At 38.2% G+C, this 124,360-nt stretch overlaps 3 protein-coding genes and 1 long non-coding RNA gene across 6 annotated transcripts; 3 read left to right on the forward strand and 1 right to left on the reverse strand.

Annotated features, from left to right (window-relative positions):
* The first annotated feature begins 2,977 nt into the window (after window positions 1–2,977).
* LOC137247130 (trypsin delta-like) lies at window positions 2,978–3,978 on the forward strand. The gene has a single exon (XM_067778207.1). It carries the CDS (start codon window positions 3,005–3,007, stop codon window positions 3,782–3,784), a length of 780 nt encoding a protein of 259 aa, XP_067634308.1. The 5' UTR covers window positions 2,978–3,004; the 3' UTR covers window positions 3,785–3,978.
* Window positions 3,979–19,120: 15,142 nt separating this feature from the next.
* Window positions 19,121–52,623, reverse strand: Flo1 (flotillin-1). 2 transcript variants are annotated; one of them, XM_067776233.1, is made up of 9 exons: window positions 52,457–52,623; window positions 48,108–48,183; window positions 47,683–48,037; window positions 44,614–44,625; window positions 33,717–33,746; window positions 28,923–29,393; window positions 28,706–28,849; window positions 24,530–24,694; window positions 19,121–23,654 (listed from the first exon to the last, which is right to left on the reverse strand). In XM_067776233.1, the coding sequence occupies exons 1-9, from the start codon at window positions 52,506–52,508 to the stop codon at window positions 23,637–23,639; spliced, it is 1,323 nt and encodes a 440-aa protein (XP_067632334.1). In that variant the 5' UTR covers window positions 52,509–52,623; the 3' UTR covers window positions 19,121–23,636. The 2 variants fall into 2 exon arrangements, with proteins under 2 accessions (XP_067632334.1, XP_067632335.1); XM_067776234.1 differs by lacking the exons at window positions 33,717–33,746; window positions 44,614–44,625 and having other exon boundaries at window positions 52,457–52,622.
* A 7,136-nt stretch (window positions 52,624–59,759) lies between these two features.
* On the forward strand, window positions 59,760–60,532 carry LOC137247131 (uncharacterized). The gene is made up of 2 exons (XR_010951782.1): window positions 59,760–60,040; window positions 60,095–60,532. It is a non-coding gene; the product is annotated as an uncharacterized lncRNA (long non-coding RNA).
* A 3,424-nt stretch (window positions 60,533–63,956) lies between these two features.
* Window positions 63,957–108,503, forward strand: MED23 (mediator complex subunit 23). Of its 2 annotated transcripts, none has more exons than XM_067776235.1 (22): window positions 63,957–64,104; window positions 64,163–64,256; window positions 64,335–64,485; window positions 64,554–64,686; window positions 64,765–64,932; window positions 64,993–65,508; window positions 65,575–65,661; window positions 76,525–76,626; window positions 76,687–76,787; window positions 82,335–82,583; window positions 82,924–83,051; window positions 83,131–83,299; window positions 86,247–86,422; window positions 86,497–86,809; window positions 86,881–87,204; window positions 87,271–87,494; window positions 90,861–90,943; window positions 91,005–91,152; window positions 91,234–91,678; window positions 94,358–94,570; window positions 107,643–107,801; window positions 107,863–108,503. In XM_067776235.1, exons 1-22 carry the CDS (start codon window positions 64,066–64,068, stop codon window positions 108,308–108,310), a joined length of 4,470 nt encoding a protein of 1,489 aa, XP_067632336.1. In that variant the 5' UTR covers window positions 63,957–64,065; the 3' UTR covers window positions 108,311–108,503. The 2 variants fall into 2 exon arrangements, with proteins under 2 accessions (XP_067632336.1, XP_067632337.1); XM_067776236.1 differs by having other exon boundaries at window positions 107,661–107,801.
* Window positions 108,504–124,360: the final 15,857 nt, after the last annotated feature.

Here is a 124,360-nt window from a genome sequence, read left to right on the forward strand (position 1 = left end):
TGAATAGCGTCCACAAAATTGATCTTGGTGTCGTTTAAACAAGTAAGGACGTGACTGTACCTTTCATGAATGGGGCTGAACAACAATCTTGTCCCATTCGTAATATCCAAATAATCTGCTGTATAAGAAATATATAGTGAACAGATGTACATACCTAAGCGATGTTTAAGATAAATATAAAATAAACAAGTAAGGAAGGCTAAGTTCGGGTGTAACCTAACATTACATACTCAGCTGAGAGCTTTGGAGACAAAATAAGGGAAAATCACCAAGTAGGAAAATGAACTAGGGTAACCCTGGAATGTGTTTGTACGATATGGGTATCAAATGGAAGGTATTAAAGATTATTTTAAAAGGGAGTGATCCTTAGTTCTATATGTGGACGCCTTTTCGAGATATCGCCATAAAAGTGGACCAGGGTGACCCAGAACATCATCTGTCGGGTACCGCTAATTTATTTATATATGTAATACCACGAACAGTATTGCTGCAAGATTCCAAGGGCCTTTGATTTCGCCCTGCAGAACTTTTTCATTTTCTTCTACTTAATATGGTAGGTGTAACACCCATTTTACAAAGTTTTTTCTAAAGTTATATTTTGCGTCAATAAACCACTCCAATTACAATGTTTCATCCCTTTTTTCATATTTGGTATGTAATTATGGCATTTTTACCATTTTTCGAAATTTTCGATATCGAAAAAGTGGGCGTGGTCACAGTCGGATTTCGGTCATTTTTTATACAAAGATAAAGCGAGTTCAGATAAGTACGTGAACTAAGTTTAGTAAAGATATATCGATTTTTGCTCAAGTTATCGTGTTAACAGGCCGAGCGGAAGGACAGACGGTCGGCTGCGTATAATAACTGGGCGTGGCTTCAACCGATTTTACCCATTTTCACAGAATACAGTTACCGTCATAGAGGCTATGCCCTTACAAGGATTGGTAAATTTTTGTTTGGCTTATGGCATTAAAAGTATTCTAGACAAATTAAATAAAAAAGACGGAGCCACCACGAAATTTTCTTTTCTTTTTGTATTTTGTTGCACCATATCATTACTGGAGTTGAATGCTGACATAATTTACTTATATACTGCAAAGATATTCATTGTTTTGCTAAAATTTGACTTTAAAAAATTTTTTTTCAAGTGGGCGTGTTCGTCATCCGATTTTGCTCATTTTTATTTAGCATACATATAGTAATAGGAGTAATTTTCCTGCCAAATTTCATCACGATATCTTCAACGACTGCCAAATTACAGCTTACAAAACTTTTAAATTACCTTCTTTTAAAAGTGGGCGGTGCCACGCCCATTGTTCTATTCTGCGTCATAAGGTCAACCACCTACCAAGTTTCATCGCTTTGTTCGTCTTTGGTAATGAATTATCGCACTTTTTATGTTTTTCGAAATTTTCGATATCGAAAAAGTGGGCGTGGTTATAGTCCGATTTCATTTATTTTAAATAGCGATCTGGGATGAGTGCCCAGGAACCTATATACCAAATTTCATCAATATATCTCAAAATTTACTCAAGTTATCTTGTTAACGGACAGACGGACGGACGGGCGGACATGGCTAAATGAATTTTTTTTCACCCAGATCATATTGATATATAGAAGTCTATATCTATCTCGATTAGTTTATGCCGTTACGGATTACCGTTATGCGAACAAAATTAATATACTCTGTGAGCTCTGCTCAGCTGAGTATAAAAATAGGTAGGTACTTTGTGTGAGGATGCAAAGATTCATGTTTTTTGTGGTCTGCATGAAAAATCTATGACCATGAATCGTTTATTTCAACAATATACGACGTAAGCGTAACTATTTGATGAAACTTGAAGCTTCTAGCTCTTAAAATGGTGTAGAATTTGCGTTTGAGCAGACGGCGGACGGTTTTTATCCCCATTTTTATAATTAGACCACCGAGCCCGCTTTGTCGGACAGCTGGTCGTACGACCAAGATGAATTTAAAAACTTTAAAACAAAGTAAGGATGAAGAGGAAAGGGCGATGGCGTCGCAAGCTGGGGTGGATGATATCGCTACTAAATGTCTGCGACACTCCGCCCATGTTCCTTTTACTAAATTTTCACGACTTAATCATAAAGTTAATCTACTCGGCAAGTTTTACCACTTTAACAGTATTTTTAAATGCAATTTGTAAATGGTCCAATTTTTTGGAAACTTTCCATATCGAATAAGGAAGCTCTGTTATTGCTCGATTTCGGCCAATCTGAATACCAATCCATTCCGGGCTCAAATTAGCTAGTGTATCGAATTTCAAAAATTTATATATACGGAAGTCTATATCTTTGTCGATTCCTTCATGTAATTATTTACAACCGTTATTCAACTAATCTAATTGTTAAAGATCAACATATTATCTTGTTTTATTTGAGGCGACGTGAACTCATTTTCCAAATTCCTATAGAGTATAAAACACATCAATTTTACGAACATAAGAAAGATGGAAAGAAGCTTAAATCCACTTCAAATTAAGGTCTCATTAACACTTTGAACAAGATCTTGATTATGTCATCCCACATAAGTTCGAGCAGTGTTGTTATTCAAAATTTTTTGCACTGCTCCAATCTATGGTTATGTGGCAGTATACGATAGAACATATTAGCAGTTTGGAAACAAATGAAACTAATTAGAATATAAAGCTAATATAATAAGAAATTTCTATATAAATGTCATTTTAAAAAGCTGTATGAATATTGTCATCATTAAAGGCATTGAAATTTTAATTAGGCACTTCTAACCAAAAATTTACACAAGGTTAAATGAATTGAGTGAAAAAATAAATAAAAATTTCTCATTTTATAAATTGCTTTAATTCAAATGTAGAAGTGTTTTTATTGTTCAAATTCCTGGAATCTAGAAGTACACGTATATGTTTGTTTTTCATTCACACGACCCAATTATGTATAAATAGCGTCCACAAAATTTATCTTGGTGTACTTTATACTTAAATAGCGGTGGAAATAGTCGTAAACTAGAATGCATTCACACATGGATTTCGCGCTCTTGGTTGTCATACTTACCTGCCTTTTGGCTCATACGAATACGGAATATCGCATAATAGATGGCGGTGCTTGGAGGATAGAGAAGAGCCCTTATTTGGTATCTATACGTTTTTACGATATAAATCATTGCGTGGGTTCATTAGTCACTATGCAGAAGGTGATTACAGCTGCAAATTGCGTTAAATATTTAGATGTGGACCGCTTCACTGTTATAGCTGGTGTAAGTGATTTAAGTTGTAGGCACCAAAATGGTCAAAGTCGCGGTGTGGAGCGTGTATTTTATCCACGTAATTATGATTACGATACAAAACATATGGATATTGCTGTGATGAAAGTGCGTGGATTGTTTAAAGAGGGTCCAACAGTAGGAACAATACCGTATTCGGGTTGTTCATTTCAAAACCGCGTACATTTGCAAGTTAGTGGATGGGGTTGGACAACTGCAGAAAATGGGAGGACTTCAACTATACTTCAAACTACTATCTTATCTTCATTACCATATAATGATTGTGTGAGACGTTATCGTACGGCAGGAAGGACTATTACACAATCAATGATTTGTGCTGCTCGTGGTACAACTGATGTGTGCGTTAAAGACACTGGGGCACCGGGCGTTGCGTATGGACTACTTTGTGCGGTGGTATCATTTAATCAGGGTTGTGCGAACCCCCAGTATCCGAGTGTTTTTACAGTCTTAGATAATGTAGACGTTCAAGCCTTTTTAGATGAAGCGATAAATGGAAAACAATCCTAGCTCGGCTGAACGCAGAACTCTTTTTCCATAAACGCTGCAGCTCACGTCAATTTATGTTAAGATAAGAGCTTTTTCGAAACGGTAGCTGAGATGTGGTGATATTTCAATCAGCAGTTGAAATGACGAAAAATCTTTTTATGTTATCTAAATACATATGTATAAATAAATGCTTATAATTGCGATTTAAAAAAAAATATTTTTTTTTGTTTGCAATGAAAGTGTGACACATGCAAATGCCTTAGGTTGTGAGATCAAACTTTATTCTTAGTTTTAAAGTTCCCTCTTTAGTTAATAGAACATGAGATAAAAAGAAAATTGCGTAATAAGTACTTTATGGCCCTGGCAAACTCTGTACAAAACAACTAATGCAATCAACCTTATGGAAATCAATGTATTCTATTATTGACGCCATATCATAACGCCTTAGTGATAACCATACCGCAGTTAAGCAATTGGTTTTTGGTTTAAGTACATAGCTGAGCCAAGCCTAGCAGATCACCAATAAATAATAAATTTCTTTCAAAACTAGATAAATCGCTTGAAATAGAGGCAAATATCAAAAGATGTTGGAAGTATTTGCTGCTTTTAAAATTTGTTTGTGAAGAAAAAACTTTGAAAAGCTGGAGCAGTATCGTTCCATACGACCACTGTAGCAATTTTTATGTACCCAACTCTATGTAAGCGACTCGGGATTTTTACAGATCCAGGGCTGTCATTTCAGGTAACCCCATTTCACATGAATCGAAAATGATTTTGATTCAAAAGATCAATAAAATTATGGGAAACTATGGAATTAGTAACAAATTGTTAATCTAATAAGTCATCGTGTTGTGGTGACTAGTTCACCATGTTATTTGTTCGATTTACCATTTTTGAGTTATTGTTATTCAAAAAATGATTTTCGATTCAATGTAGAACAAGATAGGGACCCTGATCTAATTCAAAGAACTCATACAAGTTTCAGAAAAAGATATAAGCAGTGAACGTCTTGGTTACAACGAATACATTTACTACTCTTTACGAAACTTCACTCCTTAACTATAGCAGGCACCTTGTCGTAGGTGTGAGGGCTTAGCCGAACTCAATAGCGCCTGACTATGGGTGGGAGGAGGGTGGCGTGATGTCGGTGACCAAGAACTGCCAACCTCCTAATCCAGGGTATTATGCGGACCCTGAGTATTGGATGATTTGAAGCCAGGGGTTATTTTCGGCTGTATTTGAACGGAGTCTTCTCGAGAAGTAATGTCGGCCTTACCACAGCAAGGGGCGGTGTTGTGGTTTTTATCTCCATTTTCAACATTAGGCCGCTGAGCCCGTCTTGTTGACCAGGTACTCGTAAGACCAAGATAATTTCAAAGAATTATGCAGCGCTTGGGTTCAGTGGTTGGCCCAACTAATGATGATAGCGATCGCTTGGCTTGGGCCCGTGAGAAAGTGGAAGAATGTCGAAGACAGTTCTCTGAAAAAAACTTTGCTGTGAGCAACCCTCAATTTTGCAACGCCATTGAAGAGGAAGAAGCCCCGAGAGGAAAAACAAACCTGCTTTTAAGACATAGAAGGGAGAGTGCCAATGCCCCAGTCCCAGAACCAGGAAGCGAACTAGCCGAAATGGCAAGAACTAAATCTCAAAATCTGCCAGGCGGATCGAAGAGGGAAATATAAGTACTGGGAAACCATGTACCTTAAAAGCTGTAATATAGAAAGATGAAGCCAATAATGGCTTGAGAAACAAAAATAGTAAAAAGCTAAAGGCCGATAACGATACCTCCAGTCTCTGAAAACAGTGGAAAAAATCCAATGCCGGACAATTAGGAGAGAGACAAACAACTCAATGACGCTGTGAGTCTTACAGATAATACTCCCACACAGTAAATTGGCATCGAGCGAGCTCCTCCTGTTTCTTTAGGAGGGTTCGCTTCATGTGGTGCTGATACAGGAGCCATGGCTGTCATCTGGAGGAAAGGTTTTTGGACTCAGTGCGCGAGTATTCAGCGTTAATTACGCAAAGACGGGAGGCAGAGCTATAGTCATGGTAAGGTAACAGCTTTACTCTCGCTACGAAGACCTAGCGATGATCGCAATAGAGGGGAAGAAAGGACCGTTTCTTATTTTGGCACCCTGCTGCATGGCCCATAACGCGGGCGCCCCACCTGAGAGTTCAAAAGGCTGGTGGATCAAGAAGCGTGCACGGACGGTTTGTCACAGGCGCGGATGTGAATGCTCATCACATCGTATGGGGAGGGGACGATATTAATGATAGAGATGAGTCCCTTTTCTGTTATATACTACAGAGCAGTCTACAGGTGGCCCACAGGGGTAGCGTGCCTACATATGTTGGTCCTACGTCAAGTAATGCGCTTGATATCACATTGAGTTCTGAGCAGAATCTATCGGGGGTATGAATGGAGGGTCTTTGATAGACCATCCTTCTCAGACCATGCATATATCAGCTTCAGTGTCACCCTAAAGAGGTTAGAGAAGTTGAAAATCTTCAGAAACCCTAGGCCAATGAACTGGTACAAATTTCAGATATGTGTATAAGGAAGACTGGGGCAGCCTAAAGAGGTTACCACCGTAGAGGAGTTAGAGGAGTGCAACAACTTCTTATTAAGGGCGCTGACAACTGCGTACAACAAAGCTTTTCCTCTGACAAGATTCAAGGGGAAACAAAACCCCCATGGTGGAGTAAGGAGCTGACTCTTCTTAGAGGGCAGCTGAAAGATATTTTTAAGCTGGCAAAATTTGCGGAAAGCAAGGAGTGCTAGAAGGAACATAGAATGCCCACACTGAAACGGCGAGACCGAGGAAAGTCCTATCCTATCGCCGCAAAAAATTCAACCGCTTACAATTACTAGAAAACGAACACGAAAGATAGCACCAACAACGGCTGCACCTAACGAAGACAGCGCCAGCGCACCTACTAAACGTCCAACTCGCGGACGTGCAAAGAGAGGATCGAGGACGGTAGAAAATTATGAACCAATACCATCACACAGATAATGAAGAATATCCATCTAAAGCCGGCACGGAACAGTAATTGTACCTAGACACAGATGTTACACATACTCAGACAAATGATGGTGATGACACGCCGTGGCCGTTTAACACGCAACGTTAGCACCTACAATAATGTAAATAATAATAATAATACTAGCCTTTACCCGCGGCCCGTTCGCAAGGAGAAAATAAAATATATGGGCTATTCACGTTAGCCTTTTATCAAGTTATTTGTTTAAAAATTATTTCTGTCTAATGTATTGTGACGAATATTAAGCGATACTATCATCACTAAGCCGATACTAAGCAGCCATTCGTATGTACGTAAACAAATCAATCATCATGTACACACATTCATACAAGGCAGCAGAGAGATACTCACAAACACATGTCATCTTCAGCCGAAGTAGTACTCACATATACGCACGCATATGGATACAAACTACAAATATACATGTATACAGCTGGTAAACAAGCGTGAAGGTCACGAAATTACTGGACCTTAGGAGAAATGGGTGAACGAGGAAATCGAGAGTATAAAAACATCACAGCTGAGGCATGACTAAGCAGTTTGATTTAAACACGCAATTAGTTATGAAGTAAGAGTTATTGTGAAGTACTCTCAAAGTACTCTAATAAAGACCATTTTGCATTATTGAATATTGGAGTTATTTATTCTACAGTTTAGCGATTCGAACGTTAGCAGAAGGTTTGGAATAAGCGGAATTTCACTAAATACGTTACAGTATTTTATTTTTGTAATAGAGTAAAAAAATAACTAAATGAGCTGATAACCTGATAGGATCCGCAAATGATCCCGAAAAAAGCCACGAAATGACCCCGACGGTATCCCGCACGGATTCCGAAAAGAAATGCTCCCGGAAGAGTCTCCAAGTGATCCCGGAATAATCCCAAAAAAGTTCCGAAATGACAAGGACGCGATCCTAGACGGATCCAGATAACCACACAGATATGATCCCTGAAGGGTCCCCAAATGATACCGAAAAAGTTGCGAAATGTCATGACGAGTTCTCGGACGGATCCCGAACACCATCCAGAAATATCCCGGAAGCGTTCCTAAATGATCTCGACATAGTCCAGTAAAAGTCCCAAAATGACTCCGTCGAAATCCCGGACGGATCCCTAAAACCATCCAGAAATGATCCCGGAAGGATGTCGAAGTGATCCCAGTAGTTCGCTAATTTGGCGCGATTTTCCGTTCCGATTTGATGATGATCCAGGGCTGGGTAGCTCAAATTTTGACTATTTAACAATAAAAAGTCGTTTTTGCTAGATTCCAACTTTTTCGCGTGTGCACAGGCCTTGCGATTCACCACTTTCCTTCCAACTTCAATGTTGTCGTTGTGGCGATAAGGACACTCCCCGAAGGTCTTGAGGAGTGTTATCGATGTTGTTGGTCCTTTGCCGGATAAAGATCAGGTACGTTCCGGTAACAAGTACGATTAAATACTAGGCCGACCACCTCGGCAACGATTTGGTATGACCACATGAAACCTTCTAGGTCATACCGCCCTCCAACCCCCTAAATCCATGAGGAACTTGGGGTCTCCAGAGCCTTTGCTGTTAAAGAAACAGTATTCGCCAAGGGTAGGTGAGGTTGACAATTGGGTGGGAGAAGCTATGCCTTGAAAGGGTTGCGCTACACAATCCTTTGAATCAATTTGATATTTTACTCGCCTCTTACGACAGGCATACCTGCCGCGGGTACATTCTAAGCCCCCTAACCCGCAGTTAACAGTTTCAACTGGTGTTAACATTTGCATATAAACTTTCTCTGATTTTCTCTTAAGATGATTAATTATTCGATAGAAGAATATAGTTTTGTTTACTAAGAGGTATCAGGTCCTAAATTGAACTAGGCCTAAGCTTGGAGGGGTTACCCTGCAGGATAAACCTAGCGAAAACTATCTAGGAATCATTTTGTACAGAAGATGTTGTGGAAGCTCACTTCATACATATAAAAGATTGCTGTGGTGTACGTGAAATCTATCCACCTCTCTCTCTCTCATTGGATATTTACAGCGATTATAACGCCTATCCTATACTAGGAAGTCCTTATTTGGTGGATAAAATAAAAAAATGTAAGGCGGGAGCTTCTCTTCCGATTTGCGTCGTGCTCCTTTTAGTTTTTCCTACAAATTGGCGGGACGGGACCTACTTGTTTAGTGCCAACTCCGAACGGCAACTGCAAGGCAGATGAATTTTCACTGAGAGCTTTTTATGGCATAAATGCACTGCCTCCGCTTAGAACAATTTTCTTCTGATTGAAAAAACTTGTTTCTAAAATTTTGATGTTGCTTTGTCCGGGGCGTGAACCCAGGATCTTCTGTGTGGTAGGCGGTGCACGCTACCATCACACCACGTCGCTCGCTATTTGCTGGATAAAAAAAAAAAAAAAAATGTAAGGCGCGATAACCTCCGAAGAGATCTAAGACCGAGCTTCTCTTCCAATTTGCGTCGTGCTCTTCTTTATTTTCCCTACAAATTGGCCGGACGGGACCTACATGTTTTATGCCGACTCCGAACGGCATCTGCAAGGCAGATGAGTTTTCACTGAGAGCTTTTCATGGCAGAAATACACTCGGACCGCTTGCCAAACACTGCCGAGGGGCGACCCCGCTTAGAAAAATTTTCTTCTAATTGAAAAACCTTATTTCTAAAATTTTGATGTTGCTTTGCCCGGGGTGCGAACCCAGGGCATACGGTATGGCAGGCGGAGCACACTACCATCACACCACGGTGGCCGCTGGATAGCCATACAAAAAAGAACCTACCTCAAAAACCTAGGGGGGGGGGGGGGGGGGGGGGGGGGGTGGCTATGTAGGCTAACAATGCTTAGCATTACGGGAGCGCTGAAAACAAACTCAACGGCTGCAGTTTATGCCATTCTGCAAATTCTACCCATAGACCTGGTGGCGAAGAATGTAGCGTTAACCGCGGACCAGCTTGAGCGCAGACCATGCGAATACTGAACGAACAGACTAAACAATAGAGGTGGATGGTTGTCGCAAGAGTGCCCAAATGCCAGACGAGGTGATACAAGTGTACACCTATAGCTCCGAAGTAGTGGAAGGAGTAGGGTCTGCGGTACATTGCGCTGATTCGTGAATAAATAGATCCTACAATCTACCACTGTAGCGCTTTTCAGGGGGAATTAGTAGCCGTAACCAAAGTAGTAGAAACACTGGAAGAAAATAGCTTAAACCGCCGCCGCGTCAACCATAATAATCTTGCATAGCACATCCAAAAGTGTAAGCAGTCTCTGAAAAGAATCGCAATAGGGCGAAGTATACATACATCTATATTGGGTAGCAGGACATATGGGAATAGATGGGAGTGAAAAATATGAGCTAGCTCAAAATGGCGCACCCCTTGTACGTTTGCACCGTAGACGCCCCAATAAGATTGGGCGTGATTAGGAAAAGGTGGGATTTGCTCACGATTGACCAATCAGGAAAGGCGTGGACCCAAGCGCGGGGCTGCAAAGTGTCGAAGATCATGTTCAGGTCCCAGAGTCATAGACTAACAAAGTTACTCTTATCACTAAATCAAATTCACCACAAGACTCATGGCGGGTATTATGATCGGACACTGCTTTCTGGCGTCACATGCTTTCAAATTACGGCTATTTAGTCATGGAAGACTTAGGAATAGCGGTTTGGAGATGGAAACGATCGAGCACGTTTTGTGCTCGTGCCCTGCACTCGCCAGGCTAAGACTTTAGCTATTAGGAGTGATACAGCTATCAGATCAAGAAGCAACAAGCCTAATATTTAAGTTCTAAAAACCGGTCACCGTGGTGTGATGGTAGCGTGCTCCGCCTACCACACCGAATACACTGGGTTCACACCCCGGGCAAAGCAACATCAAAATTTTTGAAATAAGGTTTTTCAATTAGGAGAACATTTTTCTGAGAGGGGTCGCCCCTCGGCAGTGTTTGGCAAGCACTCCGAGTGTATTTCTGCCATGAAAAGCTCTTAGTGAAAACTCATCTGCCTTGCAGTTGTCGTTCGGAGTTGGCATTGAACAAGTAGATCCCGTCCCGCCAATATATAGGAAAAATTAAAAAGGCGCACGACGCAAACTGGAAGAGAAGCTCGGCCTAAAATATCTTTGGAGGTTATCGCGCTTTACATTTATTTTTTTATTTTTTTAAAAAGCTTCTATTATTTGCCAAGAGAGTGAAGCTATTTTATAGCATAGGTCCTCGTTTTTAAAAGGGTTTACAGTTTGGTCGTTAAACAAACTTCTGGGAACACTATGTACTCAATCAGTCTATGTGAGGTCCTCACGGGCCGGCCAGTTCAACCTAACCTAACCGTCACCAAAGAGGTAGTTGCATAGTTTATTGGTTCTGTTTACGTGGCATCCTCCAAGATTTTCGAATGGGTGTATGTTGAAGGGATTTTTCGATCTTGTTCACGATCTGTCAACAGTATTTACAGTTGAGTATGGCTACAACAACAACAACTACACCAAGCCGGACGGTTATACCAAAAGGGAACTGATTCTCTTGTTAGTCTGCGGCAAACAGACTTATTAATAATAATCACTTAGTGCGATGCATGTGAGTTCTGAGAAGCTTTTCATTGCAGAAATACAGAAGGAGTGTTTGCCAAACACCTACAGAGGGGTTTCTAGTATCTTCGGTAAGACAGGCGAACACACTACCTCGGCATACCCGGACGAACTAACTAGCGGATTGCGCTATTTCAATGATTTTTTTTTTAATTCTTAAATGTAATCTGAATTAGAAAGTTGGGCAATACAAAATATACAAATGAAGCAATCACAAATAATAACAACAACATTTTTCCATTATATACATAAATTCACCATAGACTCACCTTGTATTTTCTTAAAAAATAATTCTCACATATTTGTAAAGCCCTGACCAAAGTTTCACGTTGATATCTCTACTGGAAGTATTTTTGGCCACCAACTCCATGTAAGACCGACGAGTGTGCAATGTACATAAATTTTCAATAGACTTTACCGAATTTTTTATTTACCACTAGCAGACCCGGCAGACGTTGTTCTGCCCTAAATTTGGTATATCTGCATACGTTTTAATAAGCTTTTTCCGTCCAAATCTGCCCTTGCCCCTCTAAACTTTTTCCTAATCTTTGTATTCACTCCTCCCTCCGTATTTTTCGCTTCATCTATCTCCATCTTCGTCTCATTCTATCTCTTTCTCAGTGTCCTTCCCTCTTTTCTCTTCTCTCAAGTTTTTCCCATTTTTCTTCATATCTTATTTCCAGCCTCAGAGGGTGGTATGTATTTTGTTCCAGTCCCAGTCCCAGTCCCACTCCGAGTCTCAGTCTCAGTCCCAGTCCTAATCCCAGTCCCAGTCCGTCTCTGGTCTACTTCCCGAAAAAAAGCATCGTAAATACTAATATAGGCAAATTTATATACAAAATTTCAGGCAAATCGAATAGGACGTATGTAAATAGGTATGTGGGTATTATTAATACATGACTTTATTTAGGATTCGCATGCATATTTATCTGTTTTGCCAGGTTGATGCGACTAAATCGAATATCACAATGAAAATTACTTAAAAGCTCTCAGCAACAGCTTTCATTTGATATCCAAAATACACACATTCTAGGGGTATCCGGGTCCACGTTTTGGCCTATATCTCGAGACCCTAGTCACCAGTAGGTATGAAACCTACCCTGTAGTTAAGCACTCATCAACAGTTTTCCTTTGATATCCATATTGTATAAACATTGTCTCGAGGTATCCGTGTCCACGTTTTGGCCTATATCTCGAGACCCTAGTTACCAATAGGTATGAAAACTACCCTGTACTAAAGCACTCATCAGCAGCTTTCATTTGATATTGTATAAACACATTCTAGGGGTACCCGGGTCCACGTTTTGGCCTATATCTCGAGACTCTAGTTACCAATAGGTATGAAAACCACCCTGTACTAAAGCACTCATCAGCAGCTTTCATTTGATATCCATATTGTATAAACACATTCTAGGGGTACCCGGGTCCACGTTTTGGCCTATATCTCGAGACCCTAGTTACCAATAGGTATGAAAACTACCCTGTACTAAAGCACTCATCAGCAGCTTTCATTTGATATCCATACTGTATAAACACATTCTAGGGGTGCCCGGGTCCACGTTTTGGCCTATATCTCGAGACTTTAGTCACCAATATGTATGAAAACTACCCTGTACTAAAGCACTCATCAACAGCTTTCATTTGATATCCATATTCTATAAACACGTTTTAGGGGTGCCCGGGTCCATGTTTTGGCCTATATCTCGAGACCCTAGTCACCCAGGGGTACGAAAAATACCCAGTGTCAAAGTACTCATACACAGCCTCCATTTGATACCCATATTGTACAAACACTTCCTGGAGTTACCCGGGTCCATGTTTTGGCCCATATCTCGAGACCCTAGTCACCCGGTATCAAAGTACTCATTATATAAACCTTCCCTGTGGAAAAATACATATATATACCAATTTTCATAATAATCGGTCCAGTAGTTTTTGAGTTAATCGATGACATACATACAAAAATTCATTTTTATATATATAGATTTCCCGGCAAGTATTCGAATTTTTCTTACCTTTTAAACCTTCCCTAGACCTCCACGAATAATTCAAGACCAAGATAAGATAAATCCGTTCAGCCGTTCTCGAGTTTTAGCGAGACTAACGAACAGCAATTCATTTTTATATATAGATATAGATAAATAAATAATAGGACAACCCATGAAGGTTCTTAAAAAATCATTTGATTCCCGAGCTTTCTATGGTTACGAGGTATTTGCTAGTTTGAGTGAGTTGCCTTAATATGGAAGTAGCAGCCCAAATTCCACAACTATTACTTAATTTTTTAATGAATACGATACGAGTAAGTATCGAGTGCTTTCCATCGATACTTTTTAAATGAGTACAAATATCAAGTACAAGGTGGCATCGGAACAAAACTAGCCGAGCCCTATCCCCACTATCCTTTGTTACAGTTTAATACAATGAAAGACTATAAAAGCGAACGACTAAACACGACCATACAGAAGAAAATTGAACACTGAAGATGGCACAGCCCCGGTTTGTTTTCAAACCATGGTAAGGGATGACGGAAGTTTACATACTGTTACGAATATTAGCAACACTAAGGGGTACTGTCATCTCTAAGCCGATGCTAAGAGTGACTTGTATGCACATCCATAAATCAATCATTATGTATCTACATAAACGAATCAATCATTATGTCTACACATATGTACGTACACGCAGCGGAGAAGAGATGCACAAACACATGCAGATATCTTATCTGAGATGCTCCCAAAAGTATGCAATTGTAATTGTGGAGGTGTCGCTCACAAATACACGCGCATATGAGAAGCTATACATGTGCATTTGTAGTTATAATTATATGGCAGTAATTAAGTAAATTCTGGAAGCGCCTAGAAGATGCAACGAGGAAATCACAGAGTATAAAAGCACCAAGAGTAGAGGCGCGAGAATCAGTTTCGATTAAGCACGCTATCTGTCGAGCAATAGAAGTGTTATTTTGAAAGTACTTGAATAAAGGCCATTTTGCATTACTAATATTGGAGTTATTTATTCAACAGTTTAGTGATTCGAACTTAGCAGAAGGTTGCAAATAAGAGGATTTGCAGTAAATTCGTTACAATTGGTGTCAGAGGAGGGATTGTTGAATAAATTCCGAAGACTTCGAATACAACTTGGACATGGCAAAGTTGAGTGAATTGAGGATCCAGCAACTGAAAAAGGAGTTGGAGAACCGTGGATTGAATACAACCGGCAATAAGATCGAACTTCAAGCACGGCTATGAGAGGTGATGTGGACGAGTATGTCTTTTATCCTGATGGGAACGAGACAACAAAAAAATTTTATAGAAAAACGAAGCATCACAGACAGTTACGAGCACAGACTTGAACATGATTTTGGCTGCAATATCTGCACAAACATCGACAGTAACATCAATGTCGTCGCGTATGTCAGAAATGTCGACACAGATTACATCCAAGATGGAAGCTCAACTGGAAGAACAGAAAACAGGAGGCACGCATTTCAGAAATGTTGTCACAAATGTCATCCCAACTGGAATCGCAGGAGACACGCATCACACCGAAGATTGAAGCACAATTGGATGAACAGAAAACACACATGGCGTCACAAATTGCAGAACAATTAAAAGAGCAAGAGGCACGTATAACATTACAACTCGAAGCACAGGAAGAGCGTATCTCAACAAAGCTGGATGCACAGGAAACAAAATTCTCATCACGGAAGCGAACACAGGAAACAAATCTACTAAATAGAATTGCAAAACCGCTACCAAAAATCTAACGAGGCTTTGCAGGAGTTTGCGTCGGATGTTGAAAGGCTGGCACATTTAGCGAATGCGGACGCACCCGTGGAATACACTGAAAGGGCAAAGATTCAGAGCTTTATAAATGGCATACGGGACGTCGCAACAAAGCGAGCTACATACGCAAACCCAAAGCTAACAATCGCAGAAACGGTTTCACAAGCTCTGATTCAGGAAATAGCGGCGCTTCTGTGTAAGCCAGTTTTCAATGCACGCCGTGTGGAAGTAGAAAGGCCAGAGTGGGTAGACGCAATATTGGAGGCGCTGAAAGAGTTATCAAATGATTCAAATGCGGGAAGCCCGGTCACATTGCACGTTATTGCGATCTTGATCCTGGTGGTTGCAACAGCATGAGTGGTCTTAATAACAAAGCTGGAGGAGATGAGCAAGAGCGTGCCAGATGTAAAGATCAAGAGCTAGCTCCAGCTGTTGAATGTCCTGTGATATCTATCTCGCAAATTGGAAGAAAATCGAGCAGTCTTGCCGTCAAAGAAAAGCTGGATGACAAGGAGCGTGTACTGACTGTAGATACGGGCGCATCTCACTCCTAAATCCAATCCGATTTGGTCAATAGGAGAGTAAAGCCATTACCTGGAGCAAGGTTGCGTACGGTCACAGGCGAGTATAACCAGGTCCAGGGAGAAGTAATATGTGAAGTCTTAATTGGGAAGGTCATGGTTCTACACAAATTCATTGTGGCGGAGATTGTTGATGAAGTCATATTGGGAGTGGACTTCTTAGTTGACCATGACATCAAGATCGATATGCAGATCAGGGTTATGCGTTATGAGAACCAGGATGTACCACTTGACTTTAGTTTGGAGGAAGGGTTCAGCAGTAATCGAGTACTGGTGGAGAAGACTCGACAAAGACCACGGAAGTCAACGGTAAAGGTTGATAGATCGAATGGGCCAAATAAAGCGAAATCAAAAGTACCTGCGAGAGAAACACTGGCATTGACAAAACCAAAGGGACGCACGAAAACGAAGGAAAGAAATTCCCAGATGGAATGCGAGGGTAGTTTCAAGCCAGGGCGCACCACTGTTGTGAAACGTGGGAACGATACTGATTATGCGAAGCCAATCCGTCAAGCGCAAGCTCTGCGAAGTAGTTTATTGGCCAAACAACAGAGTGCGAGGGAACGATCCAGGATAATGAGTAGTAAGATGAAACGCAGGTACGATGAGAACAATAATTCGGAAGGTTTCTTGGCGGGAGATTTGGTCAGTACCAGTTACACAACCCTCACCGGCGGAAAGGTGTTCCATCCAAATTTCGGTGCAGTTGGGAAGGCCCATACAAAGTTGTGAAGAAGATCAGTGATACCATCTACCGCATACAAACAATTGGGAAACCACGAAGTAAAAGAGTGGTACAATTGGAGATGCTAGCGGCTGTTAGATCGAGAGATCCGATCAGACTTAGGTGGAGGGCAGTGTTATGAATATTAGCAACACTAAGGGGTACTGTCATCTCTAAGCCGATGCTAAGAGTGACTTCTATGCACATCCATAAATAAATCATTATGTATCTACATAAACGAATCAATCATTATTTCTACACATATGTACGTACACGCAGCGGAGAAGGGATGCACAAACACATGCAGATATCTTATCTGAGATGCTCCCAAAAGTATGCAATTGTAATTGTGGAAGTGTCGCTCACAAATACACGCGCATATGAGAAGCTATACACGTGCATCTGTAGTTATAATTATATGGCAGTAACTAAGTAAATTCTGGAAGCGCCTAGAAGATGCAACGAGGAAATCACAGAGTATAAAAGCACCAACAGTAGAGGCGCGAGAATCAGTTTCGATTAAGCACGCTATCTGTCGATCAATGGAAGTGTTATTTTGAAAGTAGTTGAATAAAGGCCATTTTGCGTTATTAAATATTGGAGTTATTTATTCAACAGTTTAGTGATTCGAACTTAGCAGAAGGTTGCAAATAAGAGAATTTGCAGTAAATTCGTTACAATACGAAATTTTATGTGAGCAACTTATAAATACATTTGTGAACAGCCAGCTACCTGTCTTAGGAGTTTGATATCAGGAATAAGACCTCGAAAACCCGAACATAGAAAGACAACAAGGCTGACTAGATATTTATTCTGGAAAAAAGAATACTTACCTTGTTACAAGTTTTCCACATTTCGATTGCTAATATTTGTATATTTTGAAACACAATAAATTTCGAGTCATTGAATTATGCGGTACGCCTTGGTTTCTGACTGCATATTTTTGAAACACTCGAAATTTCACAACTCCTTGAATCAAAAACAATTATAGTATTTTTATCGAATTCGCAGCTAACGACCTTCTTTCTCCAACCCCCTCGGTCCTCGTATTCATCGTTCGATGAACAACAGCATATCTGGAAATGCAGCAATAATGACTGATGATGAATAATTTTATATTTTGAAACAATAGATTTCGGAACTCACAGATTCATGCAGAATGACAATTTGCTTTCGCGAGCCGCTTCTAATTTTATTTTAATTGTTTAGTCCGAAGACTGCATTGTCGAAAAAAAAACAAAACCTGTGTTACATGATTTCCACTTGCTTATGACGTGAAACAATCGATTTTGAAATACAATAAATTTCGCAACTAATTGAATGATACTTAATTATAGTTTCATCATCAAATTGTTGCTTGTAGAGACCTTCTGACTTATTTTGTTTTGTTGATTTTCCGACAGAGCAGATAAATGATGTATATTGGAACGATTTTCCGTCATCCCTTGTCAAATTTGGTTTTGAGACAAACCGGTTTCGGCGTTGTCGATTTTCGTTCTGATTTGTTGTTGTCGTTTGTCCTGTATTTATAGTTCGTAAGTACATGAGCAGGTATTGTTAAAATTGATGCTTGTGTATATTTAGTTATGTGTATGTGCTGTGTGTTCATTCAGAACCGGGGGTGATTTTTACTGATCGATTTGTGTGGCTGACTGGGGCAGGTAAAAATCCGTAATTTTAGTCGACTGACCTTCTTTGTGGGTTGTTGTTTTGGTGCGTTAATTGTTTTGTGTTTATTTGTTGTTGTGTGTTTGTCTGTTGTACCTGTGTGATTACTTTGTTTCTTGTAAACAAGTTTCAAATGCTCGAATATTGTGTCAGAAATTGTGTTTATCTGTTCGTTTATTATTCTACCGTCGAATGTTTTCTGTTTGTAGATTTCCATGTTTTCGAGTACGTTGAGACGTCGGCCTTTTGCTTGTATGTGAAGAACCCTAACTGTTTTATTGATGTTTGCTGGGGAACATTCATTCTCGACCATGTGATTCGCGAAGTTAGACTCGGGTATAATGTTTGGATTCCGTATTTTTTTGTTGTAATCTCTAATATTTTCTCTGAACCTCGTTCTTATTTGCTGTCCGTTTTGTCCTATGAAACTATGTTGGCATCCGCAGGTAAGCTTCTATACGCCGTGGCTGCTAAACGGATCCTCTGAGTTAGTGTTAGTTCTTAGTTTTCGCCCTAGATTTTTCGATGTTTTGAATGCTGTGTTAATGTTGTATTTTTTAAAGAAGATTGCCAATTTATATGTTGCTTTTCCAGTATATGTCATAGTCGTCCAGCTATTATTTTCCTTTTCATTATTTCTTTTTGGTTCTCCATTTGTCCTTCTGAGCTTATCTACTAGTGTTTTTTTATATTCGTTGTTTGTAGCGATATTATATATGACCTCAAGTTCTCTCTTATATGCATCTTGTGTAAGAGGTGTTCTTTCATGTCTATGTACCAAGTGCCTTAATGCTGCATTTTCTGGATACATCTCTACCCTCGCTTTCATTTTCCGAGTTTGGGGTTCAGCCTTTGATGAACTCGGTATTCCTAAAATAAGCTATTAAAATTTGATACAAATTTTATAATAATAAACATTTTAGGTTTTTGAAGTAGATTTACATACATGTATTAAATCGAAACTTTAAATTTAATAAGATTTTTTCAGTTTTAATTATATTTATTTACAAATAAAAATAGTATAAAATTGCATACTTGTATACATATGAATATATAGAACTGTGAAAATAGGTAGTTTCACATATCGTTAGCTTAGTGTGAAAATGTGCTCAGTCAACTTTTACGAATTTTACAGGAGACGAAAAAAATTAATAACTTTTGAAATAACCTTCTTTTTTCAAAACTGTGAATGAGGATACCTTAATTGCAATGCTTTTGAATGTAGAAGCTTTGAAAAAGATAAATAAAAATCATGTATGCCAACTCAGCAGCTATTTTATGACTTAGCACACACATTTTATGCACTTAGCACTTTTTACTCAATATGTTTTCCCATCACTCCTCACCTTTAATGATTGAAATAAAACACTAAAACTATAAAAAAAAAAAATAAATGTAAGGCGTGATAACCTCCGAAGAGATCTAAGGCCGAGCTTCTCTTCCAATTTGCGTCGTGCTCCTCTTGATTTTCCCTACAAATTGGCCGGACGGGACCTACATGTTTTATGCCGACTCCGAACGGCATCTGCAAGGCAGATGAGTTTTCACTGAGAGCTTTTCATGGCAGAAATACACCCGGAGCGCTTGCCAAACACTGCCGAGGGGCGACCCCGCTTAGAAAAATTTTCTTCTAATTGAAAAACCTTATTTCTAAAATTTTGATGTTGCTTTGCCCGGGAGTTGAACCCAGGGCATACGGTGTGATAAGCGGATCACGCTACCATCACACCACGGTGGCCGCCATATTTATTTGTCAAACTATTTCTAACGGTTCTCATCTGGACTCTTTTGCTGGATGGTGCGCACACAATAATTTATATTTAAATTGAAACAAATGCTGTGTTGTGTCTTATTCGAAAAAGACAACTGCCACATACTTTATCTACAAACTAAATACTAAATCTCTTAATCGTTGTCAAGAGAGTAAAGACTTGAGCGTAATTTTTAACTCCAAACTCTCTTTTTTTGGGTAGCATTGACTTCATTGTTTCAAAATTTGTTGCAATGGTTGGGTTCAGTAGACGTAATACCAGTGACTTTAAGGACCCTTTGACGTTGAAGGCACCTTATATATCCTTGGTCAGAAGTGGTCTTGAATATTGCTCAATAATATGGAATCCTTTCTATGAATCTAACTCCTATAAAAGTGAGAAAGTTCAACAACTTTTTACAAAAATTGCTTTACGTATGCTTTACTGGCCAGACGGTCTTACATAATATAGCAGAAGGCACAAATTGGATGGTCTTCAGGCTTTGCATGACAGAAGAACTTTTATCTCACTTATGCTTGCCTATAATGTAATAAACTTTAGCAGGAATTGCTGATTTATCTAATTTGTTCATTCCATATATTACATTGCGTGGGCATAATAGATTATTTATCGAAAGAACTCTTAAAACGAATTATGCTATGAATGAACCTATAACTAGGACTATACATCTAGCAAATCGATTCAGTTGTGTTCTTAATTTTACAGCTTATATAAGTTTAAGCTGTAATTGTTTTCTATTTTTGACTAGTCTGTAACAAAGCATGTAGTTATCGACATGTAAGAATTGAAGTAGATTATGGTCAGGGCAAAGCATTTATCAAACACCAAAGGTATGTCTCAATTGGGTGAATCCAATTTCAAGGGGTTGTGTAGGCAACCCTCTGAAGGGGTTCCCAGCGCAATATATAGCTTCTCCAACCCAATTGCCAACCTCACCTACCCGTGGCGAATTCCGTTTCATTGACAGCCGAGGCTCTGGCGACCCCAAGTTCCTCATGGAACTAGGGGATGGGGAGGATGGGGTGGCCTAGAAGGTTTAATGTGGTCATATAAATCGTTCCCGAGATGGTCGGACTAGTACCTTAATAGTGCTTTGTTACCGGAACGTACTGGATCTATATGCGGCAAAGGACCATCAACATCGGCCCAAAGCCTTCGGGGAGTGTCTTTATCGTTAATACAACAACAACAACAAAGCATGTACTTTTAGACTGAATGAATTAAATAAGTAAATAAAATGACACACAAGGAAATGACTAGTAATTCAGATTGATATTATTGACTGGTTGACTTAGCACATTTTTTGAACAGTTGACGACTTAGCACATTTACACATCATTGCAAACAGCACATAAAAATTAAAAATCAAAATATTTTTTTCTTGTGATCGTTGTATTTTGAATTCAGTTTTAAAACTGCATTAAAATATAATTTTACAAAAAAAAGCGACTTAGCACATATGTAGTTGAAGCAATAATTTTTCTCAAATATTTTCTTCTTTTACAACTCCAATTTCGAAGTGTTACACGAGAAAAGAAAGCAAATTATAAGTTTTTCGGTCACTTTTATGTTTCTTAAAGAAAATATTTTTCATTTGGTTTTGTAGTGTTACTTGGAATGCACCTCACTTCGAATGCATTGAACGATACAAAATATACACACACTTATAGACCACACAAGTAGTCATATTTTACTGACCCAAATAAGCACTTGAACTCAGCATGAGTTTGTTTACATTTGTCAACCCGCCACATTGACCGACACATATGTCGATTAGTCACACTGACCGACATATGTGCCCATTAGTCATATTGACTGTAGAACCCCATACATATATACATAATGTGTTCCTAGAATACGCTGACTAGCATTTACTCATTATGAATTCATGTACATCTAGGTTGTAAGTATTAGTGTAAATATGTATTAGTAATTTAAGAAAGCGGTTCATGAATAAAAAGGGAATTCCATTTTGAACTCTGAAAGAACATTGTTCCGTACTTATTTAACATTTATTACAGTTTACATGATTTTAAGCAGCGATGGTTTTAGAAACAAAGGTTTAAAAACTTGTGCTGTGGCGGGCAAGGTATTTAATTTATTACTTGATTAAAAATGTTGTTTAAACAATTTTATAAGAAGCTGAAAAAAGTTTCAGTATGTTTAATTTTGTTTTATAAATGTAATACAGAATTAAGCTTAAATTTTATTTTATTTTTATGCAAATTTATGTTCTTGGCCGAGTTTAAGTTCATCCCATTTGCATTTCAGGATTTCCTTAAAAAAATGTTGCCCGGAATCGATCCATTTGAAAACTTCGAATTCTAGAATTCAATTATAAAACTCACCAAAGATATTCTGAGCCACTCGAGTTATGATGTACTTTAAATAAATTTTTACATAGAACGTTTTAAATATTTTGCTAAAATAGAATGTTTTTGAAACTAATTTCGAGATAATGTTCTTCCGCTCATCCAACGACGATATTCCAAAAGGACATAGACTTTACAAATACCTATTTTACTACTTTAAACAAATTTACACGTATTTCTTGAAAAATAATGCACTATTTTTTCCACCCTCGCGTCGCTTGAAGTGTCTTTCTCATTGCCGCTGATACAAAGGAGCTTTCGACCGTATTCATATAAATTGATTGAAATAACGTCCTTTAAATGCACGAATGGTGTTGCTTCTGTGCAATTAAAACTTCATTTTGTCCAGTTCCATACTACGTACATAAATTTTGTTTACAGATGAACGATGGTCAAGTGTGAAACCAGGTATGTATAATGATTTTGGAAGTTATTTAGAATTGAGCTGGTTATAAATTTGTGTGTACGTGTACAGAAAGCAAATATATTTTTAAACACTTTCAGTACACAAATTCGACTGTTGCAGCGAGTCAAGTTAAGTCAAACTGGCCGGTTGGTAAGGTCGTCACATAGACTGAATGTGTCCGTAGTGTTTATTGTGAGTCAATATTTGAGAAAAATTTATAATTTATTCAATACATTTTAGGTACGAGTATACTTGCTATATGACTTAACAAAGTAAGTATACATATTTTTTTAAATAGCACATATTATAGGGGCATATCAACGGATGAGTGAGTTTCAGAAGTTGATTGAAAAACACTATATCTCATTATCATTTCAAAAACACCCTATCTCATGAATATATTGACCAATGCATTGAATATTGTAATATGGCTTTTGTATTCGAATTTGTCATTTGCTAATCTATAATAAGGAATTTCTAAGTAAAATTTAGAAATAAGCGGTTCTTCGATGGATTGCTTAGACGCCGGATTTTCAAACAAGCTGCGCGAGAGGTTATTTCACTCAACCGTCAAAACACTGTTTTTTTTTTTATATTTAAAGGTATTGTAAATTTGTGCTTAAAATTATGATCGATTTAGAAAACTGTAAATATTCTTAATTAAAAGTTATTTTTTAGAGAATTTTTTTTTGTTGTACAGGCTATGATTGTATACTTTGTGATTTAATTTTCGACAAAAAGTTTTTGAGTTGAAATTAAAGTTTTACAATAGCAGAAGCACATACAAAAGTATATAAGACGTATATAGTTTTTTTCAGTTTTTGTTCAAGAAACTTGGGTTTTACAATTTCAGTTTTTTTTTTTATTTTTGAGTTTTGTATACATTATTCAAAAATATTTTTCTATATTTATTGTTTTTTTGTTTTTAGAAGCAGTGTTTGTGTTTTAGCCAGCATGTACGGACTGAAAAAAATTAAAAAAGAAAAGTGTAAATAAATAAAATACAAATATATTTTAATTAAATTATATTTTAAAATCACATAAAACTAATTATTATATTCATAGTGAAAAGATCAGTTTTAGAATAATAAATAACTTTGTATAATTTTAATGAAGTAGTTTGTTAAAAGAGTGTTTATACGTTGCTATACTGCAGTAAAAAAAAACAGAGACAAATCAATAAAGTAGTGCTTAGTTATAATGCAATTTGATTTGCATTAGCAATTACGTTTTGATACTCACTGATAAGTCACACTATAAACCTTTTTTTTACTAACAACACTACGTCAGAATTTTAAATTTAGTAATATACAAATGGCCAAATATGCGAAATTGATTTATCCTATTTCGAGTTTGTTCCAGTCTTCACTAGGTAAAGCAAATTTATTTAAACTACTATTGATTTCCTAAAATTGCACGGCAATGTATCAACTTCCCTATGTATGATAACACTACTTAATGCATTTGAGCAATAAAATTTCATAGCTAATACTTATTGGATTACAGTATCGCAAAACAATTTTATTACTGTCCAACTAAGCTTACAAATATTTCTCTTGAAACATTGAAATGATAAATATAATAAAAGATCAGTAATAACATAGTTAAAAATAAGCACACAAAAAAGTACGTGTACATAATTTTTCTTGCAGCTCAAAAATGCATTTATTTTTATTAATTTTATCAAGTCTTTTCGTTCCACGTTTCGGGTGTATAGCATTGTACAAAAAAAGTGTCGAAGTTTCTATCATTTACTTTTTATATCGCTTTAAAATTTTCACTTTTCTGCCTATCTGCTCTCTCTCTCACTTTTATATGAATTCAGAATTTGGACGTACCCGAGCAATATCGACGCCAGTAATATTTTTAACCAATTCTGGTACTTTATTTACGATCTGCAAAACTTCGCCCGTCAATTTGGCAGCACCAATTTCACCTTGTCCGCTTGAAACCATCGTAATCTTCTTAGCTTGCGATAGAGGAGCAGCTACTTCAGCGGCAACCTTAAAAATAAATTACAATTATATTATAAGCATTTAACAATATAAGCCAATAAAAATTTTTTTTACGGTTTTATTTAGGTTGACTTGACAGGCTGCACGGCCGGCCGTTGTGAACGAATTTTGTTATTAAATTTGAAGTAACTTCCCGATAAGCTACAAGCTTGAAACGTGGAATATAGTTCAGAACCCGATGACAATGCAATAATAAGATAAAAATTCGCCGCTATGTAGCGCAAGGATCGAGATATTCACAAAAATCGTATTTGTGGTCCGATTTGGCTCACATTTGGAACACATAATACATACAAGAATAGAAAGCGACCTATGAAAAGGAATCGCCACTAGGTGGCGCAAGGATCGAGATATTCCCAAAGATCGTATTTTTGGTCCGATTTGGCTCATATTTGGAACACATAATACATACAAGAATAGAAAGCGACCTATGATGTCCGATTTGGCTCATATTTGGAACAAATGTTACATACAGTCCGGTAGAAGTGACATCAAAATATTTTGGAGTTGGAGAAGGGACAAGCATGCGTGGCGCAGAGTCGAGTAAAGTCTTTGAAAGGATTATGTATTGAGGACTTAGATTGTAACAAATTGTCAGGAAAGAGTCCTTGTAATAATGAGTCACTAAATGAACTAAATGGAATGGGAAATAATAGGCAATTAAATAAAGAATAAAAACTTGAAAATAAAATAATTAAAAAAAAATAAATTTTAAGTTAAACGGTTTTATTGAAAACAACACTTACATGAAGTAATAATACTAAAAGCTAGAAAATAATTAGGTAGGTCCTAGGTACTAGTCATCACACTCCTCATCAATCTAGGGCGTTGATCAGACAATTATATTGATTAGGAGTGTGATGACTAGTACCTAGGACCTACCTAATTATTTTCTAGCTTTTAGTATTATTATTACTTCATGTAAGTATTGTTTTCAATAAAACCTGTTAAATTAAAAATTTTTTTCAATTATTTTATTTTTAAATTAGAAAGTGCTGAGATAAGATCGAAATTCAATTTAGTCCCTTAGTTCTGGTTTTTTGATATTCGATCTGAAACGTCAGTGCTTTAAAATAAGAGTTGAAACCAAAATATTTCTCACTGGGAATAGTTCTTACTGAAACTCAAGAAATAAAAGTGTCTAATACTATGTACAAACACACACCAAATTGGCAATTTATTCCATTTGGGCAATTTATCATATAATAAATTGTAATAATAAATTGTCAATTTAAAAAAAAAATTGCGTAATAAATTGTTTCAAACTGCAAATGCAACCTTGTAAAGTGTGTTTATTGAGTAGATTTAAACGTCAGTTACGCATGGCTCAACTATATAGTTGGCTCATCTCATCAGCTGATTTTACTTTTTTCATTTCACTGGAGTAGGGATTGTGAAAAGAAGATGGCAAACTCAAAATTAAACCAAAATATTGAACAAATTTTCTTACAACACACAAAAATTTCAAAGATTTATGTTTTCATTCAATTCCATTCGCCTAATGCCAACAAGCACATTTTGTCAGTCTGAACAAAGGTATATTGTTGCTGTAGAGATGAGCAAAGCAGCTATCAAATTACTATTGTTAAACAATTTTAATTTTAGAGTGCAACACATAAAATTGAACGCAACGCAACGATACAACATATAAAATTGAAACAACACCTTTTAGTCGTTTAAATTTTATTTATAACAATACAATTGTTTCGACACGCGCGTGGTGTCATCATCAGTTGCTAGTTATCAACTAACCATTGTCAACAGAAATTAACAAGTAAGCCTAACAAAATCACTCATTGAAGCATTAAAACAAAAACAAAGCAAACAACTGATACAATGCAAATACAATGTAAAGAGAAATGAAACAAAGAAAAAAAATAATATGCAATAACAAAATTAATATGTACTAACAAGACACGGAACTAGCGAAGTTTACTGCAACGCTGTGAAGAGAATAGAATACAGTGAACCAGTATCACAATTTACTGAGACATTTTTGTTTACATAAATATGTAACGATTCTAAAATATTCAATCTATTTACATTAGATTCAGATTTAATTAATTTGCAATCGTCAATACTTATCGAGTGCTGATTTGATAAAGCGTGTTCAGCGATTCCACTTTTCGGTTCAATATTTTTTATGTATTTCAAGTGTTCGTTGAACCTGGTCCGAACAGTGCGTGTCGATTGGCCATTGTATTTTGCGCCACATTCTTTCCCGTCGTCATCTTTGTATGAGCAACTGATGGAGTAAATTCCCGGTTTGTCCAGACTTTCACACTTATCTTTGGCTGAATTCAGTAAGGATTTGAGTTTTGTTGTCGTTTTCGGAGCGACTTTTAAATCTACTGCATTAAATATTTTTTTAATATTATCAAAAGATCGCGAATCATATGTCATCCTACACCAAGACCTACTTTTATCTTCCACGCCAACCGTTTCGAAAAAAGAACTGCTCTCACGTCGATCTTTTTTGGTTCGGTGTTTTCTCACTAGCTGCTCTATACTGCTAGAGCTATACCCATTTGTTTCTGCAATATGTATTATTGTCTGCTTTTCTTTTTTATATGCGTCATCGCTCAGTGGGACATTTACAAGACGATGCACCATCGAATTGAAAGCAGCTAATTTGTGAGAGTCGACTGAGCGCTTTATCCCAATTGAGTCGAACCATCACTACTCTCACAAATTAACTGCTTTCAATTCGATGGTGCATCGTCTTGTAAATGTACCACTGAGCGATAACGCATATAAAAAAGAAAAGCAGACAATAATACATATTGCAGAAACAAATGGGTATAGCTCTAGCAGTATAGAGCAGCTAGTGAGAAAACACCGAACCAAAAAAGATCGATGTGAGAGCAGTTCTTTTTTCGAAACGGTTGGCGTGTAAGATAAAAGTAGGTCTTGGTGTAGCATGACATTTGATTCGCGATCTTTTGATAATATTAAAAAAATATTTAATGCAGTAGATTTAAAAGTCGCTCCGAAAACGACAACAAAACTTAAATCCTTACTGAATTCAGCCAAAGATAAGTGTGAAAGTCTGGACAAACCGGGAATTTACTCCATCACTTGCTCATACAAAGATGACGACGGGAAAGAATGTGGCGCAAAATACATTGGCCAATCGACGCGCACTGTTCGGACCAGGTTCAACGAACACTTGAAATACATAAAAAATATTGAACCGAAAAGTGGAATCGCTGAACACGCTTTATCGAATCAGCACTCGATAAGTTTTGACGATTGCAAATTAATTAAATCTGAATCTAATGTAAATAGATTGAATATTTTAGAATCATTACATATTTATGTAAACAAAAATGTCTCAGTAAATCGTGATACTGGTCCACTGTATTCTAGTCTCTTCACAGCGTTGCAGTAAACTTCGCTAGTTCCGTGTCTTGTTAGTATTATATTGTTAGTATTATATTAATTTTGTTATTGCATATTAATTTTTTTTTTATCTTTGTTTCATTTCTCTTTACATTGTATTTGCATTGCATCAGTTTTTTGTTTTGTTTTTGTTTTAATGCTTCACTGAGTGATTACTTGTTAATTTCTGTTGACAATGGTTAGTTGAAAACCAGCAACTGATGATGACACCACGCGCGTGTCGAAACAATTGTATTGTTATAAATAAAACAATTTGAACGACTAAAAGGTGTTGTTTCAATTTTATATGTTGTAAATTACTATTGTGTTAGCTAAATTGAGTTGTATGAACACCACTCAATTTAAATCTAAATCGAAATTGCCTCAATTTATTTTTCTGTCTGAACATAGTATAACTGATGTTCATTGAGAAATTTTATGTATCTGCTAGAGTATATGTTTTTACCGCTAAAACCACAAGAAACTCATAGACTAGTCTTCACAAAAAGTATGTACTTAGATTTTTTTAACCAACCCAGCAGCCGTGATAGGTCAATCTGCAACTCATCAGACGAAATGTCTATGACCGCAATAGCATGATGTAATCAATCAAATTACCTTCGGCAAGGTTTCCAGTAGCATTTCAACCATGGCTGCTTCCCGATATTCACGCCAAGCTTCTGCTTTTTGTGCCATTTGTACTGCCTCAGCCTTAGCTTTAGCTTCGATGGCAAACGCTTCAGCTTCACCACGTATTTTAATCTATAAAATTTAAAATAAATTTTAATTTGCTTTTTTAAAAGAACAACAAGTATACTAATTTATTTTCACATACCGATTCAGCTTCTGCCTCAGCTTCCATAACTACACGCATTTTATTGGCTTCGGCAATTTTTTCCAAACGAAATTTCTCCGCTTCTGCCGGTCGACGTACAGTTGCTTCCAGCTCTTTTTCACGACGTTGTATCTCTTGTTCTTGTACAGCAATTTCTTGTGTACGTTCAATGACTTTCACTTGCATTTGTTCTTCTTTAATGCGCTGCTTTGTTTTGGCTGCTTGCAATTCATATGCCATTTCTGCTTCGGCTTTCTTCGTTTGTACTTCAACATCGTAGGCAGCTTTTTTTAATTCAAAATCACGTTGTGCTTTGGCAATTTCGGTATCGTTTAGAAAACGTGAGGCCATTCGTTGCTCCTCAGCGATGGCTTCTTTAATTTTTGCATCACTACGCGCCTCAGCTTCACCAATACGTGCATCACGTTTTACTTCGGCGGTACGTGCCATACCCAAAGATTTGAGGTAGCCCTGAAAGTATTTAAGGGTTTAGTAAGTATGTATTAAGTACCAAATTTAATGTAAGAAATGATTATAGAGGATTAGTAATTACAGAAGCAAATGTATATATTAGACTGGGTCGATTTATTAACCGATATCGCGCCATCGATTTTTCGATAGGATTTGGGCTCAGGAAAAAAAGTTCCACTACGCATACCCAAAAAAATAATTTTCGAGCCTGCGAAATTTCATTTTTTAGACTTTGATTTTTAAGGTTTATTTCATGACCTACTAAAAAAATGTTCATGTATACCCTGTCCGACCTAAAAATGTCCGCTAAAAACGACAAAAAAAAACTGTTATCGATAACGTTTTTAGCGGACATTTTTGGGTCGGACAGGGTATACATGAAAATTTTATAATCAAATGAACATTTTTTAGTAGGTGATGAAAAAAACATTAGAAGGCGTTCTGGAGATATATACGATCTAAAAAAGGTTGCTCTAATATCCCAAATTGTATGTCGTACTGCGGTATAGCTTCTCAGAGCTTATTGGATACTGTTAACCTTTTCGCAGATTTCTTTAAATCAAACTTCGTAACTAGCAACTCTGCTAGTAACTTTTCCGCCGACGTCGAACAAACGGTTGATTTCGGATCCATGTTAGTCTCAGAAGAAGACGTTATGAAAGCCATTCTAGCTCTAGAAACGTCAATAAAAAGTGATAATGACGGGCTTTCGTCGTTTATTCTAAAGAAATGTAGCATTTTTGCGTCCCATTAAGTTACATTTTCAATTTATCCCTAGCAAGAGATAATTTGTCGATAGGCGGAAAATAGCCTCGATTTCTCCCGTCTTTAAATCAGGCAACAAAAACGTTGTAACCAACTATAGACCCATCTCTAAACTGTCCACTTGCTCGAAGCTATTTGAAAAAGTGGTAAAAGAGAAGCTGCCCTTTGCAATAAAAGGATCCATAGATGAGTGTCAACACGAGTTTCTCAGTGGTCGCTCCACAGTTACGAACCTAGCCTCATTTTCTCATTTTTGATTTCGTCGTTCAAAAATGGACAGCAAGTTGATGTTGTATATACTGAGTTCGCGAAGGCAGTTGATACTGTCACCCACAGCCTACTATTACGCAAGCTGTAGCCATTGCTGATGATCTAGCGTTAGGGAATTCATTGCTCTTGAAGTAATGTTTGACTCTGGTTTTACCTTCGCTAATCATATTAGCTCCTTTCTACATAAGGTCTATTCCAATTTGGCTTTCCTGCGGCGATATGGGCGAGCTTTCAAAGATCCATACACCAGACAAAGATTTTATATAATTCCTTAGTACTCTCAAAGCGGAATATGCTCCCATAATTTGGAACCCAATTTATTCCTCTCATTCTCAAAGACTGGAAAGAGCACAGAAAAGTTTCACTCGATTCGCACTCCAACCGCTTAATTTTTTAGAACCATTACCTTCTTACCGCGCTTGCTGTGCCCCCATAAACATGAAGTCGCTTGCAGCCAGACGTTCTATACAGTATCTGCTGTTTGTGTATGATCTTATATGTGGTTGGGTTGCCGCCCGGAACTACTAGCGGCAATTGGCTTCATTGTCCCGGGCAGAACCCTTCGTGCCCAATATCCGTTCCATGTGAAAGTAGTCGGAGCTAATTATCACAATTTTGATCCTATCACTATGGCCCTCAATGAATACAACAGGATCTTTTTTAGCCTTGTGCTTGACTTCGCACTCCCGAGAGCGTCTTTTAGCTTTAAACTTTACTCTTATTATGTATAAAATAAATTTATTATCATTTTAGATTTTTTGAATCTAAATCTAGTCTGTAAGATTAATGAAATCATAGACTAATAAAGTAAATTAAATGAAATGAAATCAAAGTCGAAAAAAGTCAAACAAATGAAATTTCGCAGGCTCGAAAATTATTTTTTTGGGTATGCGTAGTGGAACTTTTTTTCCTGAGCTCAAATCCTTTCGAAAAATCGATGGCACGATATCGGTTAACTTTCGTCCATACAAATCGACCCAGGTTAGTATATACATATGTATTAGGCCGGCTCGATTTGTGGGGAGGCAAAAAAATCGCCCATTGCTCTGTGAAAATCATATTCTAGGGATCAAAATAAGAAACTTTGCCGAAGGAACCATACCTCTAAAACGAATTCTGATGCCCCCCCCCCCCCTTGGGTCGTAGGGGCAAATTTTAAAAATCCCACTTTTAAATGCCTATGTTTTTTCTTTTTGGAGTTTATTTTTCTCTTTAGAAATTTATTTAGTCAGAACATATGTAAATGAAAAAATGAATTTAACTTAGTAATAGAAAAGAAATTTAAAAAAATTATTAGAAATTAGCGTTTTTACAACCCCCTTTTAAAACCAAGGCATCACTGTGACACAATTGCAGATCGTAAAATTGCTTGTGTTGTTTTTTATAAGCCACCACAAGACACAGCAGGTAGAATTGAAATTGCCCCTACCCAAAAGTTCGACCCAAATTGGGGGACATCAGAATTCGTTTTAGAGGTATGATTCCTTCAGCAAAGTTTCTTATTTTGATCCCTAGAATACGATTTTCACAGAGCAATGAGCGATTTTTAAATCGACCCGCCCTAATATGTATGTATATTTATAGGCATATGTGTTAACAGATATGTATGTAAATTTACAGTGGGCTCTCTATACGAAAACTGATACTATAAATATGTATAACAATGGTGTGAATGGATATGAAGGATCGCATGCAAATTACAATTAACTCTGTTACATGAAAAAAGCCAGGAAGCATACACACGGGTCAAGTGCCTAATGGTAAATTTGAAAGCACAAGATTCACACTTCACAAGATACATTTTCTATTCTTGTTGGAGTTGGACTTTCTGAGAGAAAAATAAAAATTTTATATTAAAATGCATTCGACAACTTTTCATATATCACATGGCATATGCCTTATTCAACCTAAATAAACTTGCTAGTTTTAGTGTATTTGGTACTTATTCCTCGTGTTCCAATGAAACGTGATCCAGATACGGATAGAGATTTAACATGCAAATGCGCCAACAATGTGAACCATATAGATCAATTTGTTGTTGCATTTGCATGTTCAATTTCTCTACGTATCTTGATCACGCTTCATTGGAACGTAACAATTGTAAGTAAGAGTAAATAGCTTCAGCGTACGAGACTGAAACCCAAACCGCGACTATGACCTTTAACAGTGAACGAGGAAAGCAGAGCGTTAAAATTGTTATTCTGTTATTTTTGATATTTTCGGTTAAGCATATTTGTTATTATACCTACCATTGTGCAAAATAGCTAGATACTAATTACTTAGCATTATTAATGTTTGGATACAGGTCAATCTTTATATCAGAGATGCACCTTAACGTTAAGCTAATCGTTTATCAAAAAATTTCCACCGTTTCCGTTGAAACACTTCGAAATATTATCGATAAAGAAATTATCAAGATAAATTGTATCTCGTTTTTAACCGAAACGAAAAGCTTTCGTTAACGATAAAAACGTTAACGAAAACGTGATACTTTATGTTTGAATTGTGCTGGCAATGCTATAGCCATGGTGAAGCCGTAAGGTGGCAACAACGAGCGCACATACACACACAAACTCTATGTAATTTGTTTGTGTAATTCGTTGGTGGTAATGTCAAAAATACTCTGAGAAATGTTCGTACTGTCAAAATTCATGAGAAAAGTTGCAATCAGCTTGGATAATGTTTTCACCTTTAATGACTCCGCCATCAATCAGCTTTGCCAGCATAGTTTGAAATTAATAATCAACATAAACGATTTGATTTCGTTTTGATATGGCAGAAAACGAAACGAAATAATTTCGTTAATTTGACGATCTTAACGTTAATAAACGAAACGAAATGACTTCGTTTCGTTTATTAACGTTGATTATCGTAACGAAATGATATCGTTTCGTTGGTTAAGCATGCCTGCTTTATATATGTGGCTATCAGCGTAAAAGTGATGTAATCGACGACTTATTTTCATCTCAGTTCTGTTGTAACACAGTCCTTCCTCATTTTGAGGTGGACTCAACTTTTTGTGCCACAACCGGCAAAAGCTGATTACTCCCAACCCACATTTGCTTAATGCTCAATGTGTATTCATGTTCGACTTGTCTTTATCGTCACAAAGTAATGCCGCGGTAAAATTTGAAAAATAAGAGTTTTAAAATCGCGGCCAGATAAGCATTGTAATTTTAAATGTTGCAAGTTTGGGTTTAGTTATACAACGAGCTTTTTAAAACTAAAGTTAGATGAAACTGCTGTTTTATTTGTTTGCTTCATATTGGTCAAATTTATAATACTCACTTGGTTGAGTTTTTGTCTACCGCCGTGCACCTAACATAAAATGAGCGTTTTCAGGAATTTTAATACAAAGTATGTTATATACGAGCTAAGAATTTTACTTGTGTTATCCCACACAGCATTTGGATGATTAATTTTTGAACTTTCCTCCATATTAATACAATTTGATTACTCCTTGCGAATAAATATTGAATTTTCATACAATTGAACAAAATAAATAATTTTAATGATCAAAAAGTGAAAATCATTTTTCGATCACTTTCTGGAATCATTTTTGAATAACTTTGATGATTAAATTTTAAGACTATAAAATTGAACAAACAAAAGAACAAGTAAGGATGGGACTGTCTTCGGCTGTGCCGAAGACTTCATACTTTTTCTTTCATGAATGAGGCTGAACACTAATCGTGTACCATGCGCAATATCTAAATAATCGGCTGTATAAGATATGAAATATGTAGTGAACAGATGTACATACCTAAGCGATTTTTAAGATAAATATAAAATAAATAAAAATAAAATAAATACAATTTTAAGCACTTCCTTTATATAAATGGACAAAAATTAGCGAAAAATGTATCCTTATATAAAGACATATTCTTGATAAACTTTGATTTCTATAATTTTTTTAATAATTTGGGAAAAATTTATACAACTGACATCAGGACGGACAAGGCGACAGCTGTTTCGATTATACCTTGTAAATCTCTTCAAAGCCTGTTCTCCCGGGAGTGGGATTCAAACCCGCATTCCTACGATGGTTGAAGTGTTACAAACGCATTCAGCCACGTCATGCCTTAGTTGTTGTAAAGTTTTTCCCAATTGCATTCGTTGCATATTTTATTCTTTTACGCACTACATACTTCGTATGTAATTATGTGTTAAAGTTATGCTTGTTGGTAAGGCGGTTTTCAAAGAAACTGGTATTGTTGCTGTTTTTGTTCTATTTTATAGAACTGCAACGAATTAACCAATGTTGTATATTTGTATGACTTTGATTTTTAAATTTTGACATAGAAATTGCAAAAATATTTATGAGAAGTAAAAATATAAAAGTGGAGCGCACATTACTTGGATTGGAAAGTTGGTAGGAAAGGAGATATTATTAGTCAATCAATTGCGCCCCACCTTTATATTTTTACTTCTCATAAATATTTTTACAAATTCTATGACAAAATTTAAAAATCAAAGTTTAGCAAGAATATGTCTTTATATACGGAGACATTTTTCACTGATTTTTGTCCATTTATGATTTTTCTAAATATCTCAGTCCGTGCGCCCCCTATCGAAACTTTTTGTATTGTGTCATCGGCTGTCATCGACCTCTGAATTAAACTCTAAATTTTTCGCCTCTAGCTCATCGAGAAGTTACTTAAAACCCGGTTTCAAATTTCCAAATTATTATCTAATTTTTTCGATCCGTGTGCCACCTAATGGATTTTTTGAATGAGTCATAATCGTATTCACAAATGATTCCAAAACATCATTTAATATGATTGAAAAATGTTCTTAAATATGATCAAAAAATTACTATGAAAAGTAATCAAATGTTATTCCAAAACAAGTAAAGTACAATCTTCCAATAAATTCAAATATGATGAAAAGATGAATAAAAAGAGTTTGAAAATATGAATCATTAATGATTATTCAAGAATAATCACATTTAGCGTACACTTTCTCCTGACGATACATTGATTTTAATGATATGATATGATATTTGAATATTTTTTGATCAAAATTTTCAAAAAATGCTGGCTGGGATGTAAGTTGAAAAGTCATACGAGCCACCGTGCAATCAGCCATGCATATATATAAACTAATAGGCTGCTCACAGTCCCTTTTAACTTCAGCTGGTTATTTCATCAGATGGTAAAGTTGTGACAGTAAATATCATTTTAGAGAAAAATTGGTAAGATCTGCCTTAAGGTTATTTACAATTGGGGTTAGGTTTGGTTAGGTTGAACTGGCCTGTCCATGAGGACCTCACATAGACTGAATGAGTCCGTAGTGTTACCAGAAGTTTATTTTAACGACCAAACTGAAATACCCTATTGAAAACCAGGACCTATGTTATAAAATAACGCCGTCCTATTGGCAAATGCTATAAGCTTTCTAGGACTTAAGCCACTTGCTGCTTCTAGATCTGACAGCTGTATCACTCCTAATAGCTGGAGTCTTAGCCTGGCAAGCGCAGGGCATGAGCTCAAACATGCACGAACATTTGGAAATGATTTTAGTGTTGGACAGGGCAAAATCTACAGTTAATAAAGAGGTTTTAGATATTGAGGAGGATATTTGTGTGAAGTGGATTAAAACCCATATGACTCCAGAGCAAAGCGCTACAAAAACGGCATTTTACTCTAAAACAGGATTGCCAGGAGTAGTGGGTAGTATCGATGGGACTCACGTTCGCATAATTTCATCTATTTTGGCTGTATCCGAACTGCGCCTTGCAGAAGGTCAATAAGATGTTCAATGTAATCTTTGGTTGAAAACTTGTTTTTTCTATAAATGTGTACAAAATTGCTGATTATACAGATTGTCTAAATGAATTTAAAAATGGTTTAATTACTCCCTTTCCATTTTAATTTTTTTCCGGCAACGTTTTACAAGAAGGTGCCTCATCTAATTTTTTCAAAAAGTATCAAAGGTGGTATCAAAAGACAAGTTTCGACATCCTTTTTAAGAATCCGACAGCGGAAATTAAACATTTTATTTATATTGAAAGATATTTACAAAAACCCATAAAATGGCCCCGATAGGTCCGAAATATGAGGCCCGATCCATAGTTTTTTTTGCACAGAACACCTTTCTGCGTTGGCGGCCTCTGGCCGCGATTTGTAAAAATAACTCTGGTTGGGTCCAACACCTTTCTGCATTGGTGTGTACCAAAAATCTGGCAAAATACAACAACCACATGAAAATTTTAAACGAAATGATATGACAGAAATGAAATTTTTATATTTGCTTTCGGATTCTAAAAACAGAGATCGAAACGTGTCTTTTCATACCAACTTTGAAAATTTTTGTTAAAAATTAGGTGGTGAGCTGTCTTCGAAAACGTTACCTTTTTTCCAAACAACTGCAAGATTGTACGAAACAACTGCTAGTATGTAATCAGTTGTCAGATTTTGATGTCTTTGACAACTACACCAACACAATGTTGTAAACGGTAATGCTACAAAAAGTTGGAAGACTAGACAGCTTCAACTGACATTTTTTTTTTACAGGTTGAGTTGTAATCTATAATACCAAATTGCAAAATTTCAACTGAAACAGAGTTGAGTTGTAAACGGTAATAGGGGCATATGACAATTGCCATTATGACCAGCGTTTACAGCAGGGGTGATAGCACCCCTCCCTGCGGCATGCCCCTGTCCACTGATTTGGTGGCCTCATACAATCACTATTGTGAGGTAATCTTCCTGCAATTTAACATGCAGCCGATCGATCCATCTGGTTAAGGCTGGATGTACTTTAATGTAATTAAGACCATCCATGATCGCCCATTTAAAAAACATTGTTGAAAGCCCCGGCAATGTCTAAGAAGGCTTCTAGAGCATATTCCTCATATTCAAGGGCTTTCTCTATGCCTATTACCACCCTATGCTATGCAATGCGGTGTCTACCGATCCCTTTTTAAGCCCAATTCCTCCATTATCAATAAAAATAATTGTGGCATATATAGGAATGCTCATAGTTTCGATTTGGTATTGTAAATTTAGAAGTTTTGAAAACATTTTTAAAGGGGACTGTGAGTGGGCTATATGGAAACATCATTTACTATATGCTGCTTACATTAGAATAAAACATTAGAAACATGTAAAAATAAAAAGACCAGTGAAAATAATGAGAAGCACAGACAAAATTAATAGCTCATTTACACAACATTCTGCACATTCCACCTGTAGACCTGGTAGCAAAGAACAAAGCGTTAACGACCGCAACCAGGCTCGATGCTTCGGGGCAGCTTGAGCGCCGACCATATGGCCATAGTAGTATAGCGTCCTCAGTCACAAGACGAACAGACTACATGATTCCCTACCTGCACTTTGAGGGAGATCTTAAGGCCACAATAGAGGTGGACGGTTGGCGCAAGGGTGCGCAAATGGCGGACGAGGCGATACATGTGTACACCGATGGTTCCAAAATAGTGGAAGGAGTAGGGTCTGCGGTATACTGCGCTGATCCGGAATTAAGCAGATCCTACAGGCTGCCGGATTACTGTAGCGTTTTCCAAGCGGAAATATTAGCCGTAACCAAAGCAGTAGAAACCCTGGAAGAGAATAGCTTAAGCTGCAACCGTGTTAACTTTTATATTGACAGTCAAGCAGCAATTAAGGCAATAATCTCGCATAGCACAGCATCTAAATGCGTGTTAGAGTGTAAGCAGTCTCTGGAGAGAATCGGGACAGGGAGAAGCATACATCTATATTGGGTCCCAGGGCATATGGGAATAGATGGGAATGAAAAAGCGGAAGAATTAGCTAAAAAGGGCGCATCCCTTGAAGCTTGCTCCGTAGACGTCCCAATTAGATTGGGCGAGATTAAGCGAAGGCGAGAGGTGCACATGATCGACCAAGCAGAAAAGGCGTGGGTTCAAGCTGTAAAGTGTCGAAGATTATGTGTAGGTCTTACAACCTTAGACTAACACAGTTGCTTCTATCATTAAAAAGAGAGGACTGTAGACTCATGACGGGTATTCTGACTGGACACTGCCTTCTGGCGTCACATGCCTTTAAATTAGGCTTGGTCAGTGATAGCAGGTGTAGGAAGTGCGGGTTGGAGGAGGAAACGATCGAGCACGTTCTGTGCTCGTGCCCTGCACTTGCCAGGCTAAGACTCCAGCTATTAGGAGTGATACAGCTGTCAGATCTAGAAGCAGCAAGTGGCTTAAGTCCTAGGAAGCTTCTAGTATTTGCCAAGAGGACGGAGTTATTTTATAACATAGGTCCTGGTTTTTGATAGGGTTTTTCAGTTTGGTCGTTAAAACAAACTTCTGGTAACACTACGGACTCAATCAGTCTATGTGAGGTCCTCATGGACCGGCCAGTTCAACCTACCTACCTACACAACTTAAATCTAAACAAATGACAATAATTCGCATTGTATTGAACATCGCGATACATTAAATAAATATATAATACGTTAGGTACGTAGCTCCGTTACACAAGCCCACAAATCTCAGATCCTAGGGCCAGTTTATAATTTTTAAATACGAACATGGGGTTCGCCTAGTTAACTTTCGTACTTGCCGTATCCCGCTCAAACGTTGATTCATATATGGGTCATTATTTTACAAATTGTACGGATTTGTAGACAAAAAATTTCACTTTTTTAAAAGACACCAAATTTATTTGTTGGAATCTTTTCGCAATTTAAGTCAACACATATATATATCAGGATTTCCTCGAAAAAAATTTTTTTCGGAGATCTGCATGTGCTCAGATTCGATGGGTAAGCAAACTTGCCTACATTCAAAATGCTATATCTTTAGTTCCACTCGTCGTATCTTATTAATTATAAATGAAACAAGAACTTTAAGAATTAAGGAAATTAACGATGTTTCTACATTGAAATAAAATTTAATTCTGTTTTCTGTTTACAATCTTACATCTGCTTATACTAATTCTGATATAAATAATAATTTCGTAAAACTAGCTACCTGCTACCTGGTTTGTTTACAAGTACATAGACATATGTATGTATGGTGTAGTTAAGTTGACCATGCATGCATACACAGGCAGGCGTTGGCTGTAAACAATTGTAGCACGTACCTGCTGCAAGTAAATGTAAGCAAGTTGCTCGAGGCAGGTCAGAAATGAGTTAATATCTTTTGAACCACAAAATTGTCCAACTTAAAATAAAAAGGTTTTTAGATGAAAGTCTATATATACATATATGTATATAAAAATCAAATTATGTGTGTGTGTGTGTGTTCGCTATGGAAACCTATTTCCCACACTGCAATCATTACCAAATTTTGGTTATAGGTTCCTTCGATCAACGGGAAGGTTTTAGGATAAAAATAATTTCGATATATAAAAGGGGCGTGGCACCTCCCATACAAATGGTATCTTTGGTACTGCATAACTTTGAAGGTATACATGCCGGAACATTGAAATTCAGTAAGGAGTTATATGTCAATCCCTAGCACCACCAAGAAAATGTGGGATTGGGAAAACGGGGCGTGGCACCTCCAATACAAATGGAATATATTATACTGCATATCTCTTGATGTAGTAATGGTGGGATAATGAAAAGTGGTAAGGAGCTATATGACGTTAAGTCCTAACACCTCCAGTAAAATGCGGAATGGGGAAAAAGGGGCGTGGCACCTTCCCTACAAATGGGATTTTTCAGAACTATGGCTGCCGTACAAACTTAAGTTACTTATTTTGTTTAAAGCTGGCTTCAGGTCAAATTGAGTAAAACACAATAGGGGGACTCATGTAACCGTATAAATGCCTTATAAAGTGTGTAAACGTATAAATTTATCTAGTGCGTAAACGAGCTGTCAAATTTTGTATGAAAAATCATTTACACAATTTGTATAAATTTACGCGCACATTTCATTGTGTAAACGCGGTAAACTCAAAGGAATGCAACCTTGCAGACATTACAGCAGGCATTTTTATCAGAAATCTCCAACATCAGCAAGTAAAGGCGTTTTAGTTTTGATTTTTCACTTAATCTTGGCATTTTTTAATTTGTATAACAATCAAAAAAATTTTGTTTGGCAATAATACAGCGGATAAACAATCAAGTTTATCAAGAGTATTACTAGGTGCGTTCATATAACCGCGTGTGTAAATTGATATAATTTTACACCTTATAAGTTTATATGCTTTCATGAGTCCCCCTAATATGCTTAAGTTTTACTACCAATATATTTCGGTTACTCTTCCGGTAACCGTCTTCAGGGCGTAAATTGCATTTATTTACACGTCTGCTCTGTCTGACGTACACAGTACACAGCTCCACGTAAATAAATGCAATTTACGCCCTGAAGACGGTTACCGGAAGAGTAACCGAAATATATTGGTAGTAAAACTTAAGCATATTGTGTTTTACTCAATTTGACCTGAAGCCAGTTTTAAACAAAATAAGTAATTAATTAAGAGGTCGCCAAAATCACAAACTTAAGTTATTTTAACACCTAAAGTTTGAATGCATTGTTGAGTTTGGCTGTTATGCCTTTTGGACGTTTAGTAATCTGCCGCCGTTAAAAAAATTTGTTAGCTTCAGTCTATCTACATCTATCTATATATATAAAAATCAAATTCTGTGTGTGTGTTCCCTATGAAAAAGTCTTTGCCATACTTCGATCATCACCAAATTTTGGCTCTAAGTTCCTTCGATCAAGACAAAGGTTCTTCATATTTCAGAATTAAGAATTTTAAATTTAAATGTTTTTTGGCTATGCGAACGAACTATCTTAGCTCCCAAAAAGATCATGTTAACAAAATCAATGATCGCATTCAAAACCAATTTCCTGGTGAATTGTGCAATGGAACCAGACTTTGCGTTTAGAAATTAATGCCGAATGTAATCAAAGCAACAATCATCAGCGGTAAAAGCAAATGTGAAGATGTGCTCATACCACGAATCCCAATGATTCCTACAGATTTGCCATTCAATTTTAAGCGCTTACAGTTTCCTGTGCGCCTTGCTTTTGCAATTACAATTAACAAAGCACAAGGACAATCGCTTACTGTTGCAGGATTAAATTTAGAGAGTCCGTGCTTTTCCCATGGCCAGCTATATGTTGCTTGCTCTAGAGTTGGAACACCAAAAAATTTGTTTATCTTTGCACCGAACGAATAAACCAAAACTATTGTGTACCCAAATGCATTACAATAAGATACAAGAATAAAATATTTTAATAGAAAATTTCACCAAATATGCGTACAAAATTCAATTCAATTTACAGAACAATAAATTAAATTATCAACAAACAAAACAGAAAAAATAACACAAAATCCATTCGATCTCGGGCGTTACAACGTACCATTGACCATTTTGCATGTATGCTTATGGAAACATCAACTTTTCCCGATTTAATTTTTGATATTGTAAAAGGCCGGAATACATATTAAATAAGTATAAATAGATTAAATATTTATAATCAGCACTTTTACATAATTATTTCGAATTATTTTCACAATTTTTCAAACTTTAATTAGGTGTTTTTGCATAAAATTGCAAACGGTCAAAAATTTGCGCACAAAAGTTTACTAGGCAACTCTGTCTAGTGAGAGAGCGATCAGCTGACACGTTCTTACGAAAAAAATCAAAATTGTTTTGATTTCTACGTTCCGGGCTACGTACGTACGGGCGTTGCACGTCGGTGAGTTTTCGTTTACATTGCACACTCATAAGATAGGTCGTGTCAGCTGACACGTTTTTGGTACTGCCGCATTAGGCACGCTGCGCTAACCATTTAGCTGTACAGCAAGAACGAAAACAATTATTTCATTTTATAAAATTAAATATATTTTAACGCAGTAATAAAGTAAATATTGTTACCTTCAAAATAAAACAAAATAAGATACGACGAGTGGAACCAAAGATATAGCATTTTGAATGTGGGCAAGTTTGCTTACCCATCGAATCTGAGCTCATGCAGATTGTTTCGAGGAAATCCTGATACAGGTATTTGCTTATTTCATGCTAGCAACTTAAAAAAAAAGTTTGAACAGAATCAAAATTATGAAATCTAAAAAGTTGTTCGATTTGTAAAATAATGACCCATATGAAGGAATCAGGTGGGCTGGAAAAGTGTTATTTTACCCAAATATGTGTTTCGCCGAGTGCTTTAAGCTGGAGACATTGGTGCTTTATCGGTAACCGTATCGGTGACCTTATAACAGCTGATTCGACCAACCTTATGAGAATCAATGCAATCGATTATTGGTGCCGCTAAGGTCGTAACCGTATCGTAGCCAACCAATTGGCTTTTGGTTTCCGTCGTAACGATAAACAGCTGATTACGTTAGGGATGCGGATACAGCGATGCGACATACGGCACCAAAGACTCCAGCTTTATGTGTGACAGTTACGCTACGGCATGGATCTTAAATTAAAGCTATATAAAATAACTAAAATATGCAATTGTACAATTAGCTACTTAAAATAATAACAACCGCAAAATGCAATCATATTTTTTGAATTACGAGGGTTGCTATTTATATCTTGAGCCTTGGCAACACTAAGTGTTTGCCGGCGCCATCTGACGTTTTCAATTGAAAGTTTGACGTTTTAAAGCATAACCCTGCTAGGCAGCTATCAGTCATTTGAGGCATCAATTGACTGATATGGCTGATGGAAATTTACATCACAGCGTAAAGCAAAGTTTCTATCAGGTTGTTAGAAGCGACATGAAACCTGATGTAAACATTTTGTATACATTAATGCATACACATACCTACCATGGCTTTCCATAGGAATAAAATGAAAAATTTATGCGAGTGTATTAGTGATGTCAAAAATTCTGTTAATGTGTTGGAGTTTCCGTCAGCTCTGTCTAGCAGGGAACCTTCTTCAGAAAATTTTGACATTTGAGCACAACTTGTGTTGTTTACAGTAACTTACAAATTGTATCTCAGCGAAAAAATGGAATTAACTCGTGAAAATTTTCGTGCGGTGATTCTTTACGACTCTCGACGTGGATTATCAAGACAGGAGTGCTTTGAACAACTTACTTCCATGAAGCTCCATGATGAAGCTCCATCCTTTGCCACTGAGAAACGCTGGTATAACGAATTCCATCGTGGCCGCCGTTCGCTCAGGGAAGAAAGTCTTGAAGTTCGTCGAAAATCAGTTGTTGTGCAACAAAATATTGACGCTGTGCGCGAACTTATATTGCAAGATCGTCATACGACTTATCGTGAGATTGAGGCATCCCTGGGCATTAGTATGACGAGCATAAATAAGATATTGCATGAACATTTAGCTGTAAAAAAAATTGTTCGCGTTGGATCCCGCATAATTTGACAAAAGCTGAATAAGATGCTCGTGTCAATTAGTGCAAAGAAATGCTCAACAAATACAATCTCGGTGCATCAAAAGCTGTATATAACATCTACACAGGTGACGAATCTTGGATCTATGCGTATGAGCCCGAAACTAAACAGCAATCCACTGTATGGTTTTTCCAAGATGAGCCAAATCCGACATCGTCCGCGAAGCACTTCGAAGCAAATGAGCCTGTTTCTTCGGAATAACTCGACATGTGGCTACCGCGCCATTAGAACAATGAAGAACGGTGAATTCCGAATGGTGCACAACCATTTGTTTGCCAGTAGTGCCTGGTGAAATACGCAAGAAGAAGCGGCAACGAAGGATCATTCTTCAATGCCAGCTTTCACACATCGGCATTGACTGGCCAAAACGACGAATTAATGAGTCACCCTCTGTACAGCCCTGATTTGGCGCCAAATGATTTCCGCAAATCAAGAATAAAATGCGTGGCCAACGTACTTCTTTTTTTTTTATTCGCCGGAAGAAGCCGTTGATGCATTCCAAAACCATGTTTTGGAGATACCTCAATCGGAGTGGAAAAAGTGCTACGAAAATTGGTTTGAACGCATGCAAAAGTGTATTGATTATCATGGAGAATACTTCGAAAAACAATAAAGCCATTTTCGATAATAAATTACTGTCATTTCATTATTCGGCTCAAGATATAAATAGCAACCCTCGTATTATATCGGCAATTCACTAGGTTTCGTCGTATGTGGCATGCTTTAATCTTTGGAAACCATAAAAACAACTCAAATCTTAAACTTTACATGTATACGACACTCTTGTGAGTTGCCCAATAATTTTTGTATTATAAATTTTCTACTTTTATTAAAATATAATAAATGTATGTACATATGTATCATTTTAAACATACCTTGGAATCACCCTTTTATTTCGAATAACGATATTATTTGTAAATATCACATTAAGTACGCATTCACCATTCCGAAAAAAGAAGAGATTATTTGAGCTGAAATTCATTCAACTAGACTACTTTGAAAATTTAATATACTTTGCTTATGTGTATATAGCATTAGGGAATTATAAAAACTATGCTAAATACATTTTAATAAAAGAACTAAATAGAAATATAGCTATAAAATATATATAAATAAATATCATAGAGGATATAGCAAAAATATGTTTATTAAGAATAAGCGTCTTATTTTAGACGCAATTACATATGAAGGCGTAGTCATGGCATATCTGTCAAAAACAGCCGCAACAAAATTTACGTTCCCACTTGAGTTAAGGCCCTATTACTGATACTTAGCATAGGCTTGACTTGACTTGGCGTAAACTTGGCAACTTAGCCACGATTATACTCCACTTGGCGCATAAAATCTGGCATCATAATCAGCGTTGAAATTTATTTTTAAATAAATGTCAATTTGTATGTCAAAATGTCAAAATGAAATGGAAACAAACAAATGGCATCTCAAAATGTAAACGTCACTTAGAACTTACATAGAAAATCAAAATTCAACAGACTTCTAAGTCAAGTTAAGTTTTGAGTAATCAGTAACATGCAATGTTCATTTAACAGAGCTGTAAGTGCCAGTTCGCAATCCAAGTCAAGTCTATGCTAAGTATCAGTAATGGAGCCTTTAAACTATGACTACGTCCCATACCATATAATAAAATGAAAAGAAATGGTTTAGTGCGTTTAGCATAAATTAAAGTGTTACTGCAGTTGAAGCGCCAAAACAAAAGTATAGATAGCAAAAAAATATAGCTAGTAATATAATATTTACAAGTGCTTTTGTTAGTGTATATAGAACAAATGTAAGTTTTTAGTCCAAGTAGCATGTTCTGACTAACTACATATTTTTTTTTTATACTCAGCTGAGCAGAGCTCACAGAGTATATTAATTTTGTTTGCTTAACGGTACCCTGTAGCGGCATAAACTAATCGAGATAGATATAGACTTCTATATATCAAAATGATCTGGGCGAAAAAAGAAATTCATTTAGCCATGTCCATCCGTCCGTCGGTCCGTCCGCCGTAAATTTTGAGGTATCTTGATGAAATTTGGTATGTACGTTCCTGGCCACTCATCTGAGATCGCTATTTAAAATGAACGAAATCGGACAATAACAACGCCCACTTTTTCGATATCGAAAATTTCGAAAAACCGAAAAATTGTGATAATTCATTACCAAGGACGGATAAATCGATGATACTTGGTAGGTGAGTTGACTTTATGACGCAGAATAGAAAATTAGTAAAATATTAGACAATGGGCGTGGCACCGCCCACTTTTAAAAGAAGGTAATTTAAAAGTTTTGCAAGCTGTAATTTTGCAGTCGTTGAAGATATCAAAATGAAATTTGGCAGGAACGCTACTCCTATTACTATATGTGCGCTAAATACAAATTTACAAAATCGGATAGCGAACACGCCCACTTTTTAAAAAAATAATTTTAAAAGTCAAATTTTAACAAAAAATTTGATATCTTTACAGTATATATGGGGTATTCCAACCCATTTCGACCAATTTTGAACCCGACCTCTTTAGAATTGGCTGAAAGTTTTTCTTCTTTTTCTAGCTTACGAAAGACGTTTTTCAGAATTTTTTCATCCAACTCAAAAAAAGTTATGAATTTAAAAAAAACACCGTTTTTGTTTTCAAAATGCTATAACTTTTTCAAAAATTGACCGTTTGAGATCTTTTTTTTTTAAATTTGTTTTTAAATGTACTTTTCGGAAAAAATACAAAAAAAATTTTAAAGTTTTTTTTTTTAATTTTTCAGTTTTTCGAGATTTTTCGAATTTCGCCATTTTTATTTATTTTTTCTCATAAAAAATTCATGCAATCATCCCCACTAATCCCGGAGTGGGCCGATTTTTTTTATATTTTTTTTATTTAATTGAAAAAAAAAATTTCAAAAATAAAATTTTTTTTTTATCAATTTTATTTATATAACAAAAAAATGTAAGAAAATGATTTTTAAGTATTCTTTTCTTTATATATTCTTTATATGAATACGAATGTATGTGTATATCGGCCTAATGCAGTTGCTGGAATGCGAAAGCGAGTCATTTTAATCGTAGATTACCATAATATATAAAGAAAAGAATACTTAAAAATCATTTTCTTACATTTTTTTGTTATATAAATGGCCTTTTTTCATTTAATTTGTCTAGAATACTTTTAATGCCATAAGTAGAACAAAAATTTACCAATCCTTGCGAAATCGGTTGAAACCACGCCCAGTTCTTATACACAGCCGACCGTCTGTCCTTCCGCTCGGCCGTTAACACGATAACTTGACCAAAAATCGATATATCTTTACTAAGCTTAGTTCACGTACTTATCTGAACTCACTTTATCTTGGTATTAAAAATGGGCGAAATTCGACTATGACGACGCCCACTTTTTCGATATTGAAACTTTCGAGAAATGGTAAAAATGCCATAATTACATACCAAATACGAAAAAAGGGATGAAACATGGTGATTGGATTGGGTGTTTGACGCAAAATATAACTTTAGAAAAAACTTTTTAAATTGGGTGTGACATCTACCATATTAAGTAGAAGAAAATGAAAACGGGCGAAATCCAAAGCCCTTGGAATCATTACAGGAATACTGTTCGTGGTATTACATATATAAATAAATTAGCGGTACCCGACAGATGATGTTCTGGGTCACCCTGGTCCGATATCTCGAAAACGCCTTCACATATACAACTAAGGTTCCACCATTATGGCGATTTCTCAAAAAGGCGTCCACATGTAGAAATATGGTCCACTCCCTTTTAAAATACACTTTATTACCTTCCTTCCATGATGCCAATGTCATACAAACACATTCCAAGGTTACCCTAGGTTCATTTTCCTACATGGTGATCTTCTCTTATTTTGTCTCCAAAGCTCTCAGCTGAGTATGTAATGTTCGGTTACAACCGAACTTAGCCTGCCTTACTTGTTAAATACTCACTTCTTCATCATGTATATCTTTGATGGTATACGACACAACCGATATACCCATATTAGCCAAATCTGAAGAAGCTACCTCAAATACTTGTTTGCTAAACTTCTTGCGATCTTTATAAATTTCTTCAACGGTCATAGAGCCCATAATGGCACGCTGATGGCCCTCAAGTGTTACCAGAGCAATATGCTGTATTTCAGCTTCACCTTTACCAAGAAATTGTTCGCATGCAGTCAATAGCATATCTTCATTTTGGCCCTGAATTTTTACTTGTGCAATTCCAGTTACTGATATTGGTACGCCTTGAATAGTGTATACACAAGGACTCTCCACTTGCAATGTCATCGTATTGAGCGAGATTCTATAATACATATTTACAATTAAATTATTTGTATGAATGTATGTACGTATGTATGTGACTTGAAGCAAACCTTTGTACTTGCTGTATGGTTGGCCACACAAAAGCTCGACCACCAGGCACCAATAGTGGTTTCATATAGCAGCATCCTGTAGAAAATAAAGCGACAAGTACTCTAATGTATACAACAAAAAATACTGCATTTAGAACTTCCACGGGATGGCTTCTTATGATCCCTGAAGATTATCTACATAGTGAGACAAAGAGATGGTCTTCTGAACAGACAGCGTTTGCTTAATTGTCATAAACCTGGACACCCTAGCAAACAACTGCTTGATCCAGCCCCGCCTCCATGGAGGTTAAGGGAACATCTCCATAAGTACTATGACGAGCATAAGCAGACCCTAAGCAAAATCCACACAGAAACGGTAAACGACTTTGGACGACAGGACGCGCCGGTAAACCCTGTTATCAACATACAATATCCTACTCTTGCAGAAGAAAGCAAACTTTGGCCCAAATTCGTTCTGGACACTGTAACAGGTTAAACTCTTACTTGTCCACAACCAACCTCGATGTGGCCCGCATGACACCAACCATCTCTTCAATTGTAATGTGGAACCTACCGGTAATAGTCTAGAACAGGGATCGTTAATACAACAAAAAACAACAACAGGGGTCGACTACTAATATGCGTCCAAAAATGTAGAACGACGCACCTTGACATCTGTTTCAATAATCCGAAGGTGCGCTTCTATTGCATTCGGTGGAAATTGCTTTATTGTTACTCTTTCGGGTAAAAGTCTAGTTGACGGGTCGACTGCTAATACGTTACCAAAAATATCGAGAGAGGTATCAAACGACGCGTCTTGACAACAGTATTAATAATCCGAAGGCAGAAAATAAAAATTTTAACTCGTTTAAAAGATATTAACGAAAAACGGAAAAATAAACCCAGGTCCCTCCGAAATCGGGGACGGGATGCATAGTATGTATTTTTTGCGCAGAACGTCTTGCTGTGTTGGCGACCTGCGGCCGCGCTTATAAAGAATTACTCTGGCCGGTCAATCAGCAATCGACCCCGGTACCAGAATTTACCGAACCTACGCCACTAACACCCATCCGCCCCCGTTGAAATTTACAGTTTCCTTGTACTCCCTTTAGAGGACTTTGATGACGATTTGTGAGTGGTCGTGACCATTGAATGGGGCGAATCACTGTTAACACAACAGCAATACTTGAATCCATTTTGCTTCCCTATTTCACTGGAAACTTGCGTCTTGCCAATCATCAGCATGGCTTTCGAAAACTACCACTGCGCTAAATGCCATCAAACTAGATGGGAACTATCGAAAGAGGGTAAAAGTCTAGTTGAGGGGTCGACTGCTAATACGCGTCAAAAAATATCGAGAGAGGTGTCAAAAGAAGCGTATTAATCTCGAGAACAATAATCCGAAGGCGGAAAAGAAAAATTGTATCTCTGTGGGGGGATATTTGCAGTTGAAGTTGGCGATTTTCATGTGGTAGTTGTAATGGTGTACCCACAAAAAAAATTGTGAACATAAGTGTCTTGTGCGGATATAGTTTTGGTCTCCAAACCGGTGTTGGACCCACCCAGGGTAATTTTTTACAAGCGCGGCCGAAGGCCGCCAATGCAGAAGGGTGTTCTAGTTGAGGGGTCGACTGCTAATACGCTACCAAAAATATCGAGAGAGGTGTCAAAAGAAGCGTATTAATCTCGAGAACAATAATCCGAGGGCGGAAAAGACACCTGGACACCCTAGCAAACAACTGCTTGATCCAGCCCCGCCTCCATAGAGGTTAAGGGAACATCTTCATAAGTACTATGATGAGCATAAGCAGACCCTAAGCAAAATCCACACAGAATCGATAAACGGCTTTGGACGACAGGACGCGCCCGGTAAACCCTGTTATCAACATACAATATCCTACTCTTGCAGAAGAAAGCAAACTTTGGCCCAAATTCGTTCTGGATACTGTAACAGGCGAAACTCTTACTTGTCCACAACCAACCTCGATGTGGCCCGCATGACACCAACCATCTCTTCAATTGTAATGTGGAACCTACCGGTAATAGTCTAGAAAAGGGATCGTTAATACAACAAAAAACAACAACAGGGTTCGACTACTAATATGCGTCCAAAAATGTAGAACGACGCGCCTTGACATCTGTTTCAATAATCCGAAGGTGCGCTTCTATTGCATTCGGTGGAAATTGCTTTATTGTTACTCTTTCGGGTAAAAGTCTAGTTGAGGGGTCGACTGCTAATACGTTACCAAAAATATTTATTTTTTTATTTATTTAAAGTCGACGCAAACACAAAGCGGTCGACTAATTATGTAATAGACAGATATATATGTAAAATACAGAGCCATTCTTAAAATTCAAAAATTCAAAAAAGGTACATAGAAAATTTGTATGTTATAAACATTTGACATCGCATTGTATAAGAAAAAATTAAATTAAAATATCAGGCTAAACATAAGAGTATAGCAGTATGTAAAGCAGCAAACGAATATTCAAAGCCAATGCAGTTATACAAATCATTGTACCGCGAGCACCAATGATGCAGGGGACTGTTTCTAGCAAAATTTTGCCGGCATAGAGGTAAATGAGAAGGCACAAAATGTCTGGACGCCCTAGCAGGAACCGCAAAATTTAGTTGACTGATTAGGTCAGGGGAGTCAATCACGCCAATGATGAGCTTGTGAATGAACATAACGCCAAGTAATACTCTACGATTCTCTAGATATGGCAAATTAATTAGAAGAAGTATATTCCTGTATGGTGGAAGATGAGTACTTGATTCCCAGTTGAGACCTCGTAATGCAAAAATTAAAAGAGAGAGGTATCAAACGACGCGTCTTGGCATCAGTATTAATATCCCGAGGGCGGAAAATAAAAATTTTAACGTTTTAAAAGATATTAACGAAAAACGGAAAAATAAACCCAGGTCCCTCCGAAATCGGGGATGGGATCCATAGTATGTATTTTTTGCGCAGAACGTCTTGCTGCGTTAGTGACCTGCGGCCGCGCTTATAAAGAATTACTCTGGTCGGTCAATAAGCAATCGACCCCGGTACCAGAATTTACCGAACCTACGCCTCTAACACCAATACCACGCCGTTGAAATTCCCAGTTTCCTTGTACTCCCTTTAGAGGACTTTGATGACGATTTGTGAGTGGTCGTGACTATTGAATGGGGCGAATCACTGTTAACACAACAACAACACTTGAATCCATTTTGCTTCCGTATTTCACTGGAAACTTCCGTCTTGCCAATCATCAGCATGGCTTTCGAAAACTACCACTGCGCTAAACGCCATCATTCAAGGGGTTGTGTAGCGCAATATATAGCTTCTCCAACCCAATTGTCAACCTCACCTTCGAGCGGCGAATCCCGTTTCACTAACAGACGAGGCTCTGGCGACCCCAAGCTCCTCATGGAACTTGAGGGTGGGGAGGGATGGCCTGAAGGTTTAATGTGGCCATATAAATCGTTCCCGAGATGGTCGGGCCAGCACCTTAATGGTGCTGTGTTACCGGAGCGTATCGGATCTGTATCCGACAAAGGACCATCACATCGATAACACTCTCCAAAGCCTTCGGGGAGTAACTAATCGCTACAACAACAACAACAACAACAACAACAACAACAACAACGCCATCAAACTAGTTGGGAACTATCGAAAGAGGGTAAAAGTCTAGTTGAGAGGTCGACTGCTAATACGCTACCAAAAATATCGAAAGAGGTGTCAAACGACGCGTCTTGACATCAGTATTAATAATCCGAAGACGGAAAATAAAAGTTGAGGGGTCGACTGCTAATACGCTACCAAAAATTTTATCTGTCAGGAGATATTTGCAGTTGAAGTTGGCGATTTCCATGTGGTTGTTGTTGTGTTTTTACCCACAAAGAAAATTGTGCATCACCGTGGCGGTAGCCACGGATATACCACACACCCGGACTTGGCATGGCGTAGCCCAGGGTTATTTTTTATAAGCGCGGCCGAAGGCCGCCAACGCAGAAAGGTGTTCTGCGCAAAACTTCTATGGATCCGACCCCCGGTTTCGGAGAAACACGCGTGTCTTTTTTCGGTTTTTCTTTAATATCTTTTGAACGCGTTAAAATTTTTATTTTCCGCCTCCGGATTATTAATACTGATGTCAAGACGCGTCGTTTGACACCTCTCTCGATATTTTTGGTAGCGTATTAGCAGTCGACCCCTCAACTAGAATATTACCAAAAATTTAATAAATTATTTTGTACACGCATTACTTCATATCTACAAATTCGAATTGGAAAAAAATCACGCACAAAATGACGTCACGTAAAATTCACTTTTATTTACATCCAATTAGAAGTTCTAGTTAGACCTTTTCTTGAGAAAACTACTCACCTGAAACAACAAGCGCTTCATTGGGACCACATGTTACAAACCCCCAAGTCATACTTTATTAATTTTGCAATGAAATAAAGTCTTGCAACAGAGTTAAATCAGTAAATATTAAAAGCCGCAGTCGTTCTACTGAAAAAAAACCACCCCATAAAGCTGTAAAACAGACGATGGCAATATTAATATTATCGATGATTTTTTAGTGGGGCACCCATCTATTCAAGTCGGGAGGCGCTCGATAAGCACGTTATATGTTAGTCATGCTCATAGAAAAGATAAGACTTAAGGGCCCATTACTGATACTTAGCATAGACTTGTCTTGATTTGGCGTAAGCTTGGCAACTTAGCGCATACAATCTGGCATCATAATCAGGCTTGAAATTTATTTTTAAATAAATGTCAATTTGTATGACAAAATGTCAAAATGAAATGGAAACAAACAAATGGCATCTCAAAATGTAAACGTCACTTAGAACTTACGTAGAAAATCAAAATTCAACAGACTTCTAAGTCAAGTTAGGTGTTGTTAAGTTTTGAGTAATCAGTAACATGCAATGTTCATTTAACAGAACTGTAAGTGACAGTTCTCAAGCCAAGTCAAGTATATGCTAAGTATCAGTAATGGGCCCTTTACGGCTTCATTCCGTTTGTCGAATGAGGCGCTTAACGAACAGCACTTGCGTTGGCGATATCGGATGCTAATGTACTCTGAAGCTTACGTTTTCGTTTATCTTCTAGATCTAAATAACGTTATTTATCAACTGCGCGAAAGCCATTGCTTTCGCCTTTTGTTTTTAACAATTTGTTTTCGTTTTTTCATCAGCTCTTCGTGATGAGGAATGCCGAGATAACGCAGGAATCAGCTGTTATGATTTTGACTATTGCAAAGAGGATAAATATAATAAGAGACGTCACTCCTTACTTTTAGCCATTTGCTCGATGTTTTCTATAAGGTAGTCGCTGGTTTTTTTTTTTTGGCGAGATGTGCATAAAATGTCTTCTACACATTTTCGTGTGGTATTTGTGTTTATTTTTCCGACTGTATTTAATTAATTAATTGATTCTCTTTCAAAAAATCACGTTTTCATAAGGTGCCTACACCGCATGCTTAAATGGGAGACAATTCAAAAATGTTCCTCATAGAAAACATTCGGCATCAATTTTTTTATATTTCCAGCGAGTTACTCGCCACTCATAGCAGACTGGTGGCTATTATTATATTAATCCTCTTTGACTGTTGTTTTACCAAACATTTTTGAATTGTCTCACATTTAACCATGCTGTGTAGGCACCTTATGCAGACGTGATTTTTGAAAGAGAATCAATTAATTAATTAAATACAGTCAGAAAAATAAAAACAAATACCCCACGTAAATATGTAGAAGACATTTTATGGACATCTCGTCAAAAAAACCAGCGACTACCTTATAGAAAACATCGAGTAAATAGCTAAAAGTAACGAGTGACGTCTCTTATTGTATTTATCCTCTTTGGTTTTACTGTCGTATGGCTTATCGTGCTACAAACAGACGAGCGACTATCGTTCTGAACATGATAGCGTCAATGGTAAAGCATATATGACACTACTTTATTTTTGCTTGGATTCCAAGCTAAAAAACCTGACGAAACTTATTGGAACTTCAAAACACAAAAACAATTTTTAACATGAAAAAGCGAGACCACTATTCCCCCAAAATTAGTGAGCTTGACATGTTTTTGTTTATGTTTTACATTTTATTTTTACATTAACACTTTTAACAATAAAACAATGCTAATAACATGCGAAAATTACTTCGGTCTCTAGTGGTTCACTTTTTTTACAAGAAAGTTGATTTTAATTGTGTTTTTATGAACCAGATTTTCAAACTAAAAACAAAATTTTCATGTGTCAGAAAAAAATAAAGAAAAAAACGGCCGAATGTCCAAAAAAACTATCGAAATACAAACTGACTCATTTGTTTTTAATGAACTAGATTGTATTTTCCTTGTACTTCGTTAGTTTTTTCAAATATAGTTTACACACTTACATCAGTACTGAAGCCGTATAAAGAGGGTGTGCGACAAAAAATTGAAGATAAAATACAAGAAAAAAACACGAAAATAAAGTAGTGTCATATAGGTATAAAGAGACTGTTAGTTTAGATATAACGAGACAATCTTAGTTTTCGTACTTAACTCTTAATCGTTAGACCTAGTTTACACATAAAGAAACTATCTTCATTTTCATACTTTACTCCTAACCGTTAATTATATAACCAGACTTCCAATACATATTTTTTTCCCCTGATGATCGGTAATTATGAACAAATTTAAAAGATGCGGATTTTTTTCATAAAAAAGTTCCACCGCACTGCGTTTTTTTAGCGCACGCAAACAACCGGCGTTTTCTGCTCTAGCCGAAATAAGTATGCGTTGCGATGATGTAAAATATGTATGCAAACGTCAAATCTAAATGTCACGCAGAACAAAAATTGGAAATCGAGTTAGGTTTTCACGCAGTAAATTCAATTTCGGTTGCTCTCATACAAGTTGTATGTGCATGAGACATTTTTGACAGAAAATGACTTGCGTGCGTTTATATTAGGTTGGTATGTTATTGAAGTAAGAGAGAAATGTGAAAATTTGACAGAAAATAATCTAGTTCTCAGGGATGGAACATAGGTAAGCGCGCAGATTATCTATTGGCAATTTATTGTAGAGTAAGGCATTGTAAACGTGGTCCACAAATCACACACACAAGATTGCGCATTGCGCACGTAAACAAAAGATCAGCTGTTTTTTATGGGCAATTTTTACGTCATTTTCCCTTAGCTCTCGTTTTTTTCTCTCTTTCTTTCATTCGCTCAAGCAGTCAAGTGTGACGTAGTTTGTAAACTAGGTATTACGTACCGAGCTACATCAAATCAAATACCGAATTTTGTTTGCAAAGTGCCTAATTCATGCTGATTTTGCTTCAAAACAAAGGGTCATATTTATTGCACTATGTTGTTGTTGTTGTAGCTATAAGGACACTCCCCGAAGTCCTTGGGGAGTGTTATCGATATTGATGATCCTTTACCGGATGCAGATCCGGTACGTTCCGGTACCAAGCCCAACCATCTCGGGAATGATTTGTTATGACCACATGCGACCTTCTATGGCATACCGACCTCCCGAGCTTCGGCTGTTATTGAAAAGGGTTCGCCACGGATAGGTGAGGTAGACAAATGGGTTTGGAGAAGCTATATATTGCGCTGGCAACATGAAAGGGTTGCGCTACACAATCCCTTGAATGTATTTGGTATTTTAGTCGCTTCTTGCGACAGGCAAGCTTTGACTTTGTACAATTGATTTTATTTGACGAATTATTTTGGCTAAATGCATTAGTTTTTTGCAAAATTTCGAAATTTTCTTTTCATGAATTCTTGTGAAGCAAGCGGTAAGTGTCGATCCATTGCCACTACATGTGGCGCCGCTTAGTATGCACGTACTAAAACTAGAGAAAGTGAACAAAATTATAAGATAAAATTATGTTCGGCTTTTATAGATAGCTTGATGTTCCACATTAGGAAGCGAACAGAGATTAGGCGAAGAATGCGCCATGCGGGCATAGGAAATCGCGTACTACATAGTGAACTAGTTCGAGTCCCGGTAATGTTTTACCTTAGCTCACAAATCACCAAAAAAAGACGCGCTTTGGACCCAGGATCACGAATACGTAAGCGGAAATTGAAAATTGTATTTCCTTCCAGAGATATTTGCAAACAAAATTTAAAATTTTTATGTGGTTGATGTAATTTTGATGATTTTGTTGTACTCACAAAAAAAAAAAAAAAAAAAACTGTGCGTAAAAATATTTTGCGCGGGTTAAGTTTTTATCACCAAACATGTGTTGAACCCACCAGGGTAATCGCTACCGAAGGCCGCCAATGTTGAATAGTGTTCTGAGCAATTATACTATGGATTCCACCCCCCCGGTTTCGGAGCGCTCCGTGGTAATTTTTCAGTTTTTCAGAAATATCTTTTGATTGAAATAAAATTGTTAATTTCCGCTTTCGAATTCGCCCTCCTGGCTCCAAATGGTTTACCCGGGCTGTATAAAACCTTCTAAGTACCACTTGGAAGTTCCTTTAACTACCCTGCAAAAATGCTCTCGTCATTCCACGCCGTTTGACTAGTTATTATACAGTCACAGGTTATATTCCTAGTCACATTTGCATGGGCGTGGGTAAGTTTCGTGACCAGAATTTTTTGTAGGGTAATTATATCTAAAGTTATACCTTGCTGGTACTTACATGGCCGACAGAGTACGTACCATGGGTCTCTGCCGACGTGTTGTCGCTGGTGAAATTGACTTTACCGGTGAAGCCGACGCTGTTGTTGGTTGTGGTGCGCGGTCTTGGTACTGTTGGTGGTTGTTGCGATTTGGTCCGAGGTAATCGAATGAACCTGGTGGCGATAAAGCTTCGTGCTGGACTTTACGATCTGGATGACTTGGCCATTTTGGCGTTAGTGGTATTACCCGGCAGCGTACTGCTGGCCCTGGGGGCGGAATTGGTGGTCGGACGCTTTTCCGAAGGTGGTAGGGTATTTCGTAACGTAGAGAAAGGGGTTTATCTTCGGATAGCAATGGTTCTCATTAACAGTTAGCTCAGTGCCGCCCGAATCCGTATCGGAATCACTAACACTTTCCTCACTAAGTGTGGCTGTGAAACGTCGACCTACTTTACTAGATATTATATACGTTGCGCTTGTGTCAATTCGACACAACCGTGATAAGGTTTATTCCCACTTGTTTGTTCCTCTAGTAGTTGGGTCTGCAATTCCTCGTCGCAGTCTTTTGGTTCTTCCACAATGCTCGTTGAATACGTGAACAGCCGGCTAGGGTGTTTGGCGATTCGTTAAATATAAGTGGGGATGTGCAGTTGACGTAGCAATAATGTTAATAAAGCAGTTGGCACCTTGCTATTGAAGTTGTGTCAACCGATTTTACACGATCCCTTTTTTTTTTATATATCGCCAGGCCGCTACAATTTTAGCTGCAGCCAACCACACTTTTTTCCGGAAACTCATTGCCAATTTTTTTGCTAGTGATCGCAGATATTTTTTTCTTGTTTTCCGATATTTTTATCGCAACTTTCGCCACAACACTAGGTGTGTTCGCGCAAACACGCTCCCAAGTGGACCGTAGCCGTAGACCGTAACAGCAGACCGTAACAAACCTGCTTCGCTTTGAAGACCTGACGATGAAGCGAACAGGAAACCGGATGCGCTGTGGGAAGCCACTGCCAGGGGCCTCCGATGCCAATCAACGTGGGGCACGACTCACCCCTGAGATAAGAGTCTCAAAGTGCTACTACGAAGCTAGCCGGGCAACATAGGTCCATCAAAAAAAAAACTAAGTCAAGTTGGGAATTAATTCTGTTTCCTAGTTTAAAAGGGTTTTGCGGCAATTAGACATTTGTTATGGAAAACTCGTCAAAACTCCGAAAGATGATTTCTAGTGGTTATGGCCCCCACAGAAGGCCAAAACAAAAAAAAGGTGTAGACATTTTAATATGGAGAACCCGTCCAAACTCCGAAAGGCTAGTGGTTATCGCCCCCACAGAAGGCCAAAAAAAAATATTTGGGTAGTCAATGGGAACGCTGACATCCCATTCCCCGAAGGCACTCGGGCTACAGAAAAAAAACAAAAACAACACAAACTCATTCATACTCGTCACTAGTGCTCCCAACCGCAACGCATAAGGGGGTCTTAAGGACCTGCCTCTGGGACTGGTTCGGGCCACTAGGGTCAATTTCCTACACACACAGGTTGGTCCCAACCCACCCAGCCGCAACGCAGAGGCGGTCTCTTGGGACTCGCTAGTGGGACTGGCTGGGGGTGTTGAGGCCTCCCGTTCATTCACCCTGGACACCCCTCCTGCCTCCGCAGCTATGGGTGGAGCGGCTTCAAGGGCCGCTCCCCAGACTGGTGGGACAGGGAGGAGTGTTACTCTGAATCCCGGCTCACACACTCACACCAGACAAAACAAATTCGGCAAAAAAAAAAGGAAACAAAAAAAACTATAAAAATTTGACAAAAAAAACCCAAGTTAGCGAACAAAATTATTACCAACGCCGACTACGGACAACATTCCGGCAACGTATAATCCCACTTACAAAAAAAACTAAGTGCGTTCAGCACTGCCTCACCGGGGTGGAATGGTCAACTTCTCACGTTGCCCGAACTGACCACTGAGACCAGCGCCTCAGGTGCCACGTTGGGCGCCATCTGTTATGGCGCCCTCAGCAACTGCCAACGATGATCACTCCGGACAACTTGATCCATCTAACCATCCCACCGCAACGCAGGTGGCTGCTCTTGCGGCTGCTCACCTCGGACTGGTGGGATGGTCAACTTCACAAGTTGACCCGGAATGACCAGCGCGACAGCGGTTCGGGCACCAAATCACGTTGGGCGCCATCTGTTATGGTAACGCATTTACAGTGGAAGCAGTAAGGAAGGCGGTCGGCATGATGTGGTGGTGCACAGTGGCTAGTCATTGTCGGATGGGGCGCGTCCTTGCCAACCTTACTGTTCCTGCGCCATAAACAGAAAAAAAGGTCATATCATGCCTTAAAAAACTCAGCTATCAGATTCAAAAAAAAAAAAACTGACAGAAGCGCAGAGACCGACTCAAAACGCTTATAAATTCAAACTAAAACGACATCCGGTCAAACCGGATGCCACGAACAGACCGTTAACATTCAAAAATTTAAATTCAAAAAAAACAAAACGCAACGAAAATTACCGAACCGGACATGACCGGTTACTAACTCTTAAATCAAAAATCAAAAAAAGACTGCTGAAAATTAAAATAAAAAGCTGAAAACTAAAATGAAAAAACAAAAAGGTCGAATATAACTTGGGGGCGCCGCGGGTGTTGTTGCGACGCCCTGTGCTATTCCCACCCTCAAAATCCATGGCCAACGACGCACCTGTATTTCGGTGGCCCCTTACCTGTAGACCCTACGTGCCTTCTAAATAAATGGCGACGTCAGCATTCCCATTATAAATACAATTTTTATTCAATACTCATTATTAATACCTTAAACCTTTTCTCTGAAAAATCATCGGATTATTAGCTAAATTCTAATATAAACTATACTCTCTAACAACAAAGGTATTCCAACAATTTGCTTATATTTTGTTAACAAAAAATATATATAAATTTCTGTTTTAGTTATTATCATAAGGGGTTGCCCTTAAAGTACATTGTTACGATAATCACTTAAGGGCCTATTACGGTACACAACTCAACTTGGTTGGGTTGTACTTAAAACAACTCAACTTTCAGACAACTCAACTCCTGTTTGGTATTACGAATTACAACTTATTTCAGTTGAAGTTGAATTGGTGCTGCCAAGCTAAGAAAGTGATGATTTGACAGATAAATGAACAGCTGATCAATTTGTGGCAGAAATTTAAGCATTTTCAAATGTGATTTTTTTATTAATGTTATATGAAATCTATTTTAAACTGGCGAAAATGTTGGTGATTGACATGTCGCGAATACGGAAACATTTGCGTGATCATTCCAATCCCTTGGAACTACCAAGCACCAAGTAAGAAAATGTTTAAGTGACAAATAATGAGCTTCATATGAAGTTATTTTGCAGATTGGAAAGGAAGCATTTTACTCAGTACTAAACAAAATTAAGAACCATTTCCGCATACGCGTTCGTATTTTAAAATTATGCGCCACACTCCGATTCCTTGCTGACGGCAGCTATCAAATATGCTGTGGAAATGATTTTGGTGTTGGACTGGTATTAGATATAATTGAGAAGCGTATTTGTGCGAAGTAGATTAAAACCCTAACAGAAAAAACTGTATTTTACTCAAATAGGATTCCCAGGAGTAGTGATTAGTATCAATGGGACTCGCATAATTTCACCTATTTTGGCTGCATCCAAACTGCGACCAGCCTCGTCCAACTATGGAATATCAATAAAGTCAAAAAGTTATTCAATGTAATTCGTTTAAACGTTGGTTTTTCTAGAAATGTGTACAAAATTGTTTATTATTGTTTGATTAAAAAAGGTTTAACTACCGGCCTTAAATTTTTTGTTTTTTTTTGGTAACGTTTTATAAGCCCGTGCACCATCTAACTCTTATCAAAGGTGGTATCAAAAGACGGGTTTCCATCTCCGTTTTTAGGATTCGAAAGCGAAAATTAAAAATTTTATTTCTTTCGAAAGATATTTACAAAGACCCACAAAATGGCCCGAGAGGGTCCGAAATATGAAGCCCGGTCCACAGTTTTTTTGCAAAGAACATCTTTCTGCGTTGGCAGCCTTTGGCCGCGATTCGTAAAAATAATCCTGGTTGGGTCCAACACCTTTCTGCATTGCTGTATACAAAAAATCTGGCAAAATACAACAACCACATGAAATTAGATTTTATTAGAATTAATGTTTGTGGTAATTCTTTACGACAGCATGACACTGCTAATACGTGTCCAAAAATATCGAGAGAGGTATTAAACGACGCGTCTTGACATCAGTATTAATAATCCGAAGGCGGAAAATACAAATTTTAACTCGTTCAAAAGATATTAAACACAAACCGAAAAAAGACAACAACATTACAACAACCACATGAAAATCGCCAACTTCAACTGAAAATATCTCCGGACAGAGATAAAATGTTTATTTTCCGCCTTCGGTTCTCGAGATTAATACGCGTCTTTTGGAACCTCTCTCGATATTTTTGGACGCGTATTAGCAGTGTCATGCTGTCGTAAAGAATTACAATTTTTGTTTTCGGATTCTTAAATCGGAGGTCGAAACGTGTCTTTTGACCTTGAAAATTTTTGTTAAAAATTAGGTGGTGAACCGTCTTCTAAAACGTAACATTTTTTCAAAACAACTGCAAAATTGTATGAGACAACTGCTAGTAAGCAGTTGTAAGATTTTGACGTATTTGACAACTACACCAACACAAGGTTGTAAACGGCAATGCCACAAAAAGTTGTAAGGCTAGACAACTCAACCGAAATTTTTTTTTGACAGGTTGAGTTGTAATCTGTAATACCAAATTGCGAAATTTCAACCCAACCAGAGTTGAGTTGTAAACGGTAATAGGGGCATTATTATCTGTTTTTGTTTTTTTTTCCACTTACAAAAATTATTATGATGTTATAGTAGAACTTATTTTGCGGGTGACCTAATATCAAATTGGTATAATGCTAGTGCGCATAGTATGATGAGAATAATATCTAATAAGTACTAAGGAGAGTGTTTACAAAAGCAACAAAGATGAAATTGCGATAGCAATATGTATTACGTGCACGTAGATTATTTTCGTCTTGTTGTTCGAAAGATATTGCCCGCAATAGGGGTTTATATGTATATATATATATATATATATATATATATTGCATTTGTAAGATATAAGAAAAAAAAAATTAAATTCAAAATCCTTTTGCCAACTCGTGCATAATCGACGACTGGCTGCTATCGCAAAAAAAAAATTCTTTAAATTTATGGTTAAGCTCCCAAAAATGAATCGCTAAAATGTTTTACGTGATAGCGACGGCTTATTACCAATAAAATTTATGGAGCTAACTTCAAATATTTTAAAACGACAAAATATATTCTTAAAATGATAGAAAAAAATGTATGCCTTTTATTTTTTTTTGTAAAGCTAATGCGAGGTAGGTATTAGGTAAATGGAATTATACTAGTAAATTGCTGAAAATAATTTTAGTTATATTTACAGAGTTTTGTTTGATATAATGTATATAAGATGCATTCACAAATAAACGGAGTATGTTTGAATTAGTTTTGAGCGTTCTAACAGGTAATTGCTGCTTAACCTGACTGAGACAAAACTGCCTGTTTATTTGTGAACAAACCTTTAAAATGTGTAAATAATTTTGCATATTAAACTGTTGTTGCATTCTTTAATATCTTGTCCAATTGCAAAACATAAGTGTTCATGTAGTAATTCTTTTGGTTAGATAATTAATACAAGCTGAACTTAAATAGTGGAAATCATTTATGTGTAACTTTTCCCTTTTTTTTTATGATAAGTTAAACTATCCTCTCATCTTTTATGCTGATAATTCTTAAAAAATGTCGTAGTTTTGACGAAAAAAGATAGATCCTTGTCGAATGGTTTACCCGGGCTGTATAAAACCCTCTAAGTACCACTTGGAAGTTCCTTTAACTACCCTGAAAAAATGCTCTCGTCATTCCACGCCGTTTGACTAGTTATTATACAGTCACAGGTTATATTCCTAGTCACATTTGCATGGGCGTGGGTAAGTTTCGTGACCAGAATTTTTTGTAGGGTAATTATATCTAAAGTTATACCTTGCTGGTACTTACATGGCCGACAGAGTACGTACCATGGGTCTCTGCCGACGTGTTGTCGCTGGTGAAATTGACTTTACCGGTGAAGCCGACGCTGTTGTTGGTTGTGGTGCGCGGTCTTGGTACTGTTGGTGGTTGTTGCGCTCTAGTCCGTGGTAATCGAATGAACCTGGTGGCGATAAAGCTTCCTGCTGGACTTTACGATCTGGATGACTTGGCCATTTTGGCGTTAGTGGCATTACCCGGCAGCGTACTGCTGGCCCTGGAGGCGGAATTGGTGGTCGGATGCTTTTCCGAAGTTGGTAGCGTACTTCGTAACGTAGAGAAAGGGGTTTATCTTTGGATTGCAATGGTTCTCATTAACATTTATCTCAGTGCCGTCCGAATCCGTATCGGAATCACTAACACTTTCCTCACTAAGTGTGGCTGTGAAACGCCGACCTACTTCACTAGATATTATATACGTTGCGCTTGTGTCAACACGACACCACCGTGATAAGGTTTATTCCCACTTGTTTGTTCTTCTAGTAGTTAGGTCTGCAATTCCTCGTTGCAATATTTTGGTTCTTCCACAATGCTCGTTGAATACGTGCACAGCCGGCTAGGGTGTTTGGCGATTCGTTAAATATAAGTGGAGATTTGCAGTTGACGTAGCAATAATGTTAATAAAGCAGTTGGCGCCTTGCTATTGAAGTTGTGTCAACCGATTTTACACGATCCCTTTTTTTTATATATCGCCAGGCCGCCACAATTTTAGCTGCAGCCAACCACACTTTTTTCCGGAAACTCATTGCCAATTTTTTTGCTAGTGATCGCAGATGTTTTTTTCTTGTTTTCCGATACTTTTTATCGCAACTTTCGCCCCATCACTAGGTGTGTTCGCGCGAACACGCTCCCAAGTGGACCGTAGCCGTAGACCGTAACAAGTTGCAAGTAAAAAAAAGTCATCATCCGATGACGACATATTCACGACCGAACGCTACGGTTTCTCAATGCAAATGTTGATTGTTGGCTTTTTATTTGATAGCCGCGGGGCAAGCGTCAAATACCGGACACGCACACATACAAAAATTCACTCAATCTGGTTGTAAATCGCAGGAGGTTCTTAATAGCTATCGAATCGATTGTTGTTGATCTGGCGTCATTGTGTGATCTGCAACAACTATCAACAGCTGGTATTTTTATGCCGGTTTGCAGGAAATTTTTTGGATCACTGCTTTTAGCGATAAATTAGTTTAATTTATGTTTCTTACCAAAAAACCGAAGTAAAAATGGACACAGAGATTTTGGAAGCAGTTAACAGCTTTCTGGTAAGTCTAAAGCTGCTCAAAGATCGCGAAAATTGGTGAACGTTTTTCTGTTTCGCAGAAAGTGGAACCAATCGAGGAGGCGTTCGTCAGCGTTATTGTTTACAAACCGAATGAAGAAGAGGATAAGGCTGGGTCGTTTACAGAAACCATTTGTGAGTATATTAACAAAACATAATATAGAAAACCACGAAAATATGTATAACCGACATTTTGCGGCTTTAATATCTCAGTACGTAAGTTCGAAGATGTGCCCCAAGACAATAAGGAAGGCGTGGTAAGACAATATTTACAGCGCGCGGCAACTACCACAAATATATCGCATTTGCGCGTGTTAATGGATACATTAGGAAAGCTTGCAGAATCCCATGCCATCACAGCAAGGTAAGATACATTATAGGGACCTGTGGGTAATAAACACTTATTAATATTTGTTATCTTACAACTTGCAGAATGCTTTGTGACAAGATTCTGTTATGTGATAAATTAGTTTATGAAAATGCAAATTTTTGGGTGGAAAGTTTTAAATTAATTAAACGAGTGCTATCGCTTGTTGACTACAAAGGAGTAAGGGAAATAATGAAGGTATGTGTCTCAAACAATTTTTATCTATGTACCTTTAACGATTTTATACCAAGTTTATTAAATATATTTTGATTGTAGATGTGCCGCGACAAAACGCAAACATTTCCGGTAAACATAAACGTTAGTTACCTCCCACAATTGCAAGCACTGAAGGATACATTGAACTATATATTTGACCGAAATAATTGTCTTTTACCCGGATACTTTATTGCCAATGAAATAATGAAACCACCACCGTATCATTGGGTAATTTCATAGCATTAAAAAATGATTTACTGAACACCACTTCTTTGATTGGTTTTTCAGACTATTAATAAAATGATGACAGATTTCATGGAGGAATTTCGTAGAACCGCACAAATGGTTTCCATAATTGGCCACTCGCATATGCTGCCCATTGTTGAGTGTTTCGGCTATGCAGATCACATGATGAATTCTTGGAAATTAGATCCAAATACATTACGTTTTGTTTTTAAAGGCAATTTACCATATGATGCAGATTTGTTAGAAGAACAAACAAAACTCCTACGTTATGTGCTCGATCAACCATATTCCAAAGAAATGGTCTCTGTTATGATGAGTTTACAGAAGCAACAAAAGCAACGTTGTAACGCACTAGAAGAGCAGTTAGTAAATTTAATAATTTCCGCTATGGAAATGACAGAGAGCAATGATTCTATGATGGGTAGTAGTTTTAATGTTTACGAAGAACAAACTTCTATGAACGAATGGGTATGGCTGCATTTATCATCACAGCTAATTTACTTTGTGCTTTTTCAGTTTGTAAGCTTTTCGCATATTGTTACAGCTTTGTATGAAAAGGTAAGTATTTATCAATTTAATATATCTAAATATACCATTTTAATTTTAATTTTATAAATTTTAAAGCTCTATAAGAAGGAATTGCGTAAAGGACGCGATCAGTTAATGTGGATACTCTTACAGTTTATTTCGGGCAGCATACAAAAAAATCCAGTAGGTAGTATATACATAAGTCACAAACGTTTAAAAACGTTTTCGTTTACCTCAAGATTTCTTTTAATATTGTAAACCACAATATACACTTGTACAATGTACATATATCAATATATACATATATGTACAATATTAAAATTTTATTTACAAATTACAATTATTTTCAATGAATGATATTTTTATATATCACAAATGAATATCAAAGTTCTAGTCGTTTCGTCGGAGTGGTCATGCAGTGTCATCCTCGGCTCCACTGCAATTTTTTGGGCTTTTTGGTTGAGCTGAAAATTTAAATAGGCCTCAAGGTTGGCTTTGTGCTTCCTTCTGGCGTTTTGGCGGACTTAGAAGATGCAATGCTTCACTGACCTGGAGTCAGGGTGGTGGCTTTGCACTCTTAACAGGAATCAGTGAATTTATAAATTATCGCTTATTGAAGTTTAAAAACTGGCGTGGTGCTATATAAAAACCAACTCGCTCTATATATATAACGGATCGTAACGGGACAGTGCCTAACACATGGCGGCAGGCCATATATTGAAAATTAAGCTTTTAATTAATTAACATTTATTTATATTGTTTGGTTGATTTTCCGACAGGGTGGATAAACGATGTATATTGGAACGATTTTCCGTCATCCCTTGTCAAATTTGGTTTTGAGACAAACCGGTTTCGGCGTTGTGCCATCATCAGTGTCGATTTTCGTTCTCTCGAAACTATCATACAAGCTAACGGAACAAATTACTGCGTATGAAAGAAAGTTGGTCGCATATATACTTTATGCTGTATAAGCAGCTCGTTTTACATACTATGCAATACTCAGTGCATACATCAAACTGCAATTTTTATTGCAAACATTTAAATTAACTTTTTTGTGTACATGGATAAATAATTTAAGAAAAAAAAAAACAATACTAATTTTGTGACTGGCGTGGTGCCATGTAAAAACCAATTTTAATTGAAAATACTATTGGACAAAAAACACAAACAATTTTATATGAAAAATTAATAACTTAACTAAAGTCAAATTGAATATAGCCTGGCATGGTGCCATTTAAAAACCAATCTTAATTGAAAATACGAACAATTACAAAAAATAATACCAAATTGCAAGCTGCTACACATGGTTCTGGTCTCTTTGGTATTACCCTTGTGTACCAATGGCGCCAAAATTACATATACACTTTGATGATAACAACAATCTGGAGAAAGAACCATCCGATATACAACCTGACGTTATGGACTAACGTCCGTGCCATTCAACCAAACCCAAAAAAAGTATAAAGTTGATTTAGAAATTACAAATATTTTTATGTATTTTTGTTGGGCCAAGGAAAAATTATATTTTTATTGCTATTTTTGGAGCTTTTCGGCCGGTTGATTTAAATAAAACAGGGATTTATTAGATCCTATGCGTTTCAACGCTTATTCGCGTCTTCATCAGTGAATTTATTTGACATTTAACATTTAAAATACAATGCGTGATGTTGACGGTAGAGGACGTGCAAGGTGCTCAATGTTTGAAAATTGTATTATTTATGCTTACTATGTACATACTTATTGTTGTGATAAAAATATTATTATTAAATGTTAAATGTCAAATAAATTCCCTGATGAAGACGCGAATAAGCGTTGAAACGCGTAGGATCTAATAAATCTCTGTTTTATATAAATCAACCGGCCGAAAAGCTCCAAAAATAGCAAAAAAATACAATTATTTTCAATGAATATTTTTATATAACAAAAATGAATATCAAAGAAAAGTATAAAAACATATTTCACATAATTTACAAACATAGTTATTTAAAAGTTGATATATGTCTCAGTGTATATTGTGGTTTAAGGGCTAATTAAACTTCCTTAAACCTAACGCCATAGTCGTAACCATACCCATATCCATAACCATCTACAACGTAATCGATTAATGGTGCCTTAACCTAAAAATCGTGAAAATTTCATAACAATGAAGAAAACTCAAAAAATTATAACATATTGAAATAAAATATTTCAAAAAAAGTCTCTTAGTCATAACGTATCCAAAACAATGAATAAAATCTACGAAAAGTTATTAAATTCACCAACTCAAATATTTTTAGGTTATGGATATGGCGAGAAACCAAAAACCAATTGGTTGGCTATGATATGGTTATCGCGTTAGCGTTATGGTATGGCATTAATCGATTACATTGATTTCCATAAGGTAGGTTCGATCAGCTGTTTTATCTGGTTATGGTTATAGGTAACCATTAATTGGCCTTTTACAACTCGGCCAACCTGACTTAAGACCGTCCCCGGTCATATAACTTAAAAACTAAATTAAGTTAAAAAATAACAAAATGTTTTACATATTTTAAAATTCTTTATATATACTAGGACGGGTCAAATTGTATGGGGGGAAAAAAACTTCAGGTGCACATCCAGTTTCTGAATCTTTGGGTCATGCTGAGTAATATTGTCCATGGGACCATAGGTCTGAAATGAATTTCGAGCCTCCCTAATTTTGTTAGAAAATATTTTTTTTAGAAATTTTTATTATTTTTTTAGAAAATATTTGGGCTATTTAAAATTTGAATTTGCAATATGGAAAAGTAAAATATTCGTCGATTTTTGCAACAAATTCGTCGATTTTCCCCAAAAAGAAGCGATAAAATGCGAAAAATAGTAGGAAAGCGCCCTTTATACCCTATATATATGTGACCCGGTCTATGAAAAGGTGGCTCATGATTCAAAAAAGTAATTGCGAGAAACAGCTGTTAACAGCTGTTTTGTTTTGAGTCATAAGTCACCTTTTCATAGACCGGGTCACATATTATATACACTAGACTGGGTAGATTTATTAACCGATATCGCGCCATCGATTTTTCGAGAGGATTTGGGCTCAGCAAAAAAAGTTCCACTACGCATACCCAAAAAAATAATTTTCAAGCCTGCGAAATTTTATTTTTTTTACTTTTTTCGACTTTGATTTTTAAGGTTTTTTCATGACCTACTCAAAAAATTTTCATTTGATTGTAAAATATTCATGTACATAAGGACTGCGTTTGAAAAAATTGTCCATCACTAAATACGAAAAACTTTCTAAACCAGTAGACCGATTTTAGAAGTAAATGTCATATTTACATGTTTATTCAGTTACAATTTTTATTATATGTTTAAACTTTTTCATTTATTTTTATTTTGTAAAATTTTTTAATTTTTCGTGAACCCTTCCATTAACGATTTTATTGTACTATTTCCTACTTTTTGAGTTGCAGAACGCCATTTCTCCCGAAAATCTTCAGCGTTCCGGGCGACTTTCTTGGTCGCTTTGATTTCTCTATTTACCAAAGCCCAGTATCTTTCGATTGGTCTCAGTTCTGGGCAGTACGGCGGATTTGCTTCTATAGGCACTAAAATCACATTATTTTTTGAGTACCATTCCAAAGACAATTTGCTGTAATGGCATGAGGCTAGGTCCGGCCAAAAGAAGGCTGAAACCTTATGCTGTCTTAGAAAAGGTTTCAGCCTTTTCTCCAAGCATTCTTTAACATACATTTGCGTGTTTATGGTTCCCGTTGTGACAAACGATCTGCTTCTTTCGCCACAGCTGCATATTGCCTGCCAAACCAGAAATTTTCGGGGAAATTTTGACTGTCTTTTTATTTTGAACTTTTCGTCCACATTACCCCGCGAGTCTGCAGTGTAAAATTCTTGGCCTGGAAGCTGCGAAAAATCGGCTAAAACGTAAGTTTAGTCGTCCATAATACAAAAACTGAACTTTTGAAAAAAAATTATTTTTAATATTTTGGCACGTTGTTTTGCTTCAATGTTCTTCAGAGCATTTCTGTCTGGAACTTTTTGAACTTTAAATGTCTTGAGACCAGCCTCCTTTTTAGCTTTGCGAACCAAAAGCTCGGAACATTCCAGTTTCTGCGCCAATTTTCTGCTCAAAATACTGGGGTTTCTCCGTAAACTGGTTATAATTTTATTCTTCTTATTTCGGTCACTGATTCCTTCTTTTCTGCCAGAACCAGGTTTTCGAGTGACAGCCAACTCCTCCTTCAAGCTTTTTAAAACTCTTGACAAAGTTTATGGGCACACTTTTACATCCCTCGCAATTTTTTTTTTAAGTCCACTGAGGTTGGTCTTGATAAACTTGCACAATTTGTTTACGTACTTCCAGTTCGCTTGCCATTTTTAATCGAATAAATGTGTTTAGAGAAAATATTTGTGTAAAAAATAATTTGACATTTATAGCAAAGCATGCCGGAAAAAATTTATTTAAATACATCAATTTGGAAAGGAGTTATTTGATTAAATAAAGGTGACAATTTTTTCAAACGCAGACCTTATACCCTGTCCGACCCAAAAATGTCCGCTAAAAACGTTGGCGATAACAGTTTTTCAGTGAACATTTGTTTTTATTTTTTGAAAAAAAAAATTTTTTTTTAGTAGGTCATGAAAGAACCCTTAAAAATCAAAGTCGAAAAAAGTCAAACAAATGAAATTTCGCAGGCTCGAAAATTATTTTTTTTGGGTATACGTAGTGGAACTTTTTTTCCTGAGCCCAAATCCTATCGAAAAATTGATGGCGCGATATCGGTTAACTTTCGTCCATACAAATCAACCCACCCTAATATACACACTTAATTATAATCAAGATAACAATCCGATAATAACTAATATTTCATAACTCATTTAATTCTTCAGCAGAAACGACCCCATTACTATTATTATGTCCAAGCCATTTTCTCATTTTATTAGCTTCCATAATGCCATCATACGGTAATTGAGTCAACTGGCAGTTTTCTACGCCTCGCACCACATATCTATCATTTCTTAAAATCTTATGTATTACGTAAGGGCCTTTAAACCTCGGTATGAGTTTTTTGTTTGTTCCCACAACCAAATCTCTCACTTCATATTCTTTTGCCCTCCCACTTTTTTTTAAATAGTTTAAATTATAACTATTCCTGTTTTTTCTTGCTGTTGTTGTTATAGCGATAAGGACACTCCCCGAAGGCCTTGGGGAGTGTTATCGAGTTTGATGGCCCTTTGCTGGATGCAGATCCGGTACGTTCCGGTACTACGCCCGACCATTTCGGGAACGATTTGTTATGACCACATGCGACCTTCTAGGCCATACCGCCCTCCCACCCCCTAGATCCATGAGGAGTTCGGGGTCGTCAGAGCCTCGGCTGTCAATGAAACTGGATTCGCCACGGAAAGGTGAGGTTGGCAATTGGGTATGGAGAAGCTATATATTGCGCTGGCAACCTGAAAGGGCTGCGCTACGCAAACCCCTTTGAGTCCGGTATTTTAGTCGCCTCTTACGACAGGCACGCCTACCGCGAGTATATTCTAACCCCTTAACCCGCTGGGGTTTTTTTTTAAAAGCTTCTAATGCATTTAATCTAATTCGTTGTTTCATTAAAATTTACTCTATTATCTAAGTACTCTGTGAACTCATCCACTATTTCACCTCTCTGTTCTACGCCGAATAAAAGCTTACTAGGAGAAATTCCCGCTGTACTGTGAATAGCAGAATTATTAATAGCATATTCCACTTGGAGAAGTTTGTTGGACCAATCTGCAGGGTTAAGTGGATGACTAAGTTTACCTAACATAGTTTTCAAAACTCTATTTACTTGTTCCACTTGCCCATTTGCGTGTGGAGAGGCGGTAGCTACTTTAATATGCAATATGTTTCGCTTTAATAAAAAGTTTTCAAAATCCAATGACGTAAACATGTACCTCTGTCGCCTACAATGCGTCTTGGAAGTCTCTAATAACTAAAATATTTATCTAAAGCAGCATTAGCTTCTCTGATACTTGTTGAATTTGTCGGATAAAGTTTAAAGGTCGCGGTACAACGACATTTTTCATATATATGCGTTTAACACAAGCTTATGCATTCCAATAACATCGCCACAATCAACCAAGATGTTGCGTTTGTAAATATGAAGGAACTTCAGACTTGGCAATTGAAGTTTATTACGCCTTGCCCATTCACATACAAAATTTCGCGAAGCACTGTTGTAAAGATTCTCCCTATACAACAAAAATACTTGCTAACATATTTTGTGTCGTAATTGATTGTTATATTGCAGTTTTTAATTGCGAAAAATGTTGGAAAATTTACCAACCAGTGGGAAAAATAATTTCACTTGCAAAGTGTGCCAACGCCCTTAGCCAAAGCAAATGTCAAATTCTTCTTCTTATGGTTTGCTTGGAACAAAATTTGGGAGATGGCTACTTTTCAATATCAGATGGCGCCAGTGTCGCTCATTCTACCGTTCTCCATAAAAATACGTGCAATCTACTCATAATGCATAAGCTTGTGCTAACTCATCTATATGAAAAACTGCTTATGTGTCGGAGCTATAACGAATTTTGTAAAAGCATCAATCACGACCACGGTTGCCACTTTGGGTCCATTTGGACCAAATTTGGTCCGCTCCAACCCCGTTTGGTCCGCTGGTCCTTTTTTTCAATTTTCGTCCTTTTTGGGCAGTAGCCACAATTTTGGTACTTTTCTTCCTTTTTCACTGAGGTTAAAATTCACAACTCTGCCCACAACATTTGGCACACTTTCATTAACCCACATACAATTTTCAATTTACTTATGTATATCTTACCACAAAAATTGCTCAGTCAATAAAATGTAGCAGACCAATGACATTGCATAGGAGATATTTTAGGCGAGGCATTAATAAGAAAAGTTATGGATCTAAGGGCAAACACATTCCACGGACTTATCAGAAAAAAATCTTGTTTTAGTATCCAGATATTTAGATTGGTTATGAAACACTTTTCGTGATAGATTTTTTTCACTAGTTGAGCTAAGAAAATTTTTCTCAAATGCACGTGTGCCTCTAAGAAATTTGGCAGGGCTTTCCACTGATGGAGCCATTACGATGGCCGTCGAGTTAAAATTTGAATTGAAAACTAAGTAAAATAATGAAACTAATTGGTTTTACGTTTGATAACACTTTCAAATTTTTTTACAAAGAAATCCTGCGGAAAAATTTCAGGAGTATTTTGGTGTTCCAGGAGTATTGCGGTGTCAAGGCACGCCGAATACTTGAAAACTAAGTAGCTTGCCATAAGAAATATTTTAACTGTAAGTAAGGCAGGAATACTTGTTGAAAGCGTTCACTTTATAAATGAATAACGAATCGCGATTGAACAAATTTACTTGTATATTCAGATTTTGAAGCAAATGTAAAAAAGATTTGATTTCGAAAGAAGTGTTTTTTGTTTTATTCTCGTAGGTACTGAACCCCATAAACTTCTATAACAACGCTGTTAACTAATTTCTAGTACCTACTTAAATGTAATCAGGTCGGTTATTTCATAGTTGAAACTTTTAAGACGTTTGATTTTTAATCTGAAGCCTGGGACTAGATTCAATAAGTGTGTGTGTTTTTCAAAAATCACACTTACTAAATCTAGGCTTTGGTATGAAATTTCAACATTCAGGGGAAAAGCAAGCATCATTTATGATTTACTGAGTTTGCTCATAGTTCGGCTACACCAAAGGGCAAATTTTTGGGACTTTTCCTACTAAAACCTAACTGCGCTATGCATTTTATTTCTTTCCAATTAACAACATAATGCCGAACCTAAGAGCTTAGTAACCAAAACTACGTTCAAAACGTATAGTTAGTGAAGGCATAGACTTATCCTAGAAATTTGAAAATATAATACCTAAAAGTATTGTTTTTGTTTGTGCAGTTTGAATTAAGTCTGCTATTTACTAAGATAATTAAAATTTTTTAAAGGAAAACATGGAAACGTCCTGAAATTTTATATTTAACAACGACTACGACACTTTTGTGAATTGCTTGTATCACAATGAAATACAACAAAAATTTGGTCCTTTTTTCTGAGACTTGAGTTGAGCAGAGCTCACAGAGTATATTAAGTTTGATTGGATAACGGTTGGTTGTACATATATAAAGGAATCGAGATAGATATAGACTTCCATATATCAAAATAATCAGGATCGAAAAAAAATTTGATTGAGCCATGTCCGTCCGTCCGTTAACACGATAACTTGAGTAAATTTTGAGGTATCTTGATGAAATTTGGTATGCAGGTTCCTGAGCACTCGTCTCAGATCGCTATTTAAAATGAACGATATCGGACTATAACCACGCCCACTTTTTCGATATCGAAAATTTCGAAATACCGAAAAAGTGCTATAATTCATTACCAAAGACAGATAAAGCGACGAAACTTGGTAGATGAGTTGAATTTATGACGCAGAATAGAAAATTAGTAAAATTTTGGACAATGGGCGTGGCACCGCCCACTTTTAAAAGAAGGTAATTTAAAGTTTTTGCAAGCTGTAATTTGGCAGTCGTTGAAGATATCATGATGAAATTACTCCTATTTACTCCTATTACTATATGTACGCCTAATAAAAATTAGCAAAATCGGAAAAGGACCACGCCCACTTTTAAAAAAAAATTTTTTAAAGTAAAATTTTAACAAAAAATTTAATATCTTTACAGTATATAAGTAAATTATGTCAACATTCAACTCCAGTAATGATATGGTGCAACAAAATACAAAAATAAAAGAAAATTTCAAAATGGGCGTGGCTCCGCCCTTTTTCATTTAATTTGTCTAGGATACTTTTCACGCCATAAGTCGAACAAAAATTAACCAATCCTTTTGAAATTTGGTAGGGGCATAGATTTTATAATGTTAACTGAAAACGGGCGAAATCGGTTGATGCCACGCCCAGTTTTTATACACAGTCGTTCGTGTGTCCTTCCGCATGGCCGTTAACACGATAACTTGAGCAAAAATCGACATATCTGTAATGAACTTAGTTCACGTGCTTACTTGAACTCACTTTATCTTGGTATGAAAAATGAACGAAATCCGACTATGACCACGCCCACTTTTTCGATATCGAAAATTACGAAAAATGAAAAAATGCCATAATTCTATACCAAATACGAAAAAAGGGATGAAACATGGTGAGGTAATTGGATTGGTTTATGGACGCGAAATATAACTTTAGAAAAAACTTTATAAAATGGTTGTGACACCTACCATATTAAGTAGAAGAAAATGAAAAAGTTCTGCAGGGCGAAATAAAAAACCTTTAAAATCTTGGCAGGTGTTACATATATAAATAATTTAGCGGTATTCAACAGATGATGTTCTGGTTCACCCTGGTCCACATTTTGGTCGATATCTGGAAAACGCCTTCACATATACAACTACCACCACTCCCTTTTAAAACTCTCATTAATACCTTTAATTTGATACCCATATCGTACAAACACATTCGAGAGTCACCCCTGGTCCACCTTTATGGCGATATTTCGAAACGGCGTCCACCTATAGAACTAAGGCCCACTCCCTTTTAAAATACTCATTAACACCTTTCGTTTGATGCCCATATTGTACAAACAAATTCTAGGGTCACCCCTGGTCCACCTTTATGGCGATATATCGAAACGGCGTCCACCTATGGAACTAAGGATTACTCCCTTTTAAAATACTCATTAACACCTTTCTTTTGATACCCATATTGTACAAACAAATTCTAGGGTCACCCCTGGTCCACCTTTATGGCGATATCTCGAAACGGCGTCCACCTATGGAACTAAGGATTACTCGCTTTTAAAATACTCATTAACACCTTTCATTTGATACCCATATCGTACAAACGCATTCTAGAGTCACCCCTGGTCCACCTTTATGGCGATATCTCGAAAAGGCGACCACCTATACAACTACCACCACTCCCTTTTAAAACCCTCATTAATACCTTTAATTTGATACCCATATCGTACTAACAAATTCTAGGGTCACACCTGGTCCACCTTTATGGTGATATCTCGAAACGGCGTCCACCTGTGGAACTAAGCATCACTCCCTTTTAAAATACTCATTAACACCTTTCTTTTGATACCCATATTGTACAAACAAATTCTAAGGGTCACCCCTGGTCCACCTTTATGGCGATATCTGGAAACGGCGTCCACCCATGGAACTAAGGATTACTCCCTTTTAAAATACCCATTAACATCTTTCGTTTGATACCCATATTGTACAAACGCATTCTAGGGTCACACCTGGTCCACCTTTATGGCGATATCTCGAAACGGCGTCCACCTGTGTAACTAAGCATCACTCCCTTTTAAAATACTCATTAACACCTTTCTTTTGATACCCATATCGTACAAACAAATTCTAAGGTCACACCTGGTCCACCTTTATGGCGATATCTCGAAACGGCGTCCACCTGTGGAACTAAGCATCACTCCCTTTTAAAATACTCATTAACACCTTTCTTTTGATACCCATATTGTACAAACAAATTCTAGAGTCAACCCTGATCCACCTTTATGCCGATATCCCTAAATGGCGTCCACCTATAGAACTATGGCCCACTCCTTCATAAAATACTCTTTAATGCCTTTCATTTGATACACATGTCATACAAACACATTTCAGGGTTTCCCTCGGTTCATTTTCCTACATGGTTATTTTCCCTTATGTTGTCACCGTAGCTCTCAACTGAGTATGTAATGTTCGGTTACACCCGAACTTAACCTTCCTTACTTGTTTTAGATGAATTTTGGTCCCAAATGAAAACATGGTGTGGCAACCGTGATCACGACTAACAAGTGTTTCCATTTGGATTAAATTTAAGGTAGAGGACCAAAATGATAAATATGAGTTGTGTCAAATGGTTCAGGTTTTTTAGGTATATTAAACAAATTTAGTTCATTTACTCGAACGGGTTGAGCATAAATAATACACTTGAGAAAGTTATGTATACATTTTTCAACTTTTTGTTTCATTTTCGGAAACCAATAATTTAAAACTAACGTTTTGCTTATTTCTTCTGCGTTATAGATTGCAAATTTTCTTCCAACTTTCAAATTGTTCGATTTACTCTATCCCGAGCAGGAACCACTAAAATTACCTGACTGTACCAAGTCATCATTATTGCGACAGGTAATAGTAACAATTTTATTCTATTAATATACGAATTGAAACGCCTCTTATTAATTACAGATGGCACCTATATGCATTTGGATACACCTAATGAAGAAAGCTAGATTGGAAAATATGAATATAAATAGACCTTTGCCTATAGCATTGAAAAATCATCACGAGTAAATATATTTGCTTTTATGTTAATTAATAACCTCCCTGTCCAATGAGTCACACGTGACTCACGGGAGCGTATTGAAATAAGTTCATGAGTCACATGTGACTCATTTCTCTATACAACTTAGAGAAGCTTTCTTGCTATGAACGTGTCGTTATATATTTGTGAATTCTATGTGAGCGTATATCAAAAGACCTAAACTTTAGGAAAATGAAAGAAAATTTCAAAATTTTTTTTATCATAGTAGCCTTTTGGTCGGTGGAAGAAACATGAAATACATACATATTTAGGAATCTTGGTTGATTCCTCAAAAGTTTATTAAAATATAACTAAATTTACAATGACAATGTTTGTACATTAAAAGAATAAAACAATATTGCGTTCTACCTCCAAGCGAATACTCAACAGGGTTGTTTTTCTATGTTTCTCGAAACTTCTTGCGCAGCGTTGCCATACGAAACGCCCAAACCATGTAGTAGGGTATTTTACCCTACATCACTCCCCTCCTAAAATGAGCGGCCGTAATTGTTGAAATTATGCCGTTTTACTATACGTTGCTATCGTATCTTCCTTTGGTAAATACGCGGGTTTTAGCCTATCTATTGAGACCGTGACCTGCTTGGTGCCAATTAAAATGGTGTATGTCGTTGGAAACCTGTTGATCACTAAATAGGGTCCATCATATGGAGCTTTCAGAGGCCGATGTATGGTATCATCCCGTAAAAACATATGGCTGCAAAAACGAAGGTCCTTTGGAACAAACACAGGTGCCTTTCCGTGTTGTGATGTTTGCGTAGGTCGAAGTTGCTCGAAATGTTGTCTGAGCTTTTGTAAATACATCGGCTCATCCACCGTTGTCTCGCGCGGACTTTCGAAAAAATCCCCGGGAAGTCGAATCGACTGCCCGTACAGCATTTCAGCTACCGAAACTCCCAGGTTTTCCTTAACCGCTGTCCTTAATCCCAGTATAACTATAGGTAGTACATCAACCCAATCTACGTCAGCCATGTGGCATCTTAATGTTGCTTTGAGCACGCGGTGCCATCTCTCCACTATGCCGTTCGCCTGGGGGTGATAACTTGTCGTGTGTATATGTTTTGCGCCCAATAACTTGGCCAGATGAGTAAATAAACTGCTTTCAAACTGCCTACCCTGATCTGTCGTGATGAACTTCGGCACCCCGTATCTACTGATCCACCCGTTGAGTAGCTCTCTTGCAACCGTTTCCGCTGTCATATCTGCTAGCGGGAAAATCTGTCGACGCATGTTAGGCAATAAGTGTAACCGCGTGACATGGGAAACGGCCCGACGATGTCCACATTAAGATGTTCGAAGCGTTTACTGGGAACGGCAAAATTCTCCAATGCGCTCTTAGTATGCCGGGCGACTTTGCATCTTTGGCAAGCGGAACAACACCGGACCCGTGCTCTTATATCCTTGCTCATACCTTTCCATACGAAACTATTCGCTATCAATTTGATCGTTGCTCTCGCTCCCGGGTGTGCGAGGCCGTGAGTGGCATCGAAAACCTCTTGCCGCAGGGACTTTGGAACGTATGGCCTTATCCTCCCAGTCGAATCGTCGCAAAATATATCGAATCCCCCGTCGGGATGTTTATGTTTTATTAAGTGTAACGCCGTGTTACCATCATCTAGTAACTCCTTTAACTCCTCGCACCCTTGCTGTTCGTCGAGTAGCAGATTCGTATCTAATGGCGAAGGAGCCGTGAATGTCGCAATCCTCGACAGCATGTCGGAGACGATATTTTCAGCTCCGCTAACGTGTCGTATATCAGTAGAAAACTGACTAATGAAATTTTATTGTCGTGTCTGTCGTGGAGATAACTTTTCCCAACTTTGCTCGAATGCTTGCACCGTCCATTTTAACTTTGTCCTATCATGTTTTTTACACGGACCCATCATCTCCTGCAGTGGTGCTCCTGTGGCTGCTGCGTGCGGAAGGAACCGACGGTAAAAATTTACCGCGCCCAGAAACCTCAATTCGTGAACCTCCGTTGGTTTTTTTAACTCCAGGATTCCCTGCACTTTACGAGGTAAGGGGGAAATGACCCTTTTCGAAACCAAGTGGCCAAGGAACTCTACCTCCGGCAAACCTACCTGACATTTCTCCATATTTACGACCAGACCTCTATCGCGATAGCGGTCGAACAACTGTTGCAAATGTTTGACGTGTTCTGCAGCCGAACTCGAGGCTACTAGCACGTCATCGAGATACGGAAAGGCAAACTCTAAGCCAGCCACTGTGTCATCCATGATCCTTTGAAAGGTCTGGGCCGCATTTCTAAATCCAAATGTCATGTACTTGAATTCGAAAAGTCCAAAAGGTGTTAGAATTGCCGTCTTCGGTATGTCTGCCGGGTGCACCGGGATTTGATGATACGCTTTCTTACAGTCGATTACTGAAAAAATTGTTTTACCGTGTAAATCCCCAAAAAAATCATGTATGTGACGTATAGGGTACTTATCTGGAACAGTTTTCGCATTCAGTTTCCGATAATCTCCACATGGACGCCACGATCCGTTGGCCTTCTGTACCATGTGCAACGGGCTGGCCCACTGACTTTTCGAGCGTTGGCAAATACCTTTATCTAATAGGTATTGAAACTCCTGCTTTGCGATGCTTAACTTTTCCGGTGATAGTCGCCGTACCTTCTGCACTGTCGGCGCTCCTCTCGTCTCGATGAAATGATAGACATTACCCTTTACATTTGATGTCTTATCCTCTGTGAGATCCACATACCGCGTTAATACTTCATGAAATATGTTCGAGCATCTGAGCGTGATAATACCTTGAGGAGGGTTTACTAAGAGACAACCAATCTGAGTTTTAGTCCTCTGGTCGATAATCCTTTTGTTCTTCATGTCTACTAAGATCTCGAAGTTTTGTAAAAAATCCGCGCCTATTATCGGGTAGGATACGTCAGCTATGATGAACAGCCAAGTAAAGGTTCGCTTGAATCCCAAATCGAGTGTCAACTTCTTCCTACCATACGTGTTGATCTGTTGTTCGCGGCCACTAACTTCATCGGAGAAGGTAGCGCCGGGTCGTTATTACATCTGGGTACCACTGAAATTTCGGCCCCAGTATCGATTAAAAATTTTAAAGATGAAATTTTGTCCAGTATATGGAGACGGCTCGTGTGTTGGCTAGTCTCCGTCGTAGCCGCTTTGAACGGAGGACTAACTAGTTTTCCGTGCGTGCTGGTGTATAACTGCAAGGCGGTCGACATTTGGTGGCTTGGTTCCCAAAGGTGCGATGATATCAACAAATGTCGCTATTTGGCACTCGTACAGCGCCGTGTTCGAATTTGTCCATACGACATACAAGTTCGGCAATTGCCGTCTCTGTGTCGTTAGTAGTCGTTCCCATAGCGTTGACTTCACCCGCCGTCGTTACTTCCAAAATTTTGTCAGCTTTTTTAGCCAATTATTCGACGTCCTCATCTAATGTCGTTAAAATTTGCTGGACCTGCATCGGCAAGCGTCGCGACCAAATTGTTTTTAGAATATCGTTGTCTAACCGATTGTGTGCTAAATCCTTCATCTCTCGCAACAACGTTGATGGTTTCTTGTCGTTCAGCTCGCATGAATCGAAAAGACGTTTTAATTTTTTTTCCGCTGACTCCCCAAACTCCGCTGACAGCCTATTCTTTAACGCTTCATACTTGCCGGTAGCAGGAGGCGATGTAATAATGTCGCTGGCGTGCATTAATATTGCTGAATCAATTTCAGCCACGATGATATAATATTTAGTGTCATCGGTTGTGATACCCGCGCGCACGAATTGCGCTTCCACTTGGGTGAACCACAACCTCGGATCGGGCTTCCAAAATGGTGGTGGCTTCACTGCGAGCCGCCCCAAATGAAGCATACTCTCCGCGTCAACAAATCTTTCTTCCGTTTCGTTTGGCATGTTAATCGGCGAGGTCACCACTTTAGGAATCTTGGTTGATTCCTCAAAAGTTTATTAAAATATAACTAAATTTACAATGACAATGTTTGTACATTAAAAGAATAAAACAATATTGAGTTCTACCTCCAAGCGAATACTTAACAGGGTTGTTTTTCTATGTTTCTCGAAACTTCTTGCGCAGCGTTGCCATACGAAACGCCCAAACCATGTAGTAGGGTATTTTACCCTACACATATATAAAAATTAAATACAAAAGATAATGTTTTTATTCATTTCAATTAATAAAATCAAGCGTGTCTTTCGTTATAGCATTCCAAGCAAATGGGCTTCTTAAACATTATGCACTCAGTATGAACTTGCTTAGCTTTCCTAGCCAATTCTCCCTGATTTTTCAATTTGATGTAGCACCCAGTGCATCTTTTTCGTACGAGTTCATATTTCGTGGAATTTCTTGCAGGCTATGTCCAGGAAAATGATTTAAAGTTCCTGGAGCGCTAGAGGAAATTGAAGGCCTTTGAGGAAGGTTATGTTCAAAGGTTAATGCTGCTGGTCCTAGAAAATGTCGGACTAGATATTCTTGAACTTGTAAAACTGTCAACTTAGAGCCGTCTAGCAATTCGTTGTAAACGCATCTAGTATTGACAATAGCGACTTGAAATCAATTGCTATCTTCTTGCACCAAGTTAAACTATTACGTAACGGAGAATGGAAAGATGCAATTTGATCCTAAATATCAATCCATTTTTTGCTTCATTATAGTCAATTATGGCATCTGGTTTTATATCATCGCCTCTTTTTGAAAGCGTGATTATTAGTGTGAATAACCATTTCTTCAATAAAATCATCAGGTATAAAATTAGAATAGATTTTCTCCAAACTAATTCTTCCATCTTCAGTAATAACGGAAATACATACTTTGTGCACCGTAACTACCTGTAAATATTTCTCTCCCCAAAGGCAAAACATCTCTATTCCATTGCAAATTCGGTGCGTTAGATGTCGAAGAGGCTTCCAATGGTCGTAAAGGCACCTCACTTCTATTTGGCCTAATTGTTATAATATTTACAATTTTCTCTGTATCATCGTATTCTTCACCTTCATCACTGGGGAGATATTCTTCATCACTTCCATCAATAAATGCTTCATCATCAGAGTTTTCTAAATATCGGGTCAGTTCTTCTGTCGTAAATCTTTTGTTAGCCATTTTCTCCAATTTTAGTATACACTTCTAACTTCAATTAAACAAAAAAGCACACTAATACACGCTTTTGACATTTATATATCAATTTACCGTTATTGTGACTCGAAAACTTATCTGTCATGCAAATTATTTCTTATGGTCCTATATGCTCACATACAACTCATTGAACGTGGTAAACAAAATTGTTTTTGCTACATTCATGAGTCACATTTGACTCACAAAATAAAATAGCCAAACTAAGGTAAATGTATGTCAAATTATTTATAAAAATATTATTTTATAATATATATTCATATTACTCAGTTAAGCAATACAAAAAAGCGTAGGCCTGCTCAAAGCGCTTTGTATGCGGGACAGGGAAGTTGTTAAGAATTATTATTTCATATTATATAATTATTTTCTTAAAATTTTCTGCAGCTTTCTTCAACATCTTGTGATGCCTAATACTATGATGTCCATGAGTTTGGGCAACGACTTTCGCATAATACTTATATGTAATGCATATTCTACAAATCAAGAATACTTTTCACGCCCAATGAATATTCTTACTGAAGCGTTAAATGGCAATGCCAAAACTGCAGCTGGAGGACAAGTTCCTTCAGCACCTTTTTCTATGGTGGTATTGGATAGCTTAACAGTTCATAGTAAAATGTCGCTTATACATAGGTATGTTTAAGAAACCAACGTAGTATTCCTTCAGGGCAAACTGAATATTAAATAACACAGGCCGACAAAATTTAACCAACATTCAGGTCCAGAAACCAGACTATATATTTCTGAAGGTTTATGATGTGTTGAATCCAAATCTGGCCTCAGAATTGCTCTATCAGCTCTGGTTTTCGAGATATCCTAACCTAGCAGATTTCGATTCATCGCATCAAAATCCTTCGAAAATATATATTCCGGTTTCTGGGTCTGAGATGTTGTCGGCATGTGTAATTAAAATAAATTATTTTTAATCCGTAATTTTGAGATATGTATGTATATATTTTCCCATTTCTTTAAGCTTTTTCACTCAAATGATAAAGCAAGCGCAAGCGAAAAGCTCTATACCAGCGCCAGCATTAGTCGAAACCTATGCACGACTTCTGGTTTACACAGAAATCGAATCCTTGGGCATTAAAGGATTTTTGCGTAAGTATTTGGTACTTTTTTTTTATCAATTTAGTTAAACTCTTTTGTCTCCTCATTGTTGGTTTTTTACTTTTTATAGAACAATTGCTGCCTGCTGTATTTAAACACCAAGCTTGGGGTATACTCCACACATTGTTGGAAATGTTTCTATATCGTTTACATCATATTCCAACACAATATCGTCTACAGCTACTTTCGCATTGTACTGTAGTTTCGCCACAAACAAATAAAATGCAACTAAACTTATGGTGAGTTTTATTACGCTGTGTTGAATTTTGTAACGATTTGGTAACGAACAGAGAACAGCAAAAATCGAACACAACAACGTTCGATTACATACGGCAACATGATCGTGTTCAATGATCTAAACGAACATAATCGACATTGATTTAAAATCAACCAACTTATTGCATGCGTGGATATAATCAATTCAGGCGTTTGCTCGTTTGCCTCAACGGCGATTACATTCATCGGAATGAAAACGCAAATATGAAAACTCCATGCGTCTGAATATTTGCATGATTCTTCTGCCCTTACGTCACGGCGACAAGCTACATATAAACATTGCTTACGATTCTGTTTGTTTGCCGAGCTAAACGATACTAATTCTCGTGCTTTGATTTTATTCTCCGCTTGCTTTCGTTTGATCAATACAATCGTAAGCAAAACCTGTTCGGTCATTCGATCGCAATCATGCTAACGGAGTCTAGTAAAGACAAATGCTGAGTTTATTCAATTATGAGTTTATTCGCATTATTGAATGTGAATGCAAGTTTTAAAAAAAAAAAAAAAAAATGCAAGTTTTAGTGTTTGATTAAATCAAGAAAATTGTGATTTTTGCAGTTCTCTGGTAACGAAATGCTAATGAAGTAATTGAGTTGTAGCAACAACCTGAGAACGTCAAAGAATTTGAGGTTTTGAAATAAATACATTTGGCTTGAGTTGGAACCATTACGCCCAAAAAGTTCTGATACACTGTCACTTTTTATACTCAGCGTGCTTTGCACACAGAGTATATTAACTTTGATTGGATAACGGTTGGTTGTATAGGTATAAAGGAATCGAGATAGATATGGACTTCCATATATCAAAATCATCAGTACCGAAAAAAATTTGATTAAGCCATGTCCGTCCGTTCGTCCGTCCGTCCGTCTGTCCGTTAACACGATAACTTTAGTAAATATTGAGATATCTTCACCAAATTTGGTACACGAGCTTATCTGGACCCAGAATAGATTGGTATTGAAAATGAGCGAAGTCGGATGATAACCACGCCCACTTTTTATATAATTCATTTATGTGTCTACATACATAAACTAATATAGACTTAACTCCATCTATAATGTGCATATGCGCGATTGCTTTCACATTGCCGATGTAAATCATTCTTCCGTTTAATAACTCTCCCTTGATTGTAGGCAGCATCCAGTACTTCCCATGCAGTTTTTCTGGTAATTATATATATAACATGTTGGAAAACACAAAAAACCTCGATTATTTAGTAAATACACCTAGAATTTTGAAATTTGACATGTGGACTGATATTGAGAAACATTTTTGAAAACATTTTTTAAATGGGCGTGGCACCGCCCACTTGTGATAAAATCAATTTTACAAATATTATTAATCATAAATCAAAAATCGTTAAACCTATCGTAACAAAATTCGGCAGAGAGGTTGCCTTTACTATAAGGAATGATTTGAAGAAAAATTAACGAGATCGGTTAAGGACCACGCCCACTTTTATATAAAAAATTTTTAAAAGGGTCGTGGAAGAATAAAATAAGCTATATCTTTGCAAAAAAGAGCTTTATATCAATGGTATTGTAACGAATGTTAGCAGCACTGAGCGATGCTATCGTATCTAAGCCGATGCTAAGCAGTGACGTGAATTCACATCCATAGATCAATCATTATGTATCTACATAAACGAAACAATAATTGCGTCTACACATATGTACCATGTACGTATACGAGCAGCGGAGAGTCAATGCACAAACACATGCGTATATCTGAGAGACTCCTATAAGTATGCAATGAGAAAAACTATAAAATTGTGCAATTGTAGTTACAGCTGAGAAGTTTGAGAGCTACTGGACTAGTAGATTCTGGAAGCGCCTAGAAGATGCGAAGGTTGAAATCAAAGAGTATAAAAGGCGGCAATTGTAGAGGCGCTGGAATTCAGTTTGATTTGAGTTGTCAAGCAGTTTCGATTAAGACGATATCTAGCGAGCAATAGCAGTATTATTTTGAAAGGCAGTTTCATTTAAGCTATCAGTTTGGTTATTAAGCCAGCTAATTGCAAAGTATAAGTGTTATTGTGAAGTACTTTAATAAAGGCCATTTTTCCATTATTCAATGTTGGAGTTATTTATTCAACAGTTTAGTGATACGAACAGAGCAAAAAAGCAAATAAGAGGATTTGCAAGCAAATTCGTTACAGTATTTCATTTCACAAGTGGATTTATAACAATAAATAGGAAAAACTTCAAATTTTAAAAAATGGGCGTGGCACCGCCCCTTTTATGACTAAGCAATTTTCTATGTTTCATGAGCCATAATTCGAAGAAAATTTACATATCGTAACGAAATTGGGTACACGATCACGTTATATACAAGATTTTTAAAAGGGTCGTAGACGAAAATAATGAGCTGTATCTTAGCGAAAAGGAGCTTTGTATCGATAGAATTTTACTTTCTAAATTGAATTATAACATTAAATTGGAAAACACTAAAATTTTTGTGTGGCACCGCCCCTTTTATGACTAAGCAATTTTGTATTATTCGGGAGCCATAACTCGAAGAAAAATTCACGGATCGTAATGAAATTGTGTACACATATTTTTCCTATAGCAGAAATTATTTCTAGTAATGGACGGGATCGGTTAAAGACCACGCCCACTTTCATACAAAAAATTTTAAAAGGGTGGTAGACTAGAATAATAAGCTATAACTTAGCAAAAAATAGTTTTTAATCAATCATATTTCACTTATCAAGTTTTATTGTAAGAGGAAATGAGGAGACTTTTTTTTTTAAACGGGCGGTGCCACGTGTTATGTAGAAAAGTAATTTATCTGAAATGAAATGTACAATTGAAGCTCACGCTGAGTATATAATGTTCAGTTACACCCGAACTTAGACAACTTTACTTGTTGTATTTAACTTAGGATTTTTATTTTTTTTGTTATTCTAAGCTTTGAATCTACAGCTTTAAGGCTTATTACCGGACTGGGATCAGTTGAAATGCAGCCGCAAATGTCACGTTACTTCAGCGAAAAACCACCTGGCTCTGTGGCATCGACTGAAAGTGAAGAATTGAATCGCGTTCTAATATTAACGCTAGCAAGATCAATGCACATGACTGGGCTAGGTTGGTTTAACTGCTTAATTTGTATTTAGAAAAGTCGTAACAGGTATAAATTTTTTTTATATTTTTACATACAGGTGACGAGCTACAACCCTGGTGCAAAGAGTTATTGAGCATTATAATGCAAAATACACCACACTCTTGGGCTTCGCATTCACTAGCTTGCTTTCCACCAGCACTAAATGAATTTTTTGTGCAAAATAACCATTCGTTGGAAAATAAGCAATTGCTCAAAAAATCAGTTGAAGAGGAATATCGTAACTGGACATCAATGTCAAATGACAATGATATTATGAACCATTTTATACGGCCTAGTACTAATCCACTTTTCCTCTGTCTACTTTTTAAAATGATTTGGGAAACCGAGAATGTTAGTCCTGTTGCATATAAGTAAGATCATAGCATACGCGCTTATTGTTTTTAACAAGTGCAAATAATTTACAAAAAACCAACTATTACAGAATTTTAGAGGGTATTAGCGCACGCGCACTTTCAGCACATTTACGCAAGTTATGTGATTATTTAGTTGGCGAAGTAGCGAATAGTAATGGCAAAGATTTTATACATAAATGTGTCGACACCATTAATAATATGATTTGGAAATATAATATTGTTACTATCGATCGTGTTGTACTTTGTCTGGCACTACGTACACAAGAGGGTAATGAGGCGCAAGTTTGTTTCCTTATTATACAACTGCTCTTATTAAAAACATCAGAATTACGCAATCGCATACAAGAGTTTTGTAAAGAGAATCATCCCGATCATTGGAAGCAGAATAATTGGTAGGAACATGAATGCAACTTTTTTGTCTACATATGAATAACATTTGAATTTTTCTTTTTTTATAGGCACGAAAAGCACTTGTCATTTCATCAAAAATATCCGGAAAAATTTGCACCAGATGAATCTGCTTCACATCCGCCATTACCTGTTTATTTCTCAAATGTATGCTTGAGATTTTTACCAGTATTAGATATTGTTGTGCACCGTTTCATTGAACTACCTATACAACATGTGCATCAAATTTGTGAAGTTATTTTAGACCATTTGAGTATTTTGTACAAATTTCATGGTGAGTAGCAGATCTGTATAGAAAAACCATGATTTTAATAATTTAATTAAAATACATACTTTAAGCCATTTCTTAGGGTCTGGTACGATATGTAGAAAATCTTAATATCGAAACTAAAAATACCGAAAAAAAATGTCGAAAAAATATTTCGAACACCAAAAAGCCCGAAAAAGAAAATGTCGAAATAATTCAACGAATGGGGTCTGGTACGATATGTCGAAAATAAAAATGTCGAAACTAGAAATGTCGAAAAAAAAATTTCGAAAAATAAAATATAGAAAATCGAAAATCCCGAAAAATAAAAAAGTGGAAAAAATATCGAAATAATGTAATTAATGATTTGTAAAATTCGCGCAAATTTTACACATAATTACATTATTTCGATAACTGTAATATATGAATATAAACGCCTCTTCACCTGATAATCAATAAGTCAAAGACGAAAATAATGATATTTCTTCTGTCAAAATATGTTCACAAGAAACCAATTAGTAACCCCAAGATGATTAAAAATCGCAGGCCGATATATAATTTTTTTACACGAAACCCCTTATTGCATAAGTGATCTTTGGCCAAGTTTAAAAAATAATAGCCCTGGATGGATCCAACGCGGGCTACGCTGGCCACAGTGTTTGTGCAGAAAATACCTTTTTGCATATATGTTTGTGTTTACAACAAAATCATTGAAAATGCCAAAACACATGAAAATGTGCAACCTTTCTTCGCAAATGTCTCTTGAAAAGTAAAAAATATACCAAACATGTAAGTTGGCATTTTTCTGTTCTTCTTGGCTTTTTATCACTAATCCAGTATCTCCTTTTTACACCAATAATCTAAAAACGAAAAGTAGAAATTTTGCTTCAGTCAAAATATTGACCAAATACCGTGAGATAAGAGCCGAAAGGGACCATCTTTCCGGGTTATAAAAATAACCCAGGGTAAGTCCAACAGCGGCTGCGCTTAAAGTGTTTGTGTACGATTATTATTTACTAGCAGAGTGCCCGACGTCGTTCGGGTATAAATAAAAGCAGTACTACTATACTATATATATTAGACTAATCCCAACCCCCATTTGTATGGGAGATGCCACGCCCCTTTTCCGCTATCACCAATTTTTCCCGAGGGGGTAGGGATTAGTCTTATATACCTAATTTCAGTCGTCTAGCTTTAATACTTCCAGATATATTGACAACGAAAAATTCCAGTTGTATGGGAGGTGCCACGCTCCCTTTTTCGCTATACCCAGTTTTTCTGCAGGGGGTAGGGATTGGTCTCATATAACCACTCACCTAATTTCAGTCGTCTAGCCTTAATACTTTCAGATATATTGACTACGAAAAATTCCAGTTGTATGGGAGATGCCACGCCCCCTTGTCGAAAGCTGCAAGTCCAAACATACATACAGACATACTTTCACAAATATATAGTAGATTTTAACTTACCAGGTTCAAGAATCATTAAATAAGCGTACAATTATGTTTCGAAATTCGTATATTTGTGGCCAAATTATGTACATAGCGTTACATTAGTGGACTCATGTATGTAAATAAAAAAGGAACAATAAAAATACGTATAATGTAAATGATAACAGGAATATTTAAGTGGGAGAAGTATAATATGCTAAGTTTCTTAAAAGTTCAATTTTAGAATATTCTTCTTTTTTATCTAGAATTCTAAGAATATTTACTTTCTCTTTTGGTATGATATTTTGTGTTTGGTAATATTTTGAGCGTTAATAAGATTTATTTTATTTTTAACTACAATAAATGTTCAACTAGCTTATATACTCCCAGTGGTTTTTATCAACTATAACCTGCAGTCTTCTGTGCCAAGCTTCAACCGAGTTCTGCGTGGTTGGGATATTCAAATCCATTTTCTCATAAATTGACCAAAATGCTGGGAGATACGATGAAGCTGACTTACCCCCGAATATTTAGTTTTTTTCCATTCATTTTAAAATATTTACGCAATTACTACTCATTGAATTTTTGAGACAATCATTATATAGAAATATCTCCTCCAGCTTTAGGAAAGCTAAACATTTGAGCATTCTTAACTTTAGGGAAAATATTTCGTTCTTTCCGTATAGCGTTGCAAGTTTTTCACTCTGGATTTTTCTCCATAAAATCTGTCCATCAAAGTGGAAAAAGCATCCTGTATTGATAATACTTGGGAAGTATGACTTTGATACAGAAATTATTGATTTCTCAAAATCAGAAATAACATTTTCGGGACAGAGATACACATAATTGTAGTAAGCGATTCTTAAAATTTCAACAAAAAAACTTCTTCGTAACATTGCTTACTCTTGCTACTCATTAGACAATTAATTACAGGAACAACATGCTCGTTTATGTGTGCATGAATCGTAAATAATTGCTGCATGATTGTTGGAACAACTTTAAAAGTTCCGTCCATTAGCCACACCGAAGACCTCTCTAAAACTTTTAAGGTTTGCAATGCTTCCAAAAATTAAAGGTTTTGAGAAGTATTTGCGGCCTTCTCTTTCAAATTCGCATTTATTTTTGAAACTTCACTTCTGTAAGCCAATGGATCATGGGAATGTATCGAAGATGATTTCGTCACTTTGTGATCACCGTCTAAAATTGAGTTCGTTCGTTTCGCTTTTCACATTTCCAATAAAACATATCTTTATACTTTTTTCCAAGTGAAACACAAATCCATGAAGGATAAGCTTATTTTTTCCTTTATTGGATTTTACTACTTCCGCGTTCATTCTTAATTGATGGCGAATAAAATTTTAACTGAATCAAAACTCCATTTTAGCTAAAAATTTTGCATATAAAAATATACAGAAACTCAGGTAACTAGATCAAAAAAATACAGTGCTAAAGTTGAAAGCTAAAATATTTTACAAATTAAAATACAAAACCTCAGTTAACTAGATAAAAAAATGTAAGTCCTAATAAAGAAAGTGCATACTTTTAAATTTCTTAACCAAAAAAGATTTTCGACATTTTGCTATATTTTTCGACAAAAAATTTTTTCTGCATTTTTTTCGGCAAAATTTGATTTCCATATTTTGAAAAATCAAAAATTTCGACATTTTTATTTTCGACTTTTCGTACGGATCCTATTTGGAAATTCAAGAGGTAAAATACTTACATATTGATTGTACATAAATATTTGTTGTTGTTGTAGCGAAAAGGTTTCTAATTTTTTCGACATTTTGTATTTTTTCGGCCTTTTTTTATTTCGACATTATAACATTTCGACATTTTGAGTTTATGCAAAAAAAATTTCAACATATAAAAAATTTTAAAATTCGACATTTTTTTTCGATATTTTATTTTTATTTTTTTGACTTATCGTACGGATCCCCATTTCTTACTATATTTTGCCTAGATCGCCCGATAACTTATTTGTACAATACTTTGCATTTCTATGAACGTATTTTACGCGAACGTCCATCACTGAAAAAGAAATTGGTGAGTATTGAGCAAATATTTTCCGTTGACAACCTCTTAAATTTTCCAACCATCTTCTAAGGTAAGCGCAATTACTGGCGCTTTCTGCGATATACGTCCACCAAATTGGTGTGTTAGTGAACCATATAAAATGTTTTTGCAAAATCAAGAATTACTTTGGAATCCTGAGCTAAACTACTACATTAACTTAGTGCGCAGGCTTTCGGATAGTAAGTTACACCCTTGACCTTAATGTATTTATAATTCATTAATGTATTTATAAATGTATATTTTTCGTCCACGCACTACAGCAATAACTGGTAAAAATCTGTTTTTCAACACTGATTGGCGTTTCAATGAGTTTCCCAATGCACCTGCACATGCACTTTATGTGACCTGCGTGGAGTTGTTGAGCTTACCAATTGCGCCCTCAATTGTGGCAAACAATGTAGTCGATGTTATTGTAAAGGGTTATTCGTTAATACCACAAAAAGAGATTCACAACTATATTAATGCAGTTGGCATCATATTAGCTGCATTGCCCGAAACACATTGGAGTGTTATTTATGATCGTTTACAAGAAGCACTAAATGCGCCCAAAATGATTAAATGGACTTACCGTTTCTCAGCTTTCGAATTATTCAATTTTAAGACTGTATGCGAATCAATGATTGAAAAAACTTATGCGCTAATATTGGCTGTAGGGCATTCTATTTTTCATCATATGGGTGGGTTTAAGTTAGCGTCAATGACAAAGTGAGTAGTTGAATTGTTATTAATCCTCGACTTAAAGGTGTATGTAAACCTACAAAGTATTTGCATTGTTTGCTTTGTATCATCGTTTCATAATTATGTAATTATTTTGCTAACTTGATGCAGCATCTCCTACTCTTTCGACGTTAGTTAACAAAATAATTTTTATACTCAGCTGAGCAGAGCTCACAGAGTATATTAATTTTGTTCGCATAACGGTACCCTGTAACGGCATAAACTGATCGAGATATATATAGAATTCTATATATCAAAATGATCTGGGCGAAAAAAGAAATTCATTTAGCCATGCCCGTCTGTCCGTCCGTCCGTAAACACGATAACTTGAGTAAATTTCGAGGTATCTTGATGAATTTTGGTATGTACGTCCCTGGACACTCATCTCAGATCGCTATTTAAAATGAACGAAATCGGACTATAACCACGCCCACTTTTTCGATATCGAAAATTTCGAAAAACCGAAAAAGTGCGATAATTCATTTCCAAGGACGGATAAAGCGATGAAGCTTGGTAGGTGGGTTGACCTTATGACGGAGAATAGAAAACTAGCAAAATTTTTGACGAGGGCGTGGTAACGCCCACTTTTAAAAGAAGGTAATTTAAAAGTTTTGCAAGCTGTAATTTATCGTGATGAAATTTGGCAGGAACGCTACTCCTATCACATATGTGTTCTAAATAAGAATTAGCAAACTCGGATGACGAACACGCCCACTCTTTAAAAAAAAAAATTTTTAAGTCAAATTTTAACAAAAATTGAATATCTTTACAGTATATAAGTAAATTATGTCAACATTTAACGCCAGTAATGATATGGTGCAACAAAATACAAAAATAAAAGAAAATTTCAAAATGGGCGTGGCTCCGCCCTTTTTCATTTAATTTGTCTAGAATACTTTTAATGCCAGAAGTCGAACAAAAATTTACCAATTCTTTTAAAATTTTGTAAGGGCATAGATTCTATGACGATAACTGTTTTCTGTGAAAATGGGCGAAATCGGTTCAAGTCAGGCCCAGTTTTTATACACAGTTGACCGTCTGTCCTTCCGCTCGGCCGTTAACACGATAACTTGGGCAAAAATCGATATATCTTTACTAAACTTAGTTCACGTACTTATCTGAACTCATTTTATCTTGGTATTAAAAATGGGCAAAAGCCGACTATGAACACGCCCACTTTTTCGATATCGAAAATTTCGAAAAATTAAAAAATGCCATAATTCTATACCAAATACGAAAAAGGGGATGAAACATGGTGATTGGATTGGTTTTCTTAACGCAAAATATAACTTTAGAAAAAACTTTGTAAAATGGGTGTGACCATATTGTGACGAATATTACCATCTCTAAGCTGTTACTAAGTAAATGCACAACAAAAACATTAAAGTAAGCTACATAAACACATTAATCATCACTTACCCACATACATACAAGGCAACGAAGAGATAACTCACATACAGATGTAGTCATCAGTCGAAGTAGTACTCACATATACACACGCATATGGCTATGCGAGAGGATATAAACTACAAATACACACGCATATAGCTGGTAACCAAGTAGAAAATTCTAGAATAAGAAACGTCTAGACATTTGGGCAGAGAGTATAAAAGCAGCACAAGCTGAGTAGTCAGTAATCAGTTTGATTTAAGCACGCTATTGGTTGTGAAGTTGTGAAGTATCAGTGTTATTGTGAAGTACTTTCAAAGTAGTCTAATAAAGACCATTTTTGCATTATTGGATATTGGAGTTATTTATTCAACAGTTTAGCGATGCGAGCGTTAGCAGAAAGTTTGGAATAAGCGGAATTCCCCAAGATTCGTTACAATATTAAGTAGAAGAAAATGAAAAAGTTCTGCAGGGCGAAATCAAAAGCCCTTGGAATCATGGCAGGAATACTGTTCGTGGTATTACATATATAAATAAATTAGCGATACCCGACAGATGATGTTCTGGGTCACCTTGGCCCATATATTGGTCCATATTTCGAAAACGTCTTCACATATACAACTGAGGGCCACTCCCTTTTAAAACCCCCACTAATACCTTTAATTTGATACCCATATCGTACAAACACATTCTAGAGTCACTCCTGGTCCATCTTTATGGCGATATCTCGGAAAGTCGTCCACCTATAGAAATATGGCCCACTCCCTTTTAAAATACTCTTTAATACCTTCCATTTGATTCCCATATCGTACAAACACATTCTAGAGTCACCCCTGGTCCACCTTTATGGCGATATCGCGAAAAGGGGTCCACCTACAGAGCTAAGGCCCACTCCCCTTTAAAATACACATTAGCACCTTTTTTTTGGTATCTATATCGTACAAACACATTCTAGAGTCACCCGGTTCATCTTTATGGCGATATCTCGAAAAGGAGTCCACCTATAGAATTATGGCCAACTCCCTTTTAAAATACTCTTTAATACCTTCCATTTGATACCCATGTCATACAAACGCATTCCAGGGTTACCCTGGGTTTATTTTCCTAAATGGTGATTTTCCCTTATTTTGTCTCCAAAGCTCTCAGCTGAGTATGTAATGTTCGGTTACACCCGAACTTAGCTTTCCTTACTTGTTAATCACAAAGCCGATGACGTATGCATATGCATATTTGAAGTGATGATTTTATTTGTAAGCATATTCTTTCTTAATTTTTCAGATATATCGCTGAGAAGCTGAAACCTTGCGTACGCACTGAACAACAATTAGTTTTCTTATGCCATGTTTTTGGCCCATTTTTACAACGTATCGACTTGGAGAAACCCAACACAGTAGCAGGCATTGCAATTATGATATACGAAATGTTGGATGTAGTAGATAAAGCGCACGGGCCAGCGCCGCTCGAATATATAGATACGATTTGTGATTTTCTGTACGTACTATTAAAGATAAAGCTGTAGAGTATGCTAAGTAATGGAACTGTATTGAACTAACTAAAGACAAACCATTCAATTATTTTGATACGTACCGTAAACAAGCACTAACTAAATCAGCGGGTTAGGGGACTAAGAATATGCTTGCGATAAGCATGCATGTCGCGAGAAGGGCCGTAAACCTAGACCTAGAAGGTTCAACATAGTCATGACAAACCAGCAGAAATCGTTCGTTGATGTGTCAGATAGAGTAGTTAGCGTTAAATGAAGATGGTGAAAATGGCTCTTAATAATAGTACCCGTTTTCCGAACGTACCGAATCGATATCCGACCATCATCATCGAGAATACTCCCCAAAACCTGCGAGAAGTGTATTTGTTGCTTCAAGAAGAAGAAGACTTAAAATTTAAGTAAGTTCCCGATAAGCTACAAGCTCGAAACTTTGAACATAGTTCAGAACCCGATGGCAATGCAATAATAAGAAAAAAAACCCCGATAGGTTGCGCATGGATCGAAATATTTCAAAAAATCGTATTTGTGGTCCGATTTGGCTCATATTTCGAAACATATACTACATACAAAAATATAAATCCACATATGATGTCCGATTTGGCTCATATTTGGAACACATATTACATACAGTCCGGTAGAAGTGACATCAGAGTCGAGTAAAGCCTTTGGAAGGATTATGTATTGAGGACTTAGATTGTAACAAATTGTCAGGAAAGAGTCCGTGTAATAATGAGTCATTAAATGAACAAATAGAATGAGAAATAATAGGCTTAAATAAAGACTAAAAACTTGAAAAAAAAAAATTTTTTTTAAGTTAAACGGTTTTATCGAAAACAATATTTACATGAAGTAATAATAATACTAAAAGCTAGAAAATAATTAGGTACGTCCTAGGTACTACTCATCACACTCCTCATCATTGATCAGACACTTAAATAAAAGCGTTGGACGCGTAAAATTTCTATTGATAGTCATATATACACTGAAAGAAAAAGACTGGTACAATCAACCGAAATACGGGTCAGTTCAACCGAAATTTCTGTAAATTTTTATCCATCCCAACAAGATGTTGAATCAACTGCGCACAAATCGCTGATTCGTAATTGACCGTTTTAGTAGTCAAATGAAGAAAAAAAGTTGTTGCGACAGCTTTGTACGAAAGTACCTATGTTGCCATATACATACATACGTAAATATGTGAATGCATAAATACGCATGCTTGCTACATATACATACATATGTACGCACTTACTAACCGAGCTTCAATTGGGCGTACATCAAATATGCTGGCACACATTAAACATTATACACTTTATTATTTTGTTTTATTAAACGCACTTTCACCAAAGTTTATATTTTACAATTTATTTAATTTACTAGCCTTTACCCGCGGCCCCGTCCGCAAGGAGAAAATTAAATATATGGGATATTCACGTTAGCCTGCTTATCAAGTTATCTGTTTAAAAAGATGTTTCTGTCCAATACATTTTATTTTTGTAATTGAGTAAAAAAAGAACTAAATGAGCTGATAACCTGACAGGATCCCCAAATGATCCCGAAATTATCCAGAAAAATCCACGAAATGACCCCGACGCTATCGCGGACAGATCCCGAAAACCATTTAGAAATGCCACGGAAGGGTCTCCAAAAGTTCCCGGAATAGTCCCAAAAAACCCGAAATGACAACGACACGATTCTAGACTTATCCAGAGAACCACAAAGAAATGATGCCTGAAGGGTACCAAAATGATCCCGAAATAGTCCCGAAAAAGTCCTGAAATGACCCCGACGGGATCCCAGACAGATTCCGAAAACTATCCAGAAATGATGCCGGAAAGGTCCTCAAATGATCCCCTAATAGTCCCGAAATGACCCTGACGGGATCTCGAACGGACTCCTAAATGACCCTGACGGGATCCCGGAAACCCAAAATAATCCCGAAACAATATCTGAAAAGTACAGAAATTACCCCGACGGGATCCCTCACGGATCCCAAAAACTATCCAGAAATGATGCCGGAATGTCCTCAAAAGATCCCCTAATAGTCCCGAAATGACCGAAAACCATCCAGAAATTATGCCGGAAGGGACCCCAAATGATCCCGAATACCATACAGAAATGATGCCGGAAAATACCCCAAATGATCCCCAAATAGTCCCAAAAAAGTTCCGAAATGACCCGGAAGGGATCCCGGACGGATCCCGAAAACCATCCAGAAATTATGCCGAAAGGGTCCCCTAATGATCCGATACCAGTCGATAAAAAGTCCCGAAATAACCCCGACGGGATGCCGGACGGATCCTCAAAATCATATAGAAATGATGCCGGAAGGTACCCCAAATGATCCCGAAATAGTCCCGAAATGACCCTGGCAGGATCCCGTACGGATCCCGAAAACCATCCAGAAATGATGCCGAAAGGCTCCCCTAATTATCCCGTATTAGTCCCGAAAAAGTCCCGAAATGACCCCGACGGGATTCCTGACGGATCCCGAAAAGCATCCAGAAATAATGCCGAAAAGGTCCCCAAATCATCCCGTATTAGTCAAGAAAAAGTCCTGAATTGACCCCGTCGGGATCCCGGATGGATCCCGAAAACTATCCAGAAATGATGCCGGAAGGTATCCCGAAATAGTACCGAAATGACCCTGACGGGATCCCGGACGGGTCCCTAAAACCATCTAGAAATGGTGCCGGAAGGTACCTCAAATGATCCCGAAATAGTACCGAAATGACCCCGACAGGATCCCGGACGGATCCCGAAAACCATCTAGAAATGATGCCGCAAGGTACCCCAAATGATCCCGAAATAGTCCCGAAATGACCCCGACGGGATACCGGACGGATCCCGAAAACCATCCAGAAATGATGCCGAAAGCGTCCCAAATGATCCCGTATTCGTCGAGAAAAATTCCCGAAATGACCCCGACGGAATCCCGAACGGATCCTCAAAACCATATAGAAATGATGCCGGAAGGTACCCCAAAGGATCCCGAAATAGTTCCGTAATGAACCTGACGGGATCCCGAAAACCATCTAGAAATGATGCCGGAAGGTGCCCCAAATGATCCCGAAATAGTCCCGAAATGACCCCGACGGGATCCCGGACGGATCCCGAAAACCATACAGAAATGATGCCGAAAGCGTCCCCAAATGATCCCGTATTAGTCGAGAAAAAGTCCCGAAATGAACCCGACTGGTTCCCGGACGGATCCCGAAAAGCATCCAGATATGATGCCGAAAGGGTCCCCAAATGATCCCGTATAAGTCGAGAAAAAGTCCCGAAATGACCAAGACGGGATCCCGGACGGATCCCGAAAACCATCCAGAAATGATGCCGAAAGCGTCCCCAAATGATCCCGTATTAGTCGAGAAAAAGTCCCGAAATGACCCCAACGGGTTGCCGGACGGATCCCGAAAAGCATCCAGATATGATGCCGAAAGGGTCGCCAAATGATCCCGTATTGGTCGAGAAAAGGTCCCGAAATAACCCCACGGAATCCCGGACGGATCCTCAAAATCATATAGAAATGGTGCCGGAAGGTAACCCAAATGATCCCAAAATAGTCCCGAAATGACCCTGATTGGATCCTGGACGGATCCCGAAAACCATCTAGCAATGATGCCGGAAGGTATCTCAAATGAACCCGTATTAGTCGAGAAAAAGTCCCAAAATTACCCTGAAGGGATCCCGAACGGATCCCGAAAACCATCCAGAAATGATGCCGAAAGCGTCCGCAAATAATCCCGTATTAGTCGAGAAAAAGTCCCGAAATGACCCCGACGGGATCCCGGACGGATCCCGAAAACCATCTAGAAATGATGCCGGAAGGTACCCCAAATGATCCCGAAATAGTCCCGAAATGACCCCGACGGGATCCCGGACGGATCCCGAAAACCATCCAGAAATGATGCCGAAAGCGTCCCCAAATGATCCCGTATTAGTCGAGAAAAAGTCCCGAAATGACCCCGACGGGTTCCGGACGGATCCCGAAAACCATCGAGAAATGATGCCGAAAGGGTCCCCAAATGATCCCGTATAAGTCGAGAAAAAGTCCCGAAATGACCAAGACGGGATCCCGGACGGATCCCGAAAACCATCCAGAAATGATGTCGAAAAGGTCCCCAAATGATCCCGTATAAGTCGAGAAAAAGTCCAGAAATGACCCCGACGGGATCCCTGATGGATCCCGAAAACCATCTAGAAATGATGCCGCAAGGTACCTCAAAGGAACCCGTATTAGTCGAGAAAAAGTCCCAAAATGACCCTGAAGGGATCCCGAACGGATCCCGAAAACCACACAGAAATGATGCCGAAAAGGTCCCCAAATGATCCCGTATTAGTCGAGAAAAAGTCCCGAAATGACCCCGACGGAATCCCGGACGGATCCCGAAAACCATTTAGAAATGATGCCGAAAGGGTCCCCAAATGATCCCGTATTAGTCGAGAAAGGGCCCCGAAATTACCCTGACGGGATCCGGACGGAACCCGAAAACCATCCAGAAATGATGCCGAAAGGGTCCTCAAATGATCCCGTATCAGTCGAGAAAAAGTCCAGAAATGACCCCGACGGGACCCGGACGAATCCCGAAAACCATCCAGAAATGATGCCGAAAGGCTCCGCAAATGATCCCGTCTTAGTCGAGAAAAAGTTCCGAAATGACCCCGACGGGATCCCGGCCGGATCCCGAAAACCGTCCAGAAATGATGCCGGAAGGGTCCCCAAATGATCGCGAAATAGTCCCGAAATGATCCCGGAATAGTCCCGAAAATGTCCCAAAATAATCCCGACGGAATCCCGGACGGATCCCGAAAACTATACACAAATGATCCCGGAAGGGTCCCAAAATAATCCCGGAATAGTCCCGAAAAAGTCCAGAAATGACCCCGGCGGGATCGCGGACTGATCCCGAAAACCATCCAGAAATGATCCCTGAAGGGTCACGAGATGACCCAAACGGGATTACAAATAGGGTGAAGATAATCATAAAACCATGTTAATAAGGCAACAGGCGCGTTGGAGCGAATGAAGAGTTACAAAGAAACATACAGGTAAAGCTAATAAAAGCGTGCTAATAAAAGCAATTGAAGGAGGGCGGATGGCGGGAGGAGGAGAGTACCACTGATCGTTTTTCCAAAATTGTTTAGATCTCGATCTGTATGAGCCAGATACCAAAAATTATTGATTTTAGGACAAAATTTACATTGAGTTATAACAATTTATAGATTTGCACGAAAGGGGAAAGGGGGGGGGGGGGGTGTATCACTGCTCACTTTGTAAGCCCTCGACTTATTTCACCCATTGAGTTTGTAATATTGGTGAAGGTCAGTATACGTAAAGTTATAATGTGTAAAAATTGTTAAAAAGTAATTATTCGAATGGGTCGTGGGACCCCCTACCCCCTTTCCATGTTCGAAAAAAATTTCGCCAGTAGCCTATTATCTCTGTCCCAAATTTCATCAAAATCCGTGAAGCCGTTCTGGCGTGATTCAGTCGCAAAGAAATATAATAATTAAATTATAACTGTTCCTAGGGGGCGGAGACCACGCCCCTTTTGAAAAATATATAGCTAGTAGATCCTTCTAGACTATTGGCTATATGCATGCCAAATTTCATACAAATCCGTCCAGCCGTTCTTGCGTGATTGAGTCACAAAGACAAACGTCTGGACAAACATCCAAACATCCAAACATCCAAACATCTAAACATCCAAACATCCAAACTTTGCCATTTATAATATACTAGCCTTTACCCGCGGCCCCGTCCGCAAGGAGAAAATGAAATATGTGGGCTATTCACGTTAGCCTGCTTATAAAGTTATCTGTTTAAAATTTTTTTTCTGTCTAATGCATTTTATTTTTGTAATTGAGTAAAAAAAAGAACTTTATGAGCTGATAACCTGATAGGATCCCAAAATGATAACGAAATTATCCAGAAAAAGCCACGAAATGACCCCGACGCTATCGCGGACGGATCCCGAAAACCATCCAGAAACGCCCCGGAAGTGTTTCCAAAAGTTCCCGAAGTAGTCCCAAAAAAACCCGAAATGACAACGACACGATTCTAGACTTATCCAGATAACCACACAGAAATGATGCCTGAAGGGTACCAAATTGATCCCGAAATAGTCCCGAAAAAGTTCCGAAATTACCCTGACGGGCTCCCGGACGGATCTCAGAAACCATCCAGAAAATATCCAGGAAGGGTCCCTAAATTATCCCGACTAACTCCAGAAAAAGTTCCGAAATGGCTCCGAGGGGATCCACGATGGATCGCGAAAACTATACAGAAATGATTTTGGAAGGATTCCAAAATGATCCCGAAATAGTCCGGAATTGACCCAGATGGGATCCCGCACAGATCCAGAAATGATCCCGGAAGGGTGCAAAAACTATCCCGGAAAAGTAACAAAAAATCCCGAAATGGCTCCTACGGCATCCCGGACGGATCCAGAAATGATCTTGGAAGGGTCCCCAAATGATCCCAAAATGGTCCCGAAATGACCCTGATGGATCCGGCAAACCATCAAGAAATTATGCCGAAAGGGTCCCAAAATGATCCCGAAATAATACAGAAAAAGTCACGAAACGACCCCTAGAGGATCCCCAAATGATCCCGTATTAGCCCCGAAAAGGTCCCGAAATAACCCCGAGGGGATCCCGGACAAATCCCAAAAACCATCCAGAAATGATGCCGGAAGGAATCCCAAATGATTCCGTAAAAGTCCCGCATTGATTCCGACGGGCTCCCGAACGGATACCGACAATCATCCAGAAGTGACGCCGGAAAGGTCCTCAAATGATCACCTAATAGTCCCGAAATGACCCTTAAGGGGTCATGGACGGATCCCATAAACCATCCAGAAATGATCCCGATATATTCCCGAAGAAGTTCCGAAATGACCCTGACGGGATCTCGAACGTACCCCTAAATGACCCTGACGGGATCCCGGACAGATCCCGAAATCCATCCAGAAATGATCTTGGGAGGGACCCCAAATGATCCCGAAAAAGTCCCGCAATGATTCCGAGGGGATCCTGATCGGATACCGATAACCATCCAGAAGTGATGCCGGAGAGTTCCTCAAATGATCACCTAATACCAAAATGACCCTGACGGCATCCCGGACTGATCCCAAAATCCATCCAGAAATGATCTTGGGAAGGTCCCAAAATTATCCCGAAATAGTCTCGGAAAAGTTCAGAAATTACACTGACGGGTTCCCGGACGAATCCTGAAAGCCATCTCTAAATGATCCCGAAAAAGTCCCGAAATGACCCTGACTGGACCCCGAAAGGATTCCGAAAACTATCCAGAAATGATGCCGGAAATGTCCTCTAATGATCACCTAATAGTTCCGAAAAGACCCTGACGGGATCCCGAACGGATCCCGACAACTATCTAGAAATGATGCCGAAAGGGCCCGCAAATGATCCCGTATTAGTCGAGAAAAAGTCCCGAAATGAACCCGACGGGATGCCGGACGAATCCCAAAAACCAGCCAGAAATGTTGCCGGAAGAGACACCAAATGATCCCGAAAAAGTCCCGCAATAATTCCGACGGGATCCTGAGCGGATACCGAAAACCATCCAGAAGTGATGCCGAAAAGGTCCTCAAATGATCACCTAATAGTCCCAAAATGACCCTGACGGCATCCCGGACAGATCCCGAAATCCATCCAGAAATGATCTTGGGAGGGTCCCAAAATTATCCCGAAATAGTCTGGGAAAAGTCCAGAAATTACCCTGACGGATACCGGACGAATCCTGAAAACCAATCTTAAATGATGCCGAAAAAGTCCCGAAATGACCCTGATGGGACCCGGAAAGGATCCCGAAAACTAACCAGAAATGATGCCGGAAAGGTCCTCAAATGATCTCCCAATAGTTCCGAAAAGACCCTGACGGGATCCCGAACGGATCCCGACAACTATCCAGAAATGATACCGAAAGGGCCCGCAAATGATCCCGTATTAGTCGAGAAAAAGTCCCGAAATGACCCCGACGGGATGCCGGACGAATCCCAAAAACCACCCAGAAATGATTTTGGAAGGGACCCCAATGATCCCGAAAAAGTCCCGCAATTATTCCGACGGGAATCTGAACGGATACCGAAAACCATCCAGAAGTGATGCCGGAACGGTCCTCAAATGCTCACCTAATAGTCCCAAAATGACCCTGAGGGCATCCCGGACAAATCCCGAAATCCATCCAGAAATGATCTTGGGAAGGTCCCAAAATGATCCCGAAATAGTCTCGGAAAAGTCCAGAAATTACCCTGACGGGTTCCCGGACGAATCCTGAAAGCCATCCTTAAATGATCCCGAAAAAGCCCCGAAATGACCCTGACGGGATCCCGAAAGGATTCCAAAAACTATCCAGAAATGATGCCGGAAAGGTCCTCAAATGATCCCCTAATAGTTCCGAAATGACCGTGACGGGATCCCGAACGGATCCCGACAACTATCCAGAAATTATGCCGAAAGGGTCAGCAAATGATCCCGTATTAGTCGAGAAAAAGTACCGAAATGACCCCGACGGGATCCCGGACGAATCCCAAAAACCATCCAGAAATGATGCCGGTAGGTATCCCAAATGATCCCGAAATAATGCCGAAATGACCTCGTCGGCATCCCGGACGGATACCGAAAATTATCCAGAAATGATGCCGGAAAGGTCCACAAATGATCCCCTAATAGTCCCGAAATTACCCTGATGGGATCCCGGACGGATCCCGAAAACCATCCAGAAATGATGCCGGAAGAGCCCCCAAATGATCCCGAAAAATCCCCAAATGACCCCGACGATATCCCGGACGGATCCCGAAAACCATCCAGAAATGATGCCGGAAGAGCCCCCAAATGATCCCGAAAAAGTCCCCAAATGACCCCGACGAGATCCCGCACGGATCCCGAAAACCATCCAGAAATGATGCTGGAAGAGCCCCAAATGATCCCGAAAAAGTCCCCAAATGACCCCGACATACTCCAGAAAAGGTTCCGAAATGGCTCCGAGGGAATCAACGACGGATCGCGAAAACCATACAGAAATGATTCCGGAAGGATCCCAAAATGATCCCGAAATAGTCCGAAAATGACCCATATGGGATCCCGCACAGATCCAGAAATGATCCCGGAAGGGTCCAAAAACTATCCCGGAAAAGTAACAAAAAATCCCGAAATGGCTCCTACGGCATCCCGGACGGATCCAGAAATGATCTCGGAAGGGTCCCCAAATGATCCCAAAATGGTCCCGAAATGACCCTGATGGATCCGGCAAACCATCAAGAAATTATGCCGGAAGGGTCCCCAAATGAAACCCGAAATAAAACAGAAAAAGTCACGAAACGACCCCTAGAGGATCCCCAAATGATCCCGTATTAGCCCCAAAAAAGTCCCAAAATGACCCTGACGGGATCCCGAAAGGATTCCGAAAACAATACAGAAATGATGCCGGAAAGGTCCTCAAATGATCCCCTAATAGTCCCGAAATGACCGTGACGGGATCCCGACAACTATCCAGAAATGATGCCGAAAGGGTCCGCAAATGATCCCGTATTAGTAGAAAAAAAGTCCCGAAAGGACCACGACGGGATCCCGGACGAATCCCAAAAACCATCCAGAAATGATGCCGGTAGGTATCCCAAATGATCCCGAAATAGTCCCGAAATGACCTCGTCGGCATCCCGGACGGATCCCGAAAATTATCCAGAAATGAAGCCGGAAAGGTTCCCAAATGATCCCCTAATAGTCCCGAAACTACCCTAATGGGATCCCGGACGGATCCCGAAAACCATCCAGAAATGATGCCGAAAGGGTTCCCAAATGATCCCGTATTAGTCCCGAAAAAGTTCCGAAATGACCCCGACGGGATCCCGGACGGATCCCGAAAACCATCCAGAAATGATGCCGAAAGGGTTCCCAAATGATCCCGTATTAGTCGCGAAAAAGTACCGAAATGACCCCGACGGGATCCCAGACGGATCCCGAAAACCATCCAGAAATGATGCCGGATGAGCCCCAAAATGATCCCGAAAAAGTCCCCAAATGACCCCGACGAGATCCCGGACGGATCCCGAAAACCATCCAGAAATGATGCCGGAAGAGCCCCCAAATGATCCCGAAAAAGTCCCCAAATGACCCCGACGATATCCCGGACGGATTCCGAAAACCATCCAGAAATGATGCCGGAAGAGCCCCCAAATGATCCCGAAAAAGTCCCCATATGACCCCGACGAGATCCCGCACGGATCCCGAAAACCATCCAGAAATGATGCCGGAAGGGTCCCCAAATGATCGCGAAATAGTCCCGAAATGATTCCGGAATAGTCCCGAAAATGTTCCAAAATAACCCCGACGGGATCCCGGACGGATCCCGTAAACTATACAGAAATGATCCCGGAAGGGTCCCAAAATGATCCCGAAATAGTCCCGAAAAGGTCCCGAAATTACCCCGGCGTAATCCCGGACCGATCCCGAAAACCATCCAGAAATGATCCCGGAAGGGTCTCGATATGACCCTTACGGGATTACAAATAATGTGAAGCTAATTATAAAACCATGTTAATAAGGCAGCAGGCGCATTGGAGCGAATAAAAAGTTAGATAGAAACATACAGGTAAAGCTAATAAAAGCGTGCTAATAAAAACAATTGATGGAGGGCGGATGGCGGGAGTAGAGGAGAGGACCACTGATCGTTCCTCCAAAATTGTCTAGATCTCGTTCTGTATGTACCAGATACCAAAAACTATTGATTTAGGAGAAAATTTAGATTGAGTTATAACAATTTATGGATTTTACACCAGAGGGGGAGATAAAGGGGGTGGGCGGAGGGTGTCACTGCTTACTTTGTAAGCCCTCGACTTATTTGACCCCTTGAGTCTGTGATATTGGTGAAGGCCAGTATACGTAAAGTTATAATGTGTAAAAATTATGAAAAATAATTTCTCGAAGGGTCGTGGGACCCCCACCCCTCTTTCCATGTTCGAAAAAAATTTCGCTAGTAGACTACTGTCTGTGTCCCAAATTTCATCAAAATCTGTGTAGCCATTCTGGCGTGATTCAGTCGCAAAGACGAAAAAATATAATAATTACATTACAACTGTTCCTAGGGGGCGGGGACCACGCCCCTTTTGAAAAATATATAGCTAGTAGATCCTTCTAGACTATTGGCTATATGTGTGCAAAATTTCATCCAAATCGATCCAGCCGTTCTTGCGTTATTGAGTCACAAAGACAAACGTCTGGACAAACATCCAAACATCCAAACATCCAAACATCCAAACATCCAAACATCCAAACATCCAAACATCCAAACATCTAAACATCCAAACATCCAAACATCTTAACATCCAAACTTTCCCATTTATAATATATATTAGATATTAGAATTAGATATTAGATAGTTTTGAACTTCGCTTTGCAAATAGAAATGAAAATAGTAGTCACAAAACTGATTCTCAAATCTTTCAGTTGCAGCTCTCAATTTCTTCTCCTTCGCATGTAGTTGCCACACTTGATTGTTTCGAACAAAACTTGTAGTATAAATGTTTGACATAACATTTTAAATAGAGAACTTGTAAGTTATAGAAAAGAAAAAAATCAAATCGCAGGAACTGGAGTAACTTTACACGTAATTCGGCAAGTTTAATTTTCGTAACACTTCAAGTTGAAACGATTCCAAAACAACTCAAACTCTTTTTATGTTGTCGGAAACATCAACATTAAAAAGGATGTTTTTTATTTTCTTATTAGATTGGTTCGCGTTAGTGAAAATTCATAAAAACTTGAACAAATGTTACTAGCTTTGGAAAAATCCTGTTCGTTCAAACAAAACTTTTGCAACAAGAGGGCGCAATTTTGCATTTCGCTTGGAGAAGTTGCAAAATTGTATCCGATAAATAGGTGTCCCGGTATCTCATAATTTTTTGCACAGTAAATTCAAAAAAGGGTTTTTCGTTTTTTATTGATAACTGAAAAACTAGTTTTTTGTTGTTTTCCCAATTTGGTTGTTTTTTCGAATTGGTGGTTTTCTTATTTTGGTGTTTTTCGTTTTTAACAAGTGGCACCATCGTCATAAGTACAACGTAGAGAGCGCAGTGAGCGTAAAATTCTCTTTGAAATTTGCTTATGTATTGATTGTTGATCGCTGTTGAAATGACCAGTGAGATCAGTTGTGTTAACAGAAAAATCAGTTAGATTGATTAGGAATCTGTCGATTTTACAGAATTTTGTTAACTTAAGAGCGACAATCTGCTATAAGGCGCAGAAGCATGGACCATGACAACAGCAAATGAAGCGGCTTTGGGAGTGTTCGAGAGAAATATTTATGGACCTCTACGCGTTGGCGATGGCGAGTACCGAAGAAGATTTAATGATGAGCTGTACGAGCTATACGCAGACACCCACACAGACCAGCGAATTAAAACGCAGCGGCTGCGCTGGCTAGGCCATGTTATGCGAATGAAAGATGATGCTCCGGGCAAGAAAGTGTTTCTATCGGAACCCGCCTATAGAAGCAGAGGTAGAGGGCGGCCCCCACTCCGTTGGAAGGACCAGGTGGAAAACGATTTAAACTCCCTTGGTGTGACCAATTGGCGCCGGTTGGCGGAGCGAAGGAGCGACTGGCGCGCCTTGTTGGACGGCCATAACCGTTAAGTAAGTAAGTAAGAGCGACAATTTCTCTTCTGTTTAAATTACTAAACTAATTTGTTCGCTTGACAAAGAACTCGGTCGAATTAACCATAATTCCATCACTTTCCCCGAATCTCCGTCAATTCAAGAACAACAGAACCGATTTTTTGATTTTACTAGCACCATTTCTTTCAGTGTAAGACCAACTGAACATTAATAAGGTTATGCTACGCCTAATATTTTTAGACAACGCTTTTATTTAATTGTCTGATCAACGCCCTATATTGATGATAATTATGATGACTAGAACCTAGGATCTACCTAAGTATTTTCTAGATTTCAGTATTATTATTATTTCATGTAAGTATTGTTTTCAATAAAACCGTTTAACTTAAATTTTTTTTTATTATTTTATTTATACTTAAGGTATTTAACCAATTTCAGTTATCACATCAAATACATTCATGTTGGCAATGTTATCAAAAATGAATCAGAAGTCATAATTAAACGTTTACGTCCAGCTTTACAGTTACGCCTAAGATTTATTACACGTTTGAATATCGAAGATATCAACACTGATAAGAAGTAAATCAACTTTCCTTTTTATTCCTTTTCATATCCTTCATATTATCTTTTTTCTATGCAGTCTCAATATGCCGATACCACAACAACAACCGCCGCAACAACATCAACAACCACCAAATCCGCAACAGTTGGCTGCTGCCGTACAACAGCAGTTGCAACAACAGCAGCAACAAAAATCACAAATGACAAATGCGCCGAATCCACAACAGCAGCAACAGGTACAAATGCAATCAAGTGGTAATGCACAACAACAACCCTCACAGCAATCTCAACAACAACAACAACAACAGCAGCACCAGCAACAGCAGCAACAAGGTCAACAAAATGTTTCCATGAGTGGCGGTGGCGGTAACGCTGCTACTAGTCATGCACAAATGGCTAATTATAATTTAATGGCGCAGCAACAGCAACATCAACAACAGCAGCAGCAACATATGGCAGCAAATATGGGACAGCATCAACCACAACAAATGCAATATTTTATGCAAAATATGCCGCCACGTTACTAACTCATTTTTTTTTTGTGCGCCAATAACTGTACTTAAAATAAATAAGTAATGAACTTTGTTTTAGTATTAAAAGTTCGTAAAGTGTGCTCGTGTTTAAAGATTAAGTTGCACATACTCTACATTTTAACTGCATGATATTTAGTTAAAAAAATTTTTTATTAAATGAAAGGGTTTCGAAAAAAAATTATCTAAATCACTCTGCTTTTAATTTGCTTCAATTTCAGTTCGATTTGAATTTCAAATATTTTTTTCTCGACGTTTGAATATCAATTTAAATTGTTTATATTCAATGGAATTACATCGGGAAACGCTTTAAATCTATACTAAACGCGGTTTTTGTTTGTTACATCTTATGTAAATGTATCGGAAAATTTGGCATAAACCTTTACATCAACGCAAAATTGTGAGTGAATGTAGTATTTTTTGCTAAACAAACCTTTCGAATGAGTTTGTTCCGGAATACCCCAAGGGTAATCTTATCGAATGATGTCATATGCCATGATTCGAGCAATGTGTAAAAACAGACATAGGCTCGGAAAATATATTTATACTCTATCGGGCGAAATTTGCCGTTAAGGCGCAACTCACAAAACACGTCCAATATGTGGTGAGGTATGAGAAAAGCTCGGAAATTTCAAATTTTGTTTCTGTAAAAATAATTTAAAAAAAAAATAGCCCCTGTAGATCCAAAATCGGGGACCAGTTTCATACTTATTTTGTACAGGGAACATTTCAGGAGCCGAATCGAACATACGATCATTGATCGAATACGATAAGAAAATTACGTGGTACGTCAGTCGCATAGGTTAAATCATGACAAAAACACTTACAAGGCATAAAACGTTAATGTCAGAAATGGGTTATACCTTTTAGGAGTTTTTATCATGGGTTAAATGGGATTACGATAGCAAAAAAACTCGAATTTTTGTCAATGAATTGCTTTGTTCAGGACCAAAAGTACGTTGGAACATATTTTAAGGTCATAATAGTGTAACGAATTTACTTGCAAATCCTTTTATTTGCAATCCTCTGCTAAGTTCGAATCACTAAACTGTTGAATAAATAACTCCAATATTGAATAATGGAAAAATGGCCTTTATTAAAGTACTTCACAATAACACTTATACTTTGCTACTCGCTGGCTTAATAACCAAACTGATTGATAACTCAAATGAAACTCTACTATTGGCCGCCAGATTGCGTGCTTAATCAAACTGATTGATAGCTCAACTCAAACTGAATTACTCCTTACTCGCCTGCCCCGCTTTTATAGTTTACGCTGCATACTTCTAGGCTCTTCGATTTCCAGAAATTACTAGTTAGTTTCGGCTACAAAATCGCCAGCCACAACTACGTGCACAAATTATTGCCCTCTCTTGTGACAACTCAGATAAGATATATGCATGTGTTTGTGCATTGCCGCTCCGATGCTCGTATACGTACATATGTGTAGACGCAATTATTTATTCGTTTATGTAGATACATAATGATTGAATTATTGATGTGAATGTTTATAGTTTACAGTCTCTCGAGTACACATATGCGTATAAGTAAATGCATCTGTGTGTGACATCTCTTTCGGCTGCCTTATATATGTGTATACATGATTTGATTATTGACGTAAATACTGCTTGGCATGGCCTTAGCATCGCCTTAGTGATGGTATAGCTTAGTGATGCTAATATATCCGTGACAATAGATATAAAAACCAGTGGTAGAACTATTCGAATACTAAACTCCTTTATTCGGCAGGTATTCGTTATTCGAAGAACATATATTCGAGTTTTTTATTCGTTTATTCGAATAAAATTTTTTGAATCCCCTTCCTAATTGTTCGAATTTCGTTTATATGAATCGATATTCGAATTAATAACGACTTGCAAAAAAAAAAAATACCTACTTATCCCACGCTCATCGATTGTGACGAATATTAGCATCACTAAGCTGCTACTAAATAAATGCAAAACAACAATAAAGCAGCCACTCTTATGTAGAAGACAACGAAGAGATATCTCATCTCACACATACGAATATGTAGTCATCAGCCGAAGTAGTTACTCACATATACACACGCATATGGCTACAAACTACAAATATACATGTATGTGGCTGGTAACCAAGCATGAAGTTCGCGAAATTACTAGACCTTAGGAGAAATGGGTGAACGAGGAAACTGAGAGTATAAAAGCAGCGCAAGCTCAGTAATCAGGAATGATTTTGATTTAAACACGCTATTTGTTGCGAAGTGCAGTATAATTCTGAAGTATAATTGTACTACTCCCAAAGTAATCTAAATAAAAAAGACCAGTTCGCAATACTGAATATTGGAGTAATTTTTCAGCAGTTTAGCGATTCGAACGTTAGCAGAAGGTTTCATATAAGCGGAATTTTCCGAAATTCGTTAAAATATATTTATCTATGTATGACTGCTTATATTTTTGTTTGTACCCCCATGTTTTATTAATATTCATTTATTTCAGTTATATTTACGTAAGGACAGTTGTGCTAGAATCTTAAGCAAGAGATATTGGGACCGATAATTACTGTACTGATGTTGATGTTGTTGTTGTAGCAATGCTTCGCCGCACCTAACAGCCGCGATCGATCACAAATTGTCATCAATATCCTCTAACGGGAGTCCAAGGAAACTTGCTATTTCAACAGGGGTGGACCATAAGGAAAGGGGTGTTAGAGGCTTTGGTTCCACATTACAATTAAAGAGATGGTTGGTGTCATGTGTGGACACATTGCAAGCGGGGCATACATTTTGTATGTCGGGGTTGATTCTGGATAGGTAAGAGTTTAACCTGTTACAGTATCCAGAACGAAGTTGAGCAAGAGTGACACGCGTTTCCCTGGGGAGTATGCGTTCCTCTTCCGCGAGTTTTGGATACTTTTCTTTGAGTACTGGATTAACCGGGCAATTCCCGGCATAAAGGTCCGACGCCTGTTTATGGAGTTCACCAAGAACCTGCTTCTGTTTTTTCGCTTCATACGGCTGGGTTCTCAGGTGCCGTATTTCCTCAAAATGCTTACGGAGATGACTCCTTAAGCCCCTAGGTGGTGCTGGTTCATCAATCAGATGTCTGTTGGGATGCTCAGGTTTCTGGGTATGCAACAGGAACTGTTTGGTCAGCATCTCATTTCTCTCCCTGATGGGGAGTATTCTCGCCTCATTATGCAGATGGTGTTCTGGGGACATAAGAAGACAGCCCGTGGCAATTCTGAGAGTAGTATTTTGGCAGGCCTGTAGCTTCTTCCAGTGGCTAATTTTTAGGCTTGGCGACCATATGGGTGACGCGTAGCACGTAATCGGCTGGCTAATTGCTTTGTATGTAGTCATGAGCGTTTCTTTATCTTTTCCCCAGGTACTGCCAGCAAGGGATTTGAGGATTTTGTTACAGCTCTGAATTCTCGGAACAATTGCGGCTGCGTGCTCACCAAAATGTAGATCCTGATCAAACGTCACACCCAAGATTTTGGGGTGTAGGACAGTCGGTAGCGTAGTACCATCGACGTGAATGTTCAAAATGGTCGACATTTGGGACGTCCATGTTGTAAATAAGGTCGCGGAAGATTTAGTCGGTGATAATGCCAGGTTTCTCGAGGCGAAAAAACTGGAGAGATAAGGGAGGTAGCCGTTTATTTTATTGCATAGCTCATCGATCTTTGGGCCTAGGCCTGTGGCCATTAGTGTGCAGTCATCGGCGTAGGAAACGATTGTGACTCCTTCCGGTGGTGAAGGTAGCTTAGATATGTAGAAATTAAACAAAAGTGGGGATAGGACACCACCTTGTGGCACCCCTTGTTTAATTCTCCTTTGTTTAGATGTTTCGTTTCTAAATTGCACCGATGCCTGCCGACCACCCAGATAATTTGCGGTCCACCTTTTAAGACATGGAAGGGTAGACCTTTCCAGGTCTTGCAGTAACGAGCCATGGTTGACCGTATCAAAAGCTTTTGATAGGTTTAGCGCTACGAGTACTGTTCTATGGTGGGGGTATTGATTTAAAGCCCAATTTATCTGGGTGCTAATGGCATTTAGCGCGGTGGTAGTGCTATGGAGTTTTCTGAAGCCATGCTGATGAGAGGCTAGCTGCAAATTTGCTTGGAAATAAGGGAGCAAAATGGCTTCAAGCGTCTTTGCTACTGGCGATAGGAGGGATATCGGACGATACGATCCCTATGTTAGCTGGTTTCCCAGGCTTTAGTAGCGGGACCACCTTGGCCATTTTCCATTTCTCGGGTATGACAAACGTGGAGAGAGACAGGTTGAAGACATGCGCTAAATATTTGAAACCCTCTTTCCCTACCTTTAAGCATCGGCATGGCTATGCCGTCTGGGCCCATTGCTTTGGATGGTTTAGCGCGACCAATGGCGTCCTCAACCTCTTTAGCGGTGATGGTGATTGGTGACGCGCTGAATTTGTGTTTATGTGCGTGTCTATTGGCCCTCCGTCTATCTTTGTCGACCGTAGAATGCATTATATATTGTCGGCAGAAAGCGCTCGCGCATTTTTTCGCATCCGACAGCACTTTGTCGCCAAAGGCGATGGAAACTTTGTCTTAGTGCTTAGTCGGATTCGATAGGGACTTTACGGTGGACCAAAGTTTACCCACACCGGTAGAGGTTACAACCTCTTAGGTGCTCCTCCCATTTCGCCCGCTTCGTCCACAAGCAATCTGATGCGTTGGTTTATATCCCTTATTTGGGGATCGCCTGGATCAAGCTGTCTTATAAGGTCACGTTCTCTCGCTAAGTTCGCGGCCTCCGCCGGAAAGTGGGGCCAGATTTCGGGAATTCTCCCGGCGGGAATGAAACGTGCCGAGACGGATTCAATGACCTTACGGAAGGCACGCTCCCCTTGGCGGGCATCAGTCGGGATAGGGAGGGCAGCAAAGAGGTTGTCTGTAAAATATTTATATTCTTCCCACTTTCCTTTTTTGAAGTTTATGAAAGTTCGTTTTTCGGTGACGATGAATTCGCCGGTACGCTCGAGCGAAATAAGTATAGGCAGGTGGTCGGATGCCAATGTTACCATCGGCTGCCAGTTGACGCAGTTTACGAGTTCTGCGCTCACGATTGAGATATCTGGCGAACTGTGACAGCTTCCTACCATACGTTTGGGGGCGTCTCCGTTTATTGTGCAGAACGTCGTTTCTTCTATTTGATCCGCTAACATCTCACCCCTACTGTCCGCCCGCAAGTTTGAGTGCCATAGATCGTGATGGGCATTGAAATCGCCTAAGGTAATGCGATTGTTGCCAGTGAGTAAGGCTCTGATATTAGGGCGGTATCCACTGGGGCAACAGGTGGCAGGAGGAATGTAGATGTTGATGATTTCTAGGTTTGCATCGCCTGACCGGACAGATAGGCCTTGCCGTTCTAAGACATTGTCCCTGCGGTCGATGCTAGGATCAAATATATAATATTGCACAGAGTGGTGTATGATAAACGCGAGGCCGCCTCCATTTCCGCTCTCGCGGTCTTTCCTGTGGACATTATACCCAGAGCAGGTCTGCAATGCAGATCTTGCTGTGAGTTTAGCCTCTTGAATCGCAGCAATGCGGATGTTGTGCCGCTTCATGAAATCGACTATCTCCGTAATCTTCCCAGTTAGTCCATTACAGTTTAACTGCAGAATTCTGAAGTGCATAAGGGGAGACGCCGCCACTCTGGGGGTAAGTGACGGGTGACTACGCCTGGGTTGTGGATGGCCAGGACGCAATTGCTGTTGTGGCCCTGGGACTGGGCGTCCTTGGGCAAGCATTGGGGTACCCGGATGATTTGGGTTTGCGACCTGGCAACATGGCGCGATGAAACCCGTCGGGGGGTTGCCGTCGCGGAGACCAGAACATCTAGGAAAGTGGCACCGTCCATAGCAGGAGCTGCATTGGGCGGATGTCGCAAACGTATATATTCTGTGCTGGCAAACGGTGCAAACGGAGGTAGGGACTAAGAGCCTGTTTCTCTGACCTACACGATTCCTGCCGGAAAAGAGGGGCGGGGGGAAGACGGAGGCAGTGGCTGATGCTCAGCATTGCTACCGATTCTACTACGAAGGTAGTAGTTATGAGTGGTAGCAGCTGTTTGAGTTGTTGGCGCCGTGAGCAGCAGCGGGTACTTGTTGTGGCTTGCTGAGCAGCGGGGATGCTGGAAGGTAGTGGGGGGGGGGGGGGGGGGCGCTTAGGCGTAGACTACGGGACGCCCTTGGGCGTGAACAGCAAGGAGCCACAAAAGATTTATAAAAGTTACGTGGACGTCGGGTTTTGGGATCAAGCCCAGAACAACCTGTCCGATGCAACCATCCCTTACACGAGACACACTGAACAGAGTATGACCGTCCTAAAAAGATTCTTTTCCGGCAGATGCAGCAAAACCATTTCTCAGGACCGGGGTCAGGAGACGGACCCGGATTGGATTCGATGTCTTCCCGGAGTAAGAGAATATGGAGCAGTCCTGCTGCAAAGAGCTGCTGGGAGGATGACAATTTGTGGGAGGGACGCAACAAATTAAATGGGGTTACACTGAAATTACAGTCCTTGGTCGGAAAAAATCCCGAGTCGCTCCGGTACATAGAACCCACTGCCTTGGGAAGCGTACTGTACTGATCATAGAAGCTTGTTTATTAATAAATAAGTGTGTAAATGTGCATAATAAATGTATGTATATGTAATTTATGCCCCTATTACCGTTTACAACTCAACTCTGGTTGGGTTGAAATTTCGCAATTTGGTATTACAAATTACAACTCAACCTGAAAAAAAAATGTCGGTTGAGTTGTCTAGTCTAACAACTTTTTGTGGCATTACCGTTTACAACCTTGTGTTGGTGTAATTGTCAAAGACGTCAAAATCTTATAACTGATTACTAGCAGTTGTCTCATACAATTTTGCAGTTGTTTTGAAAAAATTTTAGGTTTTAGAAGACGGCTCACCACCTAATTTTTAACAAAAATTTTCAAAGTTGGTATCAAAAGACACGTTTCGACCGCCGATTTAAGAACCCGAAAACAAAAATTAAAAATTTAATTTCTGTCATATCATTTCGGTTCAAATTTTCATGTGGTTGTATTTTGCCAGATTTTTTGTACGCACTAATGCAGAAAGGCGTTGGACCCACCCAGGGTTATTTTTACAAATCGCGGCCAAAGAGTGCCAACGCAGAAAGATGTTCTGTGCAAAAAAACTGTGGATCGGGCCTCATATTTCGGACCTTCGCGAGGCCTCGGGCCATTTTGTGGGTTTTTGTAAATATTTTTCGACAGAAATAAAATTTTTAATTTCCGCTTTCGAATCCTAAAAACGGAGACCAAAACGCGTCTTTTGATACCACCTTTAATAACAGTTAGATGGTGCACGGGCTCATAAAAAGTTACAAAAAAAACAAAAAATTTAAAGCCGGTATTTAAACTTTTTTAATCAAACAATAATCAACAATTTTGTACACATTTATAGAAAAACGTTTAAACGAAGGATTACATCCAATAGGTTTTTGTCTTTATGGAGCGACATTCCGAAGTCGGACGAGGCTGGCCGCAGTTCAGATGCAGCCAATATAGGTGAAATTAGGCGAACGTGAGTCCCATTGATACTAATCACTACTCCTGGGAATCCTGTTTTAGAGTAAAACACAATTTTTGCTCTTTGGGTTTTAATCCACTTCGCACAAATATGCTCCTCAATAATATGTAAAACCAGTCCAACACCAAAATCATTTCCACAGCATTTTTGATAGCTGCCATCACCAAGGAGTCTGAGTGTGGCACATAATTTTAAAATAGGGGTACAGCCTTCCCTCGAAAGCGTTTGCGGAAATTGTCCTTAATTTTGTTTAGTAATGAGCAAAACTTTCCTAGGTTGGCAGCACAAATTCAACTTCAACTGAAATAAGTTGTAATTCGTAATCCCAAACAGGAGTTGAGTTGTCTGAAAGTTGAGTTGTTTTAATTACAACCCAACTAAGTTGAGTTGTATACCGTAATAGGGGCATTAATAAGATAAATAGGGTACGGATTTCTGTGGTATTGTTTTTGTGCAAAAAAAAAAAGCAGTAGGCTCATTCCATTTCATGACGCCCGGTTCGCGCAGGACATGATTTTTGATTTCGGTGAAATTTGGAAATAAAATTTTTTTCTCTGGTCAAAATAATAAAACACGTGGTTTTTTTTTTTTTTGCCTCAAAAATTTTTCTTTTCGGATTTACCGGCAATTGAATTCGATAAAATGCAATCGATATTTTATTCACCTATTTTTTCAACTGTCAATAACTTTGTCAAAAATTAACCGATTCCCATGATTTTTTCTTTGAAACGTTCGTTATTACATTAAATTTATAAATAATAGCATATAGTATTTTTTTAGTATTTAGTAAAAATTAATGACTTTTTTCAAAAATTTATTTCTCAACAAAAATTATTTTTTATATAAATTTATAAATAATAGCATATAGTATTTTTTTAGTATTTAGTAAAAATTAATGACTTTTTTCAAAAATTAATTTCTCAAAAAAAATTATTTTTTTTATATTGGTTTCCGATCGGTTTGCCTGTTTTACATATATTTTTTGGTAAGCTTTTCCGATCTATTCCGGAGTAGTGCAAATAAAACAATTATTCCACCTTGCAGCTCGAGACGTTTCGCCAAATTTCCTTGGTTTCTTCTGGAGCGGTTTTTTTTTTTGTTTAAACCTTTTCTATATTGAGCGAACACTCCATATTTCAACTTGGCCAAATACCTATTAGCCAAACTCTTTGTTTTCGAGATATGAATATTTGAATATTAAAAATATTGAATATGGCAAAATATTTCACTAACCCTTCCATACCGTCACAAGAGCCTTTGCCATGTCCTGTTACAAAATAACAACAAATGAATGTTTTCAATAATAAATGTGATATTTCAATTAATTTTAAGCATTTGGAATTGATTTACCCAAGTTGAAATATATGCCCCTATTACCGTTTACAACTCAACTCTGGTTGGGTTGAAATTTCGCAATTTGGTATTACAGATTACAACTCAACCTGTCAAAAAAAATGCCGGTTGAGTTGTCTTGTCTAACAACTTTTTGTGGCATTACCGTTTACAACCTTATGTTGGTGTAGTTGTCAAAGACGTCAAAATCTTACATCTGGTTACTAGCAGTTGTCTCATACAATTTTCACAGTTGTTTTGAAAAATGTAACGTTTTAGAAGACGGTTCACCACCTAATTTTTAACAAAAATTTTCAAAGTTAGTATCAAAAGACACGTTTCGCCCTCCAATTTTAGGATCCGAAAACAAAAATTAAAAATATCATATCATTTCGGTTCAAATTGTCATGTGGTTGTTGTATTTTGCCATATTTTTTGTACACACTAATGCAGAAAGGCGTTGGGCCCACCTAGGGTTATTTTTACAAATCGCGGCCAAAGGCCGCCAACACAGAAAGATCTTCTGTGCAAAAAAACTGTGGATCGGGCCTCCTATTTCAGACCCTCTCGGGCCATTTTGTGTGTTTTTTTTTTTAATATTTTGCGACAGAAATACAATTTTTAATTTCCGCTTTCGAATCCTAAAAACGGAGATCGAAACGCGTCTTTTGATACCAATTTTGATAAGAGTTAGATGGTGCACGGGCTCATAAAACGTTACCACAAAATAGACAAAAACAATTTAAAGCCGGTAGTTGCACATTTTTTAATCAAACAATAATCAACAATTTTGTACACATTTATAGAAAAAACAACGTTTAAACGAAGGATTACATTGAATAACTGTTTTACATTATGGAGCGACATTCCGAAGTTGGACGAGGCTGGCCGCAGTTCCATTCGTCAGTCCCATTGATACTAATCACTACTCCTGGGAATCCTGTTTTAGAGTAAAATACAATTTTTGCTGGTTGGGTTTTAATCCACTTCGGACAAATATGCTCCTCAATAATATCTAAAACCTCTTTGACAACTATAGATGTTGTAGGTTGTGCCTGTCCAACACTAAAATCATTTCCACAGCATTTTTGATAGCTGCCGTCAGCAAGGTATCGGAGTGTAGCGCATAATTTTAAAATAGGAGGTACAGCCGTCCCTCGAACGCGTTTGCGGAAATGGCCCTTCATTTCTTTTAGTAAGGAGCAAAATGCTTTCTTACTTAACCAAAAATAGCTTACAAATCTGCAAAATAACTACATTAGAATTTTATCAATTATTACTTGAACGTTTTCTTACTTGGTGCTTGGTAATTCCAAGGGATTAGAGTGATCGCGTAAATGTTTTCTTATTCGCTGCATATCAATTTTCTCACCATTATTTTCATCATCATAAAATAAATCTATGCTAATATCCATTTTACTATTAATAAAAAAATCACTTGCAAATGCTTAAATTTTAGCCACAAATTGATCAGCTGTTCATTTATCTGTCAAATCATCACTTTCTTAGCTTGGCAGCACCAATTCAACTTCAACTGAAATAAGTTGTAATTCGTAATACCAAACAGGAGTTGAGTTGTCTGAAAGTTGAGTTGTTTTAATTACAACCCAACTAAGTTGAGTTGTTTACCGTAATAGGCCCTATAAACTGTTTACTCTATATAGAAAAAGTTTAAACAAAAAAAATACCTTTTTTTGAAATATCTGTAGTCGTAAGCAATAATCGCCTAAGTCCTATCTTTTTACACGGGACTTAGGCGATTATTGCTTATGGCCACAGATATTAACCCTCACTAGGGTAGGCACCTTTTCGTTGGTGTGAGGGCTTAGCCGAACTCCATAGCGCCCGACTATGAGGCGGAGCTGTTTAGGACTGACATCTACGCCGTTTCGCCTCATAGGAGGGCGGCGAGATGTCGGTGACCAAGAACTGCCAACCCCCTAATCCAGGGTGTGCCTATTGGACGATTGCAGCCAGGGGATAAATTCGGATGTATTCGAACGGAGCCTTCCCGATACAGGGCCACCACGGGAAGTATTGATGGCCTTACCACAGTAAGGGGCGCTGCTGTGGCAGACGGTTCTTTCCCCGTATATAATACTGGACCACTGAGCCCGCCTTGTCGGGCAGGTGGTCGTACGATCAAGATGAACGACTCATTACCTGATTGTAATAAGGACGATGATAAGAGGACTGAGGCGCAAGCCAGGGACGACAAATACGCATTAAGCGATGCGTGGACCCGGGGAGCGAGATTAGTGCTGATTCAATGAACTCTTTGTTTATTTATTTATTCAATACTGTCTGAAAGAACATTTCTTACAGACTAATAACAATGGTGTAGTAAATAAAGCATATCTGCTAAATAAGAGATTTAAATATTCAAAAAAGCTTGCTTTCTCATGGAAAAATCAAGGGAAATACTCTGAAATAAAATATTAAATTTGCGCATAGGTCTTGCAAGAGGAGCATTACTGGCAAGTTTAGTTTTGATTTGCTTCCAATAAAAAGGATAGGTGACGCGAAGATTTCGCCTTGGAATGTCAAAAGTAATCCTTTCCAGAAGATAAGGACAATCTATGGTACCATGAATAACATTAAACATGAAAGTCAATGATAAGATTGACCTACGGGTTTCGAGAGATTGTAGGTCAAGTAGCATAATACGGGATGCATAGGGTGGAATGGGAGTATCAAATTTGAGGAATCGGGAGGGAGGAGGGAGAAGCACACAAATAAAAACGGAGTAGAAGGGTGGAGACGTGTACGGAGCAGAGGAAGTAACAGAGCTCTCTCGCAGTACCGTGCAGCACTAAGGATTGTACAACGCTTGGGAGCAGTGGTCGACCCAACAGAAGTGGAGATCGAGCGCCTGGAATGGGCCCATGAGGTGGTAGAAGTAGGTCGAAGGCATTTCAAAAGGTTTGCTGCGAGAAACCCACGGTTATGCAACCGGTACGAGGAGAAAGAAGCGTCGAATGCGTCGAGGCAACGTTCGGCGGACGGCGACAAGCCTGCTTTCAAGAGGCAGAAAGCACCCAGTCCTAGAGCCGCGAGGCATGGCAGTCGCATATACAAGACAAGTAGGACTAAAGCTGTAAGACAGATGGGCCCCAATAGCAAGGTAGCAACTACCTTGAAAGCTGCGAGTCAGAGGGAAGTTCTAACTACGGAAGTAGGAGATAAGCCAAAGGGAGATAACGATAACACTTCGGCTTTCTCGGAGGTGCTAAAGGGAGTTAACGCTAAGACCCCGGCTTTCTCGGAGGTGCCAAAGGGAGATAACACTAAGACTCCGGCTTTTCCCGAGAAGATGAGTGATGTGGCAAAGCAGTCACTGACCCTGGAATATAAGGAGTATGCTCTAGGAGTCTTCTTGGACATTGCCGGGGCTTTCAAAATTTTTATAAATGGGCGATTATGGATGGTCTTAATTACATTAAAGTACATCCCGCCTTAATCACATGGATCGGCTGCATGTTAAATTGCAGGAAGATTACATCACAATGGGGATTGTACGAGGCCACGAAATCAGTGGACAGGGGCACGCCGCAGGGAGGGGTGCTATCACCTCTGCTGTGGACGCTGGTCATCAACCAACTGCTCAGGCGATTCGATGAGGGCCCCGTAAAATTTACAGCTTACGCAGATGACGTTGCAATTGTCATAAGTGGAAAGGGCCTTCCAACGATTAGTTCTTTGATGGATCGGGCGCTTCGGGATATTCATATCTGGGCATCTAATGTCGGGTTGAAAGTCAATGTGGAGAAGACGGATATGGTCTTGTTTACAAAGAAGTACAAGGTCCCAAATTGGACCAGGCCTAAGTTAGGAGAAACCTTGCACAAAATCATCCTAGACAGTAAGCTTGTCATGGAAGCTCAACGTGGAGAAGAGGGCGAAGAAGGCCTCAACGGCACTATATGCATGTAAAAGAATGCTGGGGTGTACGTGGGGCTTATCGCCCTCTCTTTCTCATTGGGGTTTTACAGCGATTATAAGCCCTAATCTATACTATGGAGTTCTTGTTTGGTGGAAAGCCACACAAAAAACAACATGCCTCAAAAAATTAGAGGGGTATGCAGACTATCGATGCTAAGCATTACGGGAGCCCTGAAAACAACCCCGACGGCTGCACTGTATGCCATTCTCACATTCCACCTGTAGACCTGGTAGCAAAAGAACATAGCATTAACAACCTCAACCAGGCTCGGTGCCTCGGGGCAGCTTGAGCGCCGACCATATGGCCATAGTAGTACAGCGTCATCAATCACAAAACGAACAGACTACCTGATTCCCTATCTGCGCTTCGAGGGAGATCTTAAGGCCACAATAGAGGTGGACGGTTGGCGCAAGGGTGCGCAAATGGCGGACGAGGCGATACATATTTACACAAATGGTTCCAAAGTAGTGGAAGGAGTAGGGTCTGCGGTATACTGTGCTGATCCAGAAATAAGCAGATCCTACAGGCTGCCGGATTACTGTAGCGTTTTCCAAGCGGAAATGTTAGACGTAACCAAAGCAGTAGAAACCCTGGAAGATAATAGCTTAAGCTGCAACCGTGCTAACTTTTATATTGACATTCAAGCAGCAATTAAGGCTATAATCTCGCATAGCACAGCATCTAAATGCGTGTTAGATTGTAAGAAGTCTCTGGAGAGAATCAGGACGGGGAGAAGCATACATCTATATTGGGTCCCAGGGCATATGGGAATACATGGGAATGAAAAAGGGGACGAACTAGCTAAAAAGGGCGCATCCCTTGAAGCAGGCTCCGTAGACGTCACAATTAGACTGGGAGAGATTAAGCGAAGGCGAGAGGTTCACATGATCGACCAAGCGGGAAAGGCGTGGGTTCAAGCGCGGGGCTGTAAAGTGTCGAAGATTATGTGTAGGTCTTACAACCTTAGACTAACAAAGTTGCTTCTTTCATTTGTAGACTCATGACGGGTATTCTGACTGGACACTGCCTTCTGGTGGCACATGCCTTCAAATTAGGCTTGGTCAGTGATAGTAGATGTAGGAAGTGTGGGTTGGAGGAGGAAACGATCGAGCACATTCTGTGCTCGTGCCCCGCACTTGCCAGGCTAAGACTCCAGCTATTAGGAGTGATACAGCTGTTCGATCTAGAAGCAGCAAGTGGCTTAAATCCTAAGAAGCTTCTAGTATTTGCCAAGAGGACGGATTTATTTTATAACATAGGTCCTGGCTTTTGATAGGATTTTTTAGTTTGGTCGTTAAAGCAAACTTCTGGTAACACTACGGACTCAATCAGTCTATGTGAGGTCCTCATGGACCGGCCAGTTCAACCTAACCTAACCTCGAAATATTAATTTTTGAAAAAGTTGTAAATTTTTACTAAATACTAAAAAAAAAATATTTTTTTTTAACTATAGGCTATTGTTTATAAAAGTAAATGTAATAACGAGCATTTCAAAGAAAAAATCAGGAGAATCGGTTAATTTTGACAAAGTTATTGACAGTTGAAAAAATAGGTGAATAAAATATCGATTGCATTTTATCGAATTCAATTGCCGATAAATCTGAAAAAAAATTTTTTGAGGCAAAAAAAAACACGTGTTTCATTATTTTGACCAAAGAACAACATATTAAAATTTCATCGAAATCAAAAATCATGTCCTGCGCGGACCGGGTGTCTTGAAATGGAATGAGCCAGTAACATAAACATATTTTGTTTTTCCCCGGAACCATTCTCAAAAGATGTATTTATACATATGTCAAAAAGGCTTTCAAACCATGGACACCTTCAGTCTATATGAGGTCTTTATTGACAGACAATTCATGCCAAAAAGGATTATGAAATCCCTGCAGGTATGATGGTGATGCAGAGACTGGCAATCATTGGGAATTGCTGCGAGTGAAGATTCTTTCTATTCCTCCACGGTCTTATCTACTTGTCAACTAAGGCTGACGGAGAGAACGGTTGTCACGAATGGCCAGGAATGAAAGAAAGGCTTGTTTGTTTGGCCACGGTAAATAAATTCAATTGCCATAAATTACCCCGAAAATCAGACTAGATATTAATATTTTTAAAATATGGTTGGCAGAGAAAGTGTGAAAAGTTAACCGCCTTTTCAAACATTTTAAAATATATAAATCATGCAGTATACAAGTCGTTTACAAAAATGTTTGAAAACGCTATTGAGCAAATGATTTAGGTAATCGAACAACGATTTAACGGGTTATCGAGGCTGTTTACTATTGTGAACGTTTTTTTTTCAAACATTTCGTAGGACAATAGCATGTTAAAAATACCAGTTGCTTATATGGTAAAAAGACAGAACTCGAACTACGTGGAATTTTTGGCAAACTAGTATACATCTAAAAAAAAATTTCATGAAATAAAATTTTAAATAAGCTATTTTGGACAACGACGTTTTGAAATAAAATTTTCGCATGCGCAAAGCGTGTTGAGCAGAGTAACGTAACAAAATCCTAGTTAGACTAGGGACTAATTTAAAAAATTACTGTCTGTAAGCATATACATTGTATGTACATTAGGGTGGGTCGATTTGTATGGACGAAAGTTAACCAATATCGCGCCATCGATTTTTCGATAGGATTTAGGCTCAGAAAAAAAAGTTCCACTACGCATACCCAAAAAATAATAATTTTCATGACCTACCAAAAAATGTTCATATGTATACCATGTTCGACCCAAAAATGTTAGCTAAAAACGTTGGCGATAACAGTTTTTGAAAAAAAAAAAATTTTTTTTTCATGACCTACTAAAAAAATTTTCATATGTATACCCTGTTCGGCACAAAAATATTTTTTTTTTCAAACTGTTCCTTAAGGGGACCCAACTATTCAGCATGATGCAATCAGTTTTTGTTGAACTATCGCAAACCTGAAATCGTATGGCTGGTCGCGTAAAAACGTGGTGGCCGTGCTACTTTATTCCTTTCGTTATGATGATATACGTTAACGCGTAATTGAACGTTAACGCCAAATTGATTATTTTTGGGTATTTTTACAACCAGTTACACGTTTTATATCTGTTATGTGTTTTAAGTATGTTCCAACGTACTTTTGGTCCTAAAAACAGCAATTTATTCATTATAAATCGAAAATTGTTTGCTATCGTATGCTATAATCCCATTTAACTTATAT

Source organism: Eurosta solidaginis, chromosome 3 (assembly GCF_040869045.1).
Source record: "Eurosta solidaginis isolate ZX-2024a chromosome 3, ASM4086904v1, whole genome shotgun sequence".
NCBI lineage: Eukaryota > Metazoa > Arthropoda > Insecta > Diptera > Tephritidae > Eurosta > Eurosta solidaginis.

Excerpts from the sequence above, each read along its gene's own strand:
- LOC137247130 (XM_067778207.1), top strand. The coding sequence starts at position 3,005 with ATGCATTCACACATGGATTTCGCGCTCTTGGTTGTCATACTTACCTGC.
- Flo1 (XM_067776233.1), bottom strand. The coding sequence starts at position 52,508 with ATGACTTGGGGGTTTGTAACATGTGGTCCCAATGAAGCGCTTGTTGTT. Across the intron at positions 48,184-52,456 it reads TGAAGCGCTTGTTGTTTCAG|GATGCTGCTATATGAAACCA; the intron begins GTGAGTAGTTTT and ends TATTTTCTACAG. Across the intron at positions 28,850-28,922 it reads CTGAGGCAGAAGCTGAATCG|ATTAAAATACGTGGTGAAGC; the intron begins GTATGTGAAAAT and ends TAAATTTTATAG.
- MED23 (XM_067776235.1), top strand. The coding sequence starts at position 64,066 with ATGGACACAGAGATTTTGGAAGCAGTTAACAGCTTTCTG. Across the intron at positions 64,687-64,764 it reads GAGTAAGGGAAATAATGAAG|ATGTGCCGCGACAAAACGCA; the intron begins GTATGTGTCTCA and ends TTTTGATTGTAG. Across the intron at positions 76,788-82,334 it reads GCATTGAAAAATCATCACGA|CTTTCTTCAACATCTTGTGA; the intron begins GTAAATATATTT and ends AATTTTCTGCAG.